The 144,179-nt window shown below is 39.0% G+C and overlaps 1 protein-coding gene and 1 long non-coding RNA gene across 10 annotated transcripts; one reads left to right on the forward strand and one right to left on the reverse strand.

Moving 5' to 3' along the window:
- Positions 1–4,031: 4,031 nt before the first annotated feature.
- Positions 4,032–119,171, reverse strand: STAT4 (signal transducer and activator of transcription 4). 8 transcript variants are annotated; one of them, XM_045480552.1, is made up of 26 exons: positions 119,054–119,141; positions 115,502–115,649; positions 111,216–111,308; positions 93,130–93,258; positions 91,452–91,596; positions 42,291–42,389; positions 40,063–40,155; positions 39,110–39,188; positions 35,685–35,770; positions 34,065–34,216; positions 32,104–32,262; positions 31,295–31,387; positions 28,338–28,397; positions 28,012–28,029; positions 27,831–27,924; positions 25,540–25,584; positions 15,559–15,642; positions 13,969–14,067; positions 11,072–11,207; positions 9,480–9,529; positions 9,123–9,217; positions 8,693–8,829; positions 7,930–8,121; positions 6,713–6,779; positions 6,252–6,360; positions 4,032–4,332 (listed from the first exon to the last, which is right to left on the reverse strand). In XM_045480552.1, exons 4-26 carry the CDS (start codon positions 93,255–93,257, stop codon positions 4,306–4,308), a joined length of 2,247 nt encoding a protein of 748 aa, XP_045336508.1. In that variant the 5' UTR covers position 93,258; positions 111,216–111,308; positions 115,502–115,649; positions 119,054–119,141; the 3' UTR covers positions 4,032–4,305. The 8 variants fall into 8 exon arrangements, with proteins under 8 accessions (XP_045336508.1, XP_045336512.1, XP_045336506.1 ...); XM_045480556.1 differs by lacking the exon at positions 115,502–115,649 and having other exon boundaries at positions 7,930–8,118; positions 119,054–119,171; XM_045480550.1 differs by lacking the exon at positions 115,502–115,649 and having other exon boundaries at positions 119,054–119,171.
- On the forward strand, positions 96,402–103,482 carry LOC123599238. Of its 2 annotated transcripts, none has more exons than XR_006713062.1 (4): positions 96,402–96,739; positions 97,258–97,315; positions 102,173–102,310; positions 103,227–103,482. It is a non-coding gene; the product is annotated as an uncharacterized LOC123599238 (long non-coding RNA). The 2 variants fall into 2 exon arrangements; XR_006713063.1 differs by lacking the exon at positions 103,227–103,482 and adding an exon at positions 102,813–102,890.
- Positions 119,172–144,179: the final 25,008 nt, after the last annotated feature.

Below are 144,179 nucleotides of genomic sequence, written 5' to 3' on the forward strand. Positions count from 1 at the left end.
TTAGGGATATAACTGTTAACAAAACCTTCTTGGTCCCTGTCCATAGAGAGTTTGCTTAGAGTCTAATGAAGAGGACAGCTAATATGCCTTTACAACAAGGTTGATAGGAACAGTACTGGGGGATCTGGAAGCATGATGTGACCTGGGGTCATTCACATGTGCACATGGGGAGTGTGGGGGCAGAAGGCTTTCTAGAATCCTCAGGATGTATGAACATTATCCAGGTAGCAAGGTGGATAAGGTGGGGTTGGAGACTTGAGAAGATGCAGTGGAGGGAAGCAGGAGAGCACCTGGGCCATCAAAGAAATGGAGAGTAGCACAGTCTTGTGCGTGTATGTTTTGGAGAGTGAGAAGCCATTGTTGGGGGAGGTGATGAGAGAGGAGTTGAAGACTAAGAAGAGACTAAATAATATATGACTTTGGAAAGATCCCTTGAGAATTATGGTCATCATCCCAGAGTTGGGATTCTGAAATTTTTGTGCCACGGGCCCCTTCAGAAGTCTGATGAAGCCTATGAACTCCTGCAGAGAGTAATATTTTTAGTTGAATAAAAAAATACATGAGGTTAAATGGAAAAGCAACCACAGTGAGATGCAGATATCAAAATATTAAAACCAACTTTGTGATATAGTGATACAAGTGCCTCTTTGTTAATGACATTAAATAGGCTCTAGCAGTGGGTCTGATGACAATTTCAAAATTGTGCTTAGCATAAGAAATATTTCGAGATAATTGTAACAACTCTAATGTGAGAAAAAGGTGCGGGTTATGGTTTGTTGCCTTTATTCATAATTGAAGGAAATTCTAAGTTTCAGTTAGAAGTCCGTGAAAACTCTTTTGCCATCCAAACTCATGAATACCCCAGGTAAGAACTGCTAATCCAGAGCACCAGAAACCATTTGAAGGTTATAAACAGAGGGTAAAATGATCTGATTTATTTTTTTTGAGTAGGCTTCACACACCCAGCGTGGAGCCCAATGTGGCGTTTGAACTCACGACCCTGAGATCAATACCTGAGCTGAGATCAAGAGTGGGACTGAGCCACCTAGGCACCCCCCTGATTTATTTTATTTATTTATTTTTATTTTTATTAAAATTTTTTTAATGTTTATTATTCTTGAGAGAGGGAGAGACAGGGCTGGAGTGGGGGAGGGGGAGAGAGAGAGGAGACACAGAATCTGAAGCAGGCTCCAGGCTCTGAGCTATCAGCACAGAACCTAACATGAGGCTTGAACTCACGAGCCATGAGATCATGACCTGAGCCCAAGTAGGACACTTAACCGACTGAACCACCCGGGCGCCCCTCCCTGCCCCCAACCCCCAATTTATTTTAAACAGAGCTGTCTGCCTACATAGGAAGCTGCATGGAGTTGTTTGTTGTATTTAAGGATGTTGCAGAGAATGTCCTTACTCATGTTTTTCTAGCATCCTCTTTGTGAGGACTCTGGTGGAAATGTTCTTACAGTGGTAGTTACACAGCTGTATGGGCTTGTCAGAAAAGGGTGAATTTTATTATATTATACTTCAATAAGCCAGACTAAAAAATGCAGTCAAATCAATGAATGCTCATGGTCAATTTGAAAAAAAAAAAAAAAGTATCTGTGAAAAATTGGAGTGTGCATAGAGGCAGTTTGCTAAGTCCAGACTACACTTATCTGCTGTTGGAATATAGCTCTGATTGGTTTGACCTCTACTCTGTTCCTTCTTCTGCAGGGAGTTCTTGGGTCTCCTGAACATGTAAAGAAAAATCCCTTGGGTTTGCCAGAAGCATACTCATTCTTTATGGGTCTCTGGGGGGTCTTCCTTGCCACCTGAAGACTTTGAGGAAATCCACTGACAGCTGCCTTCTTTCAACATTATAGACAAAGGCATTGATATTTGGGACAATTGGTCAAAATGAGTCTACATGAAAAAGAATTTGCAAAGGGTTTAGCAAAATGGACGTCTGTGATTAGTCTGGGATGGGTGAGGGGAGAAGTGAAAATGTGATTCAATATTTAAAAAATAAATCTACAATTTGTTTCATTAAATGCTACTAATTTGCTGCCGCCAGTTGTGAAAAAAACTTTTTTTGAGGGAGGATTTGTTGGAAGTGTGGTCTAAATTCCCTTCCCATTCATCGCACTTCATCTCATGTGGCACACACCTTGCCCTGAACTAAACAGGGATATCCAGGAATACCCTGCCAAAATCCTGTTACTCTCACAAACATGATTTCTGGAATGCAAGACTCACACTCTTGGGAACTAATTCTATACTGGGATCAAGAGCTTGGTTTTGATTTTCTGAACCGAAAACAGGCACTTGTTGAACTCTTATTCTTACTACATGGCCTCTGTTTCTATTAGAGGGAGCAAACTACAGATGTCCTTGTATTATCTACCCTCAAATAACAATGATGGTTGAGATCATACATGAGACCTTGGCATTCTGCTACCAGGCTCTATATTAGGCAGTTTCTAAAAATTTTGCTGAATAAGAGTGCATAATACTTTTAATACATTCCAGGAAATGAAAAGCTTCTGAAACCTTTTTTAGCTTCTAAATCCAATTGTTTAAGAGTATTTCCAGGTAGATTTCCTGGAGATTACTTCTTTAAGGTTTATGATGGTTTACTCTAATGTTGCTGCCAATTGATATATTTGAATTTCAGAAAATGGGGCTTATAGAAGAGAGACTGGGAGAATGCACCTCAAGTTAGCCTGATGGTCTTCCATCCAATAGACACCTTGCCCATAAGAGTACTATTCAGGAGCTTGCAAAGGAATAAGGGAACGGGCCTTGGGGCAGGTGCAGAGCTTGCCTCTCAAAGAACAATATAAGATCCAGTTGGGCGCATGTGAGTGGGTATAAAGGATGAAACTGGTAAGATGGACTCTCTTTAAGAGAGAATACAGGTTATATTAAAAATATATATATTTATTTTCTTCTTTGTAACCTTTTCATTACACATTAGCCTCTCTCTGTGTGGCTTGCCTCAGGGATAAAAAGTGGGCAGAAGAAGTTACAGAGAGATCCTCTAGAGGGAATGGTCATCTCTGATTCTGCAGTCAGACCTCACCTTGAACACCAGCAACAAGATTTTTTGTAGTTGGTCATGGCAGATGTCTTGGTATTGTGACTTCCTCACCTGGTTCAACAACTTCCCTAGGGCTTATAGACATAGAGACCTCTCCAGGTCTTGGGTATTGGGGGATCCTGCATTAGTAACTAAGGGCAGTATCTGGGCAATGTCACCACTAAAGCAAGGCAAGGATCAGAAAAGATCTGCAGCTTATATACTTGTATTAGCATCCAGTAAAACCCCTCCCCTCCCTCATCACCAGAGAAAACTGAAGGGATGGAACTTCTCTTCATCCTAAACTGCTTTCCCAGACTCAAGTTGGATTCATGGGACTGGAGACTCAGAGCTGGAAAGGATCATAGGACTCACCTAGTCCAAGCCCTTCTAGAGCCCTTGTTTCATGAGATTTTTACCTCTGTACCTACTTTCAGTGCAATTTACCTGAGAATACCACCAGAGAACGATACTGAATTCCTTCCCCTAAGGAGAGGTCGTCCCCGGCAGTGGTACCAACAGCTGTAAACCCCAAAGTTGGGACAGTATTGACATGGCAATCACGAGGCTTCATAATTCATTCCAGGACACCCTGTGAATTGCTGCTGTTCATGTCCCACCGTTCCTTCCATCTGGTATCTATTGTGACGACTCTTACCTGCCAGAACTCAGGACATTAGCTTATTTGGCTTTTCTCTTAGGCCTTCTTGCTGGTTTTTGACTGATGTAGGTGTGACTCTATCATTCTTGACCTATTCTGAAATCTTTTTTTCTTTTTTTTTTTTTAAGATTTTATTTTCAAGTAATTCTACATCCAATGTGGGGCTCAAACTTACAACCCCAAGATCAAGAGTCACATGCTCTTCTGACTGAGACAGCCAGGTGCCTCTATTCTGAAATCTTAATACTTAATCCTTCTGGAGCCAAAATCATAAGTAACATGTGAGAAAAAAAATCAGAAATGAAACAAATATATACAAATGAGTCTTTTGTTAATGTTATATTAACAGTGGTTTCTTCAAGTGTCTTATCTTGGAAGTTTATCTGAAGCTTTGGTTTTTAGCATTCCAATCAAAACATTCCCAATTGGTGGTGTCATGCCAGTGAAAGGAGAGCTTCAGACTCCAACCATTTCCTGGAAATTGGTCTATACAAAGCTGAAGAAATAAGATAATGATTGTTGGCAAAGATCAGTCTTTAAGCTTTTTCATTTGCTTCCTTCTTTTGAGTGTCAAGGGTTTATCCTGTCATTCAGCAGAATATGGAGACTTCATCTAAAATTGGAAAATGAAAATGATTTTTGAGGAAACTATTAGTTTTGCAAATAAGCCATAATTTCTTAGGTAAACAGTCTCTTATCTACTATATACATCATAATATTTCTACCAATTAACTACTAAGTATTCACAAATTTTATCCCACAAAAATGTAATGAGAAAATGCTTGTAAAGTGTAGCAAAAGTTCTCCTATAGCTAAATGATTTAAGACAACTAACACTGAAATAAGCTGTCAGAGGGGACTACGGATTTTCCATCCCTGGAAATCTTCAAGAGAAGGACTAAAACTCACTTGATTTATAACCTGTGTAGAGGAGTAATATTTTCCACCCCAAAATGTGTCTTTTTAGCATGTGGATTATTTTAGGATGATGATGATGGTTATTTTTTTAATGTTTATTTATAATTTAAATTTTTTTTCAACGTTTTTTATTTATTTTTGGGACAGAGAGAGACAGAGCATGAACGGGGGAGGGGCAGAGAGAGAGGGAGATACAGAATCGGAAACAGGCTCCAGGCTCTGAGTCATCAGCCCAGAGCCTGACGCGGGGCTCGAACTCACGGACCGCGAGATCGTGACCTGGCTGAAGTCGGACGCTTAACCGACTGCGCCACCCAGGCGCCCCAATGTTTATTTATTTTTGAGAGAGACAGAGACAGAATGCTAGTGGGTTAGGGGCAGAGAGAGAGGGAGACACAGAATCTGAAGCAGGCTCCAGGCTCCGAGCCGTCAGCACAGAGCCCGATGCGGGGCTCGAACTCACAGAGCTATGAGATCATGACCTGAGCTGAAGTCAGACGCTCAACCGACTTAGCCACCCAAGTGCCCCTAGGATGATTATTTTTAAGAAACAAAAGGCTCAGGAAGAAACTTTGACTTTCCGCCTGTCTAAAAGCATTTAGATAGAGGACCTGCTCCAGGAAGGGAGCTATCACCATAGATAACTACAGTATAATATGAACTAGGTATGGTAGACAGGGAGGAATGAACACTTTGTTAAAATTCTTCTCTGTGTCCCATCGTTTCCGTATGGTTCAGCAAACATTTACTTATGAAATGTTTACTCTTTTTCATCTTCCTGTGAATTGTCTTCATTCCTTTGAAGTCCCATACTCCTAGCCCCTTTTCCTTGGCTCAGAATGGCATATAAGCCTCAAGTGTCTGACTGTGAGACTCAAATTCTAATGGCCTCCCTCTTAGTACTTCATTTAGTTAGTAATTATTTGGCTTTCTCCTATTCATCTGTTTCATGTCAATTTAATTCTTAGATTAGCCAAATGAATCTTGATGGGTAAAGTAAAAATTTTTCTCCCAACACCAGATAGAAATCTCTTGGGGCTCAGGGTCTCTCCAAGATTCTATTATTCTAGTATGTTCATCCGTATGTAAATTGGGGGTTTGAATCACCTGATGGCATTGAGGAACAATAATAGATAAAATGCATCCTGAATCACATTTCGCATTTAAGATTGTGACTCACTTCTCAGGAGGGTATTATTATGCTGCTATTGATTGTAATTCATATACTACTTGAAGACTAATGTAAGTGACAATTAATCAAGAAGAATTGGAATTTGTGATGCGTGAACTAAAATAAATATTGACCAGTGGCCAATGGTGAAAGTAGAGACAAAGAGAACATGAGTGAGGCACAGGAATACTTCACCCTTTAGTGGCTTTTGATGGAAAGAACATAAAGCAGTTCAAATGAGGGAAGGTGTCTGCTTTCAATGCCCATAATGTCAGTGACCCACAGCAACATACAGACACACCCAGTGTTATGCACATGGAATTGTTCCAACAAATGTGTTTTCTCACTTCTCAGGCAGAACTTGAGCCCTTTTGAGTAACAGGTACCACATTTGCTTCATTAGGAGTGCCCCCGACCAGCAATGGAAAAGAAAGGGAACATACTGCAGTTTCAATTGTTGTGGGACTCAGGTTTTCTCTCAGCACTGCATATACACTTGGAGACATGGGAAGAAGATCTGTTGGAGAATGTGGCTCAGTTGAATCACTTCGGCTTAAAGAGATAACAAAGTACATATTGAAAAGGATTAAATGGAACTCATTGCTAGGGCTTCATCTATTTGTGACATGGAGATGCCTAATTCATTGTTTGAAATGAGAGCACTCAGCCTATTATGGAATATACAGCATATAGAAGGACAACTTTATAATTCCAGTTATGGTAGACTATGGAGCATTCTGAAGAGTCGCTTTATGTATTAAAGAAAATGGGACATTGAGCATTGAAATGCTTTATTGTCAGGTATATGTACTCTGCTCTATCCTTCAATTTCCTGTAGAAAACCTTATTTTTTTAAAAAATAAATTCAGTAATAGTTATTTTACACGTGGCTAAGGTTACTTACATTGTTGAAATGGGGATAAATACAGATGGAACATAACCTTTGTCCCCCCTTTCTGTTGGTCTTGAGACTAGAAAAGAAAGGCAGGATAAAATGTTACCAATATTACTGATAAAATTATTAAAGAGTCTAGAAAAATATAAGTAATGTTAAAAAGAAGAGAGATAATATGATTGTTTAGCGATTCACAAAAATTTTTAGCTGAATAGATGAAACAGTATTTTAGAGAACCTGAAATGTGCCAGAAGAGAAAAACAAATCTCTTGCCAGGCCTAATCTGACTTTGCATATTACTGTCTCCAAAATGCATGGGAAAAATTGAGAGTGAGCTATATTACCTATCTTCTATCTTCTATGTTATGTTTAAGTTTGATTGTAAAGACTGATTTATTTGTGTGCTGGAGGGATTTAAGGTAACTCTAGGGCAGCAGCAAGTCACCATCTGGGAGTTAACAACTGCAGGATATTTCACAAGATGGTGCTCGTAGATTTAGTGGCTATCCATGAACATTGTAATGGATCATATACGCTTTTATTAGAGACACAGAATGGTGAACTTACATTACAGTTACATAGCTAATTTTATTTATGTCCTGTCATGTATTTAACAAATATTTACCAATTACTTATTTTGATCAGGTGTTATTTAAGCCCCTTTGCAACCAGGAAAGGCAGGCATGTCAAGACTTGTTATTGGTAGGCCAGCAGTAGTGGGGAATGAAGCACAGACCCCTTTGTCCCCTCCCTGCCAAATAACCATACAATCTGAGTTGTGCGATGATAGTAGGTAAAAAATATAAAGCTTGTAAACCCCAGGCTTCTTTTGCAGAAAACAAACTCGCCTAACTTGTGACAGCTTTCTAATCATTACTTCCTCATTATTTTTCTTCTCCCAAAGTCATAGAGGTGAAGTCAGCACCACTTCTATTTTAGGAAGGAGAAAACTCAAACTCTACAAGTGGCTGTAAGAGGCCACCATGCCGTGGTTAAGTCCTGTCACAACTATTGATTACTAACTACTCTGCTGGAGTTGGACAGCCCCAGCCATCCCTCCTCAGAAACTGACACACTACTTCATTTCTAAGGCTTTGACCTCCATGTACCCCCTAGGTCTTATGATGATCAAAGTAAACATAAAAAGAGGAACTTTGTTTACTTTACTCCAGTATGAGGTCATTTTCCAAAATCTGGACAAAACAAGCAAACCAAAAGAAACTAACCTTCGCACGGCTGGGAGCTGTAGTGTTTACCGAAGGCTTTGTCTTTGGGAATGTCAGGATAAAGGAACTTCAGAGGGTTTTCAGGAATGTTTTCAGCCATAATAACCTTGTAGTCTCGAAGGATGTCAGCAAATGGCAGAGCAGACAACCGGCCTTTATTGTAGGGTTCTACAGAGTGGAATCTCACTTCTCCTGGAAAAACAGAAAGGGTGAGGGGCCTCTGGGTGGCTCAGTTGGTTAAGCATCCAGCTCTTGGTTTGGGCCCAGGTCATGATCTCATGGTTCGTGAGATCAAGTCCCACGTCATGCTCTATGCTGACAGTGTGAAACCTGCTTGGGATTCTCACATGCTGCTTCTCTTTCGCCCCTCCCCCATTCTCCCTCTCTCTCTTTCAAAATAAATAAATAAACTTAAAAAAAAAAAGGGTGGATGAGGGGAGGAATATTCAGGCTTCTGCAGGGCATTCTTTGCGCATTCTTTGCGGGCATTCTTCCTACCCACGTTATCTTTATGTCACTGGCTATAAAACAATGCTAGCCCTTTTCTGCAGTGTGGATGGTACATATGGCCATGTGATAGAGGACACCCACATAGGCTGTGAAAAATTCACGGTTCTCTCTTCTGGGACAACTGTAACAATTAATTTTCAAGCTCACCGAACACATGAAAAACAGAACACACACTACACACTTCTGAAAACTGAAACACCAATAGTCAGAGTCAATACTAACTTCACATGAATAAACAAGAGTAAGCATGTACCATTTTCAGAATGGTCTACCCAGGTGAAAGTTATTCCTCCAAGGTGGCTTTCGCTGAATCTTAACAAAAAGGTTCCAGGCATTTTATCCTTTAGCAAGAGTCGTTCCTTCTCTTTGCTAACAAAGCCCATGACATACCTAAAAATAGAACAATGCATAGTTTTATCTGATCAAACACTATGATTTGTTACACTTGCATTTATTTCATCCACAAAGAACAGATTTGTACTGAGTGTGATAAAAGTCAATGAAATAGTCTTCTAAGATTAGATATCAGTACTCTGTGAAGAATGTAGGAAACCGAACCATTCCCACCACCCCCCCCCCGACACTAAACATGTTTACAAAGAAAAGAAAAAGAAGGGAAAAAAACAACAGCATAAAAATAAGAACCTAATGAACTCTTATGGAAAATAGAACCTGTAACTCACCCATCGATCCAAAGAGGAAGAATGTGTTTCTTAATTAGATCTAATATTGCTTCAAGCCATGTCCAGAAGGTAAATGATTTACCAGGTAAGTGTTCCTAGTGGAATAAAAAAACATGTTAGGACAATGATTATTTCAATAGTAATAATCGAATATTATTTCAAATACTATTTCAATAGTAATTGATATAATAATTCAAGTTTCATTTTTCAATGAAATATTTCCTCTAAGTCAGACAATAGAGTTAAAAAAATAACTGCATCCAGGAAGCCCTTAAAACCCCAATTATACTATGGAGGCTTAAAAAGAAGCACTACTAAAAAATGATCTAAATGATATTCTTGTTCCCCTGTTTGTACCTTGCAGAACTTGGCCCAGGTGAGATGACCATCATTGTAGCTAGACTGGACTAAAATGAAAGAAAAGAATGAGATTTTTATTAAACAATTAAACTCTTCAATATGGTGCTCAATTTAGATTTTGCCCAGCCCCTTTCAAGAATTTCTTAAGCACCTGCTATGGGTTTACAGTGTGCTTAATACTAGGAACAGTAAAGATGTAAGATACAAAATTTATCATCTAAGAAAAATTCTTTTTAGTGGAGGCGCTAAGATAGTTTTAGGAAGAGGGTGAGTTTTTAGGACCAGGTCCCCAGTGAATGAATAGGATATAAGTTATCACAGGAGGATGAATAAACCACTCCAGTAGTAAGAATAATGCAGGATGAGGCATAGTGGACATGAACATGGCTTAGGTAGGAGACAGTAAGAGCTGCCTAATGTTGGTAAATAAACATAAATTTATGTAAGTTAGATATAGCCAGATTACCAGGAGTCCTGATTATTGCCATGAAAAGAATGAACTAGAGATCCATTAGGCAATAAGGAGCCTTTGACTACTTTGATCCAGGGAAATGAAAGGATACACAAGTTTCTATCTACATTTTTAAGGAAATTATAACCCACAAGGATAATTTGATAATAATCTGAAAAGGTATGGCCACTATCTGTACTATATATTTAAAAACTTTATTCAATCAACACATATTTACTGAATGCCTACTATTGAATTTATAAACTAAAGTTCAAAAAGCATATTTACATTAACTAAATTTTTCAATATTCCCCAAAGGTCTGATTTATTTATTTATTTATTTATTATTTTTTTTCAATAGGTCTGATTTATTTAAATACCTATTGATCACATAGTAGGTACAAGTGGCAACCCAGCATCACTTGCCAAATTACACACGATTTCACTGCTGTTCTCAAATCTATCTTTGGCCTACTTTAACTAGAAATGCATACAAATCCAATGCTAAATGTGTTCACCCAGACTTGTCAAAATGTAGATATCTTTTGAAATTCTTTTAGAAAAATCTTACACTATAGTCACTATATGAAGTACCAATGACTATTTTGCAAGTTTAAAAAATATTAGTCAAAACTGAAATTTCCTGATACAGAGGATTAAGTATTGCATGGGTGGCTTTGAATTTCTAGTAAATTCCCTGGTCCTGGAATCAGCTATTGTCCAGTTGTTAATGACCATTGTGATATTGACGTGAAGGATCAAGGCTTCACATCACACTAAGTGGAAATGGCACAGAAACACCCTGGAGACTGGAGAGTGGAATGGAAAGGAAGGGGCTTTGGACCTGGACAGACTTGGCCCGTGTCTTGGCTCTGCTGTGTACTAGCCACGCAGCCGTGGCAAGTCACTTAACGTCTGAAACTAAGTACCCTCATCTATAAAATGTAGAAAACAATGAGATACCCTTTCTGAGGAAAGAAAACATAACATTTAGCTCTGTGCCTCACAATATGGTAGACAGTCAATAAATTATGACTATCATTATTATTATTATCGGTAGTAGTAATATCACCTTGTTCTTTAAAATACTTGAGTACCCAAAACAGAGGCCAAGTCTTCTACATCTACCAGCTCTCACCTGTAAGCTTCTCTGCCAACATATTGAGTTGATCTGAGTTAAGGCCACGACCTACATATGATGAAAACTGCCAGCTCATCACTTCCAGGAGTTGACTCAAAGTGGCAGATGGAGGATTATTAAAAAAAACCAAGTTCTGAAATAGAGTTTTTAATGATGATTATATTCATTCATTACATTGAGCACACTATAATTCAATATATAAAGTTCCTGTTTTAAACTCTTTATGCCAATCTAAGTTAATACAGAATATTGTCTCATCTCTCTTGTGCCTTTTATTTTTACTTCTTTAGTTTTTTAAAGTTGGGGTATCTTTTGAACTGCCTTTTTTTTAAAGGATTTATTTTATTTTTAGAGAGAGAGAGCATTAATGGGGGAGAGGGGCAGAGAGAGAGAGAAAGAGAGAGAGAATCCTAAGCAGGCTCCATGCTCAGCACAGAGCCAGATGCAGGACTCAGTCCTACGACCCTGGGATCAGGAATTGAACTGACATCAAGAGTCAGGCAGGGGCTTAACCGACAGAGCCACCCAGGTGCACTTCTGTTGTGCTTTTTAATTGAACTGATTTTGTCTTTTCCTAAAGAGTTCCTTAATCTTTGAGTCCAATAACATATATGGCTCCATCTATCCTTGAAAGAATAATTGGGCATCTTTTAAATTTCCATAGACTATGGGAATTAACTCATTAAGTACTTAACAATTAATCAGTACTTAATCAATTAAGTACTTAATCAATTAACTCATATAAGTACTTAACATTGTCCAACAGATCATCGGACAAATACTCTTTTCTGAACTAATAATCTTAAACAAAACCTATATCAAGTTATTAGTTTATCACGGGTTGGTACAAGTTACACCTTGAACAAACAAAGCATCCCACAGCACAAAAATGGTTAAGTCTCAGGCTAAAGAAGGTGACCCTACAATATGAATTCATAATTCACCTGAGTCCTGTTTTATGGATAATAAAGTAGTCTTTTCTTTTGATCTGGACAGCAGCATCTTCTGTGTGATTAACTGCAAACAAGATTGCTTGTACCAGGAACTGGGTCAACATTAATGAAAGAGAAGACTTTATCTCAGATTACTGGGAAGCAGAAGATGTGAAAGCCAAAAAAGATGTCCTAAGGAGAGTAGCAGGGCAAGAATTAACTAACCTAGTGCAGTGCAGGGAGAAGGTCTTTGGTGAGCGGGAACTAAGCTGGGCAGCAAGAAAAAGAATCAATCCAAGAGATTTCAGAAAATGGGACTGAAAGAAGACACAGCACCCAACACCAACAAAGAGTGGGAGATAGGAAGGGGAGGAATGGAGAGAGAGAGTTTCTGGAAAGGCAGTTTCCCCTGAACCAGAAAATTGTGTCTGGATAAATGACCAAAAATCATAGAATATAATCAAGGTATAGGAGCTTGGGTTTTGAAGCAGAATAGAATAAAGAAGAGAACCAGAGTTCATTGTTATGCTGAACTCTAAGTAGGCTGTGCATCCAAGTTTTAGGAGCTATATATGATCTGCATCTCCAGATTCCTCATCCAGGAGCAGAGTAGAATCTGGGATTGTCAGTATGACAACTTTGGTGGCTTTCTTACAGAAGAAGGATGCTGAGGAAGTCTTAGTGCAACAGTACTGTGCCAAGGACAAAGAAGTGACCCATCTTCCCTCCTACATCCTGGAGTTGAATGAAAAGCTCTGAATATGTGTAGCTCGCAACGGGAAATGGCATTTATTTCCAGGGGTGTAGGCTCTTCTTGGCTTTAAAGACCAGGTGGCTTCTCTAATGAGTCCTGTTCTCACTATTATCCTGAGAGGAAGCGAGGTACCATGTACCCTGTGCAGCCTTCCTCTCTACAGTTTATCTGTTTCCTCTCTACAGTTAATCTGTTTCAGATGCCAGGGCACCGGAGGATGAGAAAGAATAAGGCTGAGTCATTTTCCATGTTGTTTCCTTATTAGGCCCACTTTTAAAAAAGAGAAAGAACACTTAGAGCCAACTCATTATGTCTGTTCTTGTTGCTAGAACCCAAGGTAACAAAAATTCTTCCCTTAAGAGTGAATATTTGCTTTGAATTAGGAAGAAATGTTATTTACATTTGACCTATTTTCTCTAGCCCTTGGTGGTTTCCAGGACAACAACACTGAGGTTTTGTAAGATGGAGCAAAGGGAAGGGCTGACTCATCTTTTTTGCCACTCCCTTCGCTGGTTGTCTTATAAGAAGAGCATCTGTTTTGGGCTTGCTTTGTAACTTAGGGCCACTTTTTGATCTATTTCTCAAATAACCACCAGGTGGCATTAAAACCCAACTTGAGCCTAGAATGGATTAAATCTATAATCAACCTGAAAATATTTATAATCAGAGGGTAGGTTAGGCAAGATTGGTTAATGTTCTAGTCACTTATTTGGAAGCCAATTTTCTACCTTTGTAGAAAAGTCTCTTTGGAGGTGTGGCCAAAAGTAAGGAGGTAAACACAGCAGTCAGATACTAAATTCTAGACCAAGAAGTCTCCCCAAGCCCAATTAACAGAGCCACAGGATGGGCTTAGAAGTCTCTGTGATGCACCTAGTTGGAAGGTGACCAGATCCTCAGAAGAACCAATACCTGTCTGTCAGTTTTGCTAGTTGGAACCCTCCCAGCGTCCAAGCCCATCAGAATATATTGCTTTAAATATAACATGAGAGAGGATTCATACAACTAAATATATTGGAGTTCTGGAATAAAATAACCCAAAAAGTCATGCCAAATTTCATATATATATAGATATATGGATACATATTCAAAATTCATGTCTATCTATCTATCTATCTATATATATATATATCTTTTGATGCATATGGGTTTTATTGACAATAAAACAAATCAAATATAATTAAAGGAGGAGAAATAGGAATAGACTCTACCTGGGAATCATTGGTTGACACATTGTACCAAATGATGGATGCCCAAGCATTAGGTAACTGACTGACATTGGAAATCATCACCACAGGTAATGAGCTGGTCTGGTTTAAAAAAAAAAAAAAAAAAAAAAAAAAAGCACTGTTATTGTAGGTAGTTGCACCTTGCACTAATTTTATACTTGACTCTGTCCCCTGAAGGGCTATCTCAAGGCAGCTCCACTCCTTTAATCCTGGTGTCTATACTGCCTTGGATACAAAAATGACTTGTGAAGGTACGGGCACTTTCTGAGCATGTATGAGTCAAAGTACAGGGATGAATGGAGCCATAGAAACAGGAATTCTTTCAGACTGCTTGGTCAGTTAGGTTCTCCAATATCTTCCCTTGACATCATACAAATATTTATATTTTCTCATATATATAGACTAAAATGCAGCTAATTAGAGGTTGTATTCATTTTGCTACTGTCCTCTTAATAAGTTACTTTAAAGAACTTAATTTTAAATTTATCTCTGAAATGGTCAATATATTCAAGTTATGATCTGACAGTCTAATTAATGTCAGTACTAAATATGGGGCTTTTTAACTGCAGAAGATGGAGAGGTGAGCAATTCTGGAGAAACATAGCTGCCTGGTCTGCTGTGGAACTCACCCTAGTAGTACTGGTACAGAGTTTTCAACCTCATGGAATAAACAGGCTTTCACAGATAGTGTGTGGAACCAATCAGCCTACATTAGTCCCTTCCCCATAACAGGTTAGATCTTTGTAGACAGTAAAATACCCAGCTTAAGAGGTCACAGAAATAGAAGTTTAGGGAAAAGAGATGAGGAAGGCATTTATGGAAACATTTTACAAATTTACATTCATCAAGACAACAAAAGAAAGGCAGGACTTTAAAACAATACATCCCACAAATAAGATCGTATCTGGGGTGTGTAAAACCGTGTTTGTTCATTCATGCACTGGTTCATTCATTTATTCGACAAATGTCGAACAGCTACTATGTGCTAGACATTGAGTGAGTCACTGGTAAGGAGTGACAAAGTCATGATGTCCTGCCTTCAAGTAGCTCAGAGTCAGTCATGTTCAATTTAATCCTCAGAATTTCTTTATTCCTTTTTTGAGCACAACGGTGACTGTTACAATAGAATCAAAACAATGCACTGTTAAAGTTCCTATCATTTGTCTTTACTCATTATGCTAGAAAAACCTTCCTTCTGAGGGATTTTATGTAAAGGTTAAAATTTTGAAAATACATCACTATGTGACATAGTTTAAGGCTTTCCACTGAGTATACATGACTCAGAATAGTCCAGAAAACGAACCCAGCAAACATGCAATATGGGTAAGAAATCCAATCTGTATCGAATTGATAATGCCCATGAGATTTTATCATTTATATTTAACCAGAATAGTATACATTCTAACAGTAGAATGTTGACTAATTAGTAACTGACATAATGATTTTCCAAAGAAAAACAACAACAACAAAAAAATAGAGAATGTACTAAAACCTAGAAAAGACTCAGCTTTCATCTACAAATGACAACAAATTACTGAAAATATTATTAGCAAAGAGTTAATTGATACCTACCTCTAAATCTATGGTCAGGCCATAGAGGCAGATCTGTGTTTCAAAGGTTATAGAATGAAGCTCTTCAGTCACCATGTGACAGCCCTAAGGAAGAAAGAAGTAAGTTGTTATCTTACAAATGTATTCCTGCTATCTATTAGTAGGCCTGCTTCTATACAAATTAATACATTCTTGAATGCCCTAAACATTCCCTATTATGGAATATTCCCTTTTATTATTTGAAGAAGTTATTTTGAGTATTATACAGAGTGAGAAATATTCATTTCCACAAACAGAACGATTTTAAGTCTCCATAACAATTTAACTTCTGACTCAAAATTCCAGCATATTTTTGTCAGTTTAAGTGCAGACAAATAATTATTTATTTTTAATTTTTAAAAATCAGTCCTTTCAACTTACAAACTATTAATAAAAGCGAGGCATATGTGTGTAGATATAACAGAAACAAGTGAGTATCATAATTAATTTATTTAAAAAGAAAGCAAGATTTCCTTCTGGTTAAACATGGCAGGTGGAAAACATGTATTTTCTTCTGCTCCCTCCAGAAACTGCAATAAGTTTTGTTAACTTTTTAGTAAAGTAAAACTATAATCTAGATGCCCAATGAGAGGTGGGGGAGTATGGAGTGAGGGTGGCAATGAGGGGCAGTGTCTCTCAGAACAAGGGGTTGGAAGCATTGAGGCCCTGAGGCCAGAGAGTGAAGAGGGCTGAACAGGGGAGTAATTTTGAACCCATGTAATGAGGTCCCCACCCCTCCCTGTCGCTGGAGTGGGACAGAAGGTTTACTCTCTAGAGTGGATGAATCAGAGGAACTAGAGAGGCTATCTGCATTTCAGATCCAAGGCCAAACTGAGGGAAGGGATAAGATACAATGCAGAAAAGAGGAAGATCCTGTAAAAGTCTATGAAGAAGTCTGTGCCCCTTTCTTTGACATCTCCAGGAAAGACATCTGGGAAGTGGACGAGATCAAGGAGACAACTTACAGACATTGCCTTTGGGGGCCCCCAATAAGACATTCAGGTCCTAATAATCACCCTTAAGTCTACAATTCCCAACATGCACATAGAGCTTCCAGACTTTTAGTGCCTTTCTCCTGAATAGCAAACATTTGACAATCACCAAACATGACAAAACCTGTTACATGAATATTGATACAAAAATCAACAAGAAAGAACTCAGAAAAAAGAGATACTGCAAAAAAGCAAGTGGAGAGTTTACAAAAAATGTATCAGGGTCAGTTTTATACATTAGCTTAACAAATAAATGGCATAAGAATGGGGCAAATCAACCAATCATAATGGGTGGACATCAGTTGGATACTGATTTGCACAAACCAACTGTAAAAAGATCTTTTTGAGAAAATGGAAAAATTTGAATAATGGAGTTTTATTAAGGAAAGATTTTAAGAAATTGCTACTTTTGTTTTTTTTGTGTTAAGTGTACTGTGGTTAAGGTTTTTAAAAACCTCTTATCCAGAAGTTTTGCCTACCAAAATATCAATGAGTAAGATGTTATCCTATCTGGAATTTAAGTACTCCAGAAAAAAAAGTGTGTGTATAGGGGGAAAACAGATGAAATAAGACAGGCAAATGTTAATCATTGTTGAAGTTGAGTGATGTATAAATGGAAGGTTCATTGTATTTCTGTCTCTCCTTTTGTGTGTGTGTGTGTGTATTCACTAAAAAGCCCAAGATGTTTAAAGCTCTTTATTAATATCCTTAAAGATGTAACAAATATATTACATCAGTGAAACAAGACTAAGATTCTATCAAAAGGAACATTCAGAAAATAATAATTAATAATTAAAAATATAATAAGAGAAATAGACAAGTCAGCAGAAGGACTGGAAACAACGTGAAAGAAATGTCCCAGAAAGTAAAACAAAAAAATGAAGAAATTAAAAAAAAAATAGGATAGAAAAGACAGTAAAGAATTAATACACAAACTCCAATAACAAGCTAACAGAAATTCCAGAAAACTAATAGAGAAAATGGAATAGAAAAAAGATCAAAAGCATAACTCAATGATAACACTCATACACTGCTGATGGGAGTTGGTAACATCACTTTACAGAATAATTTCTCAATATCTAGTAAAGTAGAAAATGCACTTCCTAGGATGATGGTGAAAGGAATTAAAAAAACCAAAAAAATAAAAAAAATGTACACAGAATCATAGGGCAATCAGCCCAAATTAGAGCGAGTGATGGAGGATTCCCAGAGGGATGTTGCCAAGAAAAATGAAAAAAACAAAAACTCAGATTGAGTTGTTTGGCCATATTGCAAAAAGTTTTCAAGTTTTGAAGAAGGGTTTTGGGCTATATTAGTGACAGGTACATAAAATAAAGTGATGAAATAAAAAAAATTGAGGCAACTAATAAATCCAGGGAAAACTAAAAGTAATACAAGAATGGAAATACAATTATACTATGATATATGGTCAGCTGTTAATAATTTTTATATACTCATAGTAATGTAAACATTGAATATATTGACTAAGCCAAAATATATTATATAATGATACTGTGAAGGTGGGGGGAAATTTACATGTATGGAGATCTGCTATAAAAGAGCCATAGTTTAACCTTTTATAGAAAGAATTCAGGAGTTAGATATATAATTTAAAAAAAAAATCAAGAAATGGTAGGGGCATCTGGGTAGTTCAGTCAGTTAAGAGTCCAACTCTTGATTTTCCTCAGGTCATGATCTCACTGTCGTGAGATTAAGCCCTGCATTGGGTTCGGTGCCAGGCATGGAGCCTGCTTGAGATTCTCTCTCTCTCTTTCTCTTTCTCTCAAAAAATGCTAGTATGATGTTAGTATAATACTTCAACTCAAAAAATGATCACCTCTGAAAAGTGGGTTTAGAGTGGGAAAGAGTGGGACAGAGATTGCTGTTTTCCTTGATGAAATCTTACAGCACCTTGCTATGTGCCCAAGACCAGCAGCACTGTCACATAAAAGCTTGTTAGAAAAACAGGATCTCTGGCCTTATCCTAAGCCTACTGAATCAGATTCTGCATTTTAACAAGAACCTCGGGTGGAATTTGTGAGGCAATGAGTCTCAATGTGCTGTATTCACATTATGTTTAGTCTCAAACGAGTTGTGGAAAATTTGGAGATGGTATAAAAGCCTTCAACAATTAAAAAAAAAAAAAAAAGCCTGTGGGAACCTGTAAACAGAAGTGGAATTATTGAGACTAGAAACTCAGGGTAGGATTGGAGGCAGCAGAATCAGCTTTAGGAGAAATGATCTAATATTGAATATGTATTAATAACAAGTTGGAATCTTCTTGTATTAAGTTTCAAATAATAAAAATAGTTCTAATATGATGATATGAAGGACAATTACATGAAGAAGACTTTATTGACAATGAGGAATGTTAAACTTAGGATTTGTTCCTGAAAAGGAAGCAGAACGTTAAAGACTCCTCTCTCCCTTGGGTTAGACCCGTGTGATATCTTACATTGTCTTCAGGTAGCTGGATTCATGGGATTGCTTCTTACTGGGTTACTAGAAATTATGTTAATGGAAATTTTGCTTACAAATCCCTTAGACCATCCCTAAAATTACTCCCAGGACATCCAACGCATGAAATAGCTAGTTTCCCCCCAAACCTCTCCTGTCTTGAAATAAATAAATTGCTGTTTCTTCGGTTGAGCATGAGATGAAGGAGTCAGGTCGTGTTTAGGCACCAAGTTGAACAAAACCCACATTTTTTAAACAACAGAGAATCTCACTGCCCTATATAGGGTATTTACACTATGCAAACCCTGGGACAAACGAAGAGTCCACAATTTCATGTTCACTAACGGGTGCCTTTCACATTCTCACTAAGTTCAATGGCAGACAGGATGATATAAGCCTGCGTAGAACATTTAAGAGGCTTGAGGCAAGCACAGATGGAGACCCACATACCATATGTCTAAACATTTAACCGTTATAAATCAAATTAACAAACTGATATATGATATAGCCTCCTGCCTTGACATCTAAGCTTTCATATTACCTAACTGGCCAGGTTTCAACTCCTCAAAGTTCCACTGGAACATGGTGGCTTGGAGAGAGGTGGGCCAATCTGGACCACTGCCCATTCCCCCCACCCCCACTTCCACCTCTGTGAGAAACCTCACTGACTAGTGTGGCCCATTGGCCTCTGCTTATGTCTAGAAATATTTGCATTGGTGGTGCCATCTGTGCTTGGGACTCTGGGAAAGCACCCTGCCTTGATCCCACAGACATCCTTCTCAGTAGGGGGGGGGGGACCACAGCTGGCAGACAGATAAAGGGAGCCTTTTTGAGTATGAGGTCCTATCCATCCCCTATACTAATAGCCTCTATAGTCTAATTTATACAATTAAATGTAAATATGATATAATTATTCATGATTATAGATGATTTCCTCAGATCTCTGTGTTATGGCACCTGTGTATTCACACTCCAAAGTGTGAGAAACCAGGACTCCGCCGACAGAGCAATGACGCTTAGAGTTGTCCATTAACATTGGGAAAAGCTTCGTGCTTTGGTTATTACTTTACTGAACTGGAATGTAGATGGTGAGAGGTTTCTTCAGTGATTCAAACTAATATCTAATGATTACTTAAAACCTCTGATGCAGTTGTGAGGCATACTGAGAATGAAATCCAGCAAGGAAGCTGACACACAATACACATGACTGGAGAAAAGTGCTCTGACAAAAGGAAGCGTCATTAACTTTCAGAGCTTGCATGGCCATCAGTCAAAGTCTTCATTACTTTATCAGTGTAGTCCAAGCCAGGGATGCTATTCAATTTCACATTCTCAGGGTCTATTCTTTATAGACTGGGGAAAACATTGTGGAGAACGTGCACCATTAATGGCTGTGTTAAAAGCCATCCTAATCAGCTGAGATGATTATGGATTTAAAACATCCATATATATGATATTTATATTATATGGCACTGAAAATATAAATGGATTGACTTTATTATACTTGTAAAGAAAAGCACACACTGGATAATCTGCTAAGAAACTGGAAAAGTGGCAGAACAGCTTGACCAGGCTCCATCTGGAAAAAAAACACACAACCTCAGGAAAGGTAGGTATAGATGTCACCATATTCTTCTTTTCTCTGCTCAGTGCCAAATAATACACCCTGGAAACCTAGACTATGTTAACAAATAGCTATGGCTTTTGACTTGACAGGAAACCTCCGTTAAGAAAATATGACTGGGATAAAGCTAATTTTCACCTAAACTCCTTGCTTATCTCTTAACAAGCCATAGTCTATGATAATGTTTCATGGGGAAGACTACGTGGAATAGAAAACAATCATCCATTCACCTAGAGTGTATTTGTTGACTACCTATCATGTGCTAGACACTGGCTTAGATGCTGGGAAACAATGATAAAAGGGGAAATGATGGTACAATCACAGGAGATACAGACCCCAATCACAGAATCATAAGAAATAGATGGAAAATGACAACTAATTCTCAGCCTCACACAGTAAAATAAGGGGACTGTGTGGAGGGTGCCACATAAAAAGTTAACGTTTTTAGTGTTATCCTTGTACTGACGTCTCTTCTAAAAAGTGTTGCAACTTCTTAAATTGTTCAGAAGGAAATCAACTTCCTGTGACAATGCATGGGCTAGTTGGCGTGTGAGTAGTGGATCTGTGTCTGAGAACCCTGAACCTTGAAAGAACATCTGTTTGGCTATTCTGTTCAATGAAACTCAAGTCGCCCAGGCTTTACTAATAGCTTCTTTGTGCTTCATGACTTTCCACCACATAAACAAAATTACCCAACACCTCAGTCTAAGACTAAAACTGTCATTTATCAGTTAAAGCCTACCAACAAAGAGCAAACTCAAGAGACTGCAATTCCAGCTTTCCTGTTCGAACAGTTTCCACATTTCAACAATCACTCTCTAGTCAGCATTTTGCCAGATAAGGACCTCTGGGAAAGTCTCCTTCCTGGGAATGTTTATCGTATAGGGATGAACTGATCCTTCCAAGTTTGGCCCCTTGGTAGGTGATGAAATTGTTTCTTCACAGTGGTTCTTCCAAGGAAAAGAGCAAAGGTCGGAGAAAGAAGGAGTAATTGTTAACCTTGATTCTGTGACAGCGTGTCTACAGATTTCCCAAGGGATGTTGTGAAGTTCCAAAGCAAATTATTGAAATTAAATTCTTTTTTTTTTCAAAAAAGTAAAGCTCCTACGCCATGTTGCACTCTTGCAGATTATAGAACCTTAGTCAAAAAAGCTTCAGAAATTGTCTAACTCCAATGGTTTTCAAATGTTTTTTTAACCTTGAAACACATTCTTGAAAAGAAATTTTCCATCTGGGTTCCAGCCTGTAAAATATATAAAACAGAGCTATCTTGACTAAAACAGGGGTGGGGGACCCAGAGCTCCACCATTCACCCCCCCCCCGCCCCCCAAAATCCGGAGGTGACTTCTAAGGTACCTCTTTGGTCCTTTTGGGACGGTATGGGCCTAATGCAACTTCCTCCCTTCACCCAGTCCTATAGCCAGGATCCCTGTACAACCAGACCGATCACCTCTTTTTGGATAATGTGAGTCAAAGAGGCATGGGGGTGTTAGGGAGGTCTGGAGTGGTGACCCTGGGGAAACTATCATTCATGACATCTTGGTCTGTTCTCAATCATTTAGTAATCATTCAGTCCAAGTTCTGACAACCACAAAAGCAGAACTGAGGGGCCCCATGTGTGCCCCGTGTGTGTGTGTGTGCGCGTGTGTGTGTGTGTCTGTGTATGCACGCGTGCCTATCAGACAGGGGGTGGGGACATGTGGGGTGGTAGTAGGAACCTGAGATATGTGATCCTATAAGAAGGGCACACATACATGGTGCTTTGAGGTTTCAGGGACCTGGGGCCAGAGAGGGATGTGCTCAGGGGCCTTAGAAAAGGAACATCTGCAGCAGAGCACTTTGGCAGTGGGCAGAGAAGGATAAGGATCAGCAGTTTGTCCTGTCAGGTACCATCTTTACAGTCATTTCTCCACTTGTGTAAATACCCGTTCTTTACAACGGGGCAGCCTGGAGGGCTGATCAGGAAGAGCCATAGCAGACATCGATCAAACAGCACAGCACATCACAGTTGATTCTCACACATACCATGTCATTTGATCCTCTTAACAACCCTCTAAGTGCAGATCAACATGATGCCCATTTTACAGATTAGGAATTGGGAGTTAGTGAGGGTAAGTGGCTTGAGCCAGGTCAGTTGCCTATAGGGGGCAGACCCCAACATGGTGCTATTTCCATCCCCCCACTGATGCACGTTAAACATAAGGGAGAGGTCAAAAACAACATTTTCTGAGAAAGAATTCTTTTAAATTTCTTCTAAACTTTATAAGGATTCTGGATGGGGTAGCTACGTGATTTCTGCGTGGGTGGGTACAGTGAGAACAGTAACAGCAGCGGCTGGAGTAGAGAAAGGATGAGATGCTCCTCACACACCTGCAAAGACCTCCCTTCTTGGAATCCCAGCAAACGGAGGGAACATGATGAAGTAAGGGGCAGGAGGAGGACAAAGATCAGTGCCAAGTGATAATGCTTCTCCCAGGGCAGATCTTCCGATCCCAGAGGCAGCATTGCCTAGTGGCCAAGAGCATGGATATGGGAGCCATGCTTTGAATCTTGGCCTGACCGTTCTGTGCCTCAGTTTTCCTAACTAAAATAAGTACACTAATAGCATCTGCTTCATAGCACTGTTGCAAGAAGTACATAAATCAATGTCAGTGAAGCTCTTAGTGCCCAGTATATAGTAAATGCCACAGGAGGATTTGTTAAATAAGTTCTTATCGGGCTGTGAACTCCTGCTGCAGGTGCTCACAGATAAGGAACAACTACTATTTGAAATTTGAAAATGAGCTATCATATCCTACCTTCCTGTTTTCCTGACATTTTGATTACTACAATCTTTGGCCCTATGACTTTATGAACTCCATTTTATCACTAGATCTTCCCCAGGCTCTTTCCTGACTTCCTTTGATCACTCCTACTGCTTGGCCAACCTGTTGGGGTTTTTTTTTTGTTTTCTTTTTGGCCCAACTTTCTGAGCCCACTTGGTATATTTTGTGACTTCTCGGTTATTCCTGTAGTGCATAAAACAACTTTCAGGTCTATGGTTTATTTTAAATGTACCTAGGAGTCATATTACAATTCCATCAACAGGGGGAGCTCAAGGAATAGCTTAAATCAAATTTTCTTGCTCTAGCAAGCTTAGGGGGAAAAAAGGAAGAATACAATCATTCTGACACAACAGTACGATTTTGTTATTAATCCAAAAATAAGAGGAAATACATTCGACGTAATATAAGTAGACAGTGTTAATAAGACATTGCTTGGTTATCATATGGTAGTAGATGATATACTTAGATTTCTTCTCTAAGGAAACCGGGGTAAAGATTTTGATTTTACATTTATAAAGATGACAACGTATTGGAGAGTTGACTATTTAGATTTATTTCCATTTGGTCTGTTTTACTTAAGAAAAGTTAAGAAGCATTGTGTTTCGTCTATTCACACTTAGCAAGTACTATTCAAGGATGTTATGCTGCTTGAAGCGTTTGCAGCTTGGTCCAGAATTCCAGTGAGATGTGTGAAATAGATTTTTATTTATAATGTGCTAATGTGGTCAGAACAATAACTCTACTTTCCGGTTTACTAGAATATCCTTAAACTCAAAAGCTCTGCTCCTGTGATATCTGGGTGGTAGAGACCCGTTTGCAGCTCTGGCTTAAGACAAGGCTTACCCTGGGAGGAAGGCTTAGTTCATCTTTGGTGTGGCTGTAATATGTGGCAAATGCTCTCTAAGCCATTAAGAGAATAAAGAATTTTTGGAAGAGAAAGCGTAGTGTATTAAACCTGTTGTGGTCAATCATTGTGGTTTTGCGGGGAGAGCTAGATTGATTGCAGTTGAAAGCTGGATTTTATAAAGTGCTTTTTCCTTTCAAATAATTCAAAGAGATTTCTCATAGAAGCTGTGACTGACTGTAAAGCCAGGAGATTGAATCCATATCAACCACACCAGAGATAAGCCTCACTATTTTACAACTGCTTTGTGTAGATGATCTTGCATATGCAGCATCTCTGAACAGAGAGCATTGGGCATTATACCCTGATCTGTAAGAGGAAAAAATTTTCTCTATCAGATCATTTGCCAAAGGTCACATTTTCAGTCACTGTCAGAATACTTTCAAACCCAGGCTTTCTAATTCCAAATATGTTTTAGTTTTAGTGTATTTAGTCCTAGCATCTAGTCCAACAAAACAGATGATCCCCAAGGCCACTTCCAACCCAGGGTTTGCCCACTCTGTCATTTACTGACTCCAATGTAAACACTGGAATGGCATCAGTTTGTTCTGTTAATCAATTTCATCCAGTGGAACACAAGCCTGAAGTAAAAAGGCAAGGTAACTGATACCATAAAGTAACAGGGCTGTTTTTCATGTCTGATTTTCATATAATATGTCATGAAGTTTGAGACTTAACTCTTATCTGTGGAAAATGAGTGATTTTAAGATGTTTTATAATAAGGGAGAACTGACTAAAGACATTACAGCACACCTGTGAAATGCAATTCAGTGCAGGCACTTTAAGTGATGTTCTCTAGGAGTATTTAAGGTTATGGAAAGCTGTTCACCTTACATTGTTATGTGGGAAAAAAGCAGGTTATGAAACAATGTGTACATATATTGTAAAGTAATATATACATAGATAAAGGTCTGGAATGATGTGAACCAAAATGTTAAGTTTTTCTTTTAAAAGGGTATTATTATATGCAATTTCTATTTTCTCCTCTTTAAGACAAAATTTCTTAGACTGTTTGCATTTATCCAGCTTTACGTTTGTAACCAGAGAAACATGAATTTGACTTTACATAAAACTATAAAGGACAGTTTAAAAGCTTTGTAAAAATAAGATATTATAGAGTTATTTCCTAAAAATAATTATCTTGTAGAAATCATTTTGTACCTCATTTCCTTTGCTTCCAGCACTGGACTTCATTTCCTTTGGTTGCTTTGCAAAAAAGGAATAACAGCATTATCAATTAAATATCGAGTCAGTCATACCTATTGGAGTGATTTTCTGGGCCACAATTCTGCTTTCTAGAACAGTAACCCAGATGTCTTCTAATTACGGAAACCTGACACAGGTGCCCAGATTCAACAGAAAGAAGCTGACGGTTTCATCTCATGGGATGTCACTTTAGAAACTTTCACTAAGGGACGTGAGGAAATTGGCATACTGTTAAGACTATGATTTTCAGCCCACGTTTTGGAAAGAGGAAATCATGCTGGGATGTTTTAAAATCTACTCAACACTCCTTTGTACCTGGAAAGCATCACCTGAGCTAAGCTGCAATGGTTCTCAATCCCTGTGAAACCAACACAGAGGATTGGGGAAACAAACAATGGGAGGTACTATGCCACAGGACACAGGAAGCTACTACATGGCATTAGAGACTCAGGGACACAGAAATGTTCATGATATAGATGACTTCATTTTTTAAAAGGCAGACAACAGTTTACATAGTGCCTACATAGAGATCATAAGTGCTGATCTCACTTAAAAAGTACATATACAAAAGTTAGAAAAGAATGAAAACGAAAGTAAAGATGCAATAGTGCTATAAGGTAGTGAGATTACAGATGATTTTTAATTTTTTCATTTTTGCCTCTCTGGTTTTCTACATTTAGTTTTGTATTAAAAAGCAACTAGAAGTTATTATGCGGGGCGCCTGGGTGGCTCGGTTGGGTGAATGTCCGACTTCGGCTTAGGTCATGATCTCACAGTTAGTGAATTCGAGTTCCGCATTGGGCTCGCTGCTGTGGACGCAGAACCCTTTTCGGATCCTCTGTTCCCCTCACTCTGCCCCTCCCCAGCCTCAAAAATAAAGTTTTTTTTTTAAGTTATTATGCAAAAGATAATATGTATAAAAACGCTTTGTAACTAGAAGAGCACCTTAAAAAGTAAGATTTTATTTTATGTGTTATCCCTCCTGGAGTAAAGACCTAACCACTTTTTGGTATGTTCCTTGTCCTTTCCACATGACCTTTTTTGAGAGATAGACATCTCTACGTTAAGGTCTCTTACAGCTTTATTTATTAGCAAACATTGTCCATTATTGAAAATTTCTTAAGAATAGGAAATGAACCTATGTGAAAAGAGTATTAGTTATAAGGATGTATAATACATAACTCCTTCTTACATTTTGTTTATTTATCAGTCTCACACTGGAGGGATTCAGTGAAAAAGAAATGTACCCTTCAATACTACAGACCAAACAAAAACAAAATTAAAAACAAAAGCCAGCATACATTTGTATATGCAGATATCTATTAACCTAAATTTTATCTTTTAGAAATTAGACCCTTTGAAGCCCACTTAGTGGTGCCCCAACATTCGGGTGAGGTACTTTCTAAGTGCTAATCATGAGTATCATGCATCTGGCAAGAAAAGCAGTAGTCTTTGGGAATCTAAGAACTATACAAAGAATTAGAAAGAAAGCAGTAAGAGAACTCTAGGTTAAGAGGAAGTGGTATGAACAAGAAGCAGCAGGTTGAGGCTGGGTCAGAAGCTTTCTAGACATGCCAAGGCAAACTCTGTGCAACCGCCAGACCCAGGAACATCCTACCTGCCCACAAGCTACTCTAAAAATGAAAGCACCTTCGGCCAGACATGTTGTTGCTGGATATCATTTCTTGGGGACATTTAAAAAAATGAAACCAGGAATTCCTATCCATTACAAGACCAATTATGTCTGTTATTATTTCCAAAATATATTGACCAATTGCTGTATATACTTAGGTACTATCTCACCATTTTTGAGAACTTGGACTTCTGAGTTAAGTTACTGTGGTCTTTCTAACATTTTTAATTCTTCAATAATGGCATGTTTTATTTCTCAATGTGGCCCTTAATCTCACATAAGAAATGCCAGAAACCAAAATATATTTAATTATAAGGCCTATTCTTTTTTTTTTAATATATTTTTAAAGTTTTTATTTATTTTTGAGACAGAGAGAGACAGAGCATGAGCAGGGGAGAGGCAGGCACAGAATCTGAAGCAAGCTCCAGGCTCTGAGCTGTCAGCACAGAGCCTGACGTGGGGCTTGAACTCACAGAGTGTGAGATCATGACCTGAGCCAAAGTCGGATGCTTAACCTACTGAGCCACCCAGGCGCCCCATATAAGGCCTATTGTTAAGGATGTGTCTGATTTGGGAGGGGGAGTAGCTTGTGTAATTTTACTGTTGAACTCACCAAATGTCGAAATTCTACTGAGAGACTCCCGTTAGAAGATTCTTCAATGGACATGGCTTTGACATGAGTTCCACAAAGAACAAATCTTCGATTGCTAGACAGAAAATCTTAGCTATTTACATGGTCTTAGGTAAAATACATTTATGGGACCATCAAAAAATATATAAAATAAATTTCTTACCTTAGAGTTGAAACATTCCTGTAAAACCAAGAAGATTCCTTAAAATGAGCTATTTTATGGATCTAGTAAAAACTTTCTTTGATACTTAGAGAGTAGTATAATATAGTCATAAATTTTCATTTCAAGACTTTATAGTAAAATTTTTTAAAGAAATCTTCATTGGAGTTCTATTAAATGTTTGAACTTCAAAGTCAAATATTTGAAGTACATTGATATGTAATGTTAGAGAAATATATTTAAAAGTTTGAAATAATTCTATAGAATGAGGAAAGTTCTTTTTACAAAGTCTCACATTTTCATGTTTCAAAATGAAATTAGAAACTTACTTGTCAATAGATGCTTTCACCTTTACCTGATAGTTCAGTTCTGGCAATTTTATTAGTAGTCTGGAAAGACACATAAATAAGAATCAGAGCCAAAAATTAAAAGTGCTAAGAGCCTTTTTATATTTAAATATATAAATATAGTTATGTCCTATACACATAAATTGAATTTAGGTTATCTTCAGTTATATGTTAGTGTGATTCGTGGTTGAATCACTACATTCTACATCTGAAACTAATATAACACTGTAGGTTAACTATACTGGAATTAAAATAAAGTAAAAATAAATAAAAATAAAAAATGTACAATTCCTCTTTAGTTTGTCATGTTACTAATATTGACAGCAGACATTTCCTATCGTATTGACAAACATTTGTGAAGTACTTCCATATTGCTTTAGTTGATATATGTTGAATAATACATTGGCTAGGTCAGAAAAAGAGCTATATATTTTGGCTAAAGCTCAAATTTGGGTTAAGTGTATAAATATAAGAAAAACATTCAAGTGTATCAATATGGCTCCATTTTATTCTCATATCATAAAAAAATTGTAAGCTTGGTAAAACTAAAATGTTTTGATGATAACTGTTTTATGGCAAAAAGTCTGAGAAAGACCAGGCCTCTGGGATCTGAAAAATTCCAATTCAAATGTATTTGCAATCTTTAAGTACACTATGTAAGTCCCAGCAAAAATGTTCATAACTTAAAAAGATTTAATTCCAAACAAGTGATTAAAGATCAGAGTAAGAATTCCTTTAATTTCTTCTTCTGGTGTCAGATCCTTTATTCTTTTGCTTTTCCCAATCGTTTGAGTCATAACCTCTAATATACCCTCTCTGTGGGTTCAGTCGATTTCAGAGATATTAATCCAATCACTCACTCACTCATCCCAATCATGCACTCATCCCAAAACTCATTCATTCACTCAGCATGTATTGAGCTCCTCATGTATGGCCAAGACAGCCCTAGAAGTGTGGACGTAGCTACACATAAAGGGAAGAGGTCCAGCTAAATATAATAGATGGAATATGGAAAATGGAAATAAGCAACTGATTGGCATTAGAGAAATATAATTATAGATGATAGACAGCTCAAACAAAAGTGTGGGTAGAATGTGACAAAGTCTCCTTAAAAATCCTGCATGAAGCACAGGTTTGGTGTTAGGGTTGGAATATGATAAGCGTGTAGTTGTTAGTAGTGAAGGATGAGGAGGTCATATGAGATAGGGCAGCAAGTTTTCCCTCTCTGCCTTCCTATCATACTTCAGGAAGGATCTGATCCACTGTGAGATGCTGATGACTAAAGGGAATCCCATGTCACTGCTCCTTTTGAAATAGGAGGCTGGAATTCTTTGGGAGGGAGGGGTTTTAGGGAAAAAGTTTGAATATTAGTAAAGGATCATCTATCAAGACAGTGAAGAACAGGGTACAGAGAAGGATAGGGAACCAACAGTCAGGTGGAAGAGGAAAGCAGGAACGCTGCTTTCAAATCAGGGACTAATGGTCTAGGCTCCTGGCAATCAGTTCAAACAACGTGTAAGGTGATGCCCATTCAGGGAGCTTCTTCCACTCTGAACTCTTGGCTGAGAACATTCCCTAATCATCTCCCTTTTTGTCCCAGAGAGCATCTTAGACTTACCATTTCATCTCTGGGGGTATCTCAAGGAAAAGTAGGATGTCCACCACCCCTCTATCCTATTTCCCTTTAGTGTTACTGTCTTCTGGGTTATAGAAATACAGGGATGAGGAATGAATGAACAACTTTTGAAAATCATGAAATTTTGAAAGGGAACCTGGCCTCTGCCTTTTGTTCTTGGTTCTTAAGTCTTACTACAAAATTCACACAAAGGAAATAATTAAGAATTTCAAGTCAGGTATTTAAAATGCAAACTGAAGAAAAATGCCTTCCCTTTAAAAATGGAGTTCTGAGGTGATGGATGTTAACTAAACTTATAGTAGTAATCATTTTGCAACTTATGTAAGACAAGTCGTTACACTGTACATCTTAAACTTCTATAGCATATGTCAGTTACATCTCAATAGATTTGAAATGAATAAAAAAATAAAATGAAATAAAATAAAATAAAGTAAAAAAATAAAGTTCCAATGGTGATGTGTGATCAGGGACCCTATTGTGGGGCCCTAAGTCACTATCTACTTAGTGATTATGACTTAGTGATTAGGAATTTAAAGCTTGGGGGCCTTGGAGATTGATGCATGATGAAAATCTTTGAAAGTTTGAGTTCAAATTCAGTATTTTAAGTGTCACTAGGGAAAACGATACGTCTTGGTTTCTCATGCTAATGGAAAGGATCAAATGCACAGACAAAGCAGCAATAACACAAAAGTCATATGTCTTTAAATCAGGTACATGGTAAGGATGTATTGAAAATTACAGCATTATGAGTTTTTGTGGAAAATCCTATAAGCTAGCTGCTGGGCAATCACAGGGGAAGAACATACCATCATATTTCATGGGTAAGATATTCAAAGCCTTTCATATTCTGTCCCCAATCTACTCAAGTCTACCTCTCCCTATTTCACATGCTTACAAAACATACCCAGAAAGTCATTATTTCTGTCGTCTCGCTCTCCTACAATCCCACTCTCCTTCCTGTCTCTGCTCTTCCTGCAAGGTCCTTCCTCATAGGGACCACAAGGCTTTGCTAGCCTCTACCAAGTCAGCCTTTTCAGCCATTAACCCCATGATGCCCGACGTTGGAATTCCATACTGTCATGATAATACCCTTCAGGCCTTCATCTTTATTGTCATATTCTTTACAAGCAGGGCCCTCATATTAACATTTCTGAGGGTATCTACCAAAGCTCAGTGCTGGGCATGCAGGAAGTGCATAATAAAGAAGAGTTGAATGAAAGGCACTATGAGAGAAATGAGTTGTAATTAACACAGTGGCTGAGGCTCCACAAACAAATGAAATGATAGAGCACATTCTGCCTACCTTAGCTTTACAGTGAACTGAATGAGAGTTTTAAGTACCATCGGTCTCTGAGGGTGGGTTGGCATGCATGGCTGTCGTTCAACCACAAATGAGCTAGATTAAAAGGAAATAAAGCACGTCTTGAAAACATTGAAAATATTGACAGGCTGAAAACCACAGAGAAACAGGATGCTGTCCTCTTAAAAGATCCAAATTTTCTACACTTAGAAGACATTCAAATGTCCATTAAGTTCAAATCTTTCCAAAGACTTCTCATAAATAGTTACCAGGAGATGGAAAAAATGCCTAAAGATTGTCCCTAAATAACAATGGTAAATAATTCTTAATTGTTATACTTGAGTCAAGAATAAAAGTCTATTTTTATCATACTAAACATAAAGGAAAAGTTAATTTCATGCCATCTTTGAACTGGATATTAGAATTTCTGGATATTAGAATTTTTTTTTTAGATGAGCTAATACACATAAACATGGTCTCCACCCTTCATTTCTTGGATATATACTTAAGAAGAAATCATTGAAATCTTGTTTTCTAAAATGTGAAAAATGAACTTCAGCTGGATGATGTGCTTGGCTCATGGAAAATTGAGTCAGTTCTTGGGAGAAGTGTTGAATAAATAGTGAAGAGCAGAAAGGCTTCTGGAACTCTCTGTAGCTTTATTCCCTTTACCCTGAGGCTCACTGTTTAACACTTGCCTACCCACCCCACCCCCCCATCACCTTAACACTAAAACCCCAGCCAGGGTGTCCTTACAACCCCACAAGACTGAGGCTTCCACGAGGCATTTAAATGGATAATACTTTACTTACTTCTTAAAAAGGTTGTAGATCAAGAAGGTGACTCTTTCTAGCAGATGGGCTCTTTGCATGGGGATGGGATCCCCTTCATATGTCATTTTAGTCGACTGCTCCTCTAATTTCTCCAATTGCCTTCTGAGCTGGAACAGACTTTCTGCCAACAGTGTAAAGCTATTGAACAACAAATGAAAATCAGCAGATAGTTTTCCCATTTAACAAGCTACCGTTTTAACTATTAAACACATTAGCAAATAATAAATTATTAAATAATTATTCAATTAATACAATCATTTACTTAATTCCATTACAAGTTAGTGACAGTTCTGTATGTTTATTTCCCGAATTAGTTTTTCCTCTAAGATGTATGATGCATGGGAAACGTTTTCAACGTTTTCTCATTTTTACCTATAGTTATAGACATCATTTATAAAATTTTGTCAACATCTGGAACCAAATCCCTTTTAATTTTTTTGTTTACAAGTCTGTTAAACATATATATGTTAAGGATATGGTACTCACTAACGGGTAGAGAAAGAGCAAATTTAAAACTTTAAAAATACATGATATGAAGAGTGTTATGCATAAGAATACTAAAGAAAAAAGACAGTATGAAATGAACTGCCTTCCCACCCCAGTATGTATTTTTCAAATCCTAAGTATTAGCCAAAAATTATCAGTGTATCTGTCTGGAGAAGGTACATGCTTAGAGATTTACTCACTATGTGGCGATCTCACCTCAGCAATGGAGGTGGGCTCTTGGGCCTGAAGTTTAAGAAAGAGAGAGGCTGAAATGGACACTGAAGGGACTGTCCACTCCCAAGGAGGCAGGATATCTGGACAGACTTGCTAAGTCTTTCTGGCCCTGACAGCAGCTCTTTCTACTTAGAAGTTTATTCCCCACATAGTGCTATGAAAAGATCTGTCAACCCCCCACAGAATTTGGTGTAAGCACGCTTATCTGCTAAATTCTTGATGGCTTCCTTTGTTGTTTATCTTGTTTTCAAAACAAGGGATTACAGTGAGGTTAGGGAATTAAAGCATCTCCCCAAGGAAAATCAGTGTGTTTTAAAAAGAGCCCAATTCCTTACTCTTCTTGACAAGCGGGCCTGGCGGGGTGGAGCTTTTTGTGCAAGTGGCCCCAGTTATGCCATATTTCCCTTGTATTGCTCTGTACCCTTTGAAAGCAATTTTAGATTTCAACTGAACATTTTCCTTCTTTTTCATTATTTTTTCTAAGTGCTCATTCGATCAGATAATTTTATTTGGCACTGATGAAGAAGAAAGCCCTATCCACATTTTTTTTTCCGAATACAAAGGATATCTGTATATGATAGCCTATGTGTATACGGTAGGGGATGCCCTGTTGTATTAGCCATTTGAGATATTTCATTTAAATACAAAAATAAATCACTTTGTTGAACACACAAAACTAACGTTGAACCCTGATTTCTTAAGATATACATTTAAAAACTAAGATATCTTTTTTTAAGCTTTTGAAGTTAGTGCTTCTTATGTCCTTATAGAAAGCTGTATTTATTGCAGGTTTCAAAAATTCACTTGAGTCTTTTAAGATTAATATATTAGATGAGAAAAAGTAAGCATTTCTGATGCATTCTATAGACTTCTATAGATACTTTGTTTTTGCCCCAAAGGAATAAAATTAAAAACACATAGGGGCGCCTGGGTGGCTCAGTCGGTTAAGCATCCAACTTTGGCTCAGGTCATGATCTTGAGGTCTGTCAGTTCAAGCCCCGCGTCAGGCTCTGTGCTGACAGCTCCGAGCCTGGAGCCTGCTTCAGATTCTGTGTCTCCTTCTCTCTCTGCCTCTCCCCTGCTTGCATTCTGTCTATCTGTCTCTCTCTCAAAAATAAATAAACATTAAAAAAAAAACACATATACATCTCTGGCTGAGCTACACTGAAGCTTTGTACTTCCTGTGGTTTTCACTAGAAACTAAAGTCAATTCGTTTTACCAGTTTTGAAGCTGGTCGAGCCCATTGTGGAGCGGTCCTCCAATGCAGGCGATCTGCTGGCGCCTCTTCCAGTCCTGCAGCTCTTCCATCAGCATGCTGTTCATTAACAAGTCCGTTTCATTGACTATTTGTGTCATCTTACTGAGGGCTTCCTAAAAACAAAGGTGACTACTGAAAAGATTTTCAGGAGACACAACCAAAGTCACTTATAATTCAACCTGTAAAACAATTTGTCTGACCTGGAAGATATAGGCTTGGTTACAATTCTCACTACATACTTTATGAAATACTACCTTATAGTTATCATAGCACTGCCTTTTCAAACTATTAAATTATCACAAATAACATCACAAAGAAAGAAGCATGACCACAGTTAGCAATCTCATAATGTAATATCATTTAGTGTAAATATATTGAGTTTGTACCTCCTGTGACAACATTGAATCTTCTAGTCATACAGCCATTTCTCCATTATTTAAAAAGACACAGATTAAATTTATATTCTTATAAATATGTTTATTCATTTATTTTTAAATGCAATGACTAAAATTGGAGTCTTTCTGTATTAGTTTTTATTAGGGCTTTATCTGAATTTAGGAAGAAGTATAGCTTTCAAAGGCCTAAGGATTAGAAGTTGTGAATTCCTATCCTGGTTCTGTGACAAGCTATGTGAATTTGGATAAACCACTTAATTTGCTGGAACTTTATATTTTGATCTATACAATCAGGTGAATGGACAGAATTATTTCCAAGATTCCTTCTGTCCTTAAAATCTTCTTTCTGAAGTAGAATAAGATAGCATGCATAAAACATATAGTATAGATTCATTATGCATAAAAGCATTAAGCTTATCTTGGATTAAATACTTGCATGCTTAAAATCTGATATCTAACTGTTAAAGTTTATAATTTAGGGTGAAAATAAATTTTACATTTATCTGTGCTCACACAAATTCCTGCACAAAAAACGAAGCCAAACTTTTAGAAATAAACTCTTGACTTATCAGTAACAGCTCAGATTTCAATGCATTTATTTTCAAGGAGAGATAGAAAGTTGAAATAGAAATGTTTCCCTTTTTTAAAAAATATTTCATTTTGTCAGAAAGGAGTTCTTCCTCTCCGTGAAAGGAGGTTAGATTGAATACGCTCAGTTGTCAATGAACTATCCTGAAATCTAAGAAATTACTTAGCATGAGGTCATTTTTCAGAGTAGAAACTGGAACATTGATTTTTCTATTAAAATTTTAGTAGTCATCAAATAATATTTTAATTATACATGTGTAGGAGAACCCACATCAGCATATTAAGTACAGAAACTAAGACAGTCATGTCTGAAATAGTGGCAAATAAAAATTGGGTAAAACATTCACCTTGAAATTAATGGTAGCTACAGTAAATGTACAGCATAAGCAAGATAAATAAACTCGCAAGAGGTCCAACTTTGTGAACTTAGCAAGAGAAGCATGGCAAACAGCATGGCACTCTTTCTAGAAACATTGCCATTTATTCATTCAGCTTAAATAGAACTGAAGGAATCCAAGAGCTTGATTCTTTTCAGTAGGATCAAATACAGGAAAAGGAGAAAAACGGGCAAAAGGCCAAATTAAATTTCTTCACTAACCTTTCTCTTGAAGTCGAGACTGTTAAGCATTTCTTGCAGAGTCAAAACTTCCTGATTCATTAGGGCATTGTTCTTGTCCCCCTGATCTGTGAAGGAAAAGAGATGAGATGTGGAGTCCACTCCAAGGCAAAGGTCTCTGTCCTGAAAGCTACATCTGCTGCAATTCCCATCCTTAAGTCTTAAGATACAGAAGCCTAATGCGACTGTTAGAGATGAGCATGAAAGTCAGTCGCTATCTGCTCATTTGCCAGGAAGGATCACCACCGAGTAAGCCAGTGAGCTCTCTATCATACAGACCTTGACTGAAGACCATTCTTCACACCATGTTCCTTTTTGGGGCAGAGAGAGAGGTAAAAAAGTTTTTGAAATGTATTCCTTTTTAAGATACCTCTACATTGATAGTAACCCTAGCTGGTTGGCGTAAGTAGGAAAGGGGCCTGTCTTTGTGCCCATTAATCATATTTGACTCCTCCTGATGCCTTTACCCATCTGCCTCACTCTACTTGATACCCAGGAATTATGGAAAACTGCCTGAAGAGTTGCAGTTTTACCTACTTAGTCTCATGAACTAATAACGATGAAGTCCTTTGCTTTCCTTTCTGTCCTTTGCAGAATGGGCTTGCCTCACAGTAAAACTAGAAGCAGGAAAGAGTTACAAATTAAGAAAAATCTCTGACTGAAAAAAACCTGAGATGGCTTATCCTCTTAAATGGGAGATGTGCAATAAACGTTGTATTATTTAACTTGAACATTAAACTTTATTGGTATATAGCAAGCGGTTATTTATAGTAACTGCTCTTGTCGGTGAAAAGTGAAGGGTGGAAATGCCAATCTGACCTGTGTGATTGTGAAAAAGAGGCCCCAAAACAACGTGGGGCCCAATTTCTCTACAAAATAGCACTGACCTCCAGGAAATCATTCTTGGTTGTATTCACAAATTCGCTAACTCCTAGATTCCACATGTAGCAAAATCTTGCTTCTACAGCATTTTATTAACTCAAAATTCATCAGCTAATACTTTTCAGTCTTCACCAGCAAGATATAACTTGTGTTCATGTGTCTTTCATTTCACTTAAAACATTTCATTTCACGGGGTTCATGGGTGGCTCAGTTCAGCTAAGTGTCTGACTTTCCAGCTCAGGTCATGATCTTGTGCTTCGTGAGTTTGAACCCTGCATTGGGCTCTGCGCTGACAGTTTGGAGACTGGAGCCTGCTTCGAATTTTGTGTCTCCCTCCCTCTCTGCCCTTCCCCTGCCCGCGCTTTCTCTCTCTCTCTTTCTCTCAAAAATAAATAAACATTTAAAAAAACCATTTCATTTCACTTATAATCAACAAAATGAATACTTGTTGATTTAAGTGATAGAATGATCAATTTGATTCTTCGTAATGCTCGTGAAGCACTGATAATATCAATATAACTCTAATTGTAATATGCTAAGTTCAAAGCAAGTCTATCGTTTAATGTATTTTGTTACATTCTACTTCTTTTTTAACAACTTTTTTTTAATTAAGTGGGCTTCATGCCCAACCTGGGGCTTGAACTCATGACTCTGACATCAACAGTCACATGCTCTACCTATTTAGCCACCCAGATGCCTCTACATTCTACTGCTTAAATTGGTGACTCACATATGAGATTTGGGATGAGACTGCATTCAATGGACTGGAATGCTTGATTAAATTTGTATTTCTAAACCTTTTTAGGATCATGGACCCCTTTGATGAAATGCATGTTTGTGCCATTTTTTCTGAAGGAAAAAATTATACATATAAGCAACTATGACTATTTTAAACATGACCTCATAGGAACCAACACATCCTGAAGATGCCAGGAGAACACGTCACTTGTCACCTATGCCAAACAAGATTCCTATCCGAATATCTTTGCTTTTAAATCTTAGATGACAGTTAAGCATTTGGTCACAGTCATCCATAGTTCCTTCCAGAAGTTTTAAGCTAACATCTCAGTAGTTAAAAATGCTTCAGTAAATAAGAGATTTCTATCCGATTTGTTTTGAAAAATTATTTGAAAATAATTTCAGAACTACAAAAGAGTTGCGACAATAGTACAGTTTCCATCTGTTCTTTATCCAGCTCCCTCTAATATCTTACATAAGTGTAGTACAATTACCAAAGCCTGCAAATTGTTTGGTACATCCGATTAGCTAATCTAGACCTAATTGGAATTTCCTCAATTGTCCCACTAATGGCAGTACACTTCGAATGATCAATCCGTTGTTACTTGTAAATTTTAGACCTTATAAATATTCTCATTCCTTCATTGCTTTTTTCCCTTTCCATTTTTTAAAAAACATATAATTGTAAACAAACTCAGTGTTTAATCACAGAGATAATCAAATAATTGCAGTGTTCTTACGTTCAACATTCATACAATTATTGAAATTATGTCTTTGAAGATTTTTTATGATACAGGGAAATATTTAAATTAAAACTTCAGTTTAAAATGCAATACACAGGGGCGCCTGGGTGGCGCAGTCGGTTAAGCGTCCGACTTCAGCCAGGTCACGATCTCGCGGTCCGTGAGTTCGAGCCCCGCGTCGGGCTCTGGGCTGATGGCTCAGAGCCTGGAGCCTGTTTCCAATTCTGTGTCTCCCTCTCTCTCTGCCCCTCCCCCGTTCATGCTCTGTCTCTCTCTGTCCCAAAAATAAATAAACGTTGAAAAAAAAATTAAAAAAAAATAAATAAAATGCAATACACAAAACTGTGTATTATTATTATTTTTGCAAATAAATAGATATGTATGTATTTGAATATATAAGGAAAAGGCTGGAAGGAAATATACTAACATTTTGACAGTGTTTATGTATAGATGGTGGAATTTTGTATGATCTTTAATTTTTTAATGCTTTTGTCTACTTCCCAAATTTCCTACAGTGAATCACATTTCTACTTACAATTAAAAAAAAAATTTTTTTTAAGGAGGCTCTACGCCCTAGGTAGAGTTTGAACTCATGACCCTGAGATCAAGAGCCTCATGCTCTATTCACTCAGCCAGGCAGGCACCCTATATTTCTACTTACAACTTAAGAAATTATATTTAAAACACTCATTTAGGGATGATATTAGTAATTTCCTGATCATGCTAGGAACTATTATTACTTTTCTTAGTTGTGATAATGATATTTTGATTCTGATTTCTCATGAGCTGTATAATTTACTTTGAATTGGTTGGTATACACACACACACACACACACACACACACACACACAGACACACACAGAGAAAGAGAAAGAAGGAAAAGGAGGAAGCAAAATACTCTCCTGCACTCTCTCTTCAAAACAAAAACAAAAGCACTTCACTCAGGGAAGTAGATCAATTTATCAATTTTGTCAGTAAAGAATAAGTCCTAGTCATGTTGTCTTTATGTCCCTAGGTAGAACTACAGACAAAATAAAAACTTACCCATTGTCTGAATTGTTTTATACCTGTAGTCAAACTCATCTTGCAGGTCTTCTAAATATTTGGTGTCTTGTTCTGTCATCTTTTTACAAAAGAAAACATAGTCTGTTGTTACATGTAAGCACATCAGGGAAATATCATCATCAGTGTTTCAAAATACACTATTTGGGGCTTCAGTCATGTCCTAGACGAAGTGTGTACAATCTACATTTCTAAAGAGCTAATTCCCATGAAGTTTGAAAAGCACTGGAAGAACCAGACAAAATGTTCTCTTCATTTTTCCTTCCTGATTGTTTGAAAATCTTTCAGCATCTTGCCTTTTATCTCTCAGTTCCAAATGATGCTACTAATAACTTTTTTTTTATTATTGGAGAATATGGATACCTTTTCCCTTTTAGTTCCCTACAACTCTGCGTTAATGTATCAGTTATCTTTTCACTGAAAGGCTCTATTCTAATCTGCTGTACTTTATGACAATTCAGCCTACAGTCCCTCTCTGCTTCTTAGAAAAATATCTATGCTTCCTCTATGTCTCCTGTTTGTTTATGTTTCAAGATTTCACTTTGCTTTTCTCCAAACGTGGTGATATCTTTCTGCTCAGACATAATAGGTATTAAGTGCCAAGATCTGGGCTAATGGCTTTCCTTACATCATCTCATTTGTCCTCACAACAAGCCCGTGGTGGTCGTTATCCTCACTTTTGCAGATGAAGATGCAGACATTACAGATGAGAAGGTTAGAGGCTTAGAATTTGGGGGGTGGGGAGCTCCAGTCTCCAGTAAATTGAAGTTGAAAAGTTTCCCCCAAAGAAATCTTTTCTAATATGAACATAGTGTGTGAGAGATAGTTATCTTATTGACAAGTTACCCTATGATTTCTGTATGTACTAGCTTTGGGCACATAAGAAAAAGAGGCACAGTTAGGGCCACCTTGCTAATTTTTCATGAGACACTCACCTGCACACTATTTTTAATGGCAGTCACTTTGTGCTCCACATTCCTCTGCCTTTCTGAAACTGAAGAACTTTGTAAGGATTTCTCCAAAGGTCCCTAGAAAAAAGATGTCTTGAACTTTCAGTGATGTAGATAAAACAAGTTTATAACAAATGTAGCATATGTAGCATACTTTGAACTGAGGCTTGGATCAGTATGATATGGAACATTCTACAGCTGTTAAAAAGCATACTTTAGAAAAATATTTAATGACATTTAAAGTAGCACTAAGTTGTTAAGAAAAAGAGCAAATTATAAAAACACTATGTGTTTGTGATCTCTAGTTCTTATATATGTATATGTATGTAGAAATATATGGATATATGCATAGACATGTGAACTTAAGTACATATGATTGGAAGAACACACACACTAAAATGTTATCAATATATAAGTGAAGTTATGGATGATTTTATGGCTTAAACTTTTTTTCCTAACATTCTACAACAGACCTTTTGTTACTTTCGAAATTCTATAAAATGAATACATGTAATTTAAAAATGAGTATAGTGGCTACGTTAAGTTGGACTTAAATTCAGAATTAGGGATGTTGAATCTGCTGGGATGAGATTTACTTTTACACCGGAACAAAAGGGAGCTCACTAAAGAATATCTGAAACTGTTAACCTAGTTAAACAGAAAGGTGCTAACCAACTTTTCCAAGCACCATTTCTTGGCCATTCAAATAATCTAACATTGAGTGTTCCTCAGATATAAAGAAACTGAGTGCGTTCCTTTGGTATCAAAGTATACAGATACCCAGAGATGAGAGTTAGAACATCAGCAACCCCTTTACCTTATAGCTGGGCCAGGAGCTACGGTTAGAAAGGCTGATGACCTGACCAAGCAAATCGGGTGGAACCTCAAGTAGAGCCGATGCGGGTGGCTGGCAGTCAAGTGTTCTTTCAACTACACTACATTCTTCAGATTGGAAAATATTTATAAAGTTCCTTCTCTCTCATTTTGTCTTCAGTTATTTCTCTCTGTCTCTCACTCTCTCTCTATCTATAGATCCATCCAGATATTTGTATATTGGTTTGAAGGTTTGAAATTTACAACAGTGCTTCTTTTATGGTAGCATGTGGTACCATGTTGTGGCATGCATCTGGGAGATTATTTGTAGCTTCTAATTTGACTGATATCTGACATTTAAAGAGAACAACACACACACACACACACACACATACTACAATGACTAGAGATAAGAGGGATATAGAAAAGCAGAGTTGAGGATATATAAGAATATCATATAATAGTAGTCATAGAATCTTAATTTTTACCCAATTATGAATCAAGCTATATTTACTTTAGCAGCACTATACTTTAGATTTTAAATTAAATAAAAATGATACTGCCCTTCTTCATCTAAGAAAGAAGAAATTGTTAAAATTTCATACTTCTCCCAAAACAACCATAACCTGACAATAGTTAAATCTAAAAATTCTTAACAGTTCCAAAAAAAGATACTTTTCTTGGGCTTTTAAAAATAAATATAGTGGTGTGATTTACTAAATTATGGAGGATGTCATTTGGAAAACTGATTACTTACATATTCTTTCCTTTTTATAAGGATTAACTGAAAAAGTATTCCCAAGGGCTTCATTCTTTTCTCTATGAGTCTTGGTTGGGGGCTCTGAATTCATTCAGGATAGGGTGATAAAATAGAATCTAAAAAATGGCAGGTGCAAAGTATATTGAAACAATCCACAAGCAGGTATTTGTGGAGTTTCTAAAAGATAAAGTTTTTGCTTGTGGAGTAGTTTTGGACTTGTGGGGTAGGAAATCGGGAGATATAGAAGGTTTTGAGCAACATCAATCCCTAAGGATAAACACGCTGAGGGAAGCAAAATCCAAATGGTAGTTAGGAATTCAACTAGGAGATAGTTAACTATATTCCCCAACTGGTGTTTTAAGATTGTGAATCAGAAGGTGACCAATGGAAACAGAGAAGAATGTATAGATAGGATTCCAGAAACAAACTCTAGACGGGCGAGGTAATTATCTCAGTATGAAGGAAGGGACAAGGAACTACTCAAAAATGATCCTATGACCTTGATTCCAAGTGATCGGAAGGATGGTTGGCACCATTAGCATAGGTAGAAGGAGCTGGATGGGAAGAAGATAAGAATTTATCTGTCTCAGAAAAATTGAGTTCAAGGTGATAACAAGATCACAAGCTCAGAAAATATTACCTGAACGGGCATGTTGGCTGCAGCCAATATCCTCCTCTCTTCCCTTAAGCAGTTTGAAATGACCACAGCTACATGCATTGGATTTCCATGAAATTTTCCCTGAAAAAAGTGAGCAAAAACAACATAAAAGCTTAAATGTATACATCGTAAGGAAACATCACTACCTGCAAATCAAAAATAACCTTTCATTAAATATAGGAAATGACTTGGGATTTATTTCAATTTGCCCTAAAGCCACAGAAACTTATATTGTGAGTGAAACTCCTCTGTAGCATATTGCTGTGTCCTCAAAAATCATTTTTAATAATTAAAGAGTTCTTGAACACTTCTGTAGGAAAGGCTCTGAACACACACTCAGGAGGTTCCGTTTATTTTATGCGTAAGGTAAGTTTTAGGTAAAAGAGTTACTTCTTTGTAAATTGTTATGAACCAGGTGGTCCCAGCTGTTCACTTGTTAACTCTGTACTTTATGGTATGCTTCAAACATTCTTCAGTCCAAGCCTTTCATGTCGACTGGCTTATAACCGTGAGTTTACTAGAGTGGAACTGTCACACATTTCAGCAATAATATGTTTTTTTAAATATTTATTTATTTTGAGAAAGATAGAAAGATTTATTTTGAGAAAATATTTATTTATTTATTTTGAGAGTGAGAGCAAGGGAGGGGCAGAAAGAGACAGAGAGAGGGAGAGCACTCTTGTACTGTCCGTACCGAGCCCAACAGGGCGCTCTGTCTCATGAGCTGCCAACATCATGACCTGAGCTGAAACCAAGAGCTGGATGCTTAACCAACCTAGCCACCCAGGCACCCCTTAGCAGTAATACTTTTATCACACCTAAGCATATACATTTTTTATTACCTATGCAGACATTAGTGCAGACATTGGCAGCTGGCAGTCTGTGGGTTTAATTCAGCCACTAGGTATGTTGTGTAAGTTCAAATATTGTAATCCCTTCGGGGGAAATGTGTGCCCGATTGTCCACCACTGAGAAATCTAGGCACTGATTTACCTCACTTGCCAGGGCCCTGCAGGGGTCTGAGATGTCTTGGTTTATAGAACTATCTGCAACACCACCATTATTTTAGGAGTGTTAAACTTCTTTGTTACGAGGACTTTTCCAAGCCAGGGTTAACAGGATGCTTAATAAATGTAGAAAAGTATTTAGTTTCCCTCCACCCTCCTCTCTGAAGGAAGTGATAATTATCTACGAAACGGTCAAAAGGTCAATAACAGAAAAAAAAAAACAAACAGAATAATGACCCATAAAGTGGAAAATTGGCGATTAATCAAAAGTAAGATTATACAGATTGATAAACCAAAGGATCTTTCAAGGAAAGAAATGAGGTTGTAAACATTTTTATGACCTTCACTGCTGCCATAATTTTATTAGGTGATGCACATCAGTTGGGACTTTTATTTGTAAACCTAGGGTAAACACCAAGTTTCTGAGTTCCTGCTCTTCCATATTCTACAACCTGCAAAAACCTTTCTTCCCTCTTAAATCAGAAAGCTCCAAAAGAAAAAAAAAAATAAAATAAAAAAATAAACTGACAACAGCCCATAAGGTAAAGAAATGAAAATGATTCTATTTCTTTAGCAAACATACCAAATTTCCCATTTCTGCATGCTGACAATTTCAGACAGTCTGTAGTTAGAAATTTGCTCCTGTTGTTAATTTTCCTATCTATTGATTTTTTTCCAATAACTCCTGTTCAACTTCCCAAGAAAGATAATGCTTTCTCATTTTGCCTTTAATTTTTAAATATTCTGGTTTTAAAAATAGAGGGCTTCACGGGGCGCCTGGGTGGCGCAGTCGGTTAAGCGTCTGACTTCAGCCAGGTCACGATCTCGCGGTCCGGGAGTTCGAGCCCCGCATCAGGCTCTGGGCTGATGGCTCAGAGCCTGGAGCCTGTTTCCGATTCTGTGTCTCCCTCTCTCTCTGCCCCTCCCCCGTTCATGCTCTGTCTCTCTCTGTCCCAAAAATAAATAAACGTTGAAAAAAAAAAAAAATAGAGGGCTTCTTCTTCTAGGGCTCATTTGGAGGCTCTGTTATTTATATAAACTTGAAAACTCTTCCCAAGATCTGGAGTTCTGCTAAGACCCTGAGAATCACCATTATTTGTCTTTGTTTTTCTCACCCTTATGGGAGCTTTCCCGTGATCATTCAGATACTATCTTTCAACATTTCTCAGCTCTGTTGTGTACATTTTCATTTTCCTTTCCTGCTTGAACTATTTTACCTTCCCTTTCAGATTCAACTTCCCCTCATGTCTTATAAGGTTAAACTGTTTATTTTTCTCCCTTAGTTAAAGAGAGCACAGCATCACCATTGTTTTCATCTAGCCTATCTTTTCACTTTTCCTTCTGCATTTTTCTAACTTAGTCCCTCACTTAACTGTATGAGACAAAAACATCTCATGGAAAATTGATCACTACAGATTCAAAACCAAATTAGTGCTTTTTATTTTGGTAAATATCAATGATGTACTCCTGTTCATCTTTCAGTTACCACGTGTATGAACCTTAAGAAAAAAGAAAAAAGAAAAGCAATCAAAACCGAAACCAAACGCAACCCAAACAAAACAAAATAAAAAACACCCCTGACTGTGTTGGTGGGAGGAAGGAAGGAAGATAACGCCAGAGAGAGAAAACTGCCCATTTTCTGTTGGGTGTGTGTCTGTCTTATATATGGGTAGCACATTATCTTCTGCCCTGTGGCTGTGCTTTCATAAGTGCCAATGAATAGAAGTATTTATTTTGGTGAAATCAAACTTATTAATTCTTCCCTTTATGATTAATGCTTTTTATGACTTAGGAAGTTTTTCCCTAACCTGAAGTCATGGAGGTTTTTTCCCTGTTACCTTTTTATCGTATTGTTTTTCACTGTAATTCTCTTGGAGCTTGTTAATAATGAGAGGTCCTTTTCACATTTTTCTATGTGGGTACCCAGTTCTGACAATATTTACTGACTTCCTTCCCCCACTGTGCTCTGCTGGGCTGGGTCTCATACATCAAGTGTCCACATGTGGGTGGGTTTGCTTCTGGACTCGATTCCATCTAGGATTCTACCTATCTCTGTTTTATCAACCAGCTATCTTAATTACTAGAGCTTTATAATAAGTTTCGACGTCAAGCAAAATAGGTTTCTTTGCATTTCCATATAAATTTTAGAACCAGCTTGTCTGCCTGCAGTCATGCACATGATCATGTTGAGAATTTAAATGTTGCTAAATCTTTAGATACATTTGGGAAACTTGGCATCTTTATAATTGTGTTCTAATCCATTTATTTAGGTCTTCTTTAATGTCTCTCCATTAAGCATTATAATTATCTATGGAGATCTTACACTTTGTTTTGTTAGGTTTATTTCTATATAACTGGTATTTTTGATAATAGAATAAATTATATCTTTCTTTCCTAATTATTTTTGCTGGTATGTAGAAATATATTTGACTTTTATATATTGAATTTGAATCTAGCAACTTAGCAAAAATCTTATTGACTCTAATAATGTGTGTTTTTTTTAACTTTTAATGTTTATTTATTTTTGAGAGAGAGAGTGCGAGCAGGAGAGGGGCAGAGAGAGAGGGAGACACAGAATCGGAAGCAGATTCGAAGCTCTGAGCTGTCAGCACAGAACCAGACGCGGGGCTCAAACTCACAAACCATGAGATCATGACCTGAGCCTAAGTCTGATGCTTAACTGACTTGGTCACCCAGGCACCCCTCTAATAATGTATTTTTAATATCTCTTAGCAATTTCTAGCAATTGATCTATAAACTCTCTCAGATTTTCTACATACACAAATCATATCTTTTGTGAATGTTGATAACATTTTTCTCCCTTTTCTATCATTTAACTTCCATCAGGATTTTACCTTCATCCTACGTCTTGTTTAGAAATAAATGTTTTGGTTAATTTCCAAACATAGGGGTTTTCTACTTCTCTGGGTTTTTTTTTCCACTCATTTTTTATAGATTAAAAAATTCTAATCAGAGTAGATGTTCTGAGTGACTTTAACCACTTAAAATTTGCTGAGACTTGCTTTGTGGCCCAGCAGATGAACCTTCTGTAAATGTCCCATATGAGCTTGTGGGGAATGTGAAGTCTGCATGCAGTGCAAATGTCTTACACAGGCTCATTAGCCCAATGTGTGTCAGTTGTTTTGTTCAGATTTCTGCATCTCTGTTGATTTTTTTTCTGATTAATTTAATCAGTTATTGAAAGAGACATGCTAAAATCTATCTTGTGGATTGTTCTCCCTAGGGTTCTCTCACACACATTCAGACGTATTATATACTAGTGAGTCAATCCTGCCATTTCTGTGAACTGAACTTTAATGATGCGTTTAGCTTTGAAGCAAAAATATAAACTATGACATAATGCTTTCTATCACTTGGAAATTTTATTTTATCCTTATTGAAAGAACTCTGGATTTATTTCTATAGAGATATAAATATTTAAAATCACATATCAGCACTGTGCATATATAAAAAGGGTAATACATGTGAAGTAAATTGGTTAATGTATTCCTAAAACTTCTTCACTTACTTAGAATTCAAATTTTCTGAATCTCTTTTCAACTTAGTCCCATTGGCATTCATATTATTCCATAAAATAATGTCCTCTGGGACATCAGGAATGTTGGTGATGCAGCATTTCTTTAAAGCGTGCACAGCTACTGTCTCCATTCTGTAAGTTTTGATGCTAGCACTTTCTTGATCTTACCAGAAGGTCTTAATAGAAAACCTTCAAACAAGAACCAGGACTCACATTCCTTCTGCAAATGGTCCTTAAATGGTTTGTTGACTGAAACATTGAGGGGTTGTAGTGGCCTGGTCATGCCATCTTTATTAACAACCATATCACTATGCTTTTAGGTGGAATTATTCTTTAACTATTCAGAAACAAGTCCATAAAATCATTGAGGACAAGAATATATAGTAGGTTCCTGGATGTCTATTCCAGAAGCCTACTAAGCAGTCCTCTATCAGCTGGACTGTCATCTATATTTTTTTGGTCCACTCAATAATATCTTTTTGTTCCTTCTTTCAAGATTTTATTTAAATTCAAGTTAGTTAAATATAGAGTATAGTGGTTTCAGGAGTAGAATTTAGGGGTTCATCACTGACTTATAACACCCAGGGCTCATCACAACAAGTACCCTCCTTAATGCCCATCCCAATAATGTCTTTGAAGAAGTTCTTATTCTTAGACATTGTTTAAATTAAATTAAATATGGCAGTAACTTCAGCAATTGGCAGGTATAAGATTACAGTGACACACTGCTTGTCATAATCCAAACTCATACTCTTGATCCCTTTTGCACTGACAGTGTAATTTTAAGTCTCATCAAAGAAAACAAATTCCCCATCCCAGGCATTACCTATTTGATTAAACATGTATTGAATTTTTTCCTCAATGGCATCATGCTGGAAGTTAAGTGCATTGTGTTCCAAATCAGCAGGAAGTTTCTGATAAATAGATACTATGCATCTTAAAGATCGTTCCATGCAATGCATGATTTGTTTATTCTAGTTTGCTGTTGCACTGATATTTCATTCCTCTATTGTGAGGAATTTGGCAATTTCTCTTCCCACTGTTGCTTTGTGTATGATAGGCAATCCTTTTGCACGAATCTCAAAAACAAAATGTAACACAACTTCTTTTACCTGTGTGCATCTTCCTTTGGTTCATCCTGTAAAGCACTTTACTGTTACTTTCCATGGAAATATGGAATTTAGGACCATCCATCCAGTGACAAATAATTTGCTTAACAAATATCACATTTATACCCTGCTGACTTGTTCCCAACCCATTTTGCACAAATGATAGCTATTTGTTTCAATCCTAAATCAGTATTATACTGATGACGCTTTAAGCAGCAATTAAACTCAACATATGCTATGCCAACAGTGCACATAATTCAACTAAAGTGACAACAATGCGAATAGCTATGACCGAGTTTCATATCACAGGCAATGACAATGACATTGTGTTTGCCACCTGACAACCGTAATTAAGAGATGCTACTGATTATAAGATGCATTTTCATTTCAGAGATTAAAATGCTGAAAAAAGGCATTTTAGGATTAATGAATATGCTGTTTTATTCTTTTTGCTACTTTATGCCAAATTCTTTGGCTTTCCTTCAAATTCCTCTTCTCCAGCCCTTCCATTTAATTTCTAATTTTGACTTGTCACTTAAAAGTGACTAGTTAATCTGCTTGTTTTCTCCCAAATGGTCCAAGGAGTACCAGAATCAGAGGTAAAGGATATGAGAAGTCTTGCTCAAAATAATCTCCTCCATTCAGGTGGCACAGAATCTGAGATTTCACAACTAGACATTCATTCACTCCTTTGAGTTCTTTCTCCAAGGATCCCCTTTAAAATGCAAACACATGAGGAAGAGTTAACACTACATTTAATTAATTGCCTCTGCTTTGTGAAAGACGAATCGGATGTTGTTTTCTGGCTGCAGTCAATGACTTGGCAACTACAGGATGAAAATAATGAGTCTCAGGTCAAATAAAGGGGGAAATTTCATGAGAGCCTGGAAAGAGGGAGGCAATAGGAACCAAAGGGGATGTAGGATTCTGAAGAAACATGTAATCAACAACTGTCTGAGCCTGGTTTCCTCCAAAAGCTAACCCTGAAATAAGAATTTGAGTGCAAAACGTATAATTGAGAGTTGATCCCCAAAAACAGTTATGGGAGGGGGATAAGTGAGACAAAGAAAAGGTATCCAGTAAACCAGGTGTTATCAAGCCATTGGCTAAGATGGGTTAGGAACCAGTGGAGACAGCAGGTGACAGAGCTATCTACCCAAGGGCTTTGGGAACTGGAGCATTTTTATACCAACTCTTATCTTCATTAGCCCTGAAGCAAAAAGAAAAAATATATATATGTGTATATATACAGATGCTAGCACTTATCACTCCACTAGATTGAACTGAAATGATGGGGCCCAAGGGGATATGGGTAGGGCACCCCTTGGTTCTGCTATACCAGCTCTTCTTCTAACCTCAATTAGAGAAATTTTGACTTCTCATTGTTTTTAACTACCTATAACCATACTGCACTCAAATGTTGATATTTCCTCTTTTATGGTATCTCTGGGATATGAAGCAATTGTCTCCAATTATGGAGTCAAATGTTTTCATTCACACTTTTATTGGCAATCTGCAATCTACTGCACACTTCTGGTTGCCAATGAGCTCTTTCCCCTTTTATCATCCCAAATAGTGCTCTTAAATCATTTTTATCCTTGTCTCTTACCAGTGCCAAACACAGTGGCCTGTTTCTACTTGACAACATGTTCTCAGCTTCAGCCTTTTCCTATTTCCTTCTCTTTGTTCTGGGCACATGATTTTTCTTAATAGCTTCTACCTAGTATTTTCTCACTAGAATCATAAGAACATGTCTATGGCAGAAAAATCCCAATCAATTTGAAGAGCTGACCTAGTTGTCTTAAGGCTGATTAAGATGTAGAAGGATCAGTCTAATAGATTTAAAAAGCAATTATCTTCCAGGATAATTAAAACAACCATGAGATACCACTGCACAGCTATTGGAAAGGTTAAATCCAAAACACAGACCACACCAAATACTGAAGAGGATGTGGCACAACAGGAACTTTCAAATGGTACAGCTACTTTGGAAGATAGTTTGGCAGTTTCTTACAAAGTTAAACATACTCCCACCATATGATCCAGCAATCATACTCCTATTTACCCAAATGAATTAAAAACTTAGGCTCACACAATGTGGGGGATAAGATTAGGAATCCCCTGGGCTTACACCAATGGGTTAACAACACATAGAGAAATACAAAGCCATAAAATGCTCACACCCGAGTTTGGGTAAACCAGATTGGCACCCAAGAATATGGGGTGCAAAGGCACCCCAAGAATAGGGAGGTGCAAAGACACCCCAAAATAGAGAGGGGTGAAGAGCCCCAGAATAGACAGGAAGAGGCAAAGGCCTAAAATAGGAATGGTGCAAAGGTACCAAATACATAGCTATATGAAATAAACAAGATTAGATATTCAGGGTGGAAGCACCCCCAATTTAGTACTGTAGCAGAAAGCTACTTTCACAGGAGAATAGGGCCAGGTTAGGTAAATTGGTGAATTGGACTATGGACAGCTGTGCTGCAGGCAAAGCAGCCCAGAGCGAAGATGGTTAACAAAAGAAAAGGTGCCTTATTAACCCTGAGGTTACTCTCCCTATCTGTCTCATCACCTAGGCTAGCTAAGATAAACAGAGGTGCTGCCTCATGTCCTCTGTAAACAACATTCCTCCCCGACTGCCTGGCGCCCAGATTTTGTTTTGTATTGACCCAAACTCCAAACACTGTATGTCTTCAAAACCCTCCTCTTCCTTCATGCCGCCAAGTGAATGTTCACAGTTTCTTTGTCTCTTTGTGCATGCCCATCACGTTTGTAAGCCTTCTGATCTGAATAAATATGGGGCAAGGACCCTTATTCAGGGCTCTTGTCTTTTCCCAGACATTAGTCATCTCTCGCTTTCAATCCTGCATCCCGCTCTCTTGCTAGACAAGAGAGAACTTTAGACCCAGAGTCTACGACAACACAAAAGCCATGATACGATGGGGTATCTGGGTGGCTCAGTCAGTTAAACCTCCCACTTCCTCTCAGGTCATGATCTCATGGCTCATGGGTTCGAGTGCTGAGTCAGGCTCTGTGCAGACAGCTCAGAGCCTGGAGCCTGCTTCAGGTTTATGTTTCCCTCTCTCTCTGCCTCTCCCCTATTCGCACTCTGTCTGTCTCTCTCTCAAAAATAAATAAACATTGAGAAAATAATTTTTAAAAAATTAAAAAAAAAAGCCAGGATATGAATGTTTATAGCAACTTTATTCAAATTATCAAAACTTGGAAGCAACTGAGATGTCTTTCAGTAGGTGAATGGATAAACATGATGTGGTACATCTATACGATAGAATATTATTCAGTGATAAAATGAAATGAGGTATCAAGTTATGCAAAGAGAAAACTTAAAGCCATTGCTAAATGAAATAAGCCAATATAAAAAGGCTAGTTACTGTAAGGCAAAACTATGGAGACAGTAAAAGAATCAGTGTTTTCTAGGAGTTGCGGGGGTAGGAAGGGAGGGAGGGAAGAATGAAGAACAGATGGAACACAGGATTTTTAGGGTGGTGAAACTTTTCTGTATGAGACTGTAATGGTGGCTACATGATATTATGTGTTTATCAAAATTCACAGAACTATGGAACACAAAGAATGAATCCTAAAATAAACTATAGACTTTCTTTAATAGTAATGTATTACTGATTCATCAGTTGTAATGAATGTGCCACACTGAATGCAAGCTGCTAATGACAGGGGAAACGCACTGACACAGGGGAGGGGAGGCTAAGGGAGTAGATGGGAAATCTCTGTACTTTCCACTCAGTTTTTCTGTAAACTTAAGACTGTTCTAAAAAAATCAAGTCTATTTTTTAAATTGTCTTATTGAAGTCACAGGTCTCACACATCCTTATGCTATTTCTTTTGCCGGGAATGAACAAAAGCAAATGAATACAGTGGCTTGCCTCTCCTGTTCAGTTAGCTTTATTTTTTAATTTTTTTAAAGCTTATTTATTTATTTTGAGAGAGGGGGAAGGGCAGAGAGAGAATCCCAAGCAGGCTCCGTGCTGTCAGCGCAGAGCCTGACTCGGGGCTTGATCCCACGAACCCAACTGTGAGATCATGACCTGAGCCGAAATCAAGAGTCTGATGCTTAACCAACTGAGTCACCCAGGCACTGCCTTGTTTAGTTAGCTTTAAATCCTCTCATCACCACAAAGAGTTTCTTGATGAAAGAGAGGTGAGGTACAGATTCTCCATGGATGCAAATGATTAATGCCTTATTTCTATTTATGCTGATAATAATGCATCCATCTTAAAATCCAGTAGCTAAAAATTAGCTGCAGGTACATATAGCTTGTCTTAGCTTACTCTTTTAAATGAAAAGAAAACACTTCTTAAAGGAATCAAGTATGTCTTCTATAAACTCTGAGTATATTTACTAAACTATGTTCTATGTCTGTGAAGGCTTGACTCATCCTGGACAATTGACTCTGTGAAGCTGCCTGAGAACTCTCTAAGAAACTGAGGGTAACTGGGTTTGTGACGGTGGCTCTGTGACCTTAGGCAAGTCGCCTTTTAACCTTTATTACTTTAATTGTCCTATTAGTCAGTTGGGGAAATAATGCTTGCCACTCATCACAGAGTCACAGTGAGGAGCATGGCAGACATTTGAGAAAGAGCTTTGTAATCTGTAAAGCACTCTGCAAACATAAGGAGTTTTCTTTGTTACCTCCTGGGGGTGTTGGGAGAGCTGAAAGCTCATAATGGCAAGTCACAGAAGATAAAAATCTTCCTATTAATAGGTTTCACAGAAAGGAACAAAAAAACTATTATAAAGGCAATGAAGACCGAGCTATGAGAGCTATGTTCTAGGAAGTATATTTACATGAATATAAAGCCCTAGAAAAAGGAAGACTGTGTATTTGGGGCTTTCGACACATCAGACAGGAGGGACTTCCTTGTCTTTCCTTTAGGACTAACTTGTGCATGCACACAAACACACTAAAAGCCGCTTTGAATTAAAAAAAATTAACCCACAAGCTCGTAATTAGAAATAATAATAATATAGTGCTTTCACCTCAGCATAATTCATATAATCTTTGGAAGAAAATAACTAATATTACACTTTCTATGCATAGAAATAAAACCTGGAATGAACACATCACACTCTCATTAATGATTCTCCTTGGGGAAATGGGATTGGAAGGAAATGAAATTTTACTTTTCCCCAATTCTTTGGTATTAGAAGTTTTAAAATAATTAAGCATGTGGAACTTTTATGATTAAAACGAAACAAGAAGTGACAGATTACACGTATATACTTCATATCAGATCTTTCTCTTTGCTTTATTTCAGCAAAGGTTTTTGTAGAAGATGAATGTTGGCTTTGAAACTTTGTCATTCAGTGAAAAGAGGAAGAAAGAGTTGGAGGCTAGTTAAATCATTAGGATGACTAAAATTTAATGCTCTTTGGTAATTCACAGCCCTGTAATTAAGAGATAAATGAACTGCTTAATTCAGAATGACAGGAAGAACACAAGGTAAATGTTAACAAACTCCACTTACTATTTACATGTTTGAACATAACAATAATGGAGCATGCGTGTTACTGAATACCGATTACATGCAGGGTGTTTTATACAATTTGTTTTTAATGCTAACAATAGCCTGCAAGGCACATATTAGGAAGCCCAGGGCTTAAATTATTTGTGAAAAGTCATGGAACTGGGAAGTTAGAGAGAAGAAACTCTTCAAATTGGGTGTATTTTATTCGATAAACGATGACCTTTCTAAATCATTGCTGCCTTTTAAAAAAATGCATTCCTTCTTTATTTAGCCAAACCCCTTGAGCCACAGCTGCATTTTGTTTTATTTTCCCTGGAAATTAGAATAGTTTCTTTGATAAATCTGTTCAAGGACTAACCATTCTTCATGAAACCTCAAGACAGCTGCCATGGTGAAAACAAACCAACCAACAGAAAATGAGCCTGTGTTTGGTTACACGATTATTAAATGACTTCCTGAGACAACTGGGGCCTTAATACCTAAGGCAGTTATACTTGCTTTTGGTAGAGGTAATCTGCCGTGGACCCTGGGTGTCCCTGCATGATCTGGCTGGATATGGCAACAGTGCAAGGCCCTGACAATTCTTTTACTCATCTCATTTTTCAGAGTTGTATTTGTAGCAGGCAACCTTAATGAGGTAAAGACTCCCTCAGCTAAAGAGCAGGCTTGATTCTCTACCTATAAAAACAGTGAATTCTTCAAGTTCACTGTTCTTCCCCTGTAACGCCGGATGGGATCCTCACCCAGGATAAACACTATCATTGGTAGTGAGGCTGCCTTGGGGAGGCTTGAACCATGAAAGCTGTCCCCTGAGTGGGCTCATACCCACGCTGAGTCTCCAGCTTTCTGTGTAGTAGGACACATCTTTTATTGATGGTAAAGGAGTCAGGGTCCTGTGCTTATGTCTGGTGGGATCCTTTGGTCACCCTTTTACCACTACTCTTGTGATAACAAGGAGACATCATTATCATAGTTAAAGAGTATTTAGGGGCGCCTGGGTGGCGCAGTCGGTTAAGCGTCCGACTTCAGCCAGGTCACGATCTCGCGGTCCGTGAGTTCGAGCCCCGCGTCAGGCTCTGGGCTGATGGCTCGGAGCCTGGAGCCTGTTTCCGATTCTGTGTCTCCCTCTCTCTCTGCCCCTCCCCCGTTCATGCTCTGTCTCTCTCTGTCCCAAAAATAAATAAACGCTGAAAAAAAAAAAAAATTTAAAAAAAAAAAAATAAATAAAGAGTATTTAGACAAGAGTATAAAGACAGGAAAATGGAGTATTAAATGTAAATCTTGGTAAAGAAGGTACACACACATCTCTCCTACTGATGATATAACTGTATGTACAGTAAAAAAAAAAAAAACCCAAGAGACTCTAATAAAAAATGCTAGAAGGAATAAACAAGATGACATTTTTTTTCTACAATGGCAATAACCATCTAGAACTAGACATGGGGAAAATGTTACAATCAGAATAATAAGAAAAATAATTTTTAAAACAGGAATACATTTAACAAGAAAGGTGCAAGTCATATGAAAGTCATTGAACCAGAGTCATATTGAAGACTTTGAACAAGATCTAAGAGGGCATAAACTAAAAACATAACACAGAACAAACAGAGTTCCAGGATGTGACACATAGTATCATAAAAATTTTAATTGGCCCAAAATGAGTACATATATTTAATGCAGTTGAAGTTAAGACTCCCAAGAGTTGCTTCGAGAGGGTTTGGGTTGAAGGGAAGAGTCAATGATGTCCATAAGAAAGAAATCCTGTACAACAGTTAAGAAATGACAAAGGCTAATTTTTCAGTGCTTAGCATATGCCAGGGAATTTTCCAAGTGTTCTATGTTTTGCTCCAGTTAATCTTCACAACAACTGTTTGTGACAAATATTATCATCCCAATTTATCAGATAGGTAAACTAAGATATAGAGATGTTAACTGACTTGAAACCAGGATTCAATTTGACACCAGAGTATGTGCTTGCTATCAATTAACCACCAGATCATTGTCTCCAAGTTGGGGGAAGGAAGGCTTGTCATACTAGGTATCGACATACACTATGACTTGTCGTATATGTCTAACTCATAAGTATACATTATAATCAATAATATTGACATATAACTAATCAGCAGAGCATAACAGAGAGTGGTGGAGAATTATCATATAAGAAAATTAACATAGAAAGCTGGTATTTCAGTTCAGTAGGATTATTTAAAAAAATCTTGCTGGTATACTTGTCTATCAATCCAGAAGAAGAAATTGGATTTCTCTAAGAATTCTATCCAGATGAAAGACTGAATTTTTAAAAAATGTTCGAATAAAATTTAGGAAAACTTGTATAATTTAAGAGTTGGGAGACTTTTAGCCAATGGCAAGATCCCCAGAAACTATATGAAAAAGATGGATTTTTCACTACATTTAAATATTTTTTGTATGGAAAAAGATGTCATAAATCCAAAAGGCATATTAGACTAAGGAAAATATCAACTCATGTGATAGTTATGTACTGTGAAAGATATTTTTAAAAATATTTAAACATTTTTTATTGATGTGTAATAACCAGTGTTATATTCGTTTCAGGTGTGTAGTATAGTGATTCATCAATTCTATACATTATTCAGTGTTCATCATGATAGGTGCACTCTAATCCCCTTTATTTCACACCACCCCTCCCCCCCGCCCCCACCTCTCCTTTGGCAACCACCAGTTTATTCTTTGTATTTAACAGTCTGTTTTTTGGGGAGGGGGTTGGTCTTTCTCTTTTTCTTTGTTCACTTGTTTTGTTTCTTAAATTCACATATGAGTGAAATCATATGGTATTTGTCCTTCTTTGTCTGACTAACTTCACTTAACATTATACCCTCTAGGCCCATCCATGTTCTTGCAAATGGCAAGAGCTCATTCGTTTTTATGGCTGGGCAATATTTCATTGTACGTATATACACCACATCGTCTTTATCCATTCATCTATGGATGGACATTTGGGTTGTTTCCATATCTTGGCTATTGTAAAGAATGCTATAATAAACATAGAAGTGCCTACATCTTTTTGAATTTAGTATTTTCATTTTCTTTGGGTAAATAGTAGTTAAATTACTGGGTTATATTGTACTTCTAATTTTAATTTTTTGAGGAACCTCGTCACTGTTTTCCATTGTGGCTGCACCAAATTACATTCCCAGTAACAGTGCATGAGGGTTCCTTTTTCTCCACATCCTCACCAACTCTAGTGAGGTGATATCTCATTGCAGTTTTGATTTGTATTTTCCTGGTAATTAGCTATGTTGAGCATCTTTTCATGTGTCTGTTGGCCATTTGCATATTTTCTTTAGAAAAATGTCTATTCGGGTCCTCTGCGCATTTTTAAATTGGATTATTTTTTTGTTTGGTGTGGAGTTCTGTAAGTTCTTCATCTATTTTGGATATTAATCCTTTATCAGATTTATAATTTGCAAGTATCTTCTTCCATTCAGTAGGTTGCTTTGTTGATGGTTTCCTTGCTGTGCAAAAGCTTCTTATTTTGATGTAATCCTAATAGTTCAGTTTCTCTTTGTTTTCCTTGCCTTGGGAAACCTATCTAAAAAAAGGTTTCTACAGCTGATGCCAAAGAAATTACTGCCTATGTTCTCTTCTTGGAATTATATGGTTTCAGGTCTCACATTTAGGTCTTTATTTTTATTTTTGTGTGTGGTGTAAGAAAGTGGTCCAGTTTCATTCTTTTGCGTGTAGCTGTCCAGTTTTCCCAGCACCATTTATTGAAGAGATTATCTTTTCTCCATTCTATATTTTTGCCTCCTTTGTCACAGATTAATTGACCATAGAAGCATGGGTTTATTTCTAATATATAAAGAATCCTTTGGTATTGATGAGAAATCCCAATAGAAGAAAGTAAATAGGAGATTGACAAAAGAGCACATTCTAACAACCAATAAATGTGAGAAAGGATCCCCAGCCTCAGTCAGAGAAAAACGAATTTAAGATAGAAAGAGAGATATTATTTCTCAACAATCAGGTAAGCCAGAATGAAAAGGAATGAAAATACCTACTGCTAATGGAGATATGAGGGAGAGGCTCCTCAGACACTTTACTGATGAAAATGTACATTCTACAACCTATTTAGAAAGCAACCTGACACCATCTCCTAAAATTTAAAGTACTTATAGCTTTGACTACTAAGCCCATTTCTAGGAATCTATCCCATAAAAGTAAGAGCACTAGCCCATAAGGATGTGTGTACAAGGTTGTTTGTTACAACACTGTTTATGATAGAGAAAAATTGGTGGTGAAGTGCTTGCTCACCCAGCAGGAATGGTTTAATAAACTGTGGCACGTCCACTCCACGGACCATTTGCTACCATAAAATCTAGAGATTTCTGTGATGTGAAATTTGGAAAGCAGAGAAATGAGAACTAAAACTTCATTTTTGTAAATGACAAAATCTTGACTTCTCCATTTACAAAATTCCACAAAAACACATAATATATCTGGGGATAAATTGAACATTTTCCCATGTTATTTAAGTAATCAGGTATAGGTATGGAAGAGCACACGTTGGTTAACAATGATATCTTGGGGGATGATGGCGTGGATAGAGATAAGGGGAAAAAGAGAAAAAGTTTACAATAAAAAGCAGCATGTATCATACCTAATTTATGGTAAATTATATGAGTGTGTATGCAGTAAAAGCATGAAAAGGCAGTGACAAAAATGTCCACGATGGCTTTCTGATTTTGGTGGAATTTCAGGGGATTTTTAGTTTCTTCTTAGACTTTTCATTATTTGATTTTTACAAAGTTTTGTGTTATTAAGCAATTGGAAAAACATTTTAAAGCCATTTTCATAACAAAAATTCCACTCGTAAAAACTTTTTTATTAATTTACATATTGTGCAAAAAATTAGAAAAGTAGAACTCCTAAAGTGAGAAATGGAAAAATCATTCCAGTCTGAAGAAATAAAATCATTCTCTGAAGATTGTTGACATTTACAAAGCAACCATCAAAGTGTCCCTGTACATTTTCCATTGAACAAAAGTCTGAAATCTATTTTGAAGTGCAACAGAAGTATTAATACAAACTATCCAGCAACTGAGAGAAATGGAAACTGAAAAACTGCTAATAGTTCATAAATAGTGGAAAGTGAGTGTCCAAATGGCCCATCACTCAACCATGAGCATGAAGCCAGGTCGCAGATCCAGTGATCTGAATGAATCCTAATGTTGGTTTGCAGATAACCAGGGTGACATTCAAAGTGATCTTTAGTCTGGCCTAAAATGCAAATCACACAAACATGTTTATACTTAAAGTATCTTTCTTCTCCCAGGGTACCTCTAGAAAAGATGCTAATTAGGTAAAATTTGTCCCTTGGGTGATAGAACCTTTGAAGCTGACCAGCTCTGGCTTCCCATGACTATTTCCACTTTCAGCTTCCATCAAAATGTATTATCTTATTCCCTTAGCTCCTTGCTCATTTAGAGCTAATTAAATATTGTCACCTCTTTCTCCTACTATCTTGGATGCAACATCCTATCAGGCTGTATGGGTTTATTACCTCAGGGTCATGATCACTTGGCATGCTGAACCAGCAGCATTTGAACATGGCCTTTGTGGAGGCATGGTTTACCCAGAAGAATATCCTGGAAAGTCCTCAGGATTTGGGGTCAGAAGTCAGGGTTTTACCCCAGCCCTGCTATTAACTATAACATTAATTTAAAAAAAAAAAAAAAAGCAATGTTACCTCTCTGAGCCTTGATTTCCTCCCATATAAAATCTGTACCTTTTCTCTTCTACATTGTGAGAATCAAGTGGGATGTTTGTAAGATCACAGTCAATCATTAAACAAAGGTCGGTTATGTTTTTCTCTGATTGAAGAGGCAAAAATACCCTTTGAAGAAAATTTTCAAATGGAAAAATCACTAAGAAAATAATATCACCCATAATCACAAGATCTGGAGATGACTGATGTTAATGTTTTGGGGTACCCATTTAGTTTCTTTTCTTTGTATATATATTCACATATGTTTTACACACACTTTCAAAAATAAAATTCAGAGCACATCCTATATATCATTATGTATCTGTTCTTCCATTTAATGTATAATTATAATGTTTTTAAAACATTTACAACATCATGTTAGAGATGTTAAATGGTTACTCTAGTCCTAGCCTGATTTATTTAATAAATTCTCCACTGTTGGCATTTAGATTATTTACAATTTTCACCATTAAAATGATGTGATATATTGCAAACTTCATTAAATTATAGCATTTAGATCTTATTTGTTTTTGCCTACTTGATAGGTCAGAAACTAAGAAAGGTGTATTAAAGTATCTCACCGCTACTTGATTTGTCTCATCCCTTCTCGTGTTTATTATATTTTTTACCTCACATGTTGATTCGAAATGATCTGTTGCACACTGATCTGTGAACGGTATTTGTTCACTTGAAATTGCCTCTTACGGTCGTATCATATTTATCCTGGTTATTGCTTTTGGGCTGGAATTTGGCACTAACAACCTCATAACCATCATGAGGATTAAATGAGATGTTATATGTCCTTAATACTAAATAAATGTCAGCTATTATATCTCATTTCTATTTTATGATGTTATTATAACATCATATACAGTGACCGTGCCTTCTTTTTGTCTGCATTTGCCTGATATATCTTTGCCTTGCTTTTTACTTTTAACTTTTCCAGCACCTCATTTTATGGGTTGCTTGTTAACAGCATGTTACTGAATTTTCTGTTTTGATTCTAAGTGAGAATCTTTTTATTTTTTTATTTTTTAATGTTTATTTACCCAGTGAGTTTATTTACCCTTTCCTGTGTTCAACACAAATTTAATTCTACCCCAGTTTCTCTTTTTACCTCCTGAGAAATCCTCCCTATCTTAGGTACCATCTCCTTCTTTTCGTATAATGCTTTTGAATTTTTAATTTCAATCTACTTGCCTCTGTCAGTCTTTGAGATCCATAGTCTTAAACCTTGGCTGCTCTCCATAGAGACAGAGCAACTGTTACTTAGTATAGGAGCAGATGTTTGAAAAGGAAAGGTAAAAGCAGATCTGGTACTATTTTCAGGAAAAAGGCCTGCTATACCCAGTGGTCTTTGTTTTTGTTTTTGTTTTGTTTTGCTTTTTTGTTTAGGCTCCTCACAAGTTACATTGATAAAATAAAGATAAAAGACATATTTAAATCCCCATGTAATAAATAAATGGATAAAATTTATATAAAAGGCATATTAAACCCCATATAATAAGTAGGGAGTTTTTGGGGGTTCATCACAAGTTCCACTGGTAAAAATATATAAGACATATTCAAATCCCTATATAATAAATAAATTTTAAAATGGTTCTTAAAATCTAACATCATGATGTATAACTAGCTAAAATCTAATTCTTCTCACTACCTGTTCTCCCACTACCATCCTTGTTTAGTTTGGCCAAACACCACAGCCAGAGTGACCTTGTTAAAATCAAGCCACTCCTCCACCAAAGCCACCCAGTGGTTCTCATTTCAAACTAAAAGCCAAAGTCTTTATACCTTCTGACCCAAGCCAAAGTCATGAGTAGATGGCACATGCTTCATACATCATATTCATGCTGACATGCTCTTTAAAAGAAAAAAGGATGGTTCATATAGCTATGACTCCCTTCTTCCAGTTGATCATAAATACACTGGATTATTTGAAATAACATTCTTTGTCTTCCAGATTATAAATCGAATCCATATCCACAGAATAAAATATATAAAAGTATATCTAGGAAAAGTATACATAGAAATACAAAAAATCATCCCTAATTTTACCTACCACAGAGAAGCATCAATAATATTTTCATGTCTTTCCTTCCAAGTTTTTAAAATTATTTTTTAAATGTATGCAGTATGAAATAAAATTGATATGTAAATTTGTATTCCACAGTCTTCACTTAATAAATAACACACCAGGATTATTTTTCCATGTCCTTAAACAGTTTTCAAAAACATGGTGTTAAATAAATGTACACGACTCAGTTATCTGCCTAGGCACAATCTGTGGAAACATTTCCCTCTTATGGACATTTGGGTTGTTCCTGATTTTTAAATACAGTATTTAATGATCCTTGCTAGTAGGCGTGAACTGACAATAAGTAACCCCTAACTTCTGGAGTGGGATTTTGTTGGCATCAGCAGCGTGGGCTTGCAAGGGTCTGAGATTGGAGGTGGTATCACTGAACTTTCTGTGAAAATTGCAGAAGAAAGAGCAGGATAAACACCCTCAATCACCTTTCTGTTCCTAAGGAGTTTTGGTCAGGTCATTACAGCCTCAATTGACTCATCAGTAACATTAGGAGTTGGAGTAAAAGGTGTTAGAATTCTAGCTCTCTTAATTTTTGTTTTGCTATCAATCTGTCTCAAGCCAAAAATAATTAGCCATCCATCAGAACACAGATATTACAAAAGAACTTGTAACCCTTAAGGGTCTCATTTGTGCTTTTGCGGTTTTGTTGGCAAATAAATCACTTGCTGGGAACTTTTCCAACTTGGCAGAGCAAAAGACAAATCAAAACACATGCCTAATTCTGTTTAAGTTTCACGGTTTAGTGGCTGCTTAGAAAAAAAAAATTAAAACGTGTCCAATTCAAGGAGCTCTCTTGAAAAAAAAATGTGTATGAGTCAACAAATCATTTTAGGCAAAGCAAACATACATCCTTCAGGGCCAGAGCCAGATTGCCTCCCTGTGACACCCGTGCCTGTGGCCTGCATTCGAATTAGGCCAGATCCCGTTAAGAATAGCAGGGTATGTGGAAAAATCTCATTTTTATGGGGGAGCATTCCTGGAATCCTCCAGGTGAGAAAGACAGGGAAGCTTACACAAGGATGCTGCTGCCCGAAAAAGCGACATGTTCAGTGCTTGGTGATACACCTAGAGCATCAGTCAAGTGATACTGAAGTTGACATTCATAATTAACTTTACAGAATTCAAATACTTCTACAACAGTTAACCTCATCAGTAGAAACCTATGATTGGACAAAATAAATATAGGTTTTTATTTTATTTTATTTATTTATTTATTTATTTATTTATTTATTTATTTTTATTGTCCAGGGAGGTCAGTAAGATGAATACTGTTTAAAAGCTTCAGAGATTCACGTTCTTGTTCTTTGAGCCCTTTGGTGTGATAGTCCTCCTTTTATCCCCAGGGTTAAACCTTGTGAGTTGACCTCAGTATGTGCGGGGAAACATGTTTATGGGCCGAAACCCACCAAATCATCCTTCTTTCTTCTTTATAATTGTCCTGCCTGTACTAATCTTTTTTTTTTTTTTTAATGTTTATTTATTTTTTAGAGAGGGACAGAGACAGACTGTGAGCATGGAAAGGGGAGAGAGAGGAGACACAGAATCCGAAGCAGGCTCCAGGATCCGAGCTGTCGGCACCGAGCCAGATGCGGGGCTAGAACCTACGAACCATGAGATCGTGACCTGAGCCCAAGTCGGACAGGTAACCGACTGAGCCACCCGGGTGCCCCTGCCTATTACTAACCTTAAAGAAACATGTCCTTTATACTCAGTTCTAGATAACCATACTATTTATTAAATAATATTTACTGAGGGCTTCCTGAGTGCCAGGCACCACGCTTTTACGAATTTTGTCATCTAGCTCTCTAACAGCACAGTGATAAGCACTGCGCAGTACTATCGCTCTCTCCATTTGATGTGAAGATAAGGAAAGCAGGGAGCAGAGGGAAGAAGTCACTTGCCAGAAGTCACTTAGGCAGTAAATCAGAGCCAGGATGCAAACTAGATAGTCTGATTCATGAACACATGTGCACTTAAACATTAGGTTATTACTATCTTTTTTCCAGAGAGAAAGAGAGAGCGGGGGCGGGGGTGGGGTGGTGAGGGCCAGAGGGAGACAGACAGAATCATGCAGGCTCAACACTCAGTGCGCTGCCTGACACAGAACTTGATCCCATGACCCTGGGATCATGACCTGAGCTGAAATTAAGAGTTGGATGCTCAACCAACTAAGCCACCCCAGAGCTCCTTATGCTATTATTTTTAAATTCCATTTCTACGATTTGGTTTTGATGTGATATTTTTCCTTAAGTTCATTGTGTGTGGCTTCAGTTTACCCAGCCTAAGTGGAAGTATTCAAGGCATGATTTCTTTCTTTTTCTTTTTTTGTTTTTATGGTTGTAATACAGATTATTACCATCCCTTCCTGCTGTTCTAATGTATGGTCACAGGAAGAGAATCACAATGACATCTCTGGTTTTTCAGCAAGTATTTATTATGTGGGGAAGTCCCCCAAATTTCTGCAGGCTGAAGAGCCCCAATTTCTATAGAATGTTTCTTTGTTAATGACCATATTTTACAAAAAGAGGTAATTTCCATGTTCTCTGAAAACAGTGATTATGATTTATGAAGCACGCCAAGGATGAAATAAAGAAATTACTCACTGTTTAACTTACATAGACATAAAAAATCAGGGAACTTATTTAGAAAGAAGTAGAACACATGACTATAAAAGTAATAATAGTTATGGTATTGTTCTAAATAAATATCCTTTTGGAAACATGTTTTTTCACTTACACACAGTGATACTTTGAGAAACACGTTGTTCAGAAAATGATTTTGGAGTGTTAGGACAGGTAAATCAAATATGAAATGAAGAGGATGGGGGCGGTGTGGGAGGAAGAGGGACAGGTGAAATATTGCTTATTTCACTTCAATTCATGCATGCACATTATATAAAGCCAAACAGATGAGTTTTTTTCTTACTTAAAAAAGGAAATCTTCTGGTCAGCATCAGCAAAATAGGGGTGATGAATAGGTTAGAGGGAGAGAAAACAAGCCTGTGCCCTGAAGCCATGATTCTGTGGTCAGACCTGACAGGTTTAAACCAGCCGAAAGGTCACAGCCAAAACAAGCCCCGTTCACTGATGGAAACTCCCCTAAAATTCTAAAACACGGGGTAGTTGCCCTTAAAAAATTTGATAGAGATTCACTAACAAAATCATTTTTCTTAATTGAATTTTCCATGTATACTAAACCATGTGGAAAAATAAAACTGCATGCGTGACAAATCTCTTTCCATTTGGCAAAAACAGAAACCTCTTGGTTTCAAATGGAAAATTACCAAATATTAGCTTTGTTTACTTTCCTATTTATCAAAGCCACTCTGCTTATCTGAATTATTCACACACTGACAAGCCTTAGCAAGTACCTGGTGTGCACCAAGTACTTTCGCTGATTTTCTGTGGTTCTCACGGAGTCCCTGGGAGGCAGGTGCAATTGTCCCCATTTTACAAATAAAGAACTGAGGCTGAAAGGAAATTCTAGTCGTTTTGACGAAAATTCTTCGAGCTTTTCATAGGCACGTAAAATATGATCAAATATTGTTTAAAGTGAAGGAGGGGAGCCAGAATGCTTCCATTTGGATAACTAAGAGGAAGAGGCCTCCTTCGGTCTTCTACACAACAAAGATCTACTGAACACCTTCTATGTGAGAAGTTCTGTGTGTGGTTTGTCTCTCCACACTCCAGTCCCATTTAGTTCTCTTCCAGATAGTTCGGTTAGACAGGTACTATGAATTACTAGCTCGCAGATGGGAGAACTGTGCATTCTTGAAGCGAGGTGGCCTCCCTGGGCCATTTACCTTGTTAGAAGCCAACCTGGAACTCAAGCCAGGTTTGACCACCCCTCCAGAAGTCTTCTGTAATAGTGGAAGGAACAGTTTAGACACATTAACTGTTTTTTAATTTTTAAATCGCATTGGATTTCTCTTACTCCAGTGCTTCTTAAAATGTTTTCATCCCCTTATTTCCCATGCCGCACTCCATCTTTCAAAAGCAACCCCACTGTTGGCTTTTGGAGTCACTTAGAGTTCTGACTCTGGCTTTTGTTTTTGGCCTCCCACATCTGTGAGGGGAAGGCAGCAAGACAAGGCACAGATGACGGAGGCCCAGGACATACAGCGCACGTACACTTCTCACCGAACAAACCATCGCTGGGCAGTGGCCTGACTGCAGACCCACAAACTGTGCTGGAGCGAACCTGCTGATTTTGGAAACGATTTTGCCATTTTCTCTTTCTCACTCAACATGGTCAAGTTTCTATGTTTTTAAAGACTCACAAGGGTCTCTTGATGGACTACCTGGAAACTTACTCAGGCTTCTCACAATAGCAAGGTATCTGGTTTACTAATGGAGGGTGTACCAACCTTCTAGCTACACTAACTGGTCCTTAATAAGATGTTACATTTCCCAGTGGGTTCCATTCACAGAGAAAGGCCACAATAATCAAACCCTTGGTTCCCAACCTGCTCTGTCACCTCCCACAAAGGCTCTAACTACCGCACCATCTAACAAAGCCCTGTGCAATGCCAGTCACACCACTGCCTCAAGCCCCAGGAAAAACTCCTTCGTGATTCTCGTGGGAACAAGGTCATGAAAGAATCCCTTCCAGTCCTCTGTCTGCACAGCCATGGATTTGTTTTGATGCCAGTACTAGGAAGAAAAAGTCTCCTTTGGGCATTTATTCAACAAATATCCCAGTGCCAGGTTCATGCCTGGCTCTGTCATAGATGCTGGTAAAAAAAGTGTTTGCAAAGTGCTGAAAAGGAATGGGTAAAAGCCCTTATACTTCCTGGGAGCCTGAAGAAGTCTTAAGGAAAAAGGCCTTGGGAGGGGCAGGAGGAGGAAAATACCATTTATCAATATCTCCTATGTACCATGTACTCTCAAATACCTTCTTACTTAAAGCCCAACATAGCCTTCCTCCTTGTTCTCAGGGCAACTGGGGCTCAGGGGAGCCAGATTCCAGCCCATTCCACTGACATCCACAGGCTTTCCGCCACACAATCTGGAGCTGGGTGTCATATGGATTGCAATCTGCAAGTCCGAAAAAAGAGTCACCTGTCTTTCTTTAAAGTATTCTTTCATGGTATAAACGTACCTAACATGGAAGAAATCACTGACCACTTACAACAGTTTGGCCAAAGAAAAGATGTATGAATTTCAGTGGCTGTATCACGGAGAGAGTTTTTATGGTTTATAGCACCATGTTGGATTACTTTGATTTGAAATAGTATTTCAATTTTAGAACTTTACATATAGAATGCAAAAATATAGATTTGATATGCATGCATACAAGGAGAAAATTTCAGAACTAACTTATGGCTTTAAAAAATTGGAGTGGTATTACACCCGGGATACAATTCTTATCCATTCGCTCCTCTCTCCTATCTCGACTTCCTATGTCATTCCTTTTCAATTTAGATACCTACTTCATATTTCAAGAAAACGTGTACAATAAAGTATTAAATATAAATTAAGTAACGGAATACTACCAAATTTATGAATGTGATTGGTGTTTTTACTTCTTCCACATTCTAGAGTATAGAGAATTGATAAAAATTATCATAAATAAACAAGTTTCAGTACATCCATACAATGGAATACTACTCAGGAACAAAAAGGAATGAACTGTTGATGCATGCAGAAATATGGATATATCTCAAAATAATTATGCCGAGTGAAGAACCCAGTTAGAAAGGAGTGCAAAATGTAGAATTCTATTTATGTTGAAATTCTAGAAAATGCAAACTAATCTTTAATGAGCAAAAGCTGATCAGTGGTTGCTTGGGGGTGGACCCAGGACAGGGAGGGGTGGGAGGAACAGATTACAAAGTGGCCCAAAGAAACTTTTAAGGGTGACGGATATGTTCATTATCTTGATTGTGGTAATGGTTTCATGGGTGGATACTTATGCCAAGACTTGCCAAGTTGTACACTTTAAATAGGTGTTTATTGTATATCATCCTACCTCGATACAGTTGTTAAAATTATCATAAACTGTATTTTTTTTTCAGAGAAATATAAAGATAAAATTTGGAGAAATTATCTACATGTGTATATTTGCGATGCAGGCTCTAGATTCAGAAAAAGTGAGATTGTGTCTTAGTTCTCTCACCTCTTAGCTATGTAACCTTGGTAAACCTCAGTTTTCTCATCTGTAAAATGGAGGAAATAGCAGTAATGACCTCACAGAGTTGTTTTGAGGATCAAATGACCTAATGAAAGCAGTTAGCACACCACACCCAGCATCCACTGAGTGCTCACCATTATTCTAAGATGTACACATGCATATGTATGGATATATGTATATGTATATATTTTTTACATAAACAGATAATGTGGCACAATCTATGTGCAGTGGAGGATGATGATGAGCTCCAAAGGAACAATGAATCAATCTGTGAAAAATGAAGCTTTTGTTATCACTGTGACCTCTTTTCCATTTTATTTTTAACAACTAGGTGAGGAAGTCTTATTATTACCACCATTCTCCAGCTAAGAAAATTGAAGCAGAGGGAGAGTAAGGTCAACCAGCTAATGAGCGGTAGAACCAGAAGTGGAATACAAGACACTGGGCTTCAGGGCTATGGGTGTTCACACAAACCATGGGAAGAAAAGTTAAGGTCATTTCTCAAGGATAGTTAATAATTATTCTGTGACTCAGCTTAGACACACACTTTCTAGTCTCATAGTAGAGCAAATAGTAAGAAAAAGAATCTTTCTGCCCTACACCCCTATGCCAGTTCCCTGGGCTCCCTCCCATGAAGGCCGTTGCCATGGTTCTCGGGTGCTCTGGCCATCTTCCCACAACTCAAGTGTGTGGGCAAAGGATGCCCACAGATTCCCCAACCCAGGCTTTTATGTCTCCCCAGACTGCTTTCCTATCACTGTGCCTTTGCATACACAGTTTTGCCCACCTGTAACACCTGCCCACACCTCTGTTTCTGAAGATCCTACTCACACACTTACAGCCAGTGACATTACTGATGCCACCCACTCATTTGTTTGTTTAGTCCATAAATTTGTACTGAACAATTATCTCCAGACACTGATCTGTGTGCTGAGAAACAAACAAACATCATCTCCTCCATCTTTCCCTTTTTTTGAATCTGAGCCTCTCCTTTAGTATCTACATTGTAGTTGTTCCTTTACCCCTGAGGGTTATGGTAGGGGCACAGAGCAGGGCCTGAGGCATGGGAGACAAAACTTATTCAAGATGCATTGAATTTAAGAGAAGGGAAATGCTGAATTCATACAATAAAAAATTTTTTTGATATAAATAATACTCAGACACTTAAACAAGGTAACCAAATCTGAGTAAGGCTGACCTGGTTTAAGAAAATCTAGGAAATTTTTGGCCTCACAGGAAGATGCAGGTAGGCAACAGGTGCCACCAGAGCCAACTTTTGCCTTTTGTTGTCATTTGGAAGATGACAATGGTAATTTGTCCATTGGTAAACAGAGGAAGTTTACCCAAGGACAGCAGAGAATGTTATAGTTTTTTAAAATAGAAAAAGCAATTTATATAGAGAAAATGTTTCCAGACATATCATTTTGACAGGCTTCTCCCTTCTGCTCAAAACTACCATAGACAGGAGGAGGTTTCCCTTGAATTTCTAGCTATCAAATCTGATGTTTAAATACGTCATTTCTTAAGAAAGCTGTGGTCTGAGCAAAGGTGTGACATACAGGAAGCTGCTGTTATAATTTAGTCTGGGACAAGATTGTTTTATAACTTAGGCACCTCTTCAGACTTAGTTTACCTAATTGAATTACGATAGAGATGGGGGGATAATTATCAATGAAAGTAATGAAAACCTCCAGCCTTAACTGTTGTTGTGCTCAATGTTAAGTTGCTAATATAATTTTTAAAACTGAATAAGACATAAAACTTAGAAAAATTTATAGCCTGAAGTCTTACCAAAGTCATGGTAAATGGGGCCATATGCCAAGAGAACGTTCATTTCCCTAAAAAACACATTCTGCTGGTTATTTGTTGCATATGTATGCATTATGTCCAAGGTCTTTTCCATGACTAAAATGTTATTTCTCTAAGATACATAAACATAGTGTAATAAACAAATCATGTAGTAGACTCTGTAGACAGTGTAGAGAGTGGAGAAACCAAAAGAAGAAACAATTCATCAAAAAGAAGCATTTAAGAATAGTTTCTCTCTTACTGTTCTATTCTCACCTCCTCCATAATGTTGAACAGGAAATCACAACTCTCAGTTGCATAATTCGTGTTTTCCATTCTCTGTGTATTTTTCAGCTGAACATTTATTAGAAATATGAAGTCTGTTCTAGTGAGAATGCCATCGCAACATACGTCATCACATGTGACATCACTTCCATTTGCAATCAAAGCCCGGGGGCTCTCCTGCCACAGTATTTCACCTACCATAGGGTCACTGCAGGTGATCATGCCCCTTAAGGGGTACAGAGATTAGGAGATGCCTTAGGAGTTAGGAGACAGTAAATATGAAAATTGAAGAGGATGACATTTTGCCTCCAATTCAGTTTGGTAGCCATGTAGTGTTTTGTGGGGCCGGTGGAAAGGTAGATTCCCACCCTCACTGGCAAAATTTCATGTGTCTGCATTTCTGTGTTGTCATCATTGCGACTGTTATTTTTTTGTTCCCAGAACTGATGTGCTGATGTGCACTAGTCTGTGTGCTTGAAAACGTAAATTTATTGATTTCCCCCTCTATATTCCATACTTTGATTTTATGTTTTGACAGCAAGCATGGAAATGCATTATTTTTGTAAACAGAGAAAATGTTTATCTGGTTTTCAATTCCACCAACACTTATGGAGAATCCTGCTGTATGCCAGAGATTATGCTAGGTATTAGAGGCCCAAATTGAATGAAATATATTTAATTCCACCTGCAGGTGAATTCATCAAAAATCAGCTCACCAGGAGCCCATTTGTCAAAGTGATTCCTGACTGTTTTGCTCTCAAAAACTCACAGTCTAATACAAAACGTAGATGTGTAAGCAGCCATGAGATGGCTGCTTTGTTAGCGGTGTGAACACAGCTATTGTTCAAAGCTCAGAGAAGAAAATTATTCCTCTTTGGGGTTAGGAACTGATCCAATGAGAAAGCGTGACTTGATCTGGGCTCTGAAGGAGGAGTTGGATTTAATCTGTGTTTTGTCCTTTAGGTTTTTTGTTTTTTGTTTTTTTGCTTTTGTTTTTGTTTTTTTGTTTTTTCCCATGACTTCAAGCAGGGAGACAGAAAGGATATTTTTTTAAAGGCCAGTCTGAATTCTAGATTTCCTTCCAGACTAAGCACAAAGGTCTTCCTTTCACTTATGTGCTTTCACCTAGTGCTTACAAGAATTCCTAAAAGTATTTGAACACAGCCACCTCCTCCACACAGGACTCACTGAAGCAAAAAAGCGCATCTCCATTCTTCCAGCTCCTGGTCTGTTGGTCAAGCCGTTTCCAAGATATGTATATACGGGCCTGAAGGTGGGTGGGCTTACAAGTTCTGACCTCAGCAATGCACTCCAACTGCCTCTGCTATTTGTACCCTTCTTCTAAGCAGTGCCCTACTAGCTGGTGGCCATATTGTACCTCATGATGTCAGTCAGGTTTATAAACAATACTGACCCAAGTGGTCAAGAAACTGGATGTATCTCAGCTGAGGAAAGTTAGGGCTCACAGGCAGATAAGAAATTAAGGAAAACCAAGGCAGCTATTAGAGCATATGATGACTGAATGTGACCTACCAGAAAGCAACCTGGGCAGTCTAGCAACAGGACACACAGCTTTCTAAGGGCAGTCTCCCACGTGTCCCTCTGCTTGGTGCATTCCTGCAGGCTACACCCTGTCAGTTATGCTTGAACACCTTTGAAAGTTCTACTGCTTTGGAAACTTCCACTTTGGTTTTGTGCTTGATGCTGCTTTATCAGGCTCCCCCAAAGGCCTCTTCTACTGTGTCTCATTTGGTCCTTTTTCATCTGTGCACAGAATGCAAACTTTCAGTAGCTTACAGCTCCATGTTACCCGTAAGGATCTTAGGCTGCATTTAGTATTTTGGACTCTGGGCTAGTACATGACCTCAGGCCTCAGAATTATCAACTTCCTACCAATGCCCAGATAATGAAGAAACTCTTACTAAGTTAGGGATCTCCTTATATATGTGACACCAGAAGTATAGTAATCAACATACACCAGCTCTTGGAGGTCTAAAAGCATGCTCTGGTTTTACATGCTAGGTTTTTTTGTTGCCTATCCAAGCAGGGCTACATGAAAAGGTCAGATAAGGTTGTGTCTATTATACAGGGCTGCTCAATACTTGCAGGAGTAAGGGATTAGTCCACTGGGACTGATGAACCTGAGTTCAGGAAACCCATGGTTCAAATGAACTTTATGGTCACGGAAAAGACTTTGAATGCTTCTGGATCGTCAGTAAAACTTCATTTGCTTGGATGTACTCTGCTCATAACATGAAACCCTTTGGTAACAGCCATCACCGACAGAACGGAAATCTTTATGGTTCCCTTTTATTGTTTCCCTTCCCAAGGTGAAGCAAAGGTCACATGTGCCCTTCGTCCACTGGTGCTGACAACAGGGAAACCGTTTGATGACGCGATGCCTTTAGAACTATGATCCGGTACCACCCTTCTCTACAGGATCATAGAGCATCCATTACATTCCAAGCTGGGCTCACATGCCCTCATGAGCTGGCCTTGTCGCTCTACACTTACTCTGCAATCTAAAGTTTACATAAAGAAGAATCACCTCAGCCGTAATAAAAAATAGCCTAATGAAAGTTGAGAAATGTTACTTCAGGTTAGAAAGAAATAACCCTGCGTAGCCTACAAAATTATCTTCTAATAACATAATTGTAGATTCACATTCCATTAGAAGGAATAACCTCATAGAAAAGGTTTTTTTTAAGCACATTGTATTCAATTTGGACAAACGTGGCATGTTTTGAAAATGGTCCATGCTGGTTAACTTTCATAGTTAAAACAGGACACCACTGGAGACTACTCACAAACTCAGCTTCAGTGCAATTGCTTATTTAACTTCCACCTTGTAGGTCACCCACATCACGAGGGCAGTGTCCCCAACATGAACAGTGCTCCTGACAGAGAAACTCCTCAATGCATACTTGCTGAGGATTGAATGACTGAATAAACAAAAATAAAGTTACTCAAACATCTCACAAATGACACGGGATTTGAGGGAGATAGTAAATAAATCTCTGGGAATCCATTACTTCCTCTAGAAACTCAAATATCCCCTCCTCTTAAAATAGCAAAGAATAATGAAATACATGTGAGATCTACACAAGGTGTTTTGTTTTGGTTTTTTTTTTTTTTTTTTGCATGACTTTAGACAATGAGTCTCAGTCTTAGCTATACATTAGAATCATCCAAGAAGCTTTAAAAAAAATCCCAATTGAAACAGAATCTCTGGGGTGGGGCTGAGCATGGCTCATTTTTAAATGTGTGTCTGATGATTCTAATAAGCAGACAATGTTGAGAACATCGGTGGAGAGGTACTCTTTTCCAAACTTGTCTGATCATAAGAACCACCTGGGTTGTTCAGTCCACAGCCATCCCTGAGTGGTAGCAAGGATTTTTAATCTTTGCCATTTTGGAAGATAAAAAGAGACCTCTGCTTTGACAGAGCAGCACTCGTTTCTAATTCTTTAAGGCTGTGTGACTTCAAATTTCACCTTCTATAGAGTTGCCATTGTTTCTAATTTAGTGTCAACACAAAAGTAATTTATTGCAGGATTATTTTCCAGGCTATCCTGGGGCATTTCTTTTTGTCCTGAAATAATACTTCTCCAGCTTTCATTAGACTATATCTTTATTACTGTAAGTCGATTCTCATCTATCTAAAGTAATTGCAGCGTGTGATTAAGTGTCAGGATGAGCCGTTTGGACATCGAGGGCCGTAGGAGTGCAGGGGGAAAGAAATCGATGTGAACTTTAATGACAAGTAGAAAGGACTAGGGCTGGAGCTGGGTGGATGCTAGGAGGCCAGAAGAGCTGCGTCCTGGGAAGAGGGTAGGGCAAGTCAGAAGCAAAGGGTCTATTCTAGGGATATGAAATACCCATATTCTAAATCCACCGTTGTTCCCTTTTCTTCTGATGCTCCTGCCTGGGATGCACCTGTCCTTTGTAAAGTCTCTGACCCTATCTCTCCTGTCCATATTCCCAAACCCTATCCTGGACCTGATCAACTAGAATTGGAAGTGGGGGGTGGGGTGGGGGGGGGGGAGGTGCTCAAAATCTCCATTTTTAACGAGTTCCCAAAGTGATTTTTATAATGAAACATTAACTTAGGGGGATGAATCTACCCAGTTCAAGAGAAAGACAGATGGGACAGAATGTCCCCTAAAGAGAACCAAATGCAACAAACCAGCACTTATGTCCAAATAAATCAGATATACCATTTTTCATTTATCAAACTGGCAAAGATTAAAACACTTTGCACCACTCAGTGCTGATGATGGAATGAGCTTTTACACACTGCTGGTGGGAATGTGAATTGGTACATTATGAAAGGACAATTTGGCAATTCTTATCAAAGCCTTAACATTTTTCATACCCTTTGACATAGTAATTCCACTTTTAGAAATTTATCCTAAGGCTGTAGTCTCCACCTTGGCAATTTATCAAAATCACTTGTGAAGCTCTTATGAACTACAAATTTCTGGGTCCCATCCCTTGGAGATTCTGATTCCATAGATTTGGGGTGAGGTCTGGGAATCTGGGTTTTCAAAATGCTGATGTAATTTGGGCTTACTTTTCAAATTTCAAGTAATAAAAAAGTTTAAAAAATTGGTGAGAGGGGCACTTGGATGGCTCAGTTGGTTGAGCATCCGACTTTGGCTCAGGTCATGATCTCGCGGTTTGTGAGTTCAAGCCCCACATCTGGCTCTCTGCTGTCAGCAAGGAGCCTGCTTCGGATCCTCTGTCCCCTCCCTCTCTGCACTTCCCCTCTGGCTCTCTCTCTCAAAACTAAACAAAATATTTTTAAAAAAATTGGTGAGACCCCTATCATCTTCCACTTTCTCCCCTCACTCTCTGTGTGTAATCAGACTGGGCATATTTTTCTATGTTTTTCCATTCGATAGCATACATTATGGTCATCCTTACATTTCAAGATATACAGATCTAATATCTTAATAGTTATCGCATACACTGAAATAATTCAATGTATTTAGCCATTTGTTGTTATAAATAACAGAAACAATGAACATTCTTGTGTGGATATCCTTCTCTTTACCTGTGTGAGAATTTCTGTAGGAAAAATATTCAGAAATGGAACTACCGAGTCACATTAAACTTTGTGGATACTGACAAATTACTTTGGAAGCTGGTTTTGCCAAAGTAGCAGCCATACCTAACTGTCCACTAGAACCCCTTCTTCCTCTCTGGTAGGAGGCAGTAAGTTCTTGGCAGGGCAAGTGGCAGCCCATTCATAGATTACATTTCTTAGCATTCCTTGCATGGTTCAGGAGGCACACACTAGTTCTTCCTAATGGAAAGCAGAGACAGTGTGTCATTTCTAGGCTGAGGGATCCCAGATATGGCTGTGACTTCATGCTCTTTCTCTTTATCTCCTAGCTATGAAGACATCCAGTCCCCTTTGGAACAGCTGAGCCACTCTATGGAAGGAACCTGGGTCCTTGAATCACAATGAAAAGGAAAAGAATAAGGTCTTCTTATCCACAGGATAGCCAAACATTAGAGTGTTATGTGCAAGATAAATAAAATCCTATTGTCTGTTGTTTAATAGAGTAACTAGTGTTATCCTCATTAACATGTCAGTTTACATTCATGTCAACAGTTGGTATCTGTATTAAAAACAACTCTACAAGTGATTTTGATGCATGGAGTTAGGACCCACTGTCCTGACAGAATAATCATAAATATGAATGAGCTTTTAACAATAGATATGTGCACTTCATTTGTTTATATCGGTGAAGAGCAGGAAAAATTAATAAATGCCCAATTAATAGGTGAATACAAATGATGCTGAAAAAGAATATTAATGGCATAGAATGCCATCCCATGGTTGGTTGATCATTTAAGTAAATGCATTAAGCTTAGGGAAGAGGTAAGTAAAACAATAATAATTTTTAAAATAGTTAAAATATAGATGTAAGTAGGGGCATGTGGGTGGCTTAGTTGGTTAAGGGTCCAACTCTTGTTTTTTTAAGTTTATTTATTTATTTGAGAGAGACAGAGACAGTGCGAGTAGGGGAAGGGCAGAGAGAGAGGGAAAGAGAAAGAATTCCAAGCATCCTCTCTACTGCCAGCACAGAGCCCAACGCGGAGCACAACGCGGGGCTCTAACTCAAGAAACCGTAAGATCATGACCTGAGCCAAAACCAAGAGTCAATGCTTGACTGACTGAGCCACCCAGGTGCCCTAAGGATCCAACTCAGTTCAGGTCATGATCCCAGGGGCATAGAATCAAGCCCTGTGATGGGCTCTGTGCTGACAGTGTGGAGCCTGCTCGGGATTCTCCCTCTCTCCGTCTCTCTCTTCCTCTCCCATGCTTGTGCTCTCCCTCAAAATAAATAAATAAACATTAAAAAAAATATATATATATATATATAACATATATATATATATATAACATATATATATATAACATATATATATATATAACATATATATATATGTAGAAATATCAGCAGGAAATATACAAAAATGTTAACAGTGGGATGGGATTGCAAATGAATTTTTAAAGATGGGATTACAGATGAAAGTTTTCCTTTTCATTTATTTTTGATTTTTCTGAACTTCCTTTATTGGATACATATCATCTTTGTAATAAGAAATAAAGTTATTTAAAGATCCATTGGTATGATATTAAACTGCATTAGCAAAAAGATATAACCTAAGGAACTCAGATAAACCATCTAAATGGATTTGTGTGGTTTGAGGCTCAATAACATATGAAAGTTGGCTACCTCTGGGAGGAGACCTGAAACCAATGTGGTTCACATGCTTGTTAAAAGGACTTATGTAGAGCAGTTTACCAACAAACACATGCTTGTTAATTCATTGGCAAGATTGGAAATCAGGACCTATATGTGGAGCTAAAAAGAGTTATAGACAGCTACAGACATGGGAAATTGATAGTCCCCCAAATACAGTTTCTGTTTTCTAATGCACAAAGAACTAGTTTTTAGAAATGAGAAGCAGATGTTCTTCCATTCACTGATAAATTCTGTCAATTGCTGATAAGTGAACAATGGGAAAATGGGTATAATTAACAGCACAGTGACAAAAGAGACTTTTTCTGATGACCATGTTGGTAAGGCTTTGGAAAGGCTCTGAAGTCTGTTCATGCAATACCTTTCCCTAGAGATTTTAAATAACAGGAAACAGATTGAGGTGGTTCAGCTGTGGTTTTAAAACCCAAAAGATCGGACACTGAAGCAGGGGGGCGGGGGAGGGGCTTCTTTGCTCTTTGACTTCTTGCTTGTAGATGAGAATGTAGGAGGGGAGAATGAGTGGTGTAGATACCAATTATAGCACTTAAACATGACAAACAAAAGTTAGATGTGAGGTTTTAAATTTCGTTGTGCTTACAAAGATGAAATAGAGCAAGAACGAGAAACTAAAGGCCCATTTCTGCAGGACTGATTAAATTACAGTACATCCATAAGATGTGAAAGACCTATATAAGAACACTGGAAAACCTTGCTGAGAGAAAGTAAAGACCTAAATAAATGAGTGTTTCATGTGGTTACCAGAGACAGGCAGGGGTAATGTGGAACGGGAGACGTGGGTCAAAGGGTACAAAGTTGCAGTTATGCAGGATGATTAAGCCTAGAGATTGAATGGGCAGTATGATGACTATAATTAATAATACTGTACTGAATATTGGAAATATGCTGAGAGAGCAGATCTCAGGTGCTCTTATCACACAAAAATGGCAATATATAAGGAAATGATGTTAATTACCTTGACTGCAGTATCTCATTTCATTACGTGCGCGTATATCAAATCACCGTGTTGTACACCTTAAATATACACAATTTAAAAAATACATATATAATATACAAAATTAGAAAACTGGACTGTGTGTTTGTATCCCATCTGGGAACTCAGCTTTGGAGCACAAGAGAAGAGGTAACAGTTCCAACTCATTTTATAAAGTTGGTATAACCTTGAAATCAGAATGAGACAAGGACCGTATAAGAAAAGGATATATTTGCAAGTAGATGAGAATCTTATATAGAATATTAGCAAATCATTCAGCAGAATGAAAAAACCAAAAAGTTTATCTCAGGAACATAACAATGGTTCAAGATAAGAAAAATCTGTGTCACACACCTAAGTGTGGATTAAAGGAGATAAGTATAGAATTATCTTAATAGGTGCAGAAAATTCATTGGATAAAATGTGGTAGTCATCAAAATTTCTAAAAACCTCTGTAAACCAGGATTATAAGGGAATTTCCTTAACATCATAAACCTACAGCAAGCATTATCTTAATAAAACATTTCATCTGTTATGACTGCTTCACTTTGATATAGGAATGAAATTCTTAACTGATAAGAGAAGAAAAAGAAATAAGCATAAAACTTGGAAGAGAACTAAGTCTTTCCTTATTTGCAGATATGATCCTCTGGAGAAAATAAAAGAGAATCTGCACTAAGTTGGAATCAATAAGACAGTTCAGAAAGATTTGTATTCAAACATCAGTAGTATTCCCACAGACTAGCAGTAATCACATAAAAGAATGTAATAGAAAAAAATACCACTCAAAATATCAATAATATGTAACAAAAATCTAGGGTTTTTTTTTACGTTACCATGACTTGTTTATTTTATAATAATTCATATTTATTAATTTATTCTATAGGAAGTTTCTACCTTTTGACCCAAATTACCAAGTTTTTTTTTTTAATTACAGTGTAGATAACATACAGTGCTAGATTAGTTTCAGGTGTACAATATAGGAATACAACAGTTCCATGCATTGCTTGGTGCTCATGAAGACAAGTGCACTCCTAATCGCCTTCACCTATTTTACCCATCCCCCCTCACCTCCTCTCTGGTAACCGTCTATTTGTTCTTTATAGTTAAGAGTCTGTTTTTTGCTTTCTCTCTCTCTTTTTTTCCCCTTTGCTTATTTTGCTTCTTAAATTCCACCTAAGAGTGAAATCATATGGTATTTGTCTTTCTCTGACTGGTTTATTTCGCTTAGCATCATACTCTCTAGCTCCATCTATGCTGTTGCAAATGGCAAGACTTCATTCTTTTTTATGGCTGAATAATATTCCATTGTGTGTATATAGTATGGCATATAAATGCATATATGTATATATATACATTCTACATATATATATATATATATATTCTACATATATATATATATATATATATATATATATATATACACACACACATATATATATATATATATATATATGCACAAATACCACATCTTCTTTATCCATACATTTATCGATGGACATTTGGGTTGCTTCTATAGTTTGGCTATTTGTAAATAATTCTGCAATAAACATAGGGGTTTATATATCTCTAGGGATAAATTTGAGAAAAGATATGCTATAATTTTATGGGGAGGATTTAAAAACAGCATTGAAGAATACGGAAGACCTGAATAAACGTATAGTTGACCTTTGAACACATGGGTTTGAACTGCTTGGGACCACTTATATGCAGGGTTTTTTTTTTCAATAAATATAATGGAAAACTTTTTGGAGATTTGCAACAATTTGACAAAGCTTGCAGATGAGCCATGTAGCCTAAAAGTATCTAAAAATCCATATAGCCTAAAAGTATCTAAAAAATTAAGAAAAGTATCTTTAGGAAGTTCTGATTTCAACAAGAAAATCTTATCATCTAAATTTCACTGATGCGCTCTAAATTACAATAATGACATGACATTTGTTCCATTTAGTTAGGGATGCTCATTGAAAAAAAGGCATTAATCACATTTGTAATGTCAGCTTAACTCTTCATTTATTAAGCAAGACACTGAGCCCTAGTATGTGCTGGGCTCTGTGTTAAGCACTTGGAGATGCAAAGACGAATGTGCTCAAGGAGCTCTCAGTCTTATGGAAGAGACAGTTAAGTATGTAGATGTAATAGTTCCAGTTACCTCCCATTAACTTCCTACTGCATTCCACTTAGAACTGATCAAACTCATCTTGCTAGCCCACTTCCTTCCCCAAACCTAATCTTCATTGTGTATCAACATCCACATAGTAACCCAAACAAAAACCCTCAGTCATCTCTTATTTCTCGCTCTCACACATTTCATATCTATTCACTCATCACATGCCCAAACTTTTACCAAATTACCTCACAATTGCAGCACATTATCCCCCGTTCTCATTGTCACTGCCCAGCATCCAATTTCCTTTCCCTTTAACTATTGCAATTATGTCCAAATAGGTCTCCATGCCCCTGTTTTCACCTAAGCCACACTATCCTCCACATTGTTCCTGTCAAGTCTCTATCTCTATCTCTATCTTTTTCTCTAGGAAGGCTTGTTATTGTTCAGGAAAAGAAATACAAGAATCTAAAGAAGATGTGGTGAGCTGATGATGTGCTGAGCTACAGAAAACCAATGAGATATTAAGTTTTTCCAAAATAAACCCTGACAGATATGAGGTGAGTTATGAGAACCTGGTAAGTATGAAAGGCAGCTAGCCACTTCTGTTTCTCACCCCTGTATCTTTCTACCGAGACAGAGATCACAGATTAGATGATAGAAAAGAGGACCCTTCTTGAAAACAGATAGATAAAAGGGTCTTCTCATTTTTTAGCCACCAATACTTGTTGGCTACTTGTACCACATTAGTATCTCATTGTACACGTAGGAACACACTCAGCAGTGGCAGTGAGATCTATGTTCCCCGCCAAAGTAGCCAATCAGAGAATTATGGTAATAGAGCGTTGAAGATCAACCGTGTGCCAAGTACTGGTCTCCAGATCCTCGTTTTTTGGAAGAAGTAGAGGGGAGAGAGAGGTTTCAACTGGGCAAATCTTTTGTCCTTTGGTCATCTCTGGAGAAAGTAAGTGAGACGAGTTTGGTGGGTGCCTGGTGGCTTGGTGAGAAAGGCAACTTCTTTCCCAATCCTGAACATCTCATTGATAAGTTAAAATGGATGCCCTTAATGTGATTTGGATCAGTTAAAGGCAGTCACTCAATGCCTATGTACTGAAATGAGTTATCTACTGAGTTCAGATATCTACTTGATCATGACTCAGTCAAACCACAATTTTAAATATAAACAGAAATTAGTTTCTAGATGACAACTGGTTTCTAACTTGTTGACAGGTGGATTTGGTTTTGCTCCAATTTTTATGCTTTTGTTTACTAAACCAACTTCCACAAAATGTACATAAAAGCGTTTTGAAAGCAAATGTTTAAGGTAACAAGTCTTATGAACTGTCTTGGTTTTGGTTAAGTATCTTTTTGGAAAGCTTCCAGATCACAACGGATTCGGATCAGTACTGACAGCTTTCCTATAGGCCTTCATCTTCATATGAGAGGGACAACTAAAATAGAAAACATTTAAAAAGGAAAAACTACTGGCAGAATGACACAATTCTCCTACTTTTAAGGTGAATATCTGCTCAATTTTTTCTTTGCAACCACCATGACCCTCCTAGCAAATGAAACCAATGGATAGTAAAAGTCAATATGTGACTCTAAACATCTTCATATCCTCTTTTTCAACTAACATCTGTGTCTCTACTCACTTTCCCAATGGCATGGGTGTCCCAATGGTGTCGTTCTGGGGTTGACAGCCCCTCTATAAGATTCTGCTATAGTCTGTCAGGCCAATAGGTTCAGAGGCCACATCAGTATGTGTGGAGTTTCCATGTTGGTTCCTGGGCAGATTATGTGGGCTTCCTGTTTCCCAAACCAAGAGTTGGACCTGACTTTCCATCATATGAATAGTTGAGGGTTTTTTTTTTTTTTTCCTTTGGTGCCCTACAGCTAGTTTTGTGTTAAGAAAATTAAAATGTATTCAATTTCTGGCTCAGTTCTCTAAATTCAAATAATTTAAGGAGAGGGAATATAGTGGGTGGAATGAGGAAAGAAAAAACTTTCAACCTTAGGAGAATTTTCTAATATTCCTTTGCCTATAGCAAATAAGGGGCAGGTTGTCCTACAGAGAAAACTAGCTCTGGATAGGTTTTCAATAAAAACACATATTCATGCCACACTTTGGCTTAAAAACCATCGATTGCTCCCCATTGCCAAAGTCCAAACTGCCTAGCATGGCCTTCAAGATCCTCATGTAACCCCATTTTAATGCTTTAGGTGTCTAGATTGTTTGCAAGATAGGCATTCTCTTACTATGTTCCCACTCTTGCTTTTCTTCTCTGTACATGACTCCCTTACTTCCCTTCTCTTCACAGTCCTGAATCATCCTTCCAAAATCAGCTCAAATGTTTCCAGTTCTGACAATTATGATTGTATATACTTCTACCATGGTGCTTACCCCACCACATCATAAACATTTGCACTTTTGTCTCCATTTTAAATTGCAAACTTTTTGAACATCAGGGTTTGATCTATGTCCTTTTCACCTTGTATGCTCAATAGAGCCTGATGTTAAAATCCATATGATGAAACCCATATTCAGTCAACAAATATCTGTGGAGTAGATACCCAGTTTAGCCCAAAGCAAATTATATGAGCCCTACTTTAAGAAATCCAAATCGTCATTTGTTTTTTTTTTTTAATTTTTTAATGTTTGTTTATTATTTATTTATTTATTTATTTATTTATTTATTTCAATATATGAAATTTATTGTCAAATTGGTTTCCATACAACACCCAGTGCTCATCCCAAAAGGTGCCCTCCTCAATACCCATCACCCATCCTCCCCTCCCTCCTACCCCCCATCAACCCTCAGTTTGTTCTCAGTTTTTAAGAGTCTCTTACGCTTTGGCTCTCTCCCACTCTAACCTCTTTTTTTTTTTCCTTCCCTTCCCCCATGGGTTTCTGTTAAGTTTCTCAGGATCCACATAAGAGTGAAAACATATGGTATCTGTCTTTCTCTGTATGGCTTATTTCACTTAGCATCACACTCTCCAGTTCCATCCACGTTGCTACAAAGGGCCAGATTTCATTCTTTCTCATTGCCACGTAGTACTCCATTGTGTATATAAACCACAATTTCTTTATCCATTCATCAGTTGATGGACATTTAGGCTCTTTCCATAATTTGGCTATTGTTGAGAGTGCTGCTATAAACATTGGGGTACAAGTGCCCCTATCCAAATCGTCATTTGGACACAAAGTAATTATTGCATAAAGAAGCTCTGGACTCTGGTATAAACTTCAAAGAGAATCAGAATTCAGAGAAAAGACAAATCACAATGGACTCATGCGATAAACTGTTAGAAAAGACAGTAAGGATGGAGAACAATCCAAGCAACCTTGGATAAGATAAGAGAAAGGTTTGGAGGAATATAGACAAAACGCTTCAAGACTGAAACTTCAGGTGGGTGGGATCTTGAGTTGATCACACTGGATTCCAGGTTAGTGGTGATGTGCACAGGACAAGGAATGGCAAAGCACACCTTCTGGTGACTATCCCAAATTATGCAGCAAACAAGATCTTGACAAGTAATTCATGTGTCATCTTAAATAGCACAATAGGCAGGGGTGCCTGGGTGGCTCTGTCAGCTAAGTGTCCAACTTCGGCTCAGGTCATGATCTCACAGCTTGTGAGTTCAAGCCCCACGTTGGAGTCTCTGCTCTCACTGCAGAGTTCACTTCTGATCCTCTGTCCCCCTCCCTGCCCCTCTCCTGTTAACATTCTCTCTCAAAAATAAACATTAAAAAAATATTTTAAACAGCACAATAGGCAGGTCTCTGAGCCTATGAAATAGAAGCATTGTGATACCAGCATCCGGCCATTATCTCAGATGAAAGCAGATTTAGGGTGTGTGTGTTGTGTGTGGGGGTGGTACTTGGGGAAATAACTGTGGAGTGAATGACAAACAGGCTGCAGCTCATGAGCTGCAAGGTGGTGTGAAGGACTGAACCCTCCACTCAGCTCTTTCAGAGTTAACACAAAGTGGCGATACAGGGTTGTTTTCAGGTCATAGGTTGAGGTCACCCCTTCCCTTCCCTTCTTTTTATGTGTGTGTGGTCTACAGACAGGAAGGAAGAGGAGTGAAGTAAGAAAGCAGCATGAGTTAAAGGGGAAGATCTGGCAAATTCAGAGTGGACCCGTAGTTAAAGTGGCTCTTTTTCTCCCTTTATATTGCAAAAATGTTTTGAATCCTCCATCTTGTCATGTTAAAAATCTCACTGCACCTGATCCTCAGGCCCACAATAGGACTTCTGCAGACGAGGCAAGAAGGAACCCACCATCTACTCAACTTTCGAGGAGCTTTTAGCTCCAGCGCATATTTTTGTTGGGGCAAACCCGCATGAGAAACCCTCTGAGAAAGAGGCCACCATGATGCAAAGAATAGAACTTGTGAGGTGTGGGTTACGCTTGTAAGCACCCCTTCACCCACAGGGTTTAAAACTCTCACTAACAGAATCGTTCTCCTGGTGGGTGAAAAATGCTCTGTGGGTGGTGGGATTACTAACCACAGAGTTAACGCCAAAACCCTGAACACATTTTTTCTATCATCAGACAAGATTGCTGATGCCTTCTTTCCCTTACCTCGCTAACACTCATTTTTGAGGAAGGCCCATGGAAGCTCCTGTAAGTTAAAAAACAAAACATAAGAGGTGTGAATTGTTTAGACTATAAGCTTCATGACTTCCTCCAATAGTATCCCTAGTGCTTGAAATGGGATTGGTAACACAGTAAGAACTCATTCAATATGCGTTGACCAAATAATAAGATTGTTATAGAATATTTATAAAAGGCATACCCCAGTACAAAGTGATGTAGGAAGTATGAAAAGGAAGAGATGAATTCATTTACTGGTTACCAAATGGCAACAAAAAGAAAACCACACCATAAAATTTCAAGATGAAAAATGGTCAGTGGATCAAAGAAAGGTATTTTAAATTGTTTTTTTAAAGTTTAGTCCACCAATATTGCCTTATATCTAGGCTCCTCACAGCATATTAACAAATACATAAAGTCAAAGCTTCTGAAGTTTAGAAGTGGTGATAAATCCACCATAATAGAAAAACATTTCAATATGTTGATTTCAAAAAAAAAATCAATGAATTTTCTAGTAGGTCTCTCCAACTTCCTCTTGACTCAGAACAGTTCATTTAGCAGCCAGAGTGAGCTTTTTAAAACAGAGATTAATTCATGTTACACCCCCGTTCAAACTTGCCAATGGATTCCCATTTCATTCAGAATAAGACTAAGACTCTTGGTCAAGATCCCCAAACTTCTCTACAAAACAGCCCCAGCACACCTATTTGATCTCATCATCTTTTGTTATTTCATATTTTTAGATGAATCCTGTAAAATTCACAATTTCTCTAATAATTGATGAGTTTTGTACATTTAACAGACATTATTTGGATTTTTTTCTGATATTTCATTTTGTGCTTTCAAAAATTTTTTTTTTTACAGATTCTAAATATTTATTTTTTTATTCCTTCAATTTCTTCTGCACGCTATTTTTATTTGTTGTCGTGGTACTTTTGAAATTTTACCATGCATGCTTAACATCTGTGTTTAATTTCCATTAGTAGTATCTGCATGGTGAACTTTTAAATTTGTATAATAACTTAGCTGGGTATAGAATTTTAAGTTGGTGGGTATTGTACTTCAGCTCTGTGAAGAAATTATTCTACTCTTCTTTCATTTCTGTTTTAAATTGGGCTTTTAGGTTATCTCTCATTTCTGTGTAGGTAATATATTTGTTCTCTCTTGCTACTTTTGGGAACTTCTCTTTCTGATGTCCTGCATGCTTGGGAATCTGAATTTTAAGAATCCAAGAATGTATTATAGTACCCAGTGTAATTCCTATTTACAGCGATGTTTTATAGTTAAATTTTTTTTTTAATTCTAGAACTTCCTTTAATGTGATAAGCTTGCCTATGCAATTAAAAGCCTGTTATATTTGGGGCAACTAGGTGGCTCAGTAAGTTAAGCATCCAACTTCAGCTCAGGTCATGAACTCACAGTTTGTGGGTTCAAGCCCCACATTGGGCTCTGTGCTGATAGCTCAGAGCCTGGAGCCTGCTTCAGATTCTGTGTCTCCCTCTCTCTCTGTCCCTACCCCAATCATGCTCTATCTCTGTCTCTCAAAAATTAATAAATGTTAAAAAACTTTTTTAAAAAGTCTGTTATATTTTATCTAGTATTTCTATATATTTTTAGTGGGATGGTTTTTTAAGTTCATTTAGAAATTATAAGTCCATACTGAAATTATGAACTATTTCAATATGAACAGTAAAAGCACTACATATTAAAGTACATAAAAAGTACCTCTCAAAAAGGTATAGAGTTAAATTCATTTATAAGAAAAAAAAAAAAGAAAGTCTCAACATAAATAAAGCACTTGAATAAAAAGTTAGAAAAGAACAAAAAAATAAGCTGAAGAAATAAGACGGACACACCACCAGATTGATATGTGGTATATGACCACTACAAGTATGTACAACGATATGGAGCCAGAACTCTTACTCTGTTGAGAGAGTGTAAACCAGTATCACCATTTTGGAAAACAATTCTGGCATTATAGTGCAATTAAAGATGTGTACACTCTGTGATTCAGCAATGCCACTACTAGTTATCTATCCTAGAGAGTTTCATACACATTTCAAGCACCAAAGAGCACACACAAGAATATTCAGACCAACATTGTTTGAAATAGTGAAGAGTGAATAGTGAATAGAAAAAACCCAAATGCCATCAATAATAAAATGGATAAACTGTGATATATTCACACAATGGAATACTACATAGCAATGAAAATGAATAAACTACTATGACACACATCAACATGGATGGATCTTAGGAACCATGTTAAGTGAAGAGGGAAAATTATGAAGAATAAATACACTTGATCCCATTTATGTAAGGTTCAGTAACTTGCAAACATATATTATGTTGTCTAGGGATGCTGACCTATGTGGTAAAACCATAACAAAAAGGAAGAGACTGACAAGTGCAAAATTTAGATTTAGTGGTTACTCTGGATGGAGAGTGAGCAAAGTGGAGTTACAGAGGGGGCACAGGAGACTTCCAAGATTCTGGTAACCACCAGGCCTTTTATCCACATATGTATGTATAGACATCTGGAATGACACTCATCAAATATTAATATAGTTAAATGTAGGCAGTGGATTTTGAATTATTTCCTATTTTCTTTGCATTTTTTTCCTGTACTACTTCAATTTTTTATAACAAATATGCACCATTTAAATTTTTTAAAATGTCATTCTGAAGGAGACAGAGAGGAAGGTTGTTATAGCTATGTGTCAGGCACTGTTGTAAGCACCTTGCATTTTTTTTTCATGTTTATTTATTTTTGAGAGGGAGAGAGAGACAGGAGTGTGAGCAGGGGAGGGGCAGAAAGAGAGGGAGACACAGAATCCGAAGCAGGCTCCAGGCTCTGAGCTGGTAGTACAGAGCTCCATGTGGGGCTCAAACTCACAAACTGTGAGATCCTGACCTGAGCCGAGGTTGGATGCTCAACTGACTGAGTCACCCAGGTGCCTCAGAAGGTTGTTGTAGATTATTTGTGTCGTCCCAAATTCGTGTGTTGAATTCCTAACCCCTAATGTGAGGCTGTTAGGAGGTGGAGCCTTTGGGAGGTGATTAGTTCATAAGGGCAGAGCCCTCATGATAGAATTAGCACCTTTATAAAAGAAAACCTAGGCGTGCCTGGGTGGTTCCGTTGGTTAAGCATCAGCCTCTGCGCTGACAGCAAGGAAACTGCTTGGGGTTCTCTGTCTCCCTCTTTGTGCTTCTCCCCCTACTTGCTCTCTCTCTCTCTCTCTCTCTCTCTCTCTCTCTTAAAATAAACGAATAAACATTACAAAAAGCCAGAGAGTTCCCTCCTCACTTGCACCATGTGAGGCCCAGGGAAAAGACAGCAGCCTCTGAACCAGGAAGCTGAATCAGACACCAAATCTGCTGGCCCCTTAAACTTCCTTGCCTCCAGAACTGTGAGAAATAAATGTCCCAGAAAAAGACACAGTGAGGGAGATGAATAAGGAAAAGAGCCCTGCAGGAGACAGCCCAAGAACAAAGATCCAGCAATCAAGCTTCTAGGTATTTACCCAAATGGGTTGAGAACTCATGCCCACACAAAAATTTGCACATGAATGTTAATATCATTTTTATTTGTAATCGCCAAAATTGGATCAACAAACTATAGTATATCCATACAAGGGAATATCGTTCAGCAATAAAAAGAAATGAGCTATCAAACTATAGAAAGACACGGAGGAAACTCAAAAGCACATTACCAAGTGAAAGAAGCCCATCTGAAGAGTCTATATACTGTATGATTCCAACTATATGCCATTCTGGAAAATGCATAACTAGAGAAAAATTTAAAAGATCAGTGGTTGAGGCACCTGGGTGGCTCAGTTGGTTAAGTGTCTGACTCTCAGTTTTGGCTCAGGTCATGATCTCACGATTTTGTGAGTTTGAGCCCTGTGTCGGGCTCTGTACTGACAGTGCAGAGCCTGCTTGGGATTCTCTCTCTCTCCCTCTCTCTCTGCCCCTCCCAGGCTCATGCTGTCTCCGTTTCTCTCAAAATAAATAAATAAATAACTCTAAAAAAAGATCAGTGGTTTCCAGGGGTTTGGGATAAGGGAGGGAAGGATGAGCTAATAGAGCAGAGATTTTAGGACAGTAAAACTGAAATGGTGGATACATGACATTATGCATTTGTCAAAACCCATTGAACTGGGCAACATAAAAAGCAAACCCTCATGTAATCTCGGACTGTAAGTTAATAGTAACATATCACAATAAGTTCATCAAGTGTACTAAGTGTACTACACCAATCCAAGATGTTATAACAGGGGAAATGGGGAGAGGCAGGTAGACAGGGAGTATGTACTTTCTGCTCAACTTTTCTGTAAACCCAAAACTGCTCTAAAAAAAGTCTAAAAAAAAAAAGGCCCAAGAACATGGTGAAGCATTCTTGAAATATCTAAGGCAGGTATTTGTTTTTAGCAAATCCTGACCTTACCACGTTCTTTACAATTTTTTTAATGCTTCTAACACCCCTGGGGTCCGTACCAGTGTGATTCTGCTCACGCTACTGAGGAAACTGAGGCCAGAGAGTGTAAACTTCTTGCCCTGGGCCATGCAGCAAGTAAGTCACAGAGTCAGGATGCAACCTGGGGCAGTCCTTGCTCCTGGCCTCGACCTGAAACTGCTTTCCCGCTAAAGGGGCTAAGGTGAGCTGGACATCAGTGTTCAACCGCTTCCCATCTCAGAGGAAATTAAAATATGGAAACTGGAGACCTCAGCTGCTCTGTAAAGAACTAAAATAAATCTGCCTTATACTTGTTTAATTCTCCTGGAACTGTATCATCTGTGCTTTTTTGCTATAATTGTTTAAACGGATTGTATTTGAAATATCAGAGGATGAAAATGTTCAAACCTGATAAGCACAGTGTCAACAGTGTTTTGATAGGAGGTTTTTTTCTCTTTTAATTCTTGGGGAAGCAGGGGATATTGTTTTCTCAAAAAGATTTGTCAAAAACAAAAACAAAAAAGAAACCATAGTGGGAATATGATACATTAGAAAGAAACATTAAATGCAGGTTTAAGTCTACAACCATAGTTGACAATGTTCTTTATTGCTATTTTTTACTGTATTCTGAATTAATGCAAATACCCAATAAGTATCACTTATAAAAGGAAGGAAAGAGCAAGTGTTTTGTCAATTCAAAATATCTTAACCAACCCAACTGTTTTTTGAGTTCCTAGCTTGTAGTAGAACCACAGTGGGTACCAGAGGGAGTAGAGAGGCCAAAAAAGGAGGTCAGGCTTTTACTTCAAAGAGCTTGTGACCTGCTTAGACACATCCAGCACAGAAGAGATACTGGTTATCTTGCCACCTGTGCTCCATGAAGGATGAGAATAAGGGCTAAGGTGGTGAAGATTTCCTTGGTGCACTGGGACATCCATAGGTCCTCCAGGAACCACTGGAAACTGGGCTGCAGTAAGAGGGATGGTTTTGCATTCCTGGCCATGGTATAGTCATGAGCGAAGGCTCCGAGTCTTTCAAGAGTGAGTTTGATGTGTTTAGGAACAAGGAGAAGATGTATTCTTCTGAGACGGGAATGTTGAGGAGCTTGGAGCAGTTTGTTGGGAAAGGTCTACAGAGAGAAGATGCTGGAAGGCCAGTGACATACGCAGAAGAGTTTGTGCTTGAGTCGAAATGTTAACGGGAGTTATTGCAGGTTCTTGAATTCCCTCAAAATCTTACCTCCACCCTCCAAAAAAGATGGCCTTTAAATTTACTCTTCATTTACACTAAGAAAGTCCTGTTCTTTTTCTACCAACAACAAAAATCCTTTTTTGGAAGCCTATTTATTTTGCCAGAATAAAAACTCCCATATTCTTTACAATCTCAAAAAGTAAATAAAGATCATACTCATTTACATGAAAAGATGTGAGAATTCAGAAAGATTAAGTGATTACCCAAGGTCACGTTTTGAGAATTTCAAATTTCAGAATTTCCAAAGACCATGCCTCAACCATTTTATCCATCTATGTCCCTCTAGCAAAGTGACCTGTAGGACCTTTGCTTCTAGACCAGATAAATGTTATTGATACACACACACACACATACACACACACTACACAAACACATTTTGATTTTAGGCTTTAGGGGTCACTCTGTCACAACTGCTCAACAGTGCCACTGCAGTGCAAAAGCAGCCACAGTCAATATGTAAATGAATGAGCATGGCTATTTCCACTAAAATATAAAAATTTGAATTTCACAGAATTTCCATGTCACAAACTTATTAATATTTTTAATTCTTTGTCAACCACTTAAAAATGTAACAACCATTCTTAGTCATGGGCTCTCCAAAGAAGCAGTGACCACATTTGACTTGTGGGTAACGGTATGCCCACCTCTGTTTTAGGCTTATTGATTACAGCACTAAGCTAATGAAGCCAAGGTTAAATGTCTTATCTCTGTAAGAGATTGTTTGCTTTATGCTGTGGGAAATCCTGTTTTGTTGGCAACAAGCTATTTTCCTACCTAGGCCGAGTGTCTTGCAAATTTGTAGGGCATTACAAGGGCAAAAATGGCTCAGTGCAATCCAAACAATAGGAAAAACAATGTATATGCCCTTCCCACAAGCATTAATAACTTCCAGCACATTTTTCTTATAGCCTAGATGAAATTTTCTAAAAACGTATTCATCGGAACTTTGGGATTTTAAGAATGCCTCACTGAAAAACGGCACATGCATTTTTCATGTTGTTTAATACATTGTATAGACACTCAGGAAATATTACAGCAGTTCACATTAAGAGTTTGTTATGTGTGTTAGCACCTCTGGGTTTAACTCAGTATTAGCCTGCCTTTAATTCTTTAGATCCCTGTTTCACTCCCTTCATTCATTCATACCTTTAATCAACAAATAGTACACACCTGCTATATATCCAGTCTTGTGATGGGCACTGGGAATTCAAAGATGAATACTAAACTCCACAGTTTTGGGGAGAAGACAAACACATATTTGCCTGGGTGAGCCTTTGGAGAGCTAGAGTCTAGGAAGCCAGAGATAGGGGCTAGAGAGTACCAAGGAATGCTTTTGGAGGAGGTGAGATTTGAACCAAATCTGAAAAGATACATACAACCATGATACCTCTATCTATAAATGAGAACAATACTAACTAAATTGTTACATAAGAGAGAAAGGCAAGGGAGGACTGGTGGAGAGCCATGAACCTATTGTCTTTCAAATCCTTGTTCCGGGGAGTGTCAAATTTGAACATAACTAGTAAATAGTCACATGCGAATCACACACACCCTCCCACTTATAGTGTATTTCAGATTCAGAATTTCATGAAAAACACACATTAGTTAAAATGTAAAATGGTAAGAGAATTCAAATTTTCCCTCTTAAATCTGAATTGAAAATAATATTATAAGGGTACATATATATTTTTTTTTAGCTGAATTTAAGACACAAAAATCCAAATATTTTTGAAAAAGTAGAATGCATTCTCACCTGGAGGACTTTCCTAATTCTTTTTAGATTGTGTATCAAGAGCAGATTTTTCTCTTTGGAAACGCGACCTAACTGTTCATCCAGTTGTATTAACAAGTTTTGAAGAAGAATTGTTGCCATGGTTTCATTGTTGGAAGCCGCCTCCCTAAAAAACAAAAGTGTTATTAGTCAGCAGGAAACAACGTCCAGTAAAATGTCTACTTCTTTACCATACTAGTTTTAAAGAGAGATAAATGTATTCCACAGTGATAAGCATTTAAAAGCTTTTAAAACTTAAATTTTACACATTCAAGTATACTCAACGTCACTAATCATTGGGAGATGCAAATCAAAATGTGAGCTACCATTTCATACCTATTAAATGGATGGCTATTATTGAAAACCCAAAATAACAAGTGTTGGTGGGGATGTGGAGAAACTGGGGCCCTTGCACATTGCTGGTGGAAATGGAAAACAGGATGGAGATTTTTCAAAACATAAGCATAAATTACATACAGCAATTCCGCTTCTGGGTAGATACCCAAAAGAACTGAAAGCAGGAATTTGAACAGATATTTGTACATCAGTGTTTGCATCAGCTTTAGCCACAATAGCCAAAAGACAGAAACAGCTCAAATGTTGGTTGACAGATGAGTAACCCAACAAAATGTGGCTTATATATACAATAGAATGTTATTCAGCCTTAAAAAGAGAAGGAAATTCTGATATATGCTACATGAATGAACCTTGAAAAAACATGTGACATGACATACATCAGTCACGAAAGGACAAATATTGTGCAATTACACTTACATAAAGTACCTAGAGTAGTATATTCAGAGAGACAGAAAATAGAATGGTGGTTGATAAGTCAGGGCTACAGAGAATGAAGAGTAGTTGTTTAATGAGGACAGGGTTTCAGTTAGGGAAGATGAAAAAGTTCTGGAGATGGATGGTGGTGATAGTTGTACAGCCACATAAGTATACCGAATGCCACTAAATTGTATACCTACAAATGGTTAAAATGGTAAATGTCATGTATATTTTCTCACAATAAAAAAGAGAACTATTCAAAGCAAAAAAAAAAAAATTAACTGTACAAGGTAAACAGAGCTTTAAAGAATGACTGTAAAACATAATAAAAAATAATTATTGGGGCGCCTGGGTGGCGCAGTCGGTTAAGCGTCCGACTTCAGCCAGGTCACGATCTCGCGGTCAGTGAGTTCGAGCCCCGCATCAGGCTCTGGGCTGATGGCTCGGAGCCTGGAGCCTGTTTCCGATTCTGTGTCTCCCTCTCTCTCTGCCCCTCCCCGGTTCATGCTCTGTCTCTCTCTGTCCCAAAAATAAATAAACGTTGAAAAAAAAAATTAAAAAAAAAAAAATAATAATTATTTACATGGAGTCTGTGTTGAAAATTGATGTAAACAATAGTTTTATTCCTTGGCTGTTTAATAGTTAGGAATTACTGGGATTGGGCTTACCAAAAAACCCAACGCACTAGAAGCATTAAATTTTCATCTACAACAGATGAAACCAGAAAAGATGATGATTTTCTTCCTCAGAGGAAGCTTTCCAAATCCTTGATGAAAAATATGCATCTACTCAGTCAAAAAAAGATCATAGAATAAATCCACATGGATAGAGCATAAGGCATTTGTATATCAACCTCTAGGGAAAATACAATAATGTTTGGTCCTACCAGTCTTGATTTTCAATCCACTGAGCCAACAGATGTCGAATTTCCATAGGAAAATTGTCATCGTAGAATTGATCTACTTGCTCCAAAAATTTGATTTCTAATTGTTGGACTTGATTCCACTGAGACATGCTATAAATGAAGGGTAAAATTAAAGTTTACAAATGTTAGTAACTGTGGTACATGTGTTTTTTTCCCCTTAGATTTCAGACAAAGACGATGTTGTCCATTAGTTAAGTAACTGGTGAAAAAATTTTCTTTCATAGTCACCTTATTTAAGAAAACAGTAAAGAGAAAATGCTTTCAATCCAAAGATAAAAGCAATTTTCAGCTTTTTCCCAAGTCATCCCTAATGCATGGAACATGATTCTTTCTCTTTTCCCAAACCATGTCCTGCTTTGCTCTAACAGGAACTCCAGAACTTTCTCCAGAAAGATTTCATTCCCTGTCAACACCCCTCACCTTACCCCCATTCTGTCCTGCAAATCTGTGTTCTCAGCAAGCTCACTTGCTCCCTCTGCACTCTTGACTTTGAGCAGCCTGAGGCAAATAACATACTTAACTGCACCTTCAAAGACCTTCTTAGGGCTTTCTGTATGAGGAGTACCCAATAAAAGCTTCCTGCGTGTCGAACTGCCCAGTCCTTTTTCTTTTATTTCAGATTTGTCTGGCTTCCAGAGTCAGCTTCCTATTCCCAGACTTCTGATCAAATTTGGTCTTAGCTTTTATGAAGAGCTTCATGTATGCATTTTCATGGGCTCTAATTCTTCCAGTTCAAAATATCTGTGAACCAATGCATATTTATATTTCTCTGTTTGATGATACACTATGAATGGGCAGAGCTTTTAAGGTCTACTTTTAATTCATAAACCCTCAGGTTACTTAAGGAGGCAGAAACCACACTTGAGATGTATGTGGCAGCCCATCACGAAACAAAAGTATGTTTCCCTATGTTATCCTACGCTGGCCAGTTTAGAAGCTTTAGACATTTCCTAACTCAGGGAGATTAATATGATGTCTTGAAGTTATAGTACTTTACTTGTTCCAAAGTCAAAAGTTCTGATTGTTGTATCGGCAATTTTAGATCAAGGAACAAAACTTTTACATGATTAACCACCATAATATTTCGGCCTATCTTGTAGGTAAGTTTTCCTTTTGCTCACAGAAGGTCATGATAATAAATTTCATGTATTTCATACACATATTCCTCAGGTTTCAAATGGAACAATTCAAATTTAGATTCCCTGATCTAAATGTATAGAAGAATGTTTTTCTAAAAGAAACTGGCAAAAGAAATAATGTTTTATTTTCATATCACTTTGTGTCTTGAAGACCTTTACACGCACAATTGTAGGCACGTTGTGGGGGCTCAGTAAGTGCTTGTTAAATGCAGAGTGAGTGGCAATCTTGATTTTGTCATGAATAGGGCAAGTGGATAGTAAGTTTGACCCCAACTTTAAAAATGACAAACATCTGAGGAACAAGTAGGCAAAATGACCCCTGCCTAAGATGCACAGCTCCTAAGGACGGATCTGAGGTTGTCTTTGCAGATGCTGGGCATATATACACACACCACACAAAACTGGGATGTTTGTTCCCATGCCACAGTGCCATTGTCCTGCTATATCCCTGTTTTATTCTAGTTAATGGTGAGAGCACATGAGCTGAAAATGCCATTACAATCTGTTTTCTAACTAAGAATTAACTGGACTGAACTGACCCCAAAGTCAGAAAAATTACTCCTAGGACCCGGGTCCACCTTCCTGAGAGCTGAACTTAAGGGTTCAGCTGAACCTGAAGGGCTGAAGAAGGGAAGGATAAGGTGTGTGGTCCGAGGACCCTCTTCTCTGTTGCAGCCTCTAGAAATGCCTTTACTCATCCTTCCCTCCTTTGCTTTCACTCTCTAAGCGCTAAGTCTCCCATCACAAGAAAACTATAGAACATTTCTTTTGAAAACTGAGCGCCTCTCGATTCTCTTGAATGTCTGGCCCCAGATAAATGGGCATTTTGTCGCGCTGTCTGGGGGCTAATAGTGCCACGCTGGCTCCGTGACACATAGCTTGCAAAGGAGATGGCATGTCCGAAAATACCCCCTCTCATCAAAGCCACAGCCACTGGCCAGCCTAGCTCCAGACTTTTCTCTGAAACTCGTGTACTCAGTCTAATGTCAGACATCATAGCTCAGAGAAGCTGGTTAAGAAAGAGAAGGGGGGCTCACTTTCAGCACTCCGCGAGGACACACCTCCGCATCAGCCACCACGGTCCCTCCCGCCGTGCAGATGTGCGGGCTAAGCTCCCGAGTCCCGCGCACAGACCTGCGCGGGAGCGCATCTTTGCCTCGTGGAGTCGGACGCTGTTCAGAAGAACCCATCCTCACACCAGTTAAAGTGAAGTGAACTGTCACACCACCAAGTGCACAGCCTCGGCGGCATTCTGCATAAGCATTTCCTGACCCGCGCTCCTCCGGAGAAGCAACTCCAAGGTGTGATCTGCCTACTTACCTGGCTCTCTCAGCCCAGGTCCCAGGCGGTGCCAAAGTCCAAAGTCAGAATCGCCCCTCACAGTCCCCGGGACAAAGCCGCTGACGCCATTGTCAGTAGGGGATTTGCATTTCTCCTCCCACTTGAGGCTTTCCTGTGCGTCAGTGGTAGAGTCTCTGGGACTTTACTTGAGTCGGTTCCCACCCACTCTCTATTCTAGAAATGCTGAAGAACAGAAACAATAAGGCTGGAGCCCCTCTGTAGGGCGCCTTCTCTTTATCTCCACCCCCCCCTCCCCGGCCGCCATCATTCCTGCGACTGCAGGTGGTCTGAGGGTGTCGCGAGATGAGTGAGTAGGTGGAGTTAGGCGCATTCATTTTCCTCAGGGGAGTCCCATACATCTGAGACCCCCTGCAGACTTGTCTGGAGCTAAATTCCTGGCTTCCTGGCTTCCTCCTTTGAGGCTCCACACTCACCCTGGTGAGGCAGCCCCTGGGATGGAAGGGGTGCCAGGACTGAAATATCAAACTCCTAGACTTCACTGTGCTCCAATTCCAGCAGGGTCTGCTAACTAGGAAGAAGACAACCTCACCAAAAGGTTTGAGCCAGCTCCTGTGTGGGTCACTCACGCTCACCCTCACTAGTCCAGGATTCTCCTTCCCACTTGCCAGGTAGCCCTGTTCCTGGTCACCGTGGTATGCTTTTCTCCCTTTGTGACATGGGCCTATTCTAGAATCACAGAGCTGGAGGGAGCTTTGGTCTCATCTGATTCTAACACCTCTTTCATAGCTGGAGAGACTGAGGCCCAGAGAGGTGACAGGAGCTATTCAATGAATTAGCTTCTGAGCCTGGATAAGAGGCCAGGGGTTCCATTCCCTCCTTGGTGGTCTTTTTATTTCATCTTCTCCAGGCTAGATGTTAACCCTCAGCACACACGAGTTCTATGAACGTTCAGGCAAATAAAGACAGAAATAAAGGAAGATAGACCGAACGAGGCAGAAAGAATGACTTGGTTTGCTTATGCCTGAGCCTACAGCAATACACCAAAGTAAAAGGCCTGCTTCCTCACTCCTGGACCAGCCATCACACATGTGCACTGCCCCGGATGCTCCTCTCCCAGGTGACATTATCAGGTGCTTTAAATTCACTGCCCCTCTCCCTCCCTCATACACAAAAAGTCAGTCAACTCCAAAGTCATACTCTCTACATCACTCTACTCTGATCAGGTAGACCTGGTCTTGGCTGCTTGCTTCCTGGGCAGTTTCTGGGAGCTTCTACTACTCTGTCTACACCTGAAGAAAGCGCCTAATTGAGGGTATTCCAATAAGCTAAGGAGCAAAGTCTGGTTTGCTCTGGGGAAGCAGTCACTGCCTTTAGGAAAAAGTCCAAATTCTTGGTACTCGAAGTGCTGTACAGTTTGGTCCCAACCTATCCGGAAACTCCCCTCCCCCTCCTCCTCCCCCTACTCCCTACCCAGAAGCCTGAGATCTGAGGCAGACTAGTCTGTTCTGCTCCCTAGATTAACCTCTCCTATTTCTGTATTAATTCGGTGTTGATTCTCCCTTCAATGGCAGCTTCCTCCCCAAATTTGTGTAAATTTTTAAACATTTAATTTTAATTCCAGTGTAATTAACATACAGTGTTATATTAGTTTCAGGTGTTCCATAAAGCAATTCGGTGAGTCCATATATTACTCAGTGCTCATCAAGGTAAGTGTGCTTCCAACCCCTTTACCTATTCACCCATCCCCCCACCCACCTCCCCTCTGGGAACCATCAACTTATTGTCTATAGTTGAGAGTCTGTTTTTCGGTTTGTCCTTTTTTTTTTTTTTTTTTTTTAAGGTCCTGTCCCTGGTAAAGATTTCACTGTTGACCCCATCTCACAGCAATTTTCCCTTGCTCTGAATTCTCATCACACTTCTCATACAAACTAGCACTTTCCAAGAAAAAAATGAAATGCAAGCCACGTGTTTAAATTTTCTAGTAGCCACATTGAAAAAGGTAAAAGGAACAGGCAAAATTAATTTCAGTCATGTAAATAATCCAATAATACAGAATATTAACATTTTTCAATATAAAAATATTAATGAGATACTTTGCATTCCTTATTTCATACTAAATCTCCAAAGTCTGGTGTGCGATTGACATTTTCAGGAAATCTCCATTTGGACAAGGCACACTTCAAGTGCTAGTCTCCATTTGGATAGCCTCATGTGGCTAGCGGCTACCCTATTGGACAGCGCAGATCTAGACCATTCATTTAACACTTTTCACTTCCTGCGTTTTACTGTTAGTCATACTGGTTTTGTGTGTCTTTATTCAACTGTTGAGTGCCTGCTATACAAAGCAGACTTTGTTCTCTTCTTCCTTTTAAGGACCTCACTCCAGGACTCCCTCATCTGCTTTCAAACTGATCTTATGACACATTTATCCTCTTAAAATTGTTGACAACTCCAAAGAATTTCGGTGTTATTATTATGTATTAAATTCTTATTTACTGTATTAAAATTTAACCTGAGAATAAAATTAAAATGTTTATTCGTGGGAAATTATAATCATAAACCCATTATGTGTTAAACTTTTTTTAATATTTATTTATTTATTTATTTATTTAGATTGGGGGAAGGGCAGAGAAAGAGGGAGAGAGAGAATCCCAAACGGGCTCTATGCAGTCAGCGCAGAGCCAGATGTGTGTCTCCGTCCCATGAACCATGAGACCATGACCTGAGCCGAAAACAAGAGTCAGACTCTTAACTGACTGAGCCACCCAGGCCCCTGTGTTAAACGTTTTTAAAATTAAAAACAAGTATATTTCCAATATGAAAAAAAATTAGTGAGGGGGCACCTGGCTGGCTCGGTCAGTGGAGCATGCAATTTGTTGATCTCGGGGTTGTGTGTTTGAGCCCCATGTTCGGTGTAGAGATTACTTAAAATTAAATCTTTAAGGGATCCCTGGGTGGTTCAGTCATTGAGCATCTGACTTCAACTCAGGTCATGATTTCACAGTTCATGAGTTCGAGCCCTACATCTGGCTTACTGCTGTCAGCTCAGAGCCTGCTTCGGATCCTCTGTCCCCCTCTGTCAGCCTTTCCCCTGCTTGTTCTGTCTCTCTTTCTCAAAATAAAATAAACATTTAAAAATATTAAAAAAAAATAAAATCTTTAAAAAAATTAGTGAGAATGAGTGGCATTGATTTACATTTTGAAAATCTGTAATGTACGGCTTGAGAAAAGACTGGATTCTTATATCTGCTTTTGCATTTTATCTTTTGCAAGATATTGTTTTGGTTGATGTATTTGAAGAAAAACTGGACTCGCACAGTTATGTAATTGGAAAAGGAAGAGCATTTTAATAGCCTTTTCAGATAAGGTGGATATCCTTCTTTGATGCCACAAAACTCAACAAGTGGTAATTTTTTAAGGATTGGTTGCACTGTGGGATGTGAAACTCTATCAACCAACTTTACATATACTGTTACGTGAAAATCTGTTAATATATCTTCTAGTTCAAATAGAACTTTACTCACACATGATTTTGTAATATCACACATTAGTTATTTGGAAAACATGAGTCCACTAAATTACACATCCTGTAAATGCTGACACACTTCATACAAATCAAAATCATATTAGCTAATACCACCACTGATCTCATTAGAAAAGTATTATTTATTTTTGAGGGAGAGAGAGAAAGCACGCGCCTTGTGCATGCACAAGTAGGGGAAGGGCAGAGAGAGAGAGAGGGAGACACAGAGTCCAAAGCAGTTTACAGGCTCCGAACCCGTATACTGTGGGATCGTGACCTGAGCTGAAGTCGGATGCTCAACCGACTGAGCCACCCAGGTACCCCTGGAAAGGTATTTTTAATTATTGGGAAGTTGTAAAGTTCATAGCAAGGATACAAGGTTTCCAAATTCTAGTTTTTGCTTGAGAACTCTAATTTTATTATTGGAAACAGACATTGCCAATTGTTTTCCCTGAAATGACGGTCACACTTTGTTCATTTTCAGGATAATGTCTTCCAAATACCCTAGTTTGAACAACCACTTGTCAAGTCATTCTTCTAAATAGAAATGATGTTCTATGACAATCACACAAGTGCTTTTCCTTGAGACGATCATCATGCCTTAACATGTGTACTTCTCATTCTATGACAGAATATTAAGGAGACATTAATTTAAAATTTAATAAAATTAATTTTCCCACTTCACTGAGAACACTATTAAGTCAAACTGGTATTTAAACATTTTTAAGTGTTTGGTGCTAAAGAGTACAATGACTTCTAGAATAATATGGCATCACTGCCTTGGTTCATGCTAAGGCACTGGCATTACCCACCATTGCTTTGGTACCATCAGTGCCAATGTCAACAGAGTGAAAAAGTAAAACATTATTGTTATAAAAAGTTTTATTTTCAGACTTCTTAAAAAAAAAAAAAAGTCTTAGGACCTACGCCCGGGAGTCCACAAGACAACATTTTTGAAACCTCTCCTCTGCCCACCGTATCCTATCTACCATAGTCAGTTTACCCAGTAGTATATTATGAGGGAATCTGCCCAAATGAATGCTTTATTTCTTGGTTAAAGCATCTGCCTTAAACCTCTGTCTGCCTTCCTGTTTCATGAACTGAGCCAGGCTTCTGAGAACAGATTCTTGATGTCTACTTCTTTCTTAGAATCAAGTCTAAATAGCCACGTCACAGTATTTTGGCCCTACATCTACCCTGGCTTCATCATTCCCAGAGAGCCGGGGAAGAGAAAGAAAACCAAACAAAAGTACCCTAAAGTGAAATCCCTAGTTTACCAAACTCAAAGGCCACCACAGATTCCACTCCCCCATATAATTGATGCCTCAATTGTCCTACTTTGAAGCCCCACTTCTAATTTTTTTCTTGCCCCATCTTAACAGGGAGATATCAGATTATACACTTGCAGAAAAATAGATTCTAGTTCTGATTGTGCCACTTCCGAGCTGTACAAAGTCAGATCAGCTACCTAATGTCTCTGAGCCCCAAACTCTCTAAAAATGGGGATATTACATCCCACATGGAATTGCTGGGAAGATTCAAAGATCTAGTAGAAGGAATGAGATGAGAGAAAACACTCAACAATAGCTACTATTAATAGAATAATAATAACCAAGTTGTGAGGAACTTCGAAAGTTATTAGGTTAAGCCTCCTCCTTCCCTTCTCTCCTACTGTATAGGTGGGGTTTCAAATGGAGATGAAGAGAGATCAGGTGAGGTGGGCAGGTTCACATGCATGTATCAGAGTCAGAGAGAATTCAGCCAGTTCTTCTTGACTGCTTTTTCTACCATGTCTAAGTAGAGCTGCTTGTTTAGGAGTTAGCAAGAGAAGAGAAGGGGATATCACTGTCCCTGCTGCAAGTTATAACCCAGATCCACCTTCTCCCAATTTTTGTACAAAGAATAAAACATTTGTTGGTTTTCATTTTTGTGGAAGCACCTTCCCTGTCCTGCCCAAGCTTCTCTAACGTGTCCTAGGAAAACCAGTGTGAGTTAGAGTTTGATGTTGGAGAGAGGGCACATGGGCATACAGAAGGACATACTGAGTCTTCAAATGAGTGGTACAGCAAAGATAACTGGGACAAGGCAGTCTGGTGTGTATCTTACCAGCTCATCTGTATGCAGTTTCCTCAAGCTCCATCAGAATAGGGACAACGTCTCTCATACAAAAGACTTTAAATACCTATCTTCTTAGTTTGCTCAAGTCCAGTTTCCAATGACTGTGCTCCCTCTACTGCCATCTCAGGAGCATTACAATTTATAAAGGACAACATTCTTTCCAATAATAATAGGACTTTTTCAGCTATAACTCCATGCAAGACAAAGTGCTGAGATTTACATGCATAATTTACCCAATTGTCAAATGCCCCATAGTATTAAGTATCATTCTTATTTCCAATTGACAAAGAAATTAGGCTTAATGAGGCTCAAGGACCTGGTCAACGGTAATCAGATGGTAAGGTGCGGGTTCTGGAGTCAAACTTAGGACTCTCTGGCTCCAGAAACATTTATGACCATTTGTCTTTGCTAAAAATCTTATCTGCTCATACAAGAAAAGTAATAAATTTCTCAGAAACCTATTGAGGAAGTTAGTTGAAGGATCTAAACACAAGTTCCAAAAAAGAGAGGCTCATTGTGAAGGTTATTAATTAAAGATGAGGCATATTCTCTGATTTTCCAGCTTTCCCTGGGAACATATGGACAGTTAGCCATGCATTTAAAAGTCCTGGGTGTGTCAGGATGGTGGCCACATTGCCAACAGAGTTCCAAATCGTTTAGCAAATTATGTGGCTCTATAACATCTTGTTTCTATTGTACATAAGGTGACTGTTTCTGCTGAGTCACAAATTAGAAAATGAGGTCCAACAGAAGGCTAGGATATTTGAAGTATAGACTCGTCCAAAAAAAATTCCATGTTTCTGGTCAGTTAAATAACCCTTAACTGCCCTATTCCATTTAATGTGTTTTTCACGTGTTGGTCTCTCTCAGAATTGAATATTTAGAGCATCAGACCTAAATGCAATTTTTCTTTGTATTACAGTGCCTGGCATAGAGCAGCTATTTAAGAAATATTTACTGAACTGACAGAGGGCTGAAGGAGTGCCCCTTTACCTTCGTCGGTCCTGAGGAGGGCTTTTTCAGAAGACTTGCCTTGTCCAGGCACTTCATTCTCACTAAGGTTGTCACTACCCTTGATAGTTATAATAATATCTCACATTTATAGGTTTATAAATGGTTATATAAAGTTTATATGATGATTTGATGTACATCAATTCTGTCTAAACACCAAGTTGAAGAGGGTAGAGGAGGTTATCTTTCCATCTCTCTCTCAAATATTTTAGAGAGAGGACTATCTTTGCTTAGGAAAAGAATTTGGTTAAGCTGCTTGGGATAGTAAGAAAAAGTGAAAAAGACAGCTAAATATGCTCTATTTAAAGACAAATAGAAACTGGGAATGTGGAGCAGATAGCAGAGAAAAGAAGAAAGGAAGGAAAAGAAAAAGATACAAAGGGAGCTAAAGAGGAGGAGAGAGTGGGAGAGAGAGGAAAACATGGCACAAAACTTGCAAAGAATGAAGGGGCTCAGTATAAAATCTCTGCTGGTGCAATCTAATGACATGTCTATTGATTTATATCAAATTACGTTCTGTCTTTGTTGCATACCTCCTCCTCCCTCCTCAGTCTTCAAGAATGACTGGTATGGTTTTTACTGTGGTCATATTGAAGGAAATGAAAGAAAGAAAGGAGTATTAAAAAGAGGTGTGGTATATCTTTCCATTTACATAAGTCTTATTTGGTTTTTTTCATTAATGTTTTGTATAAAAATCCTAAACAGTTTTTGTTAGATTTATATCAAATTACTTTTTATGGCTTTTAAAATTTCAAATTCCAGTTGTTCATTGCAACTAATTTTTGTATACTGACAGTGTATCCTGTGACCTTGCTAAACTCCTCTATTAGTTACAGAATGTTTTTGTAGATTCTTTGGAATTGTCAGCATACACAATCACATTATCTGTGCATAAAGACTGTTTTTTTCCCCTTTGTGATCTGTATGTCCTTTATTTCTTTTTCTTGTCTTATTACCTTATCTAGTTCTTCCAGTGCACTGTCAAATAGGAGTGATGAGAGGAGACATCTTTGACTTGTTCTTGATCTTTGGAGGAAGGCATTCAGTCTCTTACCATTAAGTATGTTAACTGTAAGTTTTTCAAATATACCCTTTAATATATTAAGGGTATAAGGTTAAGGAGTTCACTTCTATTCCTTGTTTTTTTTTGTTTTTGTTTTTTTTCTTTTGATAATGTTTATCATGAATGAATGTGGAAATAGAGGGATTTTTTTGCATCTGTTGATATGGCCATATGTTTTTTTTCTTGTTTAGTCTGGTAATCTGACGAATTACATTGATTTTCAAATGTTAAACTAGTCTCAGATTCTTGGAATAAACCCCATTTTGTTGTGATGTATATTCCTTTGTATATATTGCCAGATTTAATTTGCTATTATTTTACAAGGATTTTCAGCTCTATTTTTATGAGATATTGGTCCATAACTTTCTTTTCTTATAATGTCTGTGTTTTATTTCGTTATTAAAGTAATACTGGTCTCAGAATAGGTTAAGAAGTGTTTCCTCCTCTTCAATTTTCTAGAAGAGATTATGTAGAGTTTGTATTATTTCTTCCTTAAATTTGAACCATAGATCATGACCTGAGCTGAAGTTGGATACTTAACCAACTGAGCCACCCAGGTGTCCCCTATTTCTTACTAAAATTTGAAAGAATTCACCAATAAAACTATGTCTCCCTGGAGTTTTCTTAGTGGAAAATTTTTACTCCACAAGTTGAATTTCTTTTTTTCTTATTGAGGTATAGCTGGCATATAGCATTATATTAGTTTCAGGTGTACAACATAATGATTTGATATTTGTATATATTGCTAAATGATCATCACAATAAGTTTGGTTAACATTCATCCCCATGAATAGTTACAATTTTTTTTTTCTTGCAGTGAGGACTTTTAGGATCTACTCTCTCAATTTCTGTATTAGACATAAAACTGTTCTGGATACCTAGTTTGTATCATTCAAAGAATTTGTTCATCTGTTATATTTGTAGGCATAAAGTTGTTAAAAATATTCTCTTCTTATTATTTTAATTATGATCTATAGTAATGTCACCTCTCTTAATCCTGATATTGGTAATTTGTATCTTTTCTTTTTTCCAGGACAATCTGACTAGAAGTTTATCAATTTTATTGATCTGAAAAAACAAGTTTCAGGTTTCATTGATTCTCTATATTGCTTTTCTGCTTTCTGCTTCATTGATTTCTGCTCTTGCCTTTATTATTTCCTTCTGCTAACTTTGGTTTCAATTTGCTTTTCTTTTTCATGTGTCTTAAGGTAGAAGCTTAGGTCATTGATTTTTCTAAGATAAACATATATGTTTCCCCTTTCCCATTGCTTTAGCTGTATCCCACAAATTTTGATATATTATAGTTTAATTCTCATTTTGTTCAAAATACTTTCTAATTTCCCTGTGATTTCTTCTATGATGTATGCATTTGTTTTGTTTTGCTTTAGATCTGTGTCATTTAGTTTCCAAATATTTGGAGACTTTTCTAGATATCTTTTTATTATTTATTTTAACTTAATTCCATTGTGGTTAGAGAATTTTTTTAATTTGAGTTATTTTAAAATTATTGATTCTTTTCTTAGTGACATAATATGGCCTATCTTGGTCAATGTTTAGGGTTCACTTAAAAGAATGTGTTCTCTGTAGATTTTTGGAGGAGTGTTCTGTCAATATCAATTAGGTAAAGTTGGTTGATAGTGGTATTCAACTCTTGTATTTCACTCCAGATTTTCAGCCTATTTCTTCAGCTATTATTATCAGAGGAGTGTCGAAATCTTCAGCCATAATTCTGCATTTTCCTCCAGTTCTGTCACATTTTGTTTCATGTATTCTGAGGCTTTATGTTTAGGTGCATAAACATTTAGGATTCTCTTGCCCATTTGATGATTTTTCCCTTCATGATTATGAAATGACCCTTTTTTTGTTTTTGTTTTTGTTTTTGTTTTTGTTTTTGTTTTTTTCAACGTTTTATTTATTTTGGGACAGAGAGAGACAGAGCATGAACGGGGGAGGGGAAGAGAGAGAGGGAGACACAGAATCGGAAACAGGCTCCAGGCTCTGAGCCATCAGCCCAGAGCCTGACGCGGGGCTCGAACTCACGCACCGCGAGATCGTGACCTGGCTGAAGTCGGATGCTTAACCGACTGCGCCACCCAGGCGCCCCTGAAATGACCCTTTTTATCTGGGATAAATATTTTTTGCTCTGAAGTCGACTTCATTTTATATTTATATATCCACTTCAGCTTTCTTTGATTCATGTCAGAATGGTATATTCGTTTCCAGATATTTTAACGTATTTATTTTATATTCTAAGTGGGCTTCCCATTGGTAGCGAATACTTGGTCTTGCTTTTTTACTCAATTTGACAATTTCCCCGCTCTGCCTGTTAACAGCATGTACTAAGCGCTGCGTGAGCTAAGTTGTCCCCCCCCCCCCACTCCTCTCGAGTGGTTTTATTCCCCTAACTGTGGGTAGTTCCCTCACACACATGCACTGATCAGTAACTGAAGAATCAAGGGGAGTGTTCAGCAGTCTCCTATCTGGTGCTCTGCCCTGTGAATTTTGGCCATCTTGGTCTCCCCAAATTCTCAACTCTGTCTTCTCATCTTGGGAGACTGCCAGGGTCTGTTTGAGTTCCCGCTTTCTGTGTTGCGTCCTGGAAACGTTCTCCAGAAAATAAGACGGAGCAGAAAGATGTCTCATTTCTTCGCTTCTTCCAGCGATCATTCTCTTGCACTGCTTCTGTTTGCCAATGCCTGAAAACCCATTGTTTCGTATGTGTATTTTTTCTTTTTCTGTTAAGGGAGGAGGATAAACCGACCCCTGGAAGGGCTGCCAGATTTAATAAAACAAGACTCTCAGTTAAATCTGAATGTCAAATCAACAGCAAGTACTTGTTTAGTATATGTATGACCCATAGTTATAGTATAAGTATGCCTGAAATTCAAATTTAATGGGTCTTCTTGGATTTTATCTGGCAACCCTAATCCCTGTTCAATCCATCATGTTCAAAGCAGAAGTCCCCAGATGCTCTTTTAAGTGCCAGAGCTATATGCTTGTTTGGAAATCCATTCAATTCAGTATGAAATATTTACTGAACTGCTACGGTGTGCTTATCACAATGAGAATGATTCTAGGTCAGAATCTTCTTGAAGATATATCACATTGGCAGAGAAGACAAAATAAGGATATGAAACAATACTAAGCACAAATGTCACAGGAATTCAGAAAAGTTAAAGGCTAAAATGAACCAAAGAAGTCTGAAAATACGGAGATGTGGTTAACAGAAAGAGTGAAGAATGAAAGAATTGTATTCAGTCAGGGGAAAGGGCAAGGATGTTCTACCTGCCTAAAGAAGGTAAGACTGGCAGCCTTCCAGAGAGTGAGGAAAATAACCGGAACAAAAGATGCTTTGGGCAAGTCATGATAAACAAGGTTAATTGGTACTAGGACATTTAGGAACTGTTGTTCGGTTTGTTCATTGCACAAGGGAGCCCGGTTGGGAGGATGAGTGAGGACTGAAGTCTGAACTGTTCCAGTTCCCAGGACATGAGCCTCTATGCAGGGCCTCATCCAATGAGAGAAAGGGATGCTTTTTTCTAATGCTAAGCTGCTTTGTGGGACATTTAAGGTCCTAGGTGGGAACTTCAGTATCTCCCTTCTGAGTAGTCACAGTACGTCTATACCTGTGACCCAGATTCTCCCATGTTGGAATCACTGTGAGGAAAAGTGGGTGGAGATGTTACAAGGTGCAGCATCTCTGAGCTACAAACATTGTTCTACTGGGCTACTGTGGAATAAAAAGAGTGGGAAGGGACAAAATAAAATTTAATTTCATAGTTTGAAGGAGCAAAGTAGGTAAGCAAGATTGGAGCTGATAGGGTTTTGGATAGAACCCCTCTGAAGTTCAACATCAGCGCTGTGTAGTCTGTCTATTAGCAGAAGGTTATCCAATGAAGAATGGCCCTAAATCCAGTGCTGTAAATTCAAAGGCCTCCTGGAACAGGTAGTTAATGGACTTGTGGAGAACCTTTCTAACACCTAACAGGCACCTGAAAATCTTTTTTCTCTGGAAAATCTTTCAGGAGGAGCTGCAAATCAAGACTTTTAGGGAAAATGGAATCTCAATTTTGGCATAATTTTTAAAATGTATACCCCTCTATGTATATCTCACAAAGCACAGTGTAGACTTACACTGTTCCGAACAGATAATGCAGATCTGTAGACGTGAATGCTACTGGTGCGCTTTCTCTGTTCTAAAGCAGTATTTCCAGGGAGCCTGGGTGGCTCAGTCCATTGAGCATCCAACTCTTGATTTCGGCTCAGGTCATGACCCCAGGGTCATGAGATCAAGCCCTGCGTCTGGCTCCACACTGAGCTTAGAGCCTAAGAGTCTCTCTCTCTCTTTCTCTATCCATCTCTCCCCCCTTCTCTCTTTCAAATAAAATAAATAAATAAACAAAAAATAAAATAAAAATAAAGCTGTGTTTCCTAGCTCTAACCATGGTACACACTAGCTCCATGACCTCCCCCAAAAAAGAAGAGAAAGAGAAGGGGGAAACAGAGGAGAACCAAGGCAGACATTACTCTATATATCAAGACAGGATGAATGCAAATATTTTGGAAGCCGTAAACCACAACAACTACTTCCTTTTCTCTCCTCATTTCATCAGTTTGATCTTCTTAAAAGGATGAGGCAACCCAATGCAGACTTAACTGGTTGGAACAATAGGCTCATGTTCAGTTTTATCACCCACATTTCATACTAGTATCCCTGTCTGGAAACTCTGAGGGTTTTTATTACTCATCTCTACGGAAAAAGCCTCTATAAGATCTTCACCAGCTTGGAAATCCTTGCTACAAGAAAAAAAAAATCCCCAAAGCAAATAACCACCTGTAACAAATAAATGATTTGTGAAAAAAATGTCATTGGAAGGGTGAATCATTCTTTCTTACATATATAGAAATTATCAAGGACTGTGCAGTCTTAAAAATGAAGAATTGTTGGGGCTCCGGGGTTGCTTAGTCAGTTAAGTGCCTGACCGGCTCAGGTCATGATCTCGCGGTTCGTGGGTTTGAGCCCCGCGTCGGGCTGTGTGCTGACAGCTTAGAGCCTGGAGCCTGCTTCAGATTCTGTGTCTCCCTCTCTCTGCCCCTCCCCGACTCACGCTGTCTTTCTCTGTCTCAAAAAAATAAACATTTGAAAAAAATTTGTAAAAAGTGAAGAATTGCTATCTTCTTTCTCTGAAGAATTGTTAGACTTCTCAAATCGTTGCTGATCAGGGGGCAATAAATGCATGTCTTACCTTTTCGGCTACTGCCTGGGTCGATCCTGCTGTGTGGACTACCAAGTTCCTGCTTAGTTTTATACTCTATTAGAGCAAAGGGGGAAAGTCTAACACAAAACTAACAACACAGTTTTTAATGGAAAAGTGCTATTTTAAGGACAGCCAGTCCTATCACATAAAGCTGTCTATATTGGTCAAGTTGTAAAGGTTTTCTTTTCCTTAGTTTGAAGGCAAGAACCTTAACTGAGCACCAGAGGGTACTCTTCTCACAGGGAAGCCAACTGGCAGGGAGATGAAAAATGAAGGCTTCTGAGTTTCCTTCACATGTAAAACAGATGAATGTTATTCTCTAGGCTTTTCTCATTCTGGATTGTGTAATGGCCTTGACCCTGACATATCATGGTGTTTACAGAATTAATAGACTAGGCCCCACGAACTTGCTCTGTGGCTCTGGCGAGGGTATGGGACAGTACTTTACAGCAGGATGGATGTAGGGGGAAGGAGAGGGGAATGTGAACAATAATACTTAGGTCACACGATTACAGAGATTTATTCCTGGTTTTGCTTAACTCGAATACCTGAATGGTGACATTGTTAGATTCATATCTAGGTGAGATCTGAGCCAGGAATTTGGTCAATTGAGATAAAACCTTTCTTTGGACTGTATTTATTTAGGGTTGTCAAGTTTACACAGAGTGGTAATGCCAAGGTATCAAGGATCTCTTGCCTTTCCATAACACTTTCCATAGCACTCCCCAAGATATATCATCAGAGTAAAGGTGGTGTACTTGTTATACAAATGCACCTTCAAGACAAGTCCTCTCGCTGTCCCCTCAAGTGGCCACTTTTAAATCCTCTCTTTTTGGAAATTCTAGAGCCACTACTGCTTATTGGCTGGTTGACTGGCTGCTTTTTTCAGAGAACGTTCTCTAATAACCCAACTCACTTTTTATATAAAGGCAAGGTCTCTGCATTCACTACCTTATTTGCTACAGGGAGTAGAAAAATTTGCAAGGAAATCACAAGAGAAGTATTAATCTTTAACAAATGTTATGATATAAATGATTAATAATCATTCATTACACAAAATAACATCCATTATCAAATCCTGACATCCGTGGTAATGTACTGAAAAGCTATCCTTTCAAACTCCCTTTTCAGCCACATTCAATCTGCAGATTCTCTCGGGGTGGAAAAGCTGGTCATGTGTGGTCGTATCAGATGTAACGTGAAACTTGACGTGATTGCATAGTGGTAACTTGGACCAGAAGCGCATTGTCCTCTTGCCCACACTCTGCAATACTGCCCCATTGTAAACAAGATGTCTGGCTTACTTGGGACATCCTTTCAAAATGTTTAAACTAAAATAAAAGCTGACATCATAGGGGAAGTCTGTATTCCCCGTGTATTTCTAACTTTGTATGCCATTCCCAGAGAAAGCCACTGGATGTTGCTTAACGATGATAACAATGGATCACATACAGTGGTTGGCAAAGGGGAAAAAAAAAACAATTAGTCATCCAGTCAACTCATCTTCCCAGCAAAGGGCAGAATACTTAGATAGGGAACCTAACACTCTATTTAAGGCAAATGGCCAAGTATTAAGAACTACACTGACATCGTTGTCTCCTCTAGCAATACTGACCGAGCACTGAATCTGTGTTAGTTGGCTGCACCCATGCCCTACTTGATTCCTTAAATGGAAGGTTCCAATACAGTGCTGCTCTTTTCTTTGGAGATAGCCAATAGAGTAAATGTTGTCTGGTGGAAGGTAATTAACTCTTGTAAATGATGCCTGCGCAAAACTCAAGGTCAGGTTACTACAGAGAATACCTTGACAAGCCAAGGCCAACACAGAGGAAAAGTCCTGGAGAGTCTTCCTCTCTGGAGAGTTTGTCACCTTTGCTGTGAACTGTATTGTGTAAACTCTGGCTCAGAAAGGGCTATTGTTTCAGCCTTGCTTATTCACCTGATTGACTTTATTCAAAAGCACAGCTGAAATGCGTGGTTTCTCACTCTGAGACTTTGGTTTTATACTAATTGGAGAGTCTACCTTGTTCCTAGGTATATTTCGTTTTAAGCTCAACTGTATAGGTAATTCAGATTCTCAAAGTAGATTTTTTGTAATATTTGAGGGTGGGAGACTAGAACTATCCAGAATGGCTGCCAGATTCCGATTTCACTTTGGGCTTTGTTGTGAAGAACATAGAAGTCTCCATCCAGCAATGTTTTATTCCTCATTGTGACCCAGGCTCTTGGGTCCATGGTGGGACCCCAGTCAGGGTACTCAATCTCTCTGGCTCTCTCTTTGGGATGCTGAGTGGTAAGGACCATGTAAGCCACTTTCACTGGCCTCTTCTATCTATGGAAGATGTTACTGAATAAAGACAACATGTGTCCCTGGTTCTAGTTGTATCCATAGCCCTGGACCCCTGGACCTCCCAGTTAGCCTCGGACACCCAGTTCCTTTTTTTTTTCCTTAAGCAACTTGGGAGTTGATTTTCTATCAGAAGCAGCCAGTTTTTGCCTGATTGGTAGAGTATCAATATAGTACCACACTATGGACTAGAAATAAGGACAGAGAACCCAGAAAGAGAACGGGAAACAGACAGTAGATTGTTTTTAAAGAAGCTGTATTCAAAGTTACAAGGAGTGTGACTTACTTCACAGTGAACTCGCTGAATTGGTTGACGTTTTGCAGGGTTACATCTGTTACTCTTTAACATTTCATGGAGGACTGAGGAAGTGCCAGCACACTGGGAAAAGAGCCAACATGAAATGGTTGTATAATAAAAGGGAAAAAGGTTGAGTTCTGAAAGTTAAAGACCGGTAAGCTCAAGTTCTATAGCAAGGGGAAGAAATGCCACAGTGAATGATGTGAGTAGAACGAGGTATTGACTTTACATGAACTACGTTTTCCCCCCACGCCAATCTAATATTTTAATCTATTGACAAACGAGAGGCAAATTATAGCTGGGTGTCAGAGCTGGAGCTGGTGGTGCAAATCCCACAGCCCAGCCAGAGAGGCCACAAGAAGACTGAGAATTCCAGGTCAGAGGACTGCAGATAGAGACCAGAACTGGGGACATATTTGTGCCAGGGGTCTAGAACCAAGATTGAGACAATCTAAGATGCCATGCCGTTTTCTGTTCCTTAAAAAATTGCATTTTCAAGCATGGGCCTACGAAGATTGTTCCTTTGAGAATAAAGAGCGGTCACCAGGTGACTGCTTTGCACGTTGTTAATTATTCATGTGTCACTCATTCACTCGCTCATTCACCAAACACTTATTAAATGCCTTGTTTTTGAAAGGTACCTTAATAGGTGTAAGAAAATAAAAATGATGAACAGTTGGTGAGGTTTCTCCCCAGTGACAACAGCTGCATCAGGGAGCATTTGGATTATGATCTCATCAGTACTAACTATTCTATTTTAAAAATTACCAAACTAAGTCAATTACTTTTTCCTCTACTTTGAAAATTTGATACAAGATAGGACAAAAATTCAAAAAAAATAATGTTTTAAACAGCTCTTTTCATCACATCTTGGCTCCTTTTTAACTTAAAAACATTTTTTTTTTAATTTATCCATTTTTAAGAGATAGAGTGCAAATGGAGGAGGGGTGGAGAGAGAGGGAGACACAGAATCCCAAGCAGGCTCCAGGCTCCGAACTGTCAGCACAGAGCCTGACGTGAGATTGAACCCATGAACCACGACATAACGACCTGAGCCGAAGTCAGACGCCTAACTGACTGAGCCATCCAGGGGCACCTCCTTTTTAACTTTTTTAAACTTACAGTTTAAAGTATGGTTCCACCCTTGTCTGTAGGTCCCAGATTTCTAATTTTTTTTTAACTTACTGCTTTATACAGTTTCAATATGTTGCTAACTACTACCCTGTTCCTACCAACTAAAAGTGCTATCTTTTATCTGCAACTTTGTTTTTTTCACAGTCAGAAGCAAAACAAACATGAAACAAAACATATGGGAAAAAGATTTTTTCAGACTTTTCACTGTTCACTTCTATTTTTACTTTTCTCATAAATCAGTAAACTGTTATTCTTCCAAGCATGTTTCTACATCACTCATTTTCTGGGGCTTTTCATTCCTCTATATGTTCTTTTGCATAATAACTCATTAAATAAATCTCATTTACAGATCTCTGACAAGCTTGTATATCTTGAACTCTCATGTTTCATTATGAACTTGATGTAAAACATCCAGTTTGAATACATTTTAAGCTGTTACTAAGTAATTTCCTTATACCTGTATACAGGTGTAAGATAAGTCAGCGGGTGGTTTATTTATTCATCTATTAATTCAGTAAATTACTGAGAGCCAGCAGAAACAATAAGCTGCATTAAGTTAAAACCAGGTGGAATGTCAACTTGGTCAAGACATGTCCCTGCCATCAAATTTGATCCCAATTGCTGGAAGAGACAAATGTTAACATTGAACAAAAATACCTCAAAACAGGTAATTTGCGACTTGTATCAGGTAATTTGAACAAACCAAGGAAGGCTGGGTGGAGATAAACCCTAAATGGTGGTTGGGATTTTTTTTTTTTTAAGTAAGCATCACACCCAGCATGGAGCCCAATGTGGAGCTTGAACTCACAACCCTGAGATCAAGACCTGAACTGAGATCAAGAGTCAGACGCTTAACCAACTGAGCCACCCAGGCGCCCTGAGATTTTTGAGAAGGGCTTGGAAAAGACATCATAAGTGAAGAGAAAGGTGTCAGTATAAGGTGAATAGACAAGAAAACACTGTTCGGGCAAGGTAAAGCAAGGCATATCAGCAGAAGCTAAAGCTCCATATTAGCAAGTAGAAGATAAAGCCAGCGAGCAGTGAACGTTGTGGTGTTTTGAATGTCAAGCTCATGAATTTGGAGGATTTCTATGGCCCAGTTGTCCTCCCCTAACTTCGTTCTCAGCCACTCCAACCTGTCCTCAAAACTTTTGCCCAAGTGAATCTCCTAAAAGATAAAGTTAACATATGGCCCCTCTGTTGAAGACTTTTCAGTGGGTTTCTTAAGCCCGCTCAAGAATGGGTATCTATGAGACTGTTCACAGCTGAGCAACAAAATGAAGGCTCCCTCTGGCTGAACTTGGCCCGTTAGGGTCCCCTGTGACCCTGTCTGGGATTGTAAGTAGCTGGGTAAATGAGACCACTCTTTGGCCCAAGCAATCGTCTCAGACAAAGATGGACAAGGGCCCTACAACCCATCATGTCATGGCAAACGGGCCAAGAGAGCTCTCCAGGAGCTGAGCTCCTGGGACACTTATGCCACGGAACTGGATATCATTAGCCTCACTGAACCCAAACAGACCTTTGCATAACTATGTCAAATTCACATTTTCAATGCATTTAATTTCAGTGAAGCATCCATTCTATTGAATTTATGTTGTTTATTTGAATTTTACAGATTATATTTTCATTTTAATTTGACTTTAAAAATTTGTGTTGTACGTGTTGGAAAGTAGGGGTGGGTGTATGTCTTAACGAATTTTTGTCTAGTTTTATATGTGCACACTTAAGTAACATTATGATAAAAATAATTTAAGTAAACAGTGAATTTTACATAATCATTTTACTTTAAAGGAGTTGTGTATATTATCCAAATAGGGAACATAGCATTATCTCATTTGGTCTTAAAATAATCCCTGCAAGATAGTTATCACTATCCGTATATTATAGATGAGGAGACAGAGAGTGAGAGGGTCCAAGTAACTTAGGCAAAGTCAAACAGCAGTTGAGGGGCAAAGTGGTGATTTTAACCCATCTCCCATGTCATTTCCTCGGCGCACACAGATTCAAAAGTCACCTTCAGGGACATGAGAGTAAAATTTGGGAATGAGGGTTTCTAAGACATAGAAGCAGAAAAGTACAAGAACTTAGACTCGTCCACAAAACCGATTTCCAGGCTGCATCGCTTCAAGAGAAAACTATGGATTATAGTCTCATTAAGCAAGGAATTCTGTTGGATGACTTCATTTCTTCTCTTACCCACTGAATTCTGATTGCTTAACAGATTTTGACTCCTCAAACATTTTAGTTTCGAGAGCTAAGTTGAAACAGTGAAGAATTCTTTGACATTTGGAAGGAAATGCCTTTTATAGCGATAGGTACCTATTTCCCCAAACACCAAAAGCAGACTTCAAACACCATCCCCGTGGCTGCTCTTTTCTGTCCATGTCTCTTTCAAAAACAAGTAACAGCAGCCACCAAAACCCAACAAAATTGGCTCTAGCCTACTTGGAGTTGAAGCCAGATCTGTTCTTGGTTTCCCAAGCCAAAGTGGGAGATGTAGTTAGTTGAGTTCTAAGCCCTTCATAGTGCTAAAGAACAATGGAGTGAGAGTTTCAAAATTAAAACCATGCGTTCAGTAGTAAACAGCTCCAACTGGTGCTTGATTACTAACTAGATGTTCTATTTCTGACATGATTTGAGCAAACACAGGAAACCTCATAGGCGTGGATGGAGAGATGTTTTCCCTTTCAGGACAAAAAAGAGCAACATCGGATGGAGTTATGATCATCGTGATTCTTTTTAAAAATTTTTAAAAAAATATGTATTTATTTTTGAGAGAGAGAGAGAGAGGCAAAGAGAGAGGGAAACAGAATCCGAAGCAGGCTTCAGGCTCTGAGCTGTCAGCACAGAGCCAGACACGGGGCTCGAACCCACAAACCGGGAGATCATGACCTGAGCTGAAGTCAGATGCTCAACCAACTGAGCCACCCAGGTGCCCCTGATCATTGTGATTCTGGACACCATCAAAAGCCAATGGCTTTGAAGGGGTTCTCATTTTTATGGCCTCAGAGGGAGCCCTTTTCTTTCCCAGGAGTCCTCTCCAGAGGGAGAGGCTGTGTAGAGTTTTCCTGAAGGTAATGAATGTCAGCACATTGCCAGCTAGGTCACGTGTTCCTTTCTTATCAAATGAAACTGACCTTTCTGACCCAGCATGTTCTCCTTGTTCATCACTGTGATTAATTTCAAGTTCATGGTGATGCAGGTTTCTAGATGAATTGCGTGGTTCACTCCAGATGGTAAATATGTACCTCTGGCATCTCCTCACCCTTCTGGAGAGGTCATGTGCTAGCATACAAGAACGAAGTCTTTTAAAATAGTTGGCTTACACTCAGATCTGCACCCTACAAAACACTCTGCCCAGACTAGCCTCTGTCCTTTCAGCTGGCAGAGATCTTCCCCTTCCTACTCATTTTCCATTAAATGCCAAGCGACTCAAGGGAGTTATGAGCAAAATGAAAATGTTTAGCACATAATTCAAGATTTTAAGGTTTTTTTTTTTCAGCCAGTGGAAGAACTAGGACTCATGAGAGTTCTCGAATTGACATTCACTAGGCCCCAAAATCATGCTTATCCACTAGAAATTTCCAAGTTAATTTTCCTGATGCATGCTACTGCATTTCCTCTAGCGAGCGAAAATCTTGTTCCGTTGGTCATCACTGTCAACAGGGACAAAATATGCAAAATAGATTTTACATATTTATGCAAAATTTGCTGGTCAGAAATTGCTCTATGTATATTCATTTCTGCATCAGGAGGATAGTTTCAACATTGATTGTACTCAGAATTTCCCCCCGCAAGCTTTGTTGGAGGCTATAAGTGGTTCAGGTCATGGAGAATAAGTTAATTCACACTTCTGTCTTCTCCCTTTTCAAAATTAAGTTTTCATATCTAGGCATTTTCTTAGGATTCCAAATAAAAAGGAAGGAGATTGTTCTTATGTGCATCTGGGCAGTCCAAATACCTACGTGGACGAGTGGCTGCTTCAGCCCATCTGTCGTCTTTGCAGCCCACAACCATCACCTCCAGAAGCCTCTGCTGAGGTTTCCATGGAGCTTTGGGAAAAACCTGATTGGAGCCTTTAGAGGATCTGTGGATATAAATGTGGCCGAAGACAAGACACTGACAATCTGGGAGCAGAGTGTGGGGATGCAGAGACCTACCCAGGGCTGGCCCACCTGCCCGGGACGCCCCGGTTCTGTAGCTGTTGCTCACCCATTACACGCCACTCCTCAAATTCACTGACAGCACACCCACTGAGTGCCTCCGAGATCAGTGGGAAAGAGTCCTTGTCTTCAAAGAGCTCGCGGTCTAATGGGGAAGGTAGGAGTTTTGTAATAAGCTAACCATGTTTGAAGGAGGTGAAAAGGCACCAGGGAGGTGATTTTTGAGCTAGGTTTTGAAGGCCGAGTGTGAGATTGCTACAAACAAAAGAGGGAACCGCATGTACAAAGACGAGGGGCTGATCTGCTCGGAAGAGGTATGAGATCTTCGGGGGCGGGGTGGTCCTCGTAGAGGTGGCAAGGCAGGTTGGCCAGATCAGGAAGGCCTGTGGTTTCATACAGAGTGGAAGAGGTGGGGTGAATAGACATAGTGTTGAGAATAGACCCAGGCAGGTGGGTTTTAGAGGGAGAGAGGCCAGGTTGAGGGTTTTGCCGTAGTCTCAGCAAGTGTTCATGAGGGCTGGGAATAAGGCAGTGGCAACAGGATGAGAAGGGAAAAAGCCACTTCAGAGATTGTTTTTGAGGCAGAGATTGGATGTCGATGAGTGAGAAATCCACAGAGGTTTCTAGTTTGGGGGAGTAAGCTGATGGCAGCCATTCTGAAAGGGGCTTCTCTCTCACTCACACACGCTCTCTCTGCTGTTTGTCTCTCCCAGTCCTCTCTCTTTCTCCACCTCTGTTCCATCTCTTTGTCTACTCCTGTTGTTCCCTGTGATATTCCATCTCTGTCTTTGTCTTTCGTTCTCTTGTGGTGCCGGCTTCTCTCTGCATATCAGCTCTGCTCTCCTCTGTAACAACCAACTTCTTCACTATCCACATGTGCTCCGCTCCTTGGTAACTTCAGATGACAAGTCCCTTTGACATTGCATAACCCTGTTCAGTCCAATTAAATTCTGTCACTTTCCATTGCACTGCTCATTATAAAGTTCATTCCATTTTTCTTCGTTCAAATTTGCAATAGAATCTAATTAGACCAGCTCTTCTTTCTATGCTAGCCCAGAGAGTCTTTTGTCCTGGATGCTTCTCAGAACCACCTAAAGGGCTTAAAAAAAGTACCAGTGCATGGGTCCACACTTGGCCCACTGAATCAGAATCTTTAGAGATGTAATGCATAGCATGTGCATTTGCTTTAAAGTTCCACTGGTGATGCTAATGTACAAATAGGACTGAATCCACTGCCGTACGTGACAAGTCATGAATCATAATTCATAGCACAGACCTTGGGTCAGGGGCTCTTAACGATTCCAGTTTCAACTGGAGGGGTCGGTGGAGTGGCCTGGAGGGTCACACCATGCAAACATGGCCATCCAGGGGTTGTGAGTAGGGAGAGCCTCTTAGAATAGCCTGTGGTCATACAGATGCCATGAAATGTGTTTGCTAAATTGGTCTTGTGAGGGGTAAAATGTGAAAGCATGCATTTACAGTGACTTCCCATGAGTTCTGTGGTAGGATGCAGAGGAGGGGCCCCTAGTCTCGATGGGAGGAGTATGGGATAAGGAGGTGACTCCTAAGTTGAAGCTTGGGGGAACACTAGCAGTTTGTCTGCTGAAGAAGATGAGAAATGGGACCACAGGCAGATGAGAATAGTGTATTCAAAGCAAAGAGATTTTTGTGCAGAATGGCATTATAAATTCGTACTTCGAGCGTCCGTGGCCACCCTTCCTAGACACATGGTAAAAAGCTCAGAAAACTCCTTAATTTCTTTGTCCTGGAAGTCTGTTATGTTCCTGGCAGAACTTGTAGAGATAGCCAATCCAGAATGGGGTGCACTATAAGGGAGCCGTGAGAAACTAGATTGGAGAGGTACGCAAGGGCTCCATTGTGAAGCTTCATGGTCAGTTTAGTAGAACACTGGCTACCATTTATCAAGCAACTATATGCCAGGCACTTTATGTACATTACTTCCTTTCATCCTCCCAGAACTCAGAACGTCAGGATTTTTACACTCATGTTATACACCTGGAAACAGAGGCTCAAGTAGCTTAAATCTATTTGTCACAGTCACAAAGCTAGAAAACAGCAGAGCTGGAATCTGACCAAGTTCTCAGCCTTAAAGTGTAAAAAAGGGAAGGGAGGAATGCTGTATTTAGAAATAAAAGAAAAAAAATATTTATATGTATAAGATATTGCATAATGGGGTCATTTCAGCCCTCAAATGGTTTAAAATATTCATAATCATATCTGTATGGGTAAATGTTATAAATACTCTGAATCTCATATTTTTGGTCTTTTCAAACACCCTAGCAATATAGAGAATATTTTCATTAAGCAAAACTTGGTGTGTACACCCAGAATGCAAAGTAAGTAAATAAAAGGGAAGTTATGCAGGGTACTTGGAAGAGGGAGATCAATGAGGAGCCAGCGTCCTTCCATCTCCCCTGTCAACTACTTTCCCTAAATTCAGGAACTCCATGGCTCTAGCCTATAGCCCACAACAATTTCTAGAATCTTGAACATTTTTCTACATACCATTCAAGCCTGTGGATCCAGGAAGCAATCAAATATCATGTGCGGGTGACAGAGTGTACCTTTGCCAAGGTGGAATGGTGTGGCTGTGCGGGAAGGCTCTGGCCACCTGGTAAACCCACTCCTGTGTTGTCACGGGTGCTCCTATGACCTAGACGAGGGCAGAACCAATCATGGACCTGATTTAGTGCCCACTACTAGGACAGCCATCTTTTCTCAGAGCCACAGAAACAAACAGTGAGCTTAAATCCTGTTTTGGATGAGAACTCACCAAGACTGTCCTTGGTGAAGTCCCCAGTTAGCCACAGCACATGATAAAGTCACCCAGGGCAATGTCCCATTGCTGGTCCTCTTTGCTTGTTTTAGGATTCTTCTCAAGGAGGAAGCATGCTAAAGTAATTCACACATGTTTACATGTAAATTATTTTATGTGGCCAGCACAAGCCACCCCTAAATCCTTGTTCCTTTTGGGAAGCAAAGAAGTTTTAAGCACAGCACCCTATGGTGACTGGTGTCCTGAGGAGTCTCTGAGGGAGTGGAATTTTAGCACCCAAACTGAGAGAGTCCTAGGAAAACAAGACAAATTGGCCACCTTCTAAACCCACCATACCACAAACCTTTAAGTGTTAACTGACCACACTTAGGGCCAGATACTGCTTTGGAGTTCACAGAGAACAAATTACATTTATGTATATTAAATGTGCTCTTTAACAACCAAGTCAAAACATTTCTCTTGCGAACTCAACAAATACATTCATTGTCTCAATGAAAAGAAATAACTATAATCCAATTAAATATGCTTGAATATTCACTTATTATTGGTGATGGTTAATTTCATGTGTCCACTTGTCTAGGTCACAGAATCCATATATTTGGTCAAACATTGTTCTAGATGTTTTCACGAAGGTATTTTGGATGAGATTAACATTTAAATTAATAGGCTTTGAGTAAAGCATACTACTCTCCCTAGTGGGGGTGGGCCTCGTCCAATCAGTTGAAGGCCTTAAAAATAAAAAGGACATATACCCTCTGATAAAAAAGAAATTTTGCCAACATACTGCCCTTGGACTCAAATTGCAATTCTCCCTTGGGTCTCTACCCTGCCAGCCTACCCCGCAGATTTTGAACTTCTATCTCCACAGTTGTGCGAGCCAATTCCTTAAAAGAATTATCTCCTCTCTCTCTCTCTCTCTCTCTCTCTCACACACACACACACACACACACACACACACACACACATCCTATTGGTTTTGTTTCTCTGGAGACCCCTAACAATGTACTGTTAACACACCATTTAAGTCATCTTTTCCAAATAATTAGTTTTACAATTACTAGAAACTAATAACCTGATAATGTTGTTTGTTTGAACCTTTATAAATTCAGAGGTATTTTCTAGCATTGCCCTAAAATCTTGTAGCAACTACTCTTCATTCCATAAGTATTTATTGAGTCCTCCCATAGCTCATCACACATCTTTGTATTTTGAATACAAAACTAACCAACTACCTAAGCAAAAACTGTGGGGGTGCTGTGTAGGGAGATCCTTTATAGACACCCAGCTTAGGTCACTGAATCTTGACTTGTCACATAGACTGAATTAATCTGGACTCTGGGTTTATTGTCTTTACTGAGTCCCAAGTACAGTCCTTTCCATGGCTATCTGAATCTCAATCCAGTGGTTTATCAGTGGAGACATTCCAATGCTAAACAAAGCTCATCTGTCCTTCCTCTTCTTCAATTCAGATTTCAACAACCTGATATATATATATATATATATATATATATATATATATATATGTATATGTATATATGTATATGTATATATGTTTACACTTATTGATGTCTGTGTGTGGGGGGGTGCGGCTCTGTGTATATGCATATCCACACAAAACATTTGAGTTCTTATTTAACACAAACAAACTGTGCAACGGTCTTCTCATTTTCTTTATTCTGCCTCCTGGTTCTAAGGCAGCTGATCTTGTTAACAAGAGGTCTGTTCTTCCCTCAGTGACTGCATTTCTTGGAGAAAACTTGGTGAGCAAGCATCTGCCCCACTGCACATCAAGAACGTTCCAGACTTTGAGCCAGTTTATACCCTCAGGGCAGCACGTGCAGGCTCTTCTTGCTGTTCTTAGAACCAACGTTGGAATCAAGAACTGGCTCTTGAATTACTCCCAGCTGCCCGTATCCACCCTCCCCTGATCTGTGCTTCCCTAGTTATGCTTTACCATGAAATACTGTTTGGACTGGTTTCATAGAAACACCTTGATTCTTCCCTCGATGACCGTAAGCATTGTGACAGAGTCTGAGGGTGTGAGTGATGATGGCAACATGGTAGCTGTCATTTCACACGCAGCCCAAAGAAGAGGGAAGGAGAGGCTGTCATGATCCTTTTCTTGGGCTGCTCAGATCTGATATGCTGACTTTATTAACCATATGGTAATAAGTTCTTACTTTTCCCATAAGGAAGAAAATACAAGTTCAGGTCTTTAAGGTAATGGCCCATTGCAATCCCTTAAAAGGCTTAACGAAGGTTAGCAAATCAAGCTACAGCCTTTGCGGCTGCAGCTGATCCCAGGGCAGCACAGATACTGGTGAGTCACGGTGTCCTTAACACCCATTCTAGATTTTCCTTACCTTTGACAAACATTTTGATTTGGTTCAGTTGCGTGCCCCATGTGGTGACAGAGACCTTCACCCCCGAGGGGTTTCAGCCCTGAGTTGTTAGTCTTATTTAATCATTCTTGATGCAACTTCCGTTAATAGAGATTATTAGACTCAGTAATAAGAGAAGACCAAGAGAAGCCCCAGGAAATCCCCTGGGTTCTAGATAGATACACCTGTGTGTAGCAGCAGCCCTCATTCTTCAAGGGAATCATCATCGATCATGTCTTCCAGCACAGGAACTCCTTTTGTTGCCTGTAGGTTCACTGACATAGGGAGCCTAAAGTGGCCAGATGGCAGTTGTAGCCCCCAGTTCAGTGAAACTTAGGGCAGAAGAGTTCCTGCCCTGAGATCTGAGACCTCTAAACTAGCAGAGACTAAGTTTGTGGAGATGAGAGTCTCAAAGTCTGCAATTGTATCTGTGAGTCACTTGGATTTGTGGTGAAACAGAGTTAATCCTATTTCATATGGGTTGACAATCTATCTATCTATCTATCTATCTATCATCTATGTATCTATCTGATCAATTACACCAGGAAGGAGAATACTCCAAGCCCACAAGGTGTTGTCCCTTTGCTGGCACCTTAGCTGAGACTTCTACAGGCCATTCCACTATTCTATCAAGGTGGATGCTTCTGAGCGATGAAATACACGCTAAAACTAGTGAACTACACAGTCATGAACTACACATACACTTAGCCTGGTATTACACTTCCTTTTCTGTAAAATAAGTCCTTTACTCTGAGCAAATGTCACAAGTAGGTCAGACATTTTGTAGGTCCTTAGATGGTAGTGTTTGCAGAGTTGCTGTGGGCAGGAAGGCAAACCTTGTCTCCAGAGTATCATTTAAGGTAAGTATGAATCACTAATTTTACTAAGGGATCTGATGTAACTGACCTGCTACTAGCTGACTGGCAGGTCTTTCCAAGACCGAGGCCGTGTCAAATGCTCAACGTCATTCTCTGATCCTGGAAGTAGAGAATTCAGTAGCAGCAGGAGCTAGATCCGCCTTAGTGAGAGGGAACCCATGGGTTTTGATCCATGCTTAGTTTCCATCTGTGGCACCATGGCTTCATGGCCCCATGGCAAACAAAAGCACTAGATGACTCAATAAGCAGCTGACCAATTCATTGTCTACTTGGTTGTTGAAAGCTTTGTACAAGATAGTTGATCTCTAGTAGGTTTTAATATGTGATAAAAGATCTGCATGTACTGTGTTCACTCCCATTAGCCTATGTACATACATTTCTGCTGGCCATTCTTGTCCCATGTCTCTGTGCCTTTTTCCTTGTAAGTACTGATCACCTTATCAAATCATTTCCCACTGATCAGGAGTCAGGATATATCCTTTCCTCAGGCTACTTCTCCTTCAATATGAAATGGATAATCAAGTGTATTGCTCTTAAATCTGCCCAGTGGGAAGATTTCTTTTAACCACTTGCCTTCTGGGGCAGTCTCGAGGAGGGCTTTTGTACGGTAGTAACTCAGTCCTCTCTAGGACCAACATATTACATCTACATATTTGTGAACCATATCCAAGTCCTTCCTACCTCTGTCAGTTGGCCACAGGGAATCCCCAGTGATGCCATAGATGTAGATTAAAGGAAAGGTAATGGTACAACAGAGTTAGGGGAAACGAACCTGGGCCACTTGTCTATATAATTTACTCAGGTGTTCTGGACTGACTTCAGTCTAATCCTGAATGTACCCCTTCCATTTTGGAATGGACTACTGTCATACCCATGTGGCCTTAGACTTGGTGGATCTGATAACACTCAGCACATGATGGGCAGCTCTATTTCATAGTCATTTGGTATTCCATGATGAGCACTAAATTTTTATTTGTGAAAACTGTCATGCTATCTAAGTAGGGACTTGTTCTCTCCCACAAAAGATATGGCCTTTACTCCCAAATCTTTAAGTATCTGTTTTATGATTCTTCTAATGAGACTTTTAAGAAGTTATATGCAATATTCTTACCCACAGACACCTTTAGAACTTTCAAACCAGATGAGTCATATGGCTTGCGTGGCAGGACAGCTTTCACTGCAGCCTGAACTTGCTACCTTCTTCCTCTGGGCAACATGGAAATTGGCCCTTCCTCTGTACATAAGTATAATTAGATAAAATGAGAGAGAGAATCCAACATTCTAGCGGGTTGTCTATCCATCTCACTGCTAGGAACGTCCTGATCTTCCATCACCAGCGGTCCGTGTGGATCAAGGCATTCCCCTGGCCAACGGGGCAGATCTTGAGGAGCACAAGTGTCCTCATATAAGACTTCAGATGAGATCACTGAAATGTCTCAGGACAAGTAGAAGTCCTTCTCTTCTGGGGAAGGAGAAAGGGCTGTTTCTGCTAGCCGGGAGGGGACGGGACTCTTGGACCTTCACAATGATCAGGCTTGTCTACTCATATGCACTCATTCCAGGTCTCAGTCTCCTGCTCCTTCCCTATTAGGGCTCTCACTTTGACATGGGAGCGTTTGGAGGCTGTGCATTTTGTCTCCTTTGTAGATTTGCCACCCAGAACATATGATCCTGGACATGATTTTCTTCCTTGTCTTTCTTGCATCTGCAGGAGACAAGCTGCGTAGAAGCCCTTTGGCTTTCACAGCATGCTTTAAGTGGGCAATTAGCTTCTCTGAGCCTGTTAATTCCTTTTTTGCAAATCTTCCAGTGCCATCAAAAGCAGCCATCCCACAAGACAATCCTTATAATTATCTTTTCTCCTTTACTGATGAAGGACAGCAGCCACGTGACGTACCAATATCTTGCCAATTAAACCCAGGTGAACATTTTAGCAACTGTGACATCAGTGCATTCTAGGGATGAGTGACGCCCAGTTTACCACCATATATGGGGGCCCAGAATTCTATCCTGAAGGTCTGCTTTCTAAGGGCACTCCATGTACCACTGTCTTGGCCTGGATTCCTTAGAAAACAGGACCTGAGGCAAAATGTTGTTATGTTAACACTCGGCCGAAATCCCAGGGGAAAAAGAGAACTAATGCAGGGAAGAAGGAAGAGCCATCACAGGGAAGTTCATGACCAAGCTAGGCAGAGCTTCACTGCAAACACATTAGTTGCTCAGTCTTGAGCAGACATCTCCAGAGGTACTATACAAAAGCAATTGCATTTGGAACAGTCTGGGGGGGTGGAGAGCAGGAGGAGGGAAACAACTTAAGCACAGATGGTCTCTCGTTTCTGGTCTCCCATTGGTCAGAGTTCATCCATTGTGTCAATTTCCCCCCAAGTCAAGTGGCATTAATACCACCTCCAGGAAGCCACTGGAGCTTCCGAAGGCCCAATCCAGGCAGTGTGTGGTCACAGTGTCTGTCTTCCTCAGTTAGCTGTGTCTGTTAAAGCTTCTCAGCTGTGGTGATAACTCCAGCATCAGCTACCAGGCCTTAAGGCTGCAAGAATGGGTAGGAGGCTGCTAGGCCCTTCCTGGTTGGCCTTCCAAAGCCAGGCTCTGGAAAATAGGAGAGAATGAGTGGATCTGGGTGGCACATAAACCGGGCCTAGTATATTCATTTTCCCTTCGAGGAAATAAAGCTTGATTTTAAAGTTAAAACCCCCTTTGTTTTTAAAGTGTATTTATTTATTTTAAGAGAGAGGGAGAGCATGTGCATGCATGGGAGGGGCAGAGAGAGAGGGAGAGAGAGGGTCTCAAGCAGGCTCCATGCTGTCAGTGCAGAGCCTGACGCAGGGCTGGAACTCATTAACTGTGAGATCATGACCTGAGCCAAAATCGAGTCAGATGCTTAACTGACTGAGCCACCCAGGCACCCCAAGTTAAACCCACTCCTTAATGGTATAGCAAGTCAGTGTTCAACTTCTCTTAATGAGAACCTTTCCTCTTTTCAAAATTTTACAGACTCACAGGACTGGAAAGTTCTGGGATAATCATTTGGCTCAGCCGCCGTATTTTTCAGATGAGAAGCATGAGCTTTAGAACACTTAGGTGACACTTTCAAGTCACGTGGAAAATGGAAAAGAGAGACTGCCCACCTCCTTCTCAGGCTTCAGTCCACAATGTCATGAAGCAGGTGAAGGGGGAGAGTTGTTGGTACCCCCACTTTTGCCTTTATCAACGATTTTTGATGGTGTTGGTTTCATGAGGTAATGTCTAGAAGCTATTTTAAGAACATTCAAGAAAAGATGTCATGTAATTTTGAAGCAATATTGTTGGTTTTGGAACACAAAATTTGAAAACAATACTAGCCAGAATTGTTGTTGAATCAAGTGAACTTTATGAGAATCTACATTTCCGGAAGTTAGCCCTGGTCTTTGGAAATGAAAAAGAATATGATACAGAGGGGAAGTGCAATAAACAGAGGTGAGTGTGTCAGATAGAGTTATCGCCTTTCTTTAATTCTACAGATTTCCTCGCCTCACAATGGGTTTACATCTCAATAAACCTGTCGTAAGTTGAAAATATCGTTAAGTTGAAAATGAATTTAATATACCTAACGAACCCAATGTCATAGCTTAGCCTATCCCACCTTAAATGTGTTCAGAACACTTACATTAGCCTATAGTTGGGCAAAATCACCTAACACAAAGCCTATTTTATAATAAAGTGTGGAATGTCCCACGTAATGCGTTGAATACTGTACTGAAAGTGAACAACAGAATGGTTGTCTGGGTACCGAAGGGTCTTAAGCATATGGGTTGTTACCCCCATGATCGCAGGGCTGACCAAGAGCTATGGCTCACGGCGCTGCCCAAGGTCAAGAGTATCATACCACATATCACTAGCCTGGGACAAGATCAAATTCGAAATTCGAAGTACGGTTTTCTACTGAATGTGTTTTACTTTTGCACCAGAAAAATCTAAGTCAAACCATTGTAAGTCAGGGACTGTCTGTAAAGTGTTTGTGTTAAACAACTCTGAAGGATTGGTGCAGAGGTCTTCTTCCTGTGATCTTGTGTTCAGACCCAAATGGAAACACAGCATGCTGCCCTTTCTGCCCTCTTTAGCACAGCGATGGTGGCAGCATTCATAGCTGTCACGAAGGAAAAATATGCTCCTTGAGCAGAAACCCCTTGTTCCTTGAAAATAGCCCCATTCTTAGCAAATCTGCTTGCTTTCCCGTTGGTGGATACATTGACTTCGGTGCCCTCCTGACATGAGCACTGACAGTATAAAGACCTGAACTCTCTCTTCTGACAGCCTCCATTTCTAGAGTTACTGAAGCTACCCTCGATGTACTGGTCTCCTCTCATTGTATGTGCTCCCAATAACATCCTAACTTTTTGTTTTTATTTCTCGTCTAAGAAAATTAAAAAAAATAATTCTGGCTTGCTCAAATCTGTTTCCTATCATGTCTTAAATTAGCCTGGCACCAATCTGTTTGAATATCTGCCCCGGCTCTGTGGGAGGAAACTGATGAGCTGGCCTTGAATTTCCACCAGTGGTTGCCAACCACGGTGTATCCTGGCGAGAGTTTCGGCTCCTTTTTGCCAAGGGCAGAGTTTCACTTCTGATTTCATAGAGAATCAAACCCTGAATGAGAAGACAGCTACAGACAGGAGGGAAAACAGCATCTCTTCAATCTGTCAGCTCTCTTCTCCTTCCATCCCTCTCCACCACAGAAGGATCCATTGATATGCAGCAGGAAAAATACAGATGAAGTGCAATTCAGTGAAGTGTGGGGGGAAAAAAAAAAACCTAGGTAGTTTCCAGACAAGGCTGTCACATTAGCAGTGCAAGTAAAGCATTTCAACTAGAAAGGATTTTCCACCGAAAGGATTCTCGCTTCCAGGGCCTGCCAGGTGCTACGCTAGATGCTAAAAACCTCTCCTTCAATGGAAGGAATAGCACACTTGCTTTTGTGCATGCAGAGTTTCCTATTTTACCTCTTTTAGTCTGAGAAAGACTATTGCCCTTCTGTGGCACAATCATGCTGAAGACTGAGAAATATATAATCATGCACTCTTTTTGTTGTTGCTTGAGTTATGCAGGGTGTTCTTTCCAGTGAATTCTTCTTTGGAGGCTTTCTGAAATGTCAGGTCTATGACCTCCTGCCCAGGAAAATCCATTACGGACTTGCACAGACGGAGCCAAAAAAATAAGACTTTCCCCACTAATGGAGACTGAGCAGGGGCTGCAGAATTGAACCCTCTGCAAGTGCTTTTTTGGCTTTCTCTCCCCTTCCTTTTATAGTAAGGAAGTTTGTTGAATGCACATGTTTCTCAGAGCTGAGAGGTGTGGGAAAGCCCACAGAAGTCCGGGAGGGACAATCTCCAAGTCTTAAATAGATATTGAAGGATTCTCTGCCTCTCCTTGAATATACACTCTTAGTGGAGCGATCTGAGTAACAGCACTAGAGATATTCCTGGGTGCCTCTGGGATTAGAACAGATATTGGGGGGCCCGACCTCCTACACGACCACGGATGCAGAGTGATAACCAAAACGAGGAGCAGGAATGCTCGTGAGCGCTATGCACGAGGATAGATGAACCATCTTGTACGTGTATGTACAAATACAAAGCTGTAGCATGATATAACTGGGGTACTGGCCTTGATACAGTCTCCTGATCATATTTATATGTATAGTAATGGTGTTACTCATAAAATATAAATTCCTTTAAAAAGGATATATGATAAGAAATGAAGGATATTTACGAAAGTATATGCATGGAAGAATTAATTATGATACGAACATGGCAAAAACCAAGAGTAAATTGTATTATGGCATAGCTCTTAAAGGCATACTATTCAAGTTATTGTCAGTGGTGAGAATGGAAGTTATTTTATTTTATTTTCCTTACTTTCATTTCTATGTTTTTTCATGTTTTCTACAATTAAATAGTACCCTTATGATAAAAATATAAACCATTTAAAAAAAGAAAAGAACATTTTCCTTTGGGTACGATAGGAACACAGCCTGAGAGTGAACATACAAATATCTTGAATGGTCAGAATTACCTTTTTTTTCCCTCTTTCTTTCTTCTTCTTCTTCTTCTTCTTCTTCTTCTTCTTCTTCTTCTTCTTCTTCTTTTTAGAGAGAGAGAGCAAGAGCAGGGTAAGGCAGAGGAGAGAGAGAGAGAGAGAGAGAGGGAGAGAGAGAATCTTAAGCAGGCTCCACATTTAGCATGGAGCCAGACACAGGGCTCAGTCTCACTACCCTGAGATCATGACTTGAGCCAAAATCAAGAGTTGGACACTTAGCCAATTGAGCCACCCAGGTGCCCCTCAGAATTACCTTTAAAATGGCCTGGTTTAGGAGGCTGGCATGTATTGTTAGTTTGGTTGTTACTACCTCAATCATGTACATATATATATATATATATATATATATATATATATGAACTGAGGTAATTCTAAGTTCACATGCCATTATAAGAAACAAGGCAGAAAGATCCCTTGTACACTTTACCCAGTTTCCCCCAATGGTAACCTTTTGCTAAACTATAAACTATATTATAAAATAATATAATATCACAACCAGAATATTAACATTGACACAAAATACCAATCTTATTCAGATTTTCCCAGTTTTCCTTCTGCTCGTGTGTGTATGTGTGTGTGTGTGTGTGTGTGTGTGTGTGTGTGTATGTGTGTGTTAAGTTCTATATGATCTGATCACCTGTGTAGGTCTGTGGCTACCACAGCTAAGAGACTGAACAGTTTCAACACCAAAAGTATCCTTTCTGTTATTGCTCTCTTATCACCACACTCACCTCCCTCATCTCCCCAGTCTCTCATCTAGGGCAACCACTAATCTGGTCCCATTTCTAAAGTTTTGTCATTTCAAAGGTTGTTCTATAAATGTCCACTATGTAACTCTGTGGGATCTGCTGTTTTCACTCAGCGTACATCCCTAGAGAGCCCAAACCCTGTTGGTACTGCCATCACAGTAGTCTGCTTCTTTTTATTCCTGAGCAGTGATCCATGTTGTGTGTGGAACACAGTTTAAGCATTCACCTATTGAGGGACATCTGGGTTGATTCATAGTTTGGGCTGTTACAAGCAAAGCTATGAATATTTTCTATACAGGTTTTTGTGTGACCATGTTTTTCATTTTTCTGAAATAAATACTTCAGTAGCACAATTGCTAGATTAAAAGACAGTTGCATATTTTGCTTCATAAGAAACCTCCCAACTGTGTTCCAAAGTGGCTGTATCATTTTGTATTCCCAACGGCAATGTATGAGTTACCCAGTTTCCCCACATTCTCCCCAGCATTTGGTATAATCAGTTTTTAAAACACTTTTTAAATGTTTATTTATTTTTGAGACAGAGAGAGAGAGAGAGAGAGAGAGAGAGAGAGAAAGAGAATGAGTGCGGGAGGGGCAGACAGAATCTGAAGCAAGCTCCAGGCTCTGAGCTGTCAGCACAGAGTTCGATGCAGGGCTCAAACTCACACACTGTAAGATCATGACCTGAGCTGAAGTCAGACGCTTAACCAAGATGACCCAGGTATGATCACTTTTTTATGTTAGTCATTCTGGTAGGGGTGTGATATCTCACTTGTAGTTCCAATGTGCACTTCCCGAATGTCCAATGATGTTGAACATCTTCATGAGCTTATTTGCCTTCTATATATCTTCTTTGGTGAAATGTCTATTAGTGTCTTTTTGACCCTTTTCCAATTGGATTTTTTTAACTCATGAGTTTTGAGAACTCTTGACCCATGATAGGTATTAGTCCTTTGCTATATACGTGATTTGCAAATATTTTCTCTCAGTCTGTATCTTTTCTTTCTTTCATTTCTATCCTTTTCACATGGGCTCTCATAGAGCAAGAATTTTAAATTTTATCATGCCCGATTTATTGATATTTCCTTTTATGGATTGTGTTTTTGATGCAGAATCTAAGAACTCTTTACCTAGTCTTAGGTCTCAAACACTCTCTACTATGTTTTTTTTCCAAATGTTTTATAGTTTTATATGTCACCTTTAAGTTTATAATCCATTTTGAGTTAATTTTTACAGAGTGTGAGGTTTAGGTCAAGGCTTCTTTCTTTTCTTCTTCTTCTTCTTCTTCTTCTTTTTTTTTTTTTTTTTTTTTTTTGGCCTTTTATTGAATTGCTTTTGCACCTTTGTCAAAAATCAGTTGGGTATATTTGTGTGCGTCTATTCCTGGGTGTCAAGAGCATTTTTAAACAGCATCCAACTTCACCTGGAGAGATGGAGAATGAGAAGTCACCACTTCACTGTGCATGAAAAGGGAGGGCTCTCTGTGGGGTTATTAGTGTAATAGAGCCAAATGGAGAATCAGTGAGTGAGCACACAACCTAGCCTACAGAGGGAACATCTGCTTGGAAATTGTTGAAACATCAGGTCTGAGCTTTAAAAAAAAATCCCTCTTGCTTAAGGCATACAGTGGAAGATTATAGTGAGTTCTCTGCCCTCCCATTGTTTCTCACTGTTTTATCACTTAAAGGAAATGGGGCTGTTTTGATTCCTCACTATTTTCTCTTATAGATGATCAAAGACTAATTTTTAGGATATCTCTTTGAGCTTTCAGTGTCCACCAGAGGCTACAATGATCACCTTCAAAGTGGTGGTTTCCCCCCTCAGTCCCCTGCTGCTCACGTATTTGCAAATGTCGAGACTTGTGGCTGAGTGGGGTGCCTCTCAGATTTTCCCTCTAAGAGGTCCCTATGAATCTGGGGGACCCCATGAATTATTTTCAAAAATCCTAGTTATGACCCACTTACCTCAGGCAGCTGTCTCACTATATTTTTTTTGAATCAGTATGATTAACATGACTTTGTCTTAAACTTATCCACATTCTTTGACATTGGAGAGGTCGTTGAGGGATAAACGATCTGTAACCTTGAATTTGTCACTTTTGCTCTTTTAACCTTTCTTTCAGGCATTTAACTCTTTATACTCAGAATAACCTACAACGTGGATGTATGCACACAATAAATACTTAGAAATTTTCTTAATTAATATAAAGGGAATAAATCACCTTTCTCTCCTCCTTCTCCATAAGATATTTATACCACTCCGTCCTTTGACATTTTCCCATGAGAGCCTCTTACTTCCTTGTTCATGTGTCTCATAACACAAATGAGAAAAAAATCTCATCCTCTTGTGTGTGTTTCTCTCTCTTTCTCCCTTTGTGTCTTCCTCTTCCTCATTACATTTTCTTCATATTTCTTTGTGTCTTCCTTTCAGCAAGGGTAATGAATTACAACTTCTGTGGTGTGAAATATTTATGAGGACCGAAGAAGGTATTTCCTTCATAGATCCTTAAAATTCTGGCTTCTTCGACTACATGAAAATAGTTTGCACATGCAGGTCAAATTAATTCTCAAACTTCCAACAGTGGTAAATGGCACTTGTTATTCAATCAGTCCATTAACAACTGTTTACTATCAACCTACTGTGTGGAAGGTATAGTGTGAGCACTGGAAGTTATGAAACAATGCGATCTTCTGGGCATCTTTGGTTCATCCCAATCCAGGCCAGTCTCATTGTCCTGAGAAGCCCATGGGGAGGTCAGCGAAGACACACAAAGACACACTCACTCGTGGGACACTTCATGTGAAATGTATGGCAAAAGCTTCTCATAGGAAAACACCCCTGTAATCCTGGACCTTTTCTGCTTAGACCACAAGGCATTTGGCTTTGCTAAATCATGCCCTATGGTGATCCCTGCAGTTTCTTTGACCTTTTAAACAAATCCACCAAATAGTCAAATGAACAGTTATTTCTCAAGAGATAATTTCCAGTCCTTAAGAATTAACATGCTAAGGGCTTTGATACATAATCTAATTTAATCTTCACCTTGAAGTCAGTAATTTTATTATCCCCATTTTATAAATATATATATTTTTAATTTTTTAAATGTTTATTCATTTTTGAGAGAGAGACAGACAGAGCACAAGTGGGGGAGGGTAAAAGAGAGAGGGAGACCCAGAATCCAAAGCAGGCTCCAGACTCTGAGCTGCGAGCACAGAGCCCAATGTGGGGCTCAAACTCAGGAACCATGAGATCATGACTTGAACCAAAGTCGGATGCTTACCCGACTGAATCACCCAGGCACCCGTATTATCTCCACTTTATAGGTGAAGAAACTGAAGCATAGAGAGTGTGGAAACAAATCAAGGTGACCCAAATGAGAACAAGCACAGGCTATTCATTCAGAACTTGGTGTAGCAAAGGAGTCAGCCTGTATCACTTGCGTGTGGCAGAGACTCAAAGGCAAGTAGAAGGGTGGGAAAACTTTTCAGCGGAGAAAAGGGATGGTTTCAGGTCTGCCTTGCTTTGAGGCTGTTGGCATAGGGAAGCTGTGGACAAGCTAACTAGAAGCAATCATCCTATGTGATTGATTATGGGACCGTATTTGGCTTTCTCTGGTTTTTCTTTCTAAGTTGAAAGTTGGGGCAATAATTATGGAAGTTGTTAGATATCAACCAAGTCCTGACCATTTGAAGTCAATTGTTACAGAGGTATTATTTGGTTTTGTGAGCTGATTGCTAGAGATAATGATCTGACTTCCTGGACTGGTTACTATAGGCAATAGGTTGGCTTTCCGGGCTGTTTGCTGCGGACTGTTGGTCAGACTTCTATTTTTATACATTGTCTGGCCATTATTCATCTATATAATGATGAGACTTTCAAGAATTTAAGCAGCTTCTCCATCAACATATAACAAGATTAAGGTTCAAACTCATGATACAATGAGAGCATGAATTTTACCACCTCAATATAGTCTGTGGAAGGATCCCCAGGGAAAGGGTGGCAGAGACAGTCAAGTTGGCAAATATGGTTGCACTTCACCTGACACCTGCTAGTGGACACTGTTGGTTGTTTACCCCTCCAACCCCAATCCTCCTTCCTAAACAAACCCTAATTTTATTTAGGTATTAAGTACTTTTGCCATGAAGCCAGATTGCCTCAGGAGAATTGACTGCTTCTCTCACTCCAAGAACCCTAATTTTTCTAAGCCGAACAGTGGGTGGCATTGCCTTCGTCACTTTTCACTTCTACCCCCATGTGGAGCTAATTTGGCCCAGAAAGAATGAAGAGGGTGGGTGGATTTGTTTCTATCTGAGTGGCAACAAAGGGGCACATACGTACCTTTTGCTACTGGTTGCCATCCCTGACTATAACAGCGACTAATCTTATGTGAAGTCAACCCTGTGGGGAACAGAATCAGAAGGCAAGAGACCTCAATGAACTAGTGACTTGACCAATTCTGCAGCTGCCCCTCCTCTTGATTTCTATTACATGAACTAATAAATTTCTTCTTTGTTTAAACCAGTTTGAGTTGGGCATTCTGATACAGAGAGCCAAAAGTACCCTAGTGAACACAGCAGCCTAGCAACGAATCTTTGCCTTCATACTCTGTCTCAAGTCCAGTGGCAAAGCCTTTGGACATTCAGCAAGATGGCTAAGAGTCATTGCACTGGGCACAGAACATCTGCATTGCAATTCAGCTTCACCTCTTGCTAATAGCTGACTTCAGGCAAGCTACTTAATTTCCCTGTACTTCACCATTTTGTGAGTAAACTAAAGATAATGATAACATCCAACTTACAGGATTGTGCTGATTATAAGAGCTGAAATGTGTCAGGTGCTCAGAACAGTGCCTGGATCATTGTAAGAGCTAGAATGGTGTTCAATGTTGGTATTATGAGAGACTCAGCAAATAGTCCCTTACCTTTGTTTCTTCCAGAATTAAAAAAAAAAGAAACTTTCTTTTTACCGTTCAAAACCTTAAAATCATTTTCATCACTGAAGCCAATGAGTCCAGTTCAATGTTTTCACCTCTGCTTCAAATGTATAGCCAGGCTCCAGCATCCCAGGAGTCAGCACATCAAAAAGGGCCACTCTGCCTCTTTCTTTACATGCCTCATGTTCTGACAGCTCATGACTCACCTTTGCTTTCACTCTGCCTCTTCTAATGTTTTTTTAACCATCTTAATAACTACCACGTCAACATCTTTCCTTTAAAAATTGTTGAAAAGCCACCACTTTTAGACAGTGTGTTCTGAGGGAGCTGACATGTAGTCCATTTGTGATTACATCAATGTTCTGTCTCCTTTTTCAGTGGGGAATGTTCAATAAAGAAATGAGAACCTACTACTCAAGTGCTCAGACTGTGCCAGGTACTTTGCTTAGACAATACATTTCTATTAATGACATACACACAAATTGAGTGTTTTTCTCTTTTGAGGGTTTTGTGTCAGTCAGAATAACCTGGGTTATATATGAGTAACAAATAAGCCCCCAATTCTTGTTATTTTAAAATAACAGAGGACTGTCTCTCCCTTCAACCTACATGTCCTCCTCGAATAAATGTGGGTGGAGGTTCAGTGTTCTGTATCAAGAGTCAGCATAGTTTTGCTTAAAGGGCCATTTGGTAAGCATTCTAGACTTTCAGGCTATATAGTCTCTGTCCCAACAACTCAATTCTGCCATTGTCACTGGAAAGCATACATAGACAAATGGGTATGGTTGTATTCCAATAAAACTTTATTTATGAAAGCAGGCAGCCAACCTGGGGGCTATAGTTTGCTGATCTGTACTCTACATAACCTCATTCTGGCACCCAGGCTGGTGGAGACTCTGTCACTTGGAGTGCCACCCAGCCAGCTGGTGCAAGGAGAGAAGACCATGGAGAATCATGCACCAGCTCTTACATGCCTTACCCAGGAGTGACCTGTATCCCTTGCATGCACATTTTGTTGATTATAGAAGATCACATGGCCACATGTAAGTTCAGCACAGGGAGATGGTAAGGCAGTCCTCTGTGGGTCTAGAAGAGGAGGACCACAGACACTGACCAGCGGCAGTGATGTCTATTGCATATTACATCATTCTTCCATTCATCTCTTTCTGTGGCTCCATTTTTGCTGCGCTGTTATAAATGAGTTATAAGCAGTGGTTTTGTCTATGTTCTTACAGGTGTATTAGTCAATTTCTAGATAAACTGGGCCTCTTCCTCTTTTTCTTGCTTTTCTTGCTCAGCTTCTAGGCTTGTTATTACTCAGCAACCAGAGCACTAAAGAGCCAGATGGAAAATGATGAATAAAATGCAAATTCATCCACCTCAAAGGTAGTTGGCTTTGTGCTACCACCTAGGAAAGTTTCTTCTGGGGCTCACTGTCAGGTTCAGGGTGGGACATGCAGAAATTTGCATATTATTGATAATACGCAAATAACTTAGATAATTCTAATTTATATAATCTATTCAAAGTAACCATTCTTTGTGGCAATATCTGCCTTGTGTTGGACAGCTGTGTGTGTTAGAAGTGTGTGTGTGGGTGTAGGATAAATATTAAAGAACCAATTTGGTCAACTTTTTCCATAGTTTAATTTACATCTCATTATCATCGTATTTTCCTCTATTTCCTCTTTACATTTTCTCTCTCTTTTCTCTTAATGAGCCCATAATTTTTTGTAGAGTCAAAGTTAGGCTGGAGGGAGTGGGAGTTAAGGATAACTTTTTAGTTAAATTCCCTTTGCCTGTGTGCCTGATCATACCTTTCTCCAAATTTCTTTCTCTCATCCATTCATCTACCCATCCAACATCTGAATGAGTACCTACTATTTGCCAGGCCCTGTGCTAAGCATGTAATGGGGCTATAACTGCGACTAAGAGACACAGTCCTTGCCCTCATGCAGCTGAAAGCTTGAGTGAAAAAAAGATTGTGATAATTGATGAAAGAACCAAGGAATCCTGGAAGTTGGGGATGGTAACAGAGCATGTGGTGGGGACGTCAATCTCCTGGAAGGTGAGGCATCGGAGGGGAGAGTTCTGATTACTTTGCATGAGTGGAGGCACTGTTAAGGGATTTTATTCGAATATTTTTGTTCTTTAACCTTTTGCTTCCATTGTTTATACCACTGCTGTCTTTTGCTCTGTTTGGAGAACGGCATATAGCCAGCAAGTTCTCAGAAGATTTCCCGTTTGTAATAGGTTTCTCATTTATCTAAGTCTGGCTTAAAGATCAAATTGCCTGTAGGCTTGCTCCTGCTCCTTGCCAGAAGGAGCTGGCTCTTTTCCCACCCATCTGCGTACAGCACTGCTCAGGTGAGAATTCACACAATTTGAATAGGAGCCCTAAAACTTTCCAGGAAATAAAGGGAGCAAGAAAGGTGTAGCTTCTTTATTTTGTTACCTCCAAGGCTCCAGATTGAGATTTTATGTTCTCTATCATTTTGTAGCTTTCTTTGGTTTTAATTTTTTTATTTTGTGGGGGAAAATGTATAACTAGTTGGAATGCTGACCAAATAAAATGAATACAACACATAAATGTAAGGGAATTTTAAGAAAATAATTCTTTTTTTAAAGTTTATTTTTATTTTTGATTGAGACAGAGAGACAGAGTGTGAGGAGGGGAGGGGCAGAGAGAGAGGGAGACAGAGAATCTGAAATAGGCTCCAGTCTCTGAGCTGTCAGCACAGAGCCTGACGCAGGGTTTGACCCCGAGATCATGACCTGAGCCAAAGTCAGACACTTGACTGACCAAGCCACCCATGTGCCCCAAGAAAATAATTCTTAATAAAATCAGCACAATGTTCAAACTGACAGAACCCTACACAGTGACAACTCATTTATTTTGCAATCTGGAAAAATCCGCTATTCCATATTGCAGAATTTTCAGAAAACTTACTACTTTTCCTTCCTCTTTTGTGAACAAAATTAAAAAAAAACCACTAAACTATTTAGAATTAAAATATTTCTATGGCATTTCATATTTCTTTTTTTTCTTTTTTCTTTTTTTTAGTGTTTATTTGTTTATTTTGAGAGACAGAGACAGAGTGCAAGCAGAGGAGAGGCAGAGAGAGAGAGAAAGAGAGAGAGAAAGAGAGATGTGGGGCTCAAACGCACAAACCATGAGACCAGTACCTGAGTGGAAATCAAGAATTGGAAGCTTAAACAACTGAGCCAGGTGGCCCAAGGTATTTCCTATTTCTTATACCAAATATATTTTATTCTTTTCTTGATGACTCCAGGTATTATTAATTCAGATGATTCTAATTTCCTATAGCATATTGATACCCTTGGAGCCTACCTAAGAGGTCTAGGACAATTTATTTCAATAGGTATGGCTAGAATGCTATCCTTTAAAACTATTTACATGAAAACCCGTTATAGAGTTTATTGATTTTTTGTTTGTTTTCTGGTTTGTTTTGTTTTTTGGTGTCTCCTTCACTTTTAGGAGACACCAGATGTTCAGATGTTCCTTCTCCCAGGTAAAATGTGTCTGTCTTTAGCAACCACAAAACTAAAAGTTTATTATTTTTTATTTATTCTGAGCATAGTTATTAGGATAAACTTGGATGTGTTTAACATTTAGAACAAAACTAACAGTGGCTATAACAAGATAGGTTCTCATGCATAAGAATTCCAGAGATAGGCCATCTAAGATGAGCATAGCACATCTTGAATTTCTTAGGGATTCAGGCTCCTTCTAGCTCTCCACTGCAACATCCTCAGGGCATAGCTCTCACTGTCACAGCTCCAGATGGCCCCTACAGCCATCATATCAGGGTTCCAGCCAGCAGACTGCAGGCAGGAAGGCAGAGAGCTGGGTCTCACCTTTATGGGGTACTTCCTGGATGTCTTACAAAACATTTCCGCTTGTATTTCATTGGTCAAAGACTTGGCACACTTATAGTTGTAAGAAGACTGGGAAATATCGTCTTTATCTGGGTGCATGGCTTCCCCGAACAAACTTGGGTTCAACTAAGTTGAAATGGAAGAAAGGATGTTGGGGCCAACCACTGGCAATCTTTGCCATGTTCCAATACCAAATATCCACACCTATTAGAAAATTGTGTAGAGACTTTGAGTAATGTGGGTTTCTCCTAGGAAGTAAAATGAATGGTATTTAATACATGGACCTGTCTTAACCATTACAGGCCTTTGATCATTTTCCAGATTCTCAGCTGGGTTCTGAATACTGCATGTGCTACATAAATGGCATTTGCACAACTGAGGAGCCATTGTAGCTGAAGTGATACTTACATATAAAATCCAATTGTAGAATTCAAAAAGTTCTAGTTTGCCCTACCATATAGATGCATTCTAAATATAGGAGTTTCTACTCAAAGTATGTGCTTCAAATACATGGGCGAATTGTATGCTGCCTGAACAATTTGGATTGAAACCTTTTACATTCTGTTACATCTACTTCCCTTATCACTGTTTCTCAACTTACACAATTTATGCCAGGATTTACTAGAAATAATTTTTTCACATTACATAATTTCTAAAGTATAAACAAAGTCTTATATTTGGCTTATTCCCTGCATTTTATCTCTCTAAATACGTTCCTTGTGATATTTGAAACGTTGGGTGAAGTACATGTGAAAATAGGATGCCAGTTTGTTTGTATAATATATTCGTGTTTGGCACAATACCTGTGGATATTATTTCTTTGGTTTCCTAACATTTGGTTTAAAACAAAAACAACACTTGGGGCACCTGGATGGCTCAGTCAGTTAAGCGTCTGACTTCAGCTCAGGTCATGATCTCGTGGTTCATGGGTTCAAGCCCTGCATCGGGCCCTGTGCTGACAGCTCAGATCCTGGATTCTGCTTCAGATTCCCTCTCTCTCTGCCCCTCCCCCACCTCTCTCAAAAAGAAATAAAAACATTAAAAAACTAAAGAATAAAATAAAAACAACACTTGCATGAACTGGACACGTATCTGATTCAGACCTGGCTTCGCGTCCCCAAGTCCCTGAGTGACTAAGTTCTCTGAGTAGCTCTTACGGCAGCACGCATACTCTTCTGATGAATTGTACAGGCTGCTGTGATTTAGCTGTGACCACAAATGTGACTTTTGCCTGTGAAGCAAGTGTGGACAGTGGAATCAGCAGTTAGCTCACTCCAGGGCTGATGAGTAACTGCTCTGCTCTAATACAGTGGCTCTGGTTGTCTACAACTGATCTACCTGGTGTTAGATATTTTGAGTATCTCCCCTATTAAGGGTTAGATAGATCTTTCCAGTCCTATACCAAGGACTCACCAATGCAAGATTTCTAGCCGACCTAGGAGGAAGTTTACCCCCCACACCACCTTCTGCATCTCAGGCCGTCCACCGGGCAGGAGTCTGGCCAGTGTCAGCCAAGCCTGAGGAGACAGGTGCCTGAGCTGGGGCAATGATGCAGAATTCTTGTCTTCCACATTTGACATGGCCATTGTTCACTGTGTTTTCACTCCGGCAGCTCAGCCATTCCTGGCCTCAACACGTTCACATGAAGTTTTAGCAGTGGGAGTAAATGCTTTCTTGATCTACCATTAAAAGTAAAAGGTAAAATAACAAGATGGCACAGGCATTTGCCTTCTGCACCCTCTGCAGGCATCTGCCTCCACTGTGTGTTCTGCCTGGCCCTTCACACATTACTGCAGGAGAAGAATCTGCTAAATGCTAAACGCAGACAGCTGCCTTCTTGCTTCTCTTCACATGGCATTTGCTCGGTCTGTGCACCGGGGGGAACAGCCTGGCAAGCTGTCTGGTGTCTCTTACAGGAATACGAATCCTATCAAACCCTAATGAATTGATTTAACCTTCATTACGTTCTTACTCCAAATACAATCACACTTGGGGTTAGGGCTTCAACATAGAAATTTGGGGGAAGACACATTCAGTCTATAATACCCGGAGTTCATCTCCAACACCTGGGAGGGGCAATGGTTCTGTCTCCCCAATTTCATTCTTGTTGTCTGGAAGATTTACTTGAAAACCAATGACTTCTTCCCTTGAATTGTTCCCATTTGCATGACCCCCTACCTCCTAGTTTAGACCCTTAGCCTTAGAAGCTACTTCCATTTGGGTGGATGATGGTAGAAGTCCCAGAAGAGACCCAACTAAATGCCCGAGTGGAGTGGAAGTGGTGACATCTTGATGATCCTCTGGGCTGAAGTTAAGAATGACCACATTTCTAGCACTAAAAGCAGGGCAGATGTCCAGATTCATACAAAAATATTTAAAGTTGGAATTTCTCCAGATAATACATAGTTTATGGTTGCTCTTGGGTGGGCGCAGGAGACAGCGGAGTAAATACAAGACTATGTAAAGGTAAAGAAGTGAAAGAGAAAGGAACTTAGCTGAGGAGCAAGGTCTAGCTTTTATCCATAGCTCTAAAAAGAACCCGAGGTTTACATGTATATTCTTAGTCCCCGTATGTTCAAGATCTATATCTCACCCAGGATACTTCTTTCTGTGCCTTCCTGGCTTTTAAGACTGCTCTCAGGGTTCCCTCAACTAGACTTGCCATGTCTCGGTCTATGTATGTGAACAAATACTGTGGGAATTTTTTGTTCTTCTCCTCATCCTTTCCCTAGTTGGTTACTAGAAAGCAGGTGTGGTCAGGGAAAACCAGTGGACTGAACTTGGATCTCTGGGACGTGCACTGCAAAGCTTTCTAGGTCCCCGTTCCTGGGGATATTGCTCAGGTTTCTGTAACTCTAGAAAAGGTATAGACCTCTTCTAGTTTTGTGGTGTAGCACAACCCCAGAGGGTACAATTTGCACCAAAGTCTACATGAAAGGTGGCCTAGGGTTGTGCCGTGCCTAGGCTGCAAGTTCATCTGAAGTGACCCTGCCTCTACGCAGTGATTCCCTAGTCCCGAAGAAATCAGTTTTTGTACCATCATCTCTGACAATAGCAGGAATGCAAACAGGGCCAATAATGACCAGGCCAAGGTTTATTTGTGTGCTTGTGCAAAGAGTTTGATTTTCCCTACCACTTTTTCCCTAGTACATACCTTGATGTTGGAAGTGACCTGTACCTTCATGGATCTCCACTCATCAGATCTCTTCTAGCTTTGCAAGGGGCAATTTGCCTAAGAAACCTATTTATTTATTCTGGCTAACTGCTGCTTTCATTCCCTCATCTATCTAAATCTCCTGTGGGGAAAAATAGGTTAATAGTTGTATTTACAAGCCTGACTTTGTGGTGGACCTAACGTATGCAAAATTATTTAAATTAGGACAGGAAAGTGCAAGGTGTTTCTGAAGCTTTCAAAGCAGCGAAAAAGAGTTTTCCTTAATTATTTAAAATCTAGCAGTGATGCATGCTAATATCCAAGAAACTCTAAACCAGTGGTTCTCAAAACATGGTCCCTGGAACAGCATCACGAGGGAACTTGTTAGACATGCAAAGTATCAGGTCTTACTCCAGACCTACTGAATCAGAAAAACTCAGTGTGTGGGGGGAGGAGCAGGCAGTAATCCGTGTTTTAACAAGCCCTCCACGTGAGTGTGATGCATGGTCATGTTTGAGACTCCGTGCTCCAGGTCTAGGAACATGGTCCTCAGTCTTGGGTAGATATCAGAATTCCCTGGGGAGCTCTTAAAAAATCTGATGGCCAGGCCCCACCCCAGATGAATCAGACTCTCCAGAGGGGGAACGGAGCCTTAAGTTTTCCAGGCGATTACAATGTCTCTTTGAGGTTAAGAACCACCGCTCTAGGAGCAGCCCTTCTCAAACCTCAGCATGTATAAAAAACGACCTGGGGGACTCATTAAATACACAGATTCACCCCCAGGGATTTTGAATTAGTGGACCAATGGTGAGGCCCAGGAAGTTATCATTTTAGCCAATAGCCCAGGTGACGTGGTTGCAGAAGGTCCATCAACCACTCCTTAAGGAACGCCACCTTAGGGCCGGGATTGCTTACAGAATCGTGAGGAAGGGCTGCATTTGTGGGCAGGAGTGAAGAAGCCAGAGCTCTGAACACTTAAAGTGCAGGCTAAAAGAATTCAACAGATGACTGCATGGAGGAGATGGGAAATGAAACTGCAGAAAGGTGGTGAGGCTGCTTCATTGCGATGTCCCTGTCAACCACTGCTTTTGCTGACCCTGGGGCGCTAATGAGCTCTCATTGTGAGCAAAATAATGATACCAGGAGACTGACCCACATAACCCATGAAGCCGCACAGACCTGTGCCTGGGTGGCTGCTGCATCCTAACAGAGTGAACACCCAAGCCAGGAGCTGGGCAGCAGCAGGGAAACAACAGACTTCAGACCTGGATTTGAACGTGGAGGTCACCACTTGCTAGCTCTGTGACCTTGGGCAAGTTCCTCATCTCTCTGACTCTGTGTCCTGACCTGTCGAATGAGGATGTGGCTATCTCCTTCACAGGGTCATTATGAAGATTAATACGAAAAGCACTTGGCACCCACTAGCCTCACAACAAAGGGTAGCGATTGTTACTCCGCTGACCGTTTATCTACCAGAGTCTGTTTTCTAATGTATTTGTACCAGATGCCGTCCAGTGGCTTTGACATCTCGAGAAGTTCCTCCAGGACCTCTGCGTAGACTCGCAGAATCCACAACGAGCAGAGACACGAAAAACTGCCATGGTCTTTAAAACCAAATAAAAGCAAGCAAGACTAGATAGTCTGGGGAATATTTTTTTCCAAGACTTGCACTTGCTCAAGTCCTCCAGACGATTCGCCTCCAGTCTGTTGAGCAAAGTATACCTTTAGCAATTTAACCGGTAAAAAAACAAACTTGGGGAAAGAATCTTAAACACTTTCCCAGCTGTGTCCTAATTGTACGTTTAGGAAGAGTATATACAGTACATGCGTTTTTTGTTTTTTGTTTTTTTAACTGTGGTAACATCAAGGCTAGCTGCTGCTACAGAGAATTTTACAGTGATTCATTCAGACCGTGTTTCCTTATTCAAGAAAGCTCTTTCGAACTTTCTTCTCATAAGCCCAAAGGAAATGAAAGAGAATATGGTAGAGAAAAGCAAGAAGAATTAAAGTTGGGATAGAATTCAAGGAGTCACCCCGCTTATTTCTTTGTTTCACACAGAAAAGTGTAGCCTGGCCCGCAGCAGACAGAGGCTTCTGTCAGCCTGAAGTAAAAAGTCAAAAGCTCCCTGTTGCTGGGCCGCATTCCTGCTGCCAGTGTAAACGAGGCGGGTGGGGAGGGTAGGATGCGGTGGCTTTGGGAGGGAGAGCAGCTGGGTATGGTTCCCATTGTAATTACTGCTCAGATCCTTGAAGATGACAATTGAGTCATCCCCTTGTCCTTTCTTTTTCCAGGGAAAAAATCCAGTTCCTTAAAATTTGCCTCATAGGCTCTGTCTTCCAACCCTTTAATCACGCTGGCCTCTGTGAGCCCTGGCCACGCTCCCCGCTTGTCTTCTCTGCCTTGGCTGTCCCAACTGGCCCTGGTCCACAGACCAGCCGCGCTGGTGGGAACAGGAAAGCCCCTCTGTTTCCACAGGCACTTGGAAGCCAAAAAAGATGCTACCAGGGGTCGCCCGGCACCTCCCAGGCGTTGCTCTGGGTGTAGAAAACTGTCGTCCACGCGGCCGGGCAGGGACGTAATGGGATGGGAGACAACGGTGCCAGCTGCGAGCGGGCGCACTCCGCCAGCCCACGGTGGGCAGCCCAGATGGCTCCGTAGCCTCTGGCCTCAAGGCCCGTTGTTGCCAGGTCTCCCTCTTTTTAAAGATGTACCGCATCGTTACTCTTTTCCATTTGAGCTGTAATCGACGTAGAACATCATAGGAGCTTCAGG

Source organism: Leopardus geoffroyi, chromosome C1, assembly GCF_018350155.1.
Source record: "Leopardus geoffroyi isolate Oge1 chromosome C1, O.geoffroyi_Oge1_pat1.0, whole genome shotgun sequence".
Taxonomy (NCBI): Eukaryota; Metazoa; Chordata; class Mammalia; order Carnivora; family Felidae; genus Leopardus; species Leopardus geoffroyi.

What these genes read in the sequence shown, in the direction of transcription:
- STAT4 (XM_045480550.1), bottom strand. Translation starts at nt 93,257, where the DNA reads ATGTCTCAGTGGAATCAAGTCCAACAATTAGAAATCAAATTTTTGGAG. An exon ending in TGTCAACCAATGATTCCCAG is followed by an intron (nt 11,208 to 13,968) that starts GTAGAGTCTATT and finishes ACTCTATTTCAG; the next exon opens with AACTTGGTTTTTTTTAATAA. An exon ending in CCACAACAATTGAAACTGCA is followed by an intron (nt 4,333 to 6,251) that starts GTATGTTCCCTT and finishes TTCCAATTTTAG; the next exon opens with ATGAAGTCTCCATATTCTGC.